The sequence below is a fragment of the Ascidia mentula genome, chromosome 5 (genome assembly GCF_947561715.1).
Source record: "Ascidia mentula chromosome 5, kaAscMent1.1, whole genome shotgun sequence".
NCBI lineage: Eukaryota > Metazoa > Chordata > Ascidiacea > Phlebobranchia > Ascidiidae > Ascidia > Ascidia mentula.
Genome location: NC_138570.1, coordinates 8,833,641 through 8,954,086, shown reverse-complemented (window position 1 = coordinate 8,954,086; position 120,446 = coordinate 8,833,641). Strand labels below are relative to the sequence as shown.

Genomic DNA, 120,446 nt, shown 5'->3' with positions numbered 1-120,446 from the left:
ACTAATTTTCCTGAAGCACATTCGGAAGTCGTGGGAGGCGCAGATGCGTTTATAACACAAAACATGTGGTCGCTATGCTTAAAAAAACATACACAAGATAGTTACAGCTAGTCTATATATCCACTGTGTTTTTTTCTTGAAACCCAGCGTTTTGTTCAAACCATGCCACTTCTAACGTTCGAAAACACTTTCTCACCGTATGTGTATTTCGTACAATATATGGCTTGCGTCTGTAAAGGTGCGCACGTAAATAGGACAAAGCATCAAGAGTGATCAATAAATTAAAGGAAATTCTTTTCATCCATCAGGATCGGTCAACCACCAACAAAATAAGGACACGGCTGATTTGCCAAAATTCAGCCGCTGAGCAAAGGTTGGAAACACGGCTTGCAAAACGGTTGGCACACCCTGCACATCGATCTGAACAACGCTGCAAAAAAATTAAAATAATAAATAAACTTGTTTCAGAAGGCTGGGAAAGAAACACGAAGCAAACAAGACAATTTTACCGATTCTATATATCTGACGCTTTTCTGTGTTAAATTACAGCTAAATGTTTGCCCTTTTCAAAACTAATCAATTCACTATTTTACTCAATACTGCCACTTACGTTTTCGCCACCGACCGCACGTCTGCTTGTGGCAGCAAAGAGTTTTCATGTACGCCCTATTTCTCCTGCATACACAACGTGTAGATCCCCGGAGTGAAACTCCCGCTTCCACATCCACGTCCTCATCGTAACCGTACTCACTTTTAAAGAGTACGGACAGACAAGTGGTCATAGAGACGTCGTCTTGGCCGTAGGTGTCATTCTAAAGCAAATTTTATAAATTTACATGTGGTTTATACCCCTGGATGCTTATTTCTGGGATCAGTGCCTATTTTTACGAGCCGTAGCTGAGAAAATGCCAATGTGTTCATTTTTGACTTTTGTCAGTAATATGGCGCGGAGGTAAATATGTTTTTAGATGTACCGATGTGGCAAGAAACATTCTGACGTAATTATTAATGGCCTTTAAAATCTAGTAATTCTGAAATAAATTGTATTTTCATAAAAAAACGCAGCGTTTTTTTGGTTCTGGCCGTTGGTAAACCTGTCTATTCTACAAAAAACCTGCCAAACCAATTGGGGTTGTTCATTTTTTTGATAGTAATGTTTGTTTCAGTGTGGTTTTTCAACTTTCGAAAAAAGTTCAAAACATTTTATGAGCACTAACCACAACTTTACAACATCGCTTTAGTTCAGGTGTAATCGACAGGTCATCGCAGATTGAGAATTTCTCTTCTGTTTTCGTCTTATCTGCCATATCGATATCCTCGAGATAATCTGGTTCATCATACAAGCTGCTATAGTCCGGCGAATTATCTGGAAACAAAACGAAAACTCTAACTTAAGTGGAATTGCAAACCGAAATTAAAATCAATATGCAGGCCTGCGCAAGTATCGAGTGTTTAACTATTAACCGGGGCTGACTTTTCTGCTCGAGAACAAATTACAATGCCTTACCACCAGAAGGAGAATAATATTTATTAGAATCCCCCTCGGAATTTTCCTCCATCTTCGCATTTTGCATCAGCGATTCCTTTATGGATGAATGGTCGTCGTTGTTTGTCGGATGGAAAATTGTTCTGTGTTCCCGGCCATTGACGTCCAGACCGAACAAGTCGAAACCGCGACTATGATCGTCGCCATTTAAACCATTGTATTGATAGTCGTTAGTGTCCGTCATAATTTGCAGCGGCGGTTTACTAGTTGCAGCAACTGTCTTGGCGTCTGTTGCAACATCGACCTTATTTGACTTCACCAATGGGGACGCGTGCTTGTTTTGCGATGGAGTTTTATGCTCAGTCATCGGCAGCAGAAATTCGTCTTGGAAAAATTGTTCAGTTGAAAATTTAATTTCTTCCGATCTGTCAGAAGGGGCCAGTTCAGGTGCTTTCATGCCTTGAGAATCTTTAAGCGATAAGTTTATGACATCTTTGAGGAAACTGTAGTCAGGTATCTTCCCGTTCGTTACACCTATATTTACATCTTCCCCATACCCGGATTCATAATCCAGATCCATTCCGCTGCTGTCATACTCGTTTTGGTCATTTGTATCAGGTGAAGTTGGAGATATTTGAAGCACAGGTTCATCTTCCTTCATGGAAGGCACGGTATCGTAGGTTGGCAGATCAAGAACAGACTGCGGCGAACCCGTCGACGTAAATGGGTCTCTCCCCTCCACTACTTTATGTGAAAAATCCCAAGGTCCGTTTTGGCAATCTGGTGGTTTTGTAGCGAGTGTAGTAACCAAGTTTTCCGCTCTACAAAGCTCAAAATTTGGCCCAGAAGAATTTGCAGCAAAAACCCCTTGGTCATTTAAGTTATCCTGTTTTAACGAGTCTCCGACGAACTTCATTGTGTAATTCGAAAGCAAGATCCGATTATTGTCTTTAAAATCGGAGTATTGCTCTAAGTCCACCTCGTAGGTGATGACAGAAACATAGGTGACAAATAACTTGTTGTGATCTTCCTTAGAACGCTCAATAAGTGCAGCTGGTTCGATCACCGCTTTTCCGATGTAATCTTGGTTGTGTTTTGTTTCATATATCTGGCCACGAACCGGTTCTGTACTCGACACACTAGACTCCACAAATGTGGATCCTTCTCTTTTTTCGTAATCCGTGCTATGGTAAGCATCAGAGTCTTTTGTTAAAGACGTGTAGGGTACCGTTGTTGATATGTCGTCACGACCCGAGACAGCCATTTCTGAATACGGCGAAGTCAAATCCATTCTGTGGTTGTTGGCGTTGTCGCTGGACGACGGTGAGAAAGCAGCAGGTTGGAATGACAGTTGTGGATTGGTTACACCCAATCGTTGTGTATCCGAGTGTGTCGTTTGGTGGATCTCATTAACATTGGAAACAAACTTTTCGTGGTGAGAGAAAGGAGATGTAAATGCCGGGATTTTATCCTCTACAATATTTTCCAAATTTGCCGCAAATCCTTGTGTAGTTTGTCCATCTTGATCTGGCGGCAAAGTTGCACTCGCAAATGAACGTGGAGTGGTAACACGTTGCAGCAATGGAGATTCTGTATCCAAATATGACGTAGATATCTTCTTGTATTCTGTATGCTCCAAAGATGGGGTAGACCCAGTGTCGGGTAAAGATACTCTGTACAATGAATGTGGAGTGGTTTCAGAATGCGACCTTGAAGATTTTGTTTTCGAAAATGACGTAGAAACTTTCTCATATTGTTTGTGATCGAAAGATTGGAGAGGACTCCTTGTCACTTGTGCAGAAACTTTGGAAAATGGACGTGTTGTGGCATCAGGAAGCGACACAGAAGACTCAGATGTTGTCTCCTGCTGTTCATGTTCAAAAGTATGGAGAGAATCCCTTGGTTCCTGTGATGAAACTTTATCAAATGAATGTGAAGTGGTATCAGATTGTGGAATTCGAGATTCTGTTTCCAAAACTGACGTATATGTTTTTTCGAGAAGTGTGTGATCCAAAGAAGAAGTAGGCCTCTTTTCAAGTGAAGAAACTTTGGCAAATAGACGTGGCGTGGATTCAGAAAGAGTTGTAGTAAATTCTGTATTCAAAAATGATGTAGATGTACTCTCACGTTGTTTTTGATCAAACGACTCAAGAGTTGTCCTTGGTCCTGATGACGAAACATCAGCAATTGAACGTGGAGTAGTATCGGAATGAAGAACTGGAGATTCTGTTTTAGAAAATGTCGTAGAAACATTTTTGTGTTGTTCGAAAGATTGGAGAGGACTATCTGTTTCTTGTGAAGGAGCTTTGGCAAATGGACGGGATATGGTATCAGGAAGTGCAGAGGTTTTTTCTTGCTGTACGTATTCAAAGGGTTGGGGAGTTGTTCTTGTTTCTGGTGACGAAACTTTAGCAAATGAACGTAAAGTGGTATCAGAATGCGGCACCCGATATTCTGTTTTCGAAAATGACGTTTCGTCATGCTGTTTGTGTTTTGGTGCCGACATTGTTGTATACGTCAAAACTTCCCTGGACTTCTTAGAAATCGGTTCTGTGTTAGAGTTTGCGGACGTTTCTTTGGGAAATTCATGCACACTTACCAAAGGATTACTTTGCAATGTGTTGGACGAATCACTATCCATTCGTGTTTCCGGCATTGGGGAGCCTTTAGCAAATTCCTTTGTAAGTTCATCCGTAGCAGAAACTGTTTGCTGTACATGACCAGTCAAAAATCCGTTATACGAATCACTACTTGGAGAAGCTGTGTTGATATCAGTTGAAGTAGCTGTGGTTTTATCATTTTGAAATTGCTGATCAGTGTTATACCAATTACGTTCGTTAGAGACGGTTGTGCGATGGTTAAGATTGGTAGGAATCGTTTGTGTAAAGTCTTTAACTGGTGGTGGTCGTATTGATCGGATCTCTCTGATGTGCGTTTTTACACCAGGATTCTCTGTGTCTAGCTCAGTTACGTCACTAATCTGCGACGTTGGAATGTCCTTTTCATGAGCAACCGTTTGTCTGAGGTCAAATGAAGTCGGAATGTTTGCTTTGCGTTGGATTGGTGTAGTTTCTACAGAGCTTTCCCGATTGGTTTGTGTTAATGCTTTTGCGTCAGATAACGTTTCAATACTCTTCCCATGAGGCCCAGGAGTAAACTTCAATGCAAATGTTGTATTTACCTCAGTATTTAGATTTTCCTCCTGAAGGATGTTGTTCGATATGGAGTTTATTAATTTCTTGTCTCCGGTCGTTGGAGGTCTAGGTGTTGTGGGTTGCGGGTTGCTATAAGAATGATTTAGGCTTGTTGCGTCATTAAGGGGGGAATGCTTTGTTTTCAACTCTTCTGTGTCGATTCTTTTGTGTTCGAATTCTGATAACTGTGAAGTTGGCGCAACACTTTCTGCTTGACGGGGCCTTGCTGCGTCGGTTGCACCGAAGGTACGCTCGTGTTCTTTTTTTCTATACCGTGGTTTGTTGGTGACCTTGGTGGGTTTATGACTATCCACCTCCGTGCTTTGTGATACAACCTCTAAATCGATGGGCGATGAAGGTCTTCCATACTCTGTTTGTTCGGTTAACTGTTTAACGTCTGTATGTGATGAGCGCTGTTGCGCAGTTGAGAACATTTTTGTTTGACTTGCACTTGAAGCGGAGACAGTACTGACCAACCGTGAAAGCGACACCTGGTCTAAATACGAGGGACTTTGTTTCGGGAAATCCGTTGTTTCGGGTGCGTCTGTGGCCTTTTCACCAGCTGTATTTGTATTTGGCTTGTATTGGCTTGTAACAGAAACTGTAGAAGGCGCGGTTTCTGCTTCGTCGGGTTCGAAGGAATAACTTGCAAACTGTGAAGTAACTCTTTCTTTCCGGTTTGCTTTTCTTCCCTCAGTTAAGGATAAACCTCGTACGGGTTTTGTGTGACTGATCTGTGTGTGTGTATCTGTCATCGGTTTTGTTGTAGTACTTCCATCTACAGTTTTATCAGAAAACGGTACATGGCTCTCCCCAACATTCGGTTTAAATGATGAAGCTGCAATTTCATTTGTGGATTCGAGTGTCTCGGTTTCGAATACCGATTTGTGACCTCCGTTGATCTGACCGTTGATGGGGTGAGAATTCAGATTTTTAGCGGTTTGTTTTTTATGAGCACCATTTAAAATTTTGCCGAAATTGCCATTAAATTTGATGCTTTCCAGTTTCTGCCTGAGTTTACGTGCGTCGACACCAACCTCTCCCAGATCATTTTCGAATATAAAAATGCCCTCCGTCGGTTTAACTTGGGGAATTTTATTCTTTTTAACAGCAGATTCTGAAGTAGTTTTGGTTCCCACAGAAATGAGCTCAGTTATTTCTTGGTTTTGGTTTGAAGTAGTTTCCTGGTTATTTGTCAGAGCAGTCTTCACTGTTGTTGTATAACTGTTCTTTACTGCGTTTATTCCTTCACTTTCTGTTGAATCTGACTGCGTAACTAATGCTTTATGTGTTGATGATTTTGCTTTTTTGTGCACCGAAGAAGGGTCAGTTGTTTCGAAATTCGAGTTATTTTCTTTTGTTGTTGTGTCTTCTCTTTTATTCCTGTGTCCATTTAGGGCTGCTCCTTTATCGTGGTGACGTGAAAGGTGGCGAAAACTAGGCACCACAGTGACATCGCATGGATTGCTTCCGTCTGGGCATCGTTGCAAATCACAGTCTTGCCGCTCCCTAGATCGATCTGCATTGCACAGCAATTCGGGATTGCCTGCGATAACCTGCGAACGTACAAATTTCGTACAAACACTAAAAATAATTCTGTGTCAATTCTGAACTTACGTCAACATTCCATTCATTAGGATTTGTGAAAGGCGACCGACATTCCCGACTCCTCGTTCGTGACCCGCACTTTCCGCACGTTTCACTGCACTGACTCCATGGACTCCAAGGGCCGTAAAATCCCTCCACTTTGAAATAAACCAGAGGCACGTGTATTACAGGATAAATAAAAATGTGTTAAATATGAACGATGTAAATACTAAAAAATAAACACATGTCAGAAAATTATTCACCACAATTTCCAAAGCCTGTAAAATTTTTATACTTCGAAACACGCCATGCGCCAGATGACAAGTATTTTGCCTGAACCATGCAGTTCGGTAAATGCCAAATAAGCTGATAAAAGTCAGCTTGAGAGCAATGGTTAATCGCTAATTTTTTTTGTCAGAGCTAAAAGATTTCGAAAAATTTGATATGAATCGTACTTTTGCTTTTGTTTCTGGTGCAAGTTAGTTCTGGTAAAAACCAGGATCACTGTTTCGAAAATAAATCGCAGTTGTGCTTGACTTACCCATACATCCTTCCATGTTAAGACATCCTCTCTTCATGTGGAATATTCCCTCGCAAGGCAAACCGCTGTGAGCGGGTGTCGGGTTGTCGCACATTCTCACCTTCATCTGAAATCCTTTGTTGGTCGAACACGGTAATGCCGAACATTGACTCCATTGCGTCCAATTTCCAAAACCTCCATTGACAGGACACGGCTCTGTGTCGATACAGTGATCGGGTTTTGTTTTTCGGAGAAGATTTTTTTTGAGGGGTTAAGTTTATAATGGACATGTGAAAATGCGTTCTGACGCTACTGTTAACGCTTCTGCATGCAACTCTTTAAGATCTTTATTAACGTGGATAAGACAAGTATAAGACGAAAACTTTAACGTATACAAACGAAAAAAATTTCCAGAAAAAATCGTATACCTGCAGCATTACAGAAAGCTGTCTCTGAGTTTGTTCCTGCACATGGTTCGCCCCAAGGTTGCGGCGCAGGACAAGCACAAAGTCTGGTCCGTGTTTTTGTCCCTTGATCCCTTCCGCAAGTTGTGCTGCAAGGTCTCCATTCACTCCAGGGACACCAATTGGCCATCTCTGCATAATAAACCAGTACTGAATCCTATTTAGGGTATGTCGAAGACACGAGTGCTTAAAAGGGCGGCCACGCGACCGACAAACTATTTCCGACTACTATCGCACGGCGGTTGTTGATGCAGCGCGATCTGCCTTTTGAAATTTCTGTCGTCATTGTTTACGCCTGTTTATGGCGAAAATGGGTTGGTTTTGCTGGAAACAAAACTTGTGAAATCATTATTGTAAACGACGCCTTACTTGGAAAAACGGAAACCGTCAGTGTTTAATTATCACGAGTTTTTCATCAATGACGTTGTTACAAGATGATTCAGTGTCAAGCACCTGGACATGGCTTTTCTTTACATGGCACCCGGTCCTCGCTCGCTCCTTCGCAGAAGTCTGCGTGAAGACACTCCCTGAAGCGACTTCTCGTTCCCTCGCCGCACGTTGCACTACATGGACTGTTCACGGCCCACTCTCCCCACGTCGGAGCTGAAATGCCAACAATGGAATATTTGCCATTTCCGTATTTACTCGAATGTAAGCCGCACGTAAATGTTAAAGGCAAACCTAGGTGCTTTCAATAATTGCCAACAAATCTGTCGTTTAAAATTATCAGATACGCTGACAACCTTTGAAACGAATTGATGGTAAATTTCATCAAAACACAGAGCGCAGACAAAATATCGGCGTGACATTAAATAATGTAAGCCGCACTCGAAAATAAGCCGCACAAACGGTAGGTTAAAAAACTTTATTAGCCGCGGTTTACAATCGAGTAAATACGGTATTCTGATTCCAAGACAGTCGGGTTATAAAATATCAAATGTTTAGCGTTATTTTTTCCCATTTCCAATAAGTATAAAAATGCAAAACTGCTGCAAGTGGTAATGACATCTTAAAATTGGCAATTCTATTTTTGGCGGAACTGAGGATGCTCATGAGTAGGCGAAATATAACAGAAAACGATACCGCTGTTACCAACAGACGACTTAGAGGTTCATATAAAAGTAGTCAAAAGCCCTCAGATACCACAAGTCTTGATTGGCTGTAGGGCTGACCGAAAATTCGCTTAAATTTTCCAATATGAAATCTCATTGAAAGTTAGTTTTATAACGCAGCATAAACAATAAAAAAATTATACAAACTGCAAATGCTGTTTTTTTCGGTCAAAGTTGTCGACACTTACGGTGGCAGTTGCTTGCAAAACATTCCATGAACTGTCTTGGTGGCCCAGGGCATCGCCTTCCGCCGCACGTGGGCTCGGGTGAGTTGCAAACCCTTGATCGAAATTCCACGCCCAGTCCGCACGATACCGTACAACCCGTAGACTCGGACCAAGTTGACCATTGCCCGTCCACTGTGCATGGGAAAATATATGGTTAAAGGTGTGTATGTTATTTTCCATTTGGTACGATGTGGCAATTTCAAGGCGATGGATGTATGGTGGCATTTTTTTCGAGCTTTTTAAAGAATGTTAAAGTTAAGTCAGACCAGCTGTAGTTTACCAACAGAAATACTTTTTTTTGAAGATGTCTGTGTTCTAAGTTATATATGTACGTATTTTCCACTCAAACTTCACAAATTTATCCGACCTGGGCAACATGAACTCCACGTGCATTCGCGCGTTTGGATCACTCTTTTTTTTCGCATTCCCGCACATACATTGTTGCTGCAAATCCGTCGGCGGTGCTGCCTTCCGACGCCACAAGACCGCGAACATGGACTCCAGTTGTTCCACGCCGACACTATACCTCGAATCGCCGCACATGACTAACAGGGAAAATATGTCAGAAAACTTGTGGCCTTAATGTAGCCTTAAAACTAATCGCAACCTGGCATGCATGGGGCAGCCCCCACGCTTTAGCGAACTTTCGACGACAGCAGCTTCGGTATGATCTGATGAAGACTCCCATCTGTCGCCTCTGGCCACCCATTGGATGAGCACAGACTCCTTGAATCCCGAAATGCGATCGAAAGTCACGGTAACACACGTTTGCGTCTGACAAAACAAATAGTGTTCTTATGCCTCAACAAAACCTGCGCCAAACTTTGAGTCTCGACTTACAAGTTTCATGCAGTTGTAACGCCAATAGAACTGCGATCGCCACAAGAAATTTAAGCATTTTTCAGGCAGTTCTGCGAAAACGACACTTTCAACCTCACGGATAAACCTGTAATGGCAGGTAAAGTTGATGAGGGCTTTCTCGCCGACGAACAATTCCATCAAAAACTTCCGATTGGAGGGCGCAAAGTGACGTAGTCAGTGTCGGCGCTGCGTACACAAACGACGGGTTGCGTAACTTTTATTCGCTTGACGTCTCACTTGTCTGGCATTGATTTCTCGCTTGCGGTCTTGCAAACATTGCTCGTATCCTACATAGCAGGCAAAGTTTTGGACACTTTCTGTTATGAAACACTCATACCATGTATATATCCTGTCCGCCGAAAGCGTTTTGTATTAAACAAGTCTTCCACAATCGCGCATTGCACCCGAAACGACAATAAACTCCGTAAGACAGCGATAAAAACAAAACCGCACTCCCGTAATCACACCGACAATCCGCGACCATGCAGTTAAAATACGAAAAAACAAAAGAACGAAGTTTCTCTCAAAATCTTGATTTAAGTCGGGACGGTCTTCGTATGTTCAATAACACACAATTTGTTCGGCCCTCTTGGTCCAGACTGTAGTGGGTGTTCGAAGAAATAAATAATATGGAGTGTCAATGCAAAAAAAACTTCTTTAATCAGAACGTTTTCGAAAGGTTATTCACAAAATTGCAAAATGTCTTTTTCTCCACTGCGACCCAAACGTGGAACCGCGGACGATTCCACGGCGCGCACCAGACAAGCAAAGATGTCTGCGCTGAAAAGATTACTTCATCCCTCCCATAGGGTTTCCACCTTGCTGAAACTGTCTCATCATATTTTGCAGACCGTTCATTCCACCTGTCAAGAGATAGCACGAATAAAATACCTTTTTTGTTGCTGACACTGCCAAGCATAATGCTAAATTGTTAAACTCAAAAAGCAAAAAACACTTTCAGTTGATTATTAAAACAGCCCCCGATTTTATCAAAGACAAATTTCACAGATTGTGGAAGAAAAATTTACCCATTTGATGTAATACACGTGGGTCCATTAGCTTTGCCATTTGCCCATTGAGGCGAGCCATCTGGGCAGGATTGACATTCTTGTCCATTCCACCTGGTTTGAATAAACCCTTCATGCCTCCCATTTTCTTTACCATCTAGTCATTGAAAATATAGGCAATGGATAAAACCTATATTACACACAATAAATGCACACATTCTTATATTATTTAAATACCTGCGCGAATTTTCCATGTTGCACCAGCAGTTCATTCACTTCCTTTGGTAAAGAACCAGACCCACGAGCCACTCTGGCCACACGGCTAGGGTTTTTAGAAAACAGTTTTGCACCATCCTTATGATCCAACTCTGCCAATGAAAATGTTCTGTTACTCGCCATGGTCAGGATAAAATGTATATGCACAAGTTATGTATCATACCTTCATCAGTCATGCTGTCCATTATTGTCATCAACCTCTTTAGTCTGTCAGTTGAATCTTTTTCATGTCCTTTTGTCATGAAGTCATTAAAACCAGGAATCATGCTCTTTATTAAAATAATAAAAGTCAGATTGGCAATACAACAGAAACTTTTCAACAACACGGAATTTAAATCATACAAACAATAATGGCATATCTGAATCAACAAACCATGATTTGACTGAAAGGTCCCATCTTCATGATGTTCTGAAACTGTTCGTACATATCCCGCAGAGTGAACTGTCCGTGTTTTAACTTTTCCAACAGCTCTTCATTTTCATCCAATTTTAGCTCATTTACTTTGTCAATAAGTCCTTCAATATCTCCCATATCTGCAAAGGATTTTATTTACCACCAAAAATTAAAAACTTTGTTGTACTTTAAATGTGCATTGCAAAATGAAGAACCTACTTAATAACTTTTTGATGAAAGGTTGTGTCTTAAACATCTCAAAGTCATCTATGTGTTCCCCTGTACCAATGAATACGATGGGTGATTGTGTGGCAGCAACAGCACTGAGGGCCCCACCACCCTTTGCATGACCATCAAGTTTGGTGACAATCACAGAGGCAACATCAACCTTTTCTGTGAAGGAAATGTATTGACCATAAGCCCAATAGTAATACAAAATATTTAAATGAACAAATCAACCCAGTAAACACAAGTTTTATTTTGAAAACTGCTATTTATTACCTTTGAATGCTTTAGCTTGGGCCTCACAAGCTTGACCGATTGAAGCATCCATGACAAAAATTACGTTGTCGGGATTCTGCAGAGTAGGAGTTGATTCATAAACACATGACAGTATGCCCATTGGCATGTAAACAGCAACTAACCACTGCATTATAAACTTGTAACATCTCCTCAAACAATGAATCTTCCTGTTTGTGACGACCACTTGTATCAACAATAATAATTTCAAAATTCTCATCTTTGAATTTGTCGACTCCCTCAGCAGCAATGACTACTGGATCTGCTTCAGTGTAACTTCCTACAATAAAGCAATAATTATGTACGTGCTCGATTGGAAAGAATGACTTGTGATAAAATTTTCATAATTTTATCGGCAATCTGCATGAAAACAATTATCTAATGCACTACTATATCCATGCAAATAATGCAAAATCAACAATCATAAAAAATTCCCACACATTTTTTTTTACTTTTTAATCTTGTGTATGTGTTAAGAAATTGTACAGAATTATTTAATTTTACCATAAAATGGGATTCTTGCTTTGGTGGCATTTTGTTTCAGCTGATCAAAGGCTCCAGCACGAAAGGTATCAGCACAGATTAAACAAGTTTTCCAGTTTTTTCTTTGATAATAATATGCCAGCTGTAACAAAAAAATATAATTTCCATGCATTGGTAAATAAACATAAAAGTGCATAAAAGTACAATCTGCAAACCTTTGTACAAGTTGTCGTTTTTCCACTTCCTTGCAAACCAACAAACATGATAACATTTGGCTTTCCTTTTGTTGGTTGCCATGCTTTGACACCTGGATCAACAAGCTAAAATGCAGCAGTAATATGTGTCAAATGGGGTTTGGGGCACTTTTTTATTTAAAATTTTACCTTGACAAGCTCACGAAACACTGATGACTGGATCATCTTACGTTTGTTCAAACCAGATGCCATTTCATCAAAATCAATTGCTGATCGCACATTTTCACGAAGCTTTTTAACTAGTCGAATGTTGACATCAGCTTCTAACAATGCTCTGCATATCTCACTCAACATTGACTGCAACACCTGGATGAGTAAAGTAGAGTTAAGCGATTTGTCCACAACCTTCTATAAAATTTTATGCACATACCTCCTCATTGATAATGGTGGCATTGCTCAGTGAACGTAGAGCCTCATTTATCTTTCTGCCCAAATCAGCTAACACCATTTTGTCTTGGTTGAGTTTTAATCAACTTGTTACTGATGGCCTATGTATTAATATGTAAAACGGAATCGTGACCCTAATGTTCCTTAAAAATAGAATAATATTTACGTTTCCACAAAGGTTTACCGCCAAAGAACAACATGACACCACTACGCAAACACCAAAGTTGACAACACAGTGATTGTGACGCTTGACTTACCATTTTGTCGTGTAAATAAAACAAGATTATACTGTGGATGATAACGGGGTAAATGCACGAAAGTACGTTAAGGCAAATTTCCCAGTTCAGTTTTAAAAATATCTCATGTAGCAATTTTTCTTTAAGTAAGTTGTTATTTCCGTCTATAAAAGTCTATTTGTAAGTGGGGTGTTGTAATGGAAATCGTTAGCAACGTTTCATGTATCAAAAAAAGTTTGAGAAACACTGCTTCAGAGCTAAAAGGTGTTTCCTGGTTGAAAATGAATCGTTTTTAGAAAATGGAATCCCTATCAAATGAAGGTTAAAACAAATTTTGACCACAATTAATATAGGAAGTTTGCAATGGTACCGCGGCCCTTGACCTCCAATAGTCACATGTTGTTTAGCCATACATGGTACAGGTTGATATTAACAACACAAGGAGTGGAAATCTTAAAAGTTTGCCGTTTGGTACATGGTCATGATCATGTCAAACCGGCTGGAAGGCGGTTTTAGGCTTTAATAATACCAAGGGAGAATTAAACCACATCAGGTACTCATGTAAAAAGGATATAATTACTAAAGTGATGGTACCCGGACCCGGCCGGATATTGACCAATTTTCAAAACCCACACCCGGCCGGAGAATAGACTTAATTTTACCGGATAGTTGTGAAAGCATTTTTGTCCTATAAACGGACAAACATTTCGCAAATTACTTGTTTTTGGAACCCAGTCTGTGATACTCGCCGACTTACGATTTATTTGTTGTTTGTTATTTTTTTTCGTGACGTGTTATACCATATATATAAATTCCCACATTTATTTGTTCCATTCATGATAAGCTAACCTCACTATATAGCATTTTTGCCACACTGATTGTTAACGAACTGCTGGATCCAAATTATCCGGTCGGATTTGATTGACAACTATCCGGATCCTACCATTTTTGTTAACTGGCGACAAGGTCTTATGCGCGCAAGCGTCAATTTCTAGGTTAATCGGTGCTTAGAGTTACAAACATGTACCATTACCTTATTCATAAAATATTTTTCTCATACATCACTTTCTATATTTGACTTTTTTGTAATTTTTTTTTTCGCAAATCGGTTACAAGTAAAGCACAACAGAATGTTATGTAGATCTTAGGAATGTTGCCGAATATTAATTCGCTAAGGCGAACCCGAATATAGGAAGGAATTCGCTAAGGCGAACCCGAATATATTTGCCGAATATCAGCTCAGATTTTATATTCGTGCGAACCCAAATAATACGCAAGATTCGTTCGCGAATATTTATTGGAGCGTAATTTGGTAGTGTGATATACACTAACTGAGGTTTTGTGCTTTTTCGCATGATCAACAATGGAAGCAGCGCTACGAGAACAAGTGTAGTGGTTTTTCCCTTTGGCTATTCACCACGAATGCACAAAACGGGACGAAAATAGCGTTTCTCTTGCAGCGAAATCCCCTCCGTCTAACATCGTATCATAGTTATGGGCGCAACAAAGTAAATCTTTCGTGGCACGGATTTGCATAACTAAAACACAAAAGCACATTCGACGACAAAAGAATATAAGTCCTGAGCATTCTATTTGATCAATCTGAAGGCACGACAATTACGTCATGTTAAGTCAAAGTATCGTTCTTCCAAAACAGTAGCGGTTAGCGGCCATTGTTCGCCTGTGCGACATTAGACTTAGTTGTTTCTGTAAGTTTGTTATAGCTACATAGCAGAAATTAACTTTCTGCAATTATTTTGTCGTATGACAGCAAAGCAATCGTTCGTCAAAAAACATACTTACACGCGTGTCTTACTTACACACGAGTATATTCGGGTTGGCACGAACCCGAATCTTTGTTTATTAAAATACTTCTGAGTGGGCTATATTCCAAAGAAACATGTTTGAAGTAAAACATAAAAGTTTACAGAATTTGTTCGTATGCAAACGCCTACATACAAATTTTAGTCGGCACATGCTGCAAGTATTCTCACTGCCTTTGAGTATTTTCAATATATTTTATCAAAGCTTAACTTTTTCAAATCCATATGGACAAATATGTTGTTTTGTGCTAGACTTTTCTGGCAACATTTGCGCTCAGCTGTACGAACATGGTCAGGGTGGGGTATTTCCTGATATCAACTGATTTTATAATTTAGTTTATGATAATATCCATCTTCATCAAGATACAGAAATTGAACAAAAAAGCAGTCATATCAACGTTTTACAAGTTTTATGTCAATAAACGATCTGTTTGTGCAAAATAAATATTCTCAAAACACCGTTGTGTGCAGAGATACTGTCAAGCGAAGTGGTTGATAATACTCGATTTAGCCTTCTAATATGCTTGCAAACAGCAAAAGCGCACAATTAGCCTATTTGTTCATATTTTGACCCCATATGCAGTAAGACAGCAAATCGCCGTAAAAAATGATGCGACGCGATTTGTTTAAAATCATCCACCTATTTTAAAAGACAACTACTTGTTTCTATAAAAAGTTTTAAATTTGGCTTTATTTAATAGGTTTTCAAGTCCTCTAAAAAACGCAAAGGGGTAAAATTGCTAACAGGCTAATTGTTCAAATGCAAGATTTTGTGACATGACAAATGAGATATATGCTGAGTCCAAGCTATTTTTTAAATTATTCTAAATTGACAACCATTACTTAAACGGGCTTAATTATTATTCGTACTCGTTGCTCGCAGGCAAACATCCTCTTCGAAATCGTACGCAGTCATTGCTAGCAAGGTTATAGGCCTATGTCGATTGGAAAAAGTTTCCTCTGGCGTTTTTTTTGGTTAGCTGAAGCTAAATAAAAACAACAGTTCTATATATTGTTTATTTTTACTTAGATGCACAATTACATTCGTGGCCTTCCTGTATTTTGAACAACAAATCAAATTAAAAACAAAACTACGCTGAAGAAAAATGCACATAAGAAATAAAATTTGGGCACTGATAAAACCACATGGGTTGTCGGGTGAGGCACTCAACAAAAACTTTCATCTTCATGCATCAGTGCAAACCAGTAGCAAAACAAACAGCAGTTCGTACATACATCAGTGCAAACCATTTTGCTTTCAATTCATTTGTTTGTACGCAACGCGTAGTTTTGTGTATTTTTTGCTAAAAGTATCACCATCACTCAGCGAACTCTAGCGGAAAATGTATCGAGTAACTGTATATATCCCAGAACACAAACACTACAGAACCAGTACGTGCTAGTTGCAAAGTAAGCAGATTTCTTTGTTAGATTTAGAAACACAACAAAGTGAGAAAACAGCTAGCCGTATCCTCACGTATAGAAAAAATAATGTTTGAAATATATATAGGCTATATCCCATAATCCCAACAAGTTTCGTTTTTGTTGACAATTAAAATTGCCGACCAAACAAAAAAAATTTATTTGTTTTCATTGAATCCATGTGGTATAATAACAATAACACATTTTTTAACTTGAAGAAATATCAGAAAATTACCTAAATTTCACCTTTTTATTTGTAGTCATTTTATGTGAATGAATTTATTTAATGGTAACTTAACTTCATTCCAATGGGGTCGATGTCAAGAAGGTGGGTATATCTATATTACTTGCAAGTTTATTAATTGTTATTGCCTTTCATTTTACTTCCAGGAAAATAATAATTAATGACCACCCTGTTTTTTTAAAGATGGTTTCATCCCAACATCAGTGGAAGTGAAGCAGAAAAATTACTTTTTGATCGTGGAATATCTGGAAGCTTTTTGGCAAGACCCAGCAAAAGTAACCCAGGGGACTTCACCCTATCTGTGAGGTGGGTTATGGTATATTTAAAAGCTAAATTAAGGTTGTTGCAATACATTTAAAATCACTGTCTATCGTAGGCAGAATAGGAAAATCCATAAAATTTTTGCACCAATTTTGAGAAAGGAAATTAAAGTATTTATTAATTTTGATGAAATGGTGATACTGTGTTCATTGGTTAAATCAAAAACCTCATTATCGTTAAACTTGGACAAAAGAGTGTGAGGTTGATGGTCTCATTCTGCAACTTACTTGCCCTATAGATCATGTAAAACTGGTTATAAGTTTACATTGTCTGTAATGCCACCATGTATCTACATATTTTTTTCAAGCAACAACAGATTTCAGACCGTCACAACTTTTTTTGTTTATATTTTAAACTACATATCCCCCCAGGCACATTTACATATGGAAATAATAAACTAATACAAAAATTTTATTTAGTATCATTGACAAATATTTTATTTTAGGTATATACACATATACACTTACACTACACAATCTATTTTTAAAATATATTTTCATACTAAAATATTTGTGTTAATTTTGAGAAAAAAGTGTACTATTTAGTTCTTTGTTTACTCATTTCAACATTTTTCACGATCTTTCAGGCGGGGTGATGACGTGACCCACATTAAAATTCAAAACACTGGGGACTTTTATGACTTGTATGGTGGAGAGAAGTTTGCCACCCTAGCTGAACTTGTGCAGTTCTACACAGAGAAACACGGACAGCTGAGAGAAATAAACGGTGATGTAATTGAACTGAAATATCCACTCAACTGTGCTGAACCAACCTCTGAAAGGTAAAATCCTATCTTCTTAACTTCCTTTGCCACTCAACATAAACTTTCATCATGAATATTTGCGAACCTTGTTGAATATATGTAAGTTTGGAGTCAATAATATGAAAAGTCATCTATAACCACATTCCGTATGTATATATCCGGGTTATTCTTAATAAGGTTGTTTCAGTCAATCTTTAACAGCTGTTTCTCTATCAAATCACATCATTTCGCTTTTACATGAAAAACTGTGTGCATGTAAGCAAAATTTAGTGTTTAAGACATAATGAAAAATAAAAATGACATGGGCCCGATAAAATTACAATGGTTGGTCAGGAACATGTATATATGATGTATTATATGCCTTGATCAATTTCTTTTATAGTAACTTTGGTTGTATGTTTTTTATACAGATGGTTTCATGGAAATACAACTGGAAAAACAGCAGAAGCATTGCTGATGGAGAAGGCGAAAAATGGGAGCTTTTTGGTTAGACTCAGTCAAACGAAACCTGGAGACTTTGTGCTTTCAGTTCGATGTGATGACAAAATTATACACATCATGATTCGACACAGTGTAAGCACCAATCGTTTTACAAGTCAAGCAGCAATTAGCAAAATTAGCTTGACATTAAGGTATAGTCTGATGTGTTATTATGTTGCCACTTCCAGCATTTAGATAAGTATGTACATTTTTGGTGGAAATGTTGCACAATGTTAGGTTGTACAACATGGGTCATTTAAAAATACTGAACAAGGAATATATATGTGAAACTTGCTTGTACCAGCTGCAATACGTGACTCATACACGCCACCTCCTACACATAACTTAGTCATGTGAAAAGTTTTTTTGTGGAATGAATTCCTAATATTAAGTTTAATGCATGCATTAATGCATAAACACCCTAAATAATTCATTAGTTTTTTTGCAGTGTCTATTAAGCCCGAATTATTTTAGCATAGCAGATGACAAATCAATATAAAACTAAGTTTGTGTTTATGCTTTGGTTATAGGAGTACAAATAAGAACAAATTTAATACAAATTTTCAAGCTTTGTTACACAAACAACAGGATGATGATAAGTATGATATTGGAGGTGGACAGAAGTTTGATTCACTGTCGGACTTAATCGACCACCACCGACAAAATGCCATGGTGGAACGCACAGGCAGTGTAGTGTACCTCAAACAGCCATTTAACGCCACCAGAATAAATGCAGCAATGATTGAAAACCGTGTGAAAGAACTCCACAAGTCTTATGCCAGCAAAGCAGGTTTCTGGGAAGAGTTTGAGGTGTGGTTCTACATAGTATTCATTATGCAATCAAATAAAAAATGACGTTTACAAATTTTAATTGTTGCGCAACACCACAAACATATTGAACAATTTACATGCTAACTATTAGTAAATGACCACTATATTTCTGCTTATATGCTAATGCTAGCATTATTATGCATCTATTGAATTTCTGGAAGGTCTAATTAAAAAGACTAGCAATAGGTTATTTTTATACAGTTACTATGATAAATTTTATTACTTGAATAAACACGTATGTAGGTATCATATCTTGTAATGCCTCACATATAGTAATGTATTTCACCTTTTTAATGACTTGGCTATAATATTATTCATAAATATATCAACCATTCTTTTAATCAAACAATTGTTTTGTTTGAATGTAAGCAACTCAGTTTTAACTTAGTTTCAACAGTACCATCTTGCTTGCAGACACTGCAACAACAGGAATGTAAGCATTTGTTTAGTCGGAAAGAAGGAGCCAAACCTGAAAACAAAGCAAAAAATCGATACAAAAACATTCTACCATGTGAGTTAGATTTCATTATTTCAGTGTTTCAGTTGGAAATCTGATAATAAGTAATCATGTTCACATCAAATTTCAGTTGATCATACTCGCGTTATCTTACAAGATGCTGACCCAAAAGTCCCTGGTTCAGACTACATCAATGCTAATCGGATAGTGGTAAAACCCCATGTGCTTTTACATGCTATGGAGATTAACTATTAATTTGAATTTGTGTTTGAAAAAAACATAATTTTTCACCTGTGTTATACAGCCTGATGTCGATGAGCTTGGTGGTGTATGGAAAGGCAAAGTTTACATATCAACACAGGGATGTTTAAGTAACACTGTCAATGACTTCTGGAAAATGGTGTTCCAAGAAGACTCAAGGATAATTGTTATGACAACAAGAGAAGTTGAGAGGGGCAGGGTAGGTTGTTTTTGTGTCATGTCACACGTGCCTTTGGCTCTGACTGACGACATGTGTCACAACAAACACTCCCAATATGTCAACAGAATAAGTGCATCCGGTACTGGCCGGCAGTGAACGAGTCCAAAGACTATGAAAATTATACAGTTCAACACTTGCATGAAACTGACTACCGAGATTACACATTGCGCGAATTTGGCCTTTCAAAGTCTGATCAGGTACAAGCTGCAGCAAGGCTGTTTTTAACACTTTTCTGTTATTGGTAATAATGAAGGAAGCTGCAGTCATTTTGTACCAGGCAGCTGAATGATGGCTTTTTTATGTGCAGGCTTCCAGTGAGAGAATTGTTTACCATTATCACTTTAAAGTGTGGCCTGATCATGGGGTGCCGAGTGACCCAGGCGGAGTTCTAAACTTCCTGCATGACATCAATGAACGCTATGTAAGTTGCCATTAAAGTATAAGTGGATGATGCCGTATATCAGGGTGCTTATCAAAATGCACACTGGTTGTTACCAAGGACAAAATTGTATTTGTTCTTCTTGTTGTAAACAATGCATACTTTCACAAACACAAATTCTTGTAAATTGATCTTAATTTAGTACAAGGGCAATGTTTGTGACCTCTGTCACATAAAATAAAGTTTAGCACTGTTGTCATGATGCACAGTGCACATAACATCTTTAATATATCTAAATATTTACAACAAACTTCACTAGTTCTGTACAAAAGAAAGTTTTAATTCAATTTTCAGCGAACGATGGAATGTGGTCCAGTGGTAGTGCATTGTAGTGCGGGCATTGGGAGGTCAGGAACATTTATTGTGATTGATATTATTTTGGACATCATTCGACATCAAGGTGGGTAATTTAACCTACAGAAATTATGCACGGCTGAAATAACATGAAATCATAGTCAGTACAAATGCAAAATAAGAGGGACTTTGGCCTCTGTGGCTTCTGTGGCCAAGTAGTATTTATGATGCAACTTAAAATTGTATGTACGGTTACACAAAATTGCCCAGGCCCTAAACTCATTTGACCACACACATGTAATGTTTATGTACATTTGTTGCAGGTCTAGATTGTGAAATAGACATACAGCGCACTATTCAGATGGTACGAAGCCAGCGGTCTGGAATGGTGCAAACAGAAGCACAATACCAGTTTGTGTATGTTGCTGTCAAACAACACATAGAGACATTAACCAAACGAATGGAAGATGAACAGGTCAAACATGACATTCAGTCCTGTATACATGCAGAATTGTTGTTGTGAATTTGCATTGTATCATTGTATTTAAATCCTTCTATAGATGAATAAAGGCAAAGGAAGAGAGTACATTAACACAAGACAGACATCTGAAGCAGCTGGTGGAGATGCTGCAGCCCACGCTGCTTTGCAAAAGGTAAACTTGAAGCCAGGCTTTCATTCTTAGTCATTTACTTGTTCAAATGCTAATCTGTTTTTTGAGAAAAGTATTTCAATTTATATCCCAGTGTACTTTGGTTGCAATATTTTCCAGAAATTAACACTTGTTTTAGGCATAACTCACAAATAGACCTTCATACATACCTGCATAATTGTGATTCAACAATTGATGATTACATCAACATACAAAATATTGAAATTCCTAGAAAAGTCTTTGTTCTTGTTTGAAAAATTTTGTGCCAACTGTAAAAGTTCTTAAAAATCCACATTTGCAAACTTGGATACATTTTAGGTGCGTTCGCCTTTTGGGTCCCTTCCCCCATCTCCAGGTGGAATGTTAATTCACCAATCTCTACCCCCAACACCTACTTCTGCTGGGTCACGCTCCAGTTCCGTGTAAGTTGTTTATGATATATGGAGGGAAGATGCAAAGAATAATAAAAACTATACTGGACCTGCACAGAACCACTATAACCTAACAGGCTGTCGTTTAGGTGTTTCTGTGTAAAGCTGAAAATACCAATCGAACAGACAACTATATAGATGTTTTATATCAGAGACATCATCAGTTTCAGTGACCACAGAATGCAAAAAAACTGGTTTGGGTAGTTTATTACTAATTGCCACAATGTGGTATTTTTAGCAATGTGTCTGACAGCTTTACCAACTAACATTAATGGTATTTATGTAATGACAGATTTGAGTGAACAATAGCAATAGTTTTTACAATACACACTTATCATTGTGTTTTGAGAAGAGCCACATGGAAAACATGTTTATTACAAGAATACTAGTTGAATGAAATCAGCCAGTGGAAAACAGATGGATTGTTAACGTAATTGCAGGTCAGCAGATACAGTGAAGCAGCTTTAACTTGTACGACTTTGGTTTAGGAAGTGCACTGGTTGAAAAACACCAAGTTTTATCTGAGCGACTTTCAGTCACAGTTTTGTTCTACTATGTAAAACGTGTAATGGGCAGAAAGGTTAGTGGAAATTATATACCTTGAACTTGGGACTACCAGCTGTTTCTTTGCACAGGACCAGTCTTCCTGGAACTCCGCTTCTCCCCTCCCATCGTGCAATATACGAGAACACCAATAACGTTTACAACAACACCCGCACGGCGCCCCACACGCCTCAACTCGGCCCCAGGAGATGATAAAGCTTCTGTCGTGAATTTCCTCTGCTTAACGACGCCTGGATTGCCAAAATTGAATCCGCTTCATTCCACTGAAATTGTGCCACGATAAACTAACGTCTGTCCGCTGCCGACGACTTGGTCGAGTAATTATTATGCACATCCGCGACGTTCCTTTGAAGTGGTGTTAGTAGTTTGGTGCTTCCGGAGAGTCGGTCACTTGGCGATTTTAAGCCACACCCTCCAACCGAGCGCCGGCTCAGCACCAGCCAAGAGCTGCCTTGTGTTTGCGCAATGTTTAGCGCACCCGTATATTTCGATAATCTGACGATGTGTTTTTTCTGTTATTTTTGTCGCGTAAAAGTTTCACTCTTGAGCGTTTGGCCATGGATTTATTTTGAGGTACGACGATGACGACACGTATAAGACAAAGACGGTTATAAAACCAACACTTACCACAAGTCGAAAAAGTTGTAAAACGAGATCCCTGCACGCGATTATATTCACCGAGTACATACACGGAACAACGCACAGGCCGCAAACATTTTTTTCTAACGATTAGTCACTTGATATGGTGGTTTGCTACGAAATATAATTACTATTGTAAAGAGCGACGCATATTTACACATTGCACCATAAAGTCACTTAGGATTATTACGACAAAAGCGGCGTTACACTTGAAATAAAGATGGACAATTGAATGCAGTACGCAGTATTTTTCGAACGTGTGAAGTTCCTTACGTCTTTGTAGTGCTTGAAATATCGCGGAATCGAAAATTTAATACAAGCTTTACTTATGGGTTTTCAATTGGTTATTGTGGCGTTGAGCGACGACGGCGTGTTAAGGTTGAAAATGGCGATCCCCGTTGTGTTGAGGAAGGCGTTTAGAATAAAGATGCAGATGAAGTTAAGGACCAACCCAGTGGAGATCTGAAACAAAGTTGAAGGTGAATCTTAGACTTCGCGTGACTCTATGACCAAAAATGATCAATTATCGCACAGAGAATTAATCAACGATTTGTTGAAACGTAATAACATAATTATAAGTTGGTGTTAAAAACATTTGTGAGAAGTAACATTATCACTCCAATTTGTGTACAAACTTGTCATCTTACCAAATCTTTGACCTTCAGAGAACCATATGAAAAAGCGATAGCATTGGGTGGAGTGGCCACGGGTAAGGAAAATGCGAATGAGCAGGATATTGTGGCAGGAATAGCAATATACAGGGGATGGATATTGGCGTTAGATGCCAGTCTACACAATACTGGCAGGAATATGCTGGCCGTGCTCACGTTGCTCGTAAATTCTGAAAATATGTGTACGCTTATCAATGGTGTAACTGTATAATCGTTATTTAATGTTGTCATTAAACAATTTGTTTTTGAAATCGATCGTTTTGTTTTAAACCAGCAAGTGGTGTTCTTTCTTAAGTATATTGGGTGTACATATATAGGCATTGTTACGACGAGTTGCGATATAATAGCTGTTATATTGAACATACCTGTTAATAAAGAGAGTGTGATGGAGATGACAAGCGCAAATGCCGCTGGAGGTATGTCAGTCAGGCCTTGTATCTGGTCGCCTACCCAGTCGGTCAATTTGGAATCCTTTAAAAAGTACAATTGTGGCGCTGTTATCACAAGACACTTGTCTGGCAAGCCGATGGTACTCACCTCGCATGCCCGAGCCAGCGCGAATCCGGCGCCCAGCAACATAACAACGTCCCACGCAAGTCGAACTTGCGCAGTTTTCCAAGGCAGTAGCGGAGGCGAGGGCCCCGGTTTTTCCTTGATCTCTCCCCTGTTCGACTTGCGCCAGAATCGAAACGGATTTTTGGAGGGAAACACAAACAGGCTGAAGCTGACAATGATCGCCGACGTGGAGTCTTTCATGAGACTGCGTATTGTATTTGCACTGCTTTATCACAAACCCCTTTACAATCTCTCGTGGGGAAAACGGTATACTTACGCTTTTGGAAATATTTCCTTCCAGCCGGCAACAAATTTAGGGTCTCTCGTCAGCCAAAGCAACGCAAGAGCAAAAAAGTGGCCCAAAACGGCAAGTTCGCCGAATCTAGAAAACAATGCAATTCACAAATAGGATGAATGAAACGATACGTGTGCACGATATGATACGTGTGCATGAAACGATACATGTGCACGATATGGTACGCGTGCACTACTATAAGATTGACATGAATCCCCACTTACTTAACGGGACCCAAGTCTTCGTACGCCTTTTTGATATAGTTCGAAACGCGTCGGTCGCTCTCGCTGTTGCTCTTTGTCCACAAATTTCTTTTGTATAAAATGTCAAAGTTAAACAAAGAAATGTTTACACCTACTTTGGGTGTACATATTCATACAGACCTTATGCCAGTGAATCTTATTTGGAGCCAAAACCAAGTTAGAACCAGGCACACAGCGGAAATGGGCAAGCTAAATCCGAGCCAAGATACAAAATCTACGCTCTCGGATGCGCCAGTTCCGAACCTAAAAGTAACAATATAATGTCAACAACCATTCACTCCATGAAATTAGTTCACCCAGTTAAAATTTGTACATCAAACCAAAAAAGAACACAGTTTAAACGGATGCAACTGGTTATATATAACATACACTGAATCCAACGTCCCTGGCAAAATCAGGTTTGCTGGCGTTCCAATTAGGGTAGCGAACCCTCCAATATTGGCAGCGTATGCAACGCAAAGAAGCATCGCCTTGCGCAAGTTTTTTTCTCTCTTCCTGCGTACAGCGTCCTGCGGCAACGAAGGTTATTTCACATTTGTGGTTAAAAGTAAACACGGCGGTTAAAATTATATCAAAAGACTCGCCTTGCTTTCATCCCCTTCGACTATCGTCATCACAGCGATATCGTCTGAAACGAAAATCACGGTTATTAAACATAAACGCAACCAGTGTTGTAGTTTTTACCTCCGGAGTTCACCATCTGGTCTCCACTTCGGTTGTTTTGGTTGTGATTCGTGAGCGGTTGGTCAGCATCTAAAATCCAACAACATCAATAAACAATCCAAACTAAATTTCTCAAATAATTGTGTTTGACAACACGACATACCTCCTTTCTCCTCATTTTTGCCTTCGTCCTGCGTTAAAACAATTAGATTACGATGTAACGCAAAGAAAGAGTATGTTCCTGTTTAGTTTAACCAAGCCGGAACCGAATAATTAGGTGTTCCATATCAATGGCCAACAAAAAACATTGATGTTTTGCCTATGGCAGAAATAACTTTGTCAATAGGGTTTTTCCACGTACTTCAATGTTGGTCATTTGGCCGTGAACTGCCATGGCGATCGGAACCATCATGGCGGTAGTAGCTGTGTTGCTGATCCACATCGACAGAAGGGCCGTAACCGACATAAAACCCATCAAAACCCTGCGTCGTAACATCGTAAAAGTAAAAAAATAAAAAAGGCACGTATATCCCATCATAAAAGTGACAAGTAAACGTGGGTACAAAATACTTGGAGTCGATTACTTTGAATTAAAAAACCAAAGCTAATATGCTATTAGTGCTCTGCGTGTAGCTAATTCAATTATAGTACTGATAATGAACGCAGATAGTGTTCGAAACGTCTACTCTAGTTAAGAAGATTAATAGCATATTAGCTTTGGCTTTTCTATTCAAAGTGACAATTAAAGGTGCGTATAACTTTTCATAAAATATCCCAGTATCAGGATCCACGTATACTATATGTAACCTAGTTAAATTCATTACGAGGTAATCTGACCGATAGTTGTACAGAAACTATAATAATCGCATACGTAAACACGATGGCCTCACACGAACATTGGCCGTACCAGCAGGGTTTAGAACCAATAAGCATTAGAACTCGGAGTGCGATCCTCCTATGCAGATTCCACTCTTCAATCGCTACCGCCATGATTAAACCACCAACAAAGAGGAAGTTAAGTTGTCGCATGTAGGACATCGAAACCTGCGTAAATGTGCCGTACAATGTCAAAAGGTTTTGGTTCGGGAAGGCTTGGGTTCATGAACAGGTTCTTGCACTACTTCGGGACTTGTCGGGCAACAAGTTCTCCCACATGCCAACAACGTTGCTCGGAATTTGAGGAATTCCAAGAATCTGTGACTATTACAGATAAAACTGTAATTTGTGGCGATTGAGCGAAACGCAACCAAGTATTACGAACTTTTTTACTCTTTGTTGTCAGTTGTAAGTCATACATTCGACACAATTAGGTTTAAAGCTACATTGATTTGCACAAGTATACATTAAACGTGCGCACAAGTACTCTTGAACATAGTGTTTACCCTGTCAGCAGTTTGGATTCCCAGCATGGGAAAGAGTATGATTGGTAGAAGCGAGGTGACCGCCAAAGGGCATGCTTCTGTTGTCCAATAAACGGCCATTAAACACAATGCGTAGGCACATCTTGCAACCTACAATGAAGGATAAATATTAGGGTGTCAGCAAAATATTACCACCATGGTTCGGGAGTAAATTTTGCTTGCATGTGGTAAAATGTTTAGCAAAACATATTATGATGCTCCAACATGACATGTTACCAATGCATTTATATAATTCAACATTATATAACAATGTCTCACAACGCAACATTATATAACAAACAATGTCTCACAACGCTAGAATTTCAACGCATATACAAACATCGGTATCAAAACTACTGAAATGTATAGTTCTACTTACCGAGGTTTGTCCCAACAGCGGCAAAGGTAACAGCAGAATCGGTGCAAGAACTATTATCAAACTATTCCTAAATCTCCATAGAGTTACAACAACGTCTCTACAGCCCATTTTTTAAGCCTGTTGAACAACGCACCCTTTATGCGCACATATTTTCACGTACTAAAAAGAAATTTGAACAAGCGTCACACTTGAATTGCTCTCTAGTATTGTCCGAAGGTTATCGACGCATGTCGCCTAATTGACCAGAAGTTTTCAATACAGTTTTTTGACAGTAGATATGATGCACTTGTGCATTTTACTGGTTGCAGGTACTTAATAAACGACAAAGAAACAGTTCACTGTAGCCCGGTTAAACTATTTTACTCTATATCTTCGGAAAACTGCACTGTCAAGTTCCGAAGAAAGAGGCGTTCGTCGATTTGGATTGAAACCTCTGTCCTGCGCTAAAGCTTCACGGAATCATGCACACATTTAATTTTATACACACAACGACGCAGTATAAACGTATAGTAAACTTTGAAGTAAGGAAATTGACTTTAATGCGATGCCTTCCTAAAGGCAATTACTCATGTCGCTATGGTCGTATCGTGCTGTCACCTCGAAAAATTTCACCATGTTTTCTTACATGGCATTTGTCTTACATATCTGCTGCATCAAGTTTAACTTTTGTATAAGCACCAATCAACAAACATATACTTCATTTTATACCATTTGACAATATCATTTAGCTGTAAAAGCAATTATATTCGGTCGGAATTGCATCGGAGTGCTTCCTCGAGCCGACGGATGCCGTAGGCGTAATGTGCAGTTTATAGTAACAGACGATGATTAACACTTTTACCTTCCGTAATGGAACTCGCCTGACAACAGGCGAGAATCACGCAATTCTTCTTTAACTTCTTCCGATTTCCCCAAGGACAAATTTTAGAGCGCCGGTTTTGGTGACTTTGTAATATATCATTACTTCAAAGTACATAGGCTACCATAAGTACAGCAAATAGACAGGTGCAAACCTTTGTAAAATTGGCATAAATTTGTGATTACTATTATTTCGGGTCCAGATCCCTATAGAAGACTATACTTTATGTATTGGTTAGATTACGCTTGAACTTGTGAGATTGGTAATACCTCCCTCATTTACTAACTAATCTAGAAGGGAAAATGTTTTATGTGATTATTAGCAATCTTTCATCCATATTAGCGTCATATGTGTAAATAAATGATAGCCTATCCCTTTACTAGTCACGACATACACATTATATACCCTTTACTGTTTGCTAACAAATTACGAAAGCTATCAAAACATGTTTTGATATTATTTAAACTAAGCCAAATTAATTTGGGGTATTCGACTATTCTTAAGGTATTGGCTACTGGGAAAAACAATTCACAAAAAAAAGCAAGAAGGCATTTCCATTCGTGTATGATTTTGAGTTCTGTATATTATTTGATTACAACGTGCCAAGCAGTTTATAATACATCTTCCAGTACAACTTATGATTTGTCAAACAAACTAAATCAAGCGAAAGTGTTAAATTTTGCAGTAAAAGAAACAAAATATTTACCACATGGGCGCGTGCCGTAGGATTAATTGTTGCCATAGTCACATCCAAAGCGATTTGGAGCGAAACATAAATGTAGCGCAGTTTTTCCGTAAAAAAAGGATGGAAAAAGTTTTGTTTTAGTTTGTTAGGACCAGAAATAGAGAATGGCAAAGTTTGTAATTGCTGGTGAGTCTGTGTTTCTTCACGAAACCAACACTTCTAAAAATAAAAATGTTTGCAATATTGCAGGTTCTTGTGACTGTCCATATTATGCAAAACTAGAACTGTTGGCAGATCAACTTTCCACTAACTTACCCCATTTTCAGGTACCATGCACCTTCTACGTTTTGCTGAAAGTATAACATGGTATTTTTTTTAAAACTATATTTATAGGTTCACAAGATTGTCCAGCCAAAGGAAAAATGGGAAAGCTGGTTAAGCGAAACTTGCTCCAAGAATAATTGGCAGCATTCAAAAAGTCCTATTATATGGAGAGAGCTCGTAGATAGAGGAGGAAAGGGAATGCTTCTTGGAGGATTTAATGAGTTTATGGAATATGCACAAGTTGGTTTGTTATGTCTTTGATCAAATATATTCAACTTGTTTCCTGTTGGTATTTTATACTTATCACTAACTGATGCAAAATGCCAAGTCTATAAAATGCATATGTAAAGACATGTGTAACTTTATTGTTTCAGTGCTATTATGGGTTAACATCGGAAATGATGACAGAACTAATGTTTAAAATTCGAGATGAAAATGTTGTTGCGTGTTTGGACAAACTTGAAGAGGAAAAAGATTTCATGAGTCTTAGCAAACCCCTACATATCTGTGTTGTCAAGTATGTTAAAAGTTTACAATTATAGTATGTTTGTGTATCTACCTTATCACTGTTTGCAGTGCGACAAATCCAGTTGCTTATCATTTTATTCCAACTTTGGCATGTGGGGGCATATATGGACCAGATGTTGAAATATCAGTCAGGCTTTTGGATTCTACTGAAAATGCCACATCATTGGAAGGTTGGGAAAGCAAACTTTTATGGGAATTATACCAATGTAGTTTAGTATTTTTTGCTTATTGACTGCATACAGGTGTTGCTATGGAAATACAAGACCTAGCTTTTCCATTGCTGCGAAATGTTGATATTTGTGATAATGCCTGTGATGCATTCAAAGATGCATCTGCTGTAATTTTTTTGGACAATACAAACACATTTGACACAGATGAAAATCATGAGGAACAGTTGCATAAAAGTTCAGAACAGTTCAAGAAATATGCAGAAGACCTTGATAAATATGCTTTGCCTGAGGCAAAGGTACATTTCTTCATGCTATATATTTTGCTTTGGGTGTAATGAGATTTTCTGCAGGTCATACTGTCTGGATGTGGCCCAGTTAATTTTCATGCCCACATATTAATTGAAAACTCAACCAAGCTTATCAAACAAAACATCGTAGCAACTTCAAGACTACAGGTAGAATGATGTTCAAAATCTTCAACCTATTTTCTTCAAATAATTGACTAAGGATATAATTCTCAATTGCATAGAACTTTCAGGATAACACCTGTAAACTATGACCAAATAAATATTTTGTGACATTACCTACAAAATGGGAAAAGCTGAAAGCAAGAAAATTGCTGAAGCTTAGGTTTTCTTTAATTGTAACTTTCTACAGTTGTTTGACCCCAACTACAAAACTGTTATTGCAATAACAATGATAACCACAATTAGCAGTGCAAATATATTCCAGTAACACAACTATATAGTTAACTATATAATTTTTGTTGTGACTGTGAGAAGCCAAAGAAGTAGGATGTTTTATACAGACATGTCTCGTAGAAAGAAATGAACTATGTCATTTGTCAAACCTGCTATGACATTTGGTTTAAAAATTTTAATATTTCAAGTTAAATAAACCCACTGTTGTAAATATTGCAAAGTGGGAACCTGGCTTACGTCATTCCTTTTATAACTTTTTTTTCTCATTTTGAGAAACATTGAAAAAATGGTGCTACTAAACAAGGTAAGTCATGATGGTGTTTTGTCTCAAAGTCACCCCGTTGTGTAAACTGGAAGGTCGATTCGTTTCAGTTCTGACGTCTTTTAAAATCCCCCTTTAAATTCTTCAGGAAAGACGCGCGCGAACTCTGCTGGCCGAAAAAATGAAGGTCATTCCCGCTGGTGTGCAGCACGTGATCACATGGGGAAATTGTGCGAATGACGCAAATCCTGACTCGCAACACATCGAGTTGTCAGTGGCAACGGTGAAGGGGTACGACGGTGCAGTCATGGGACCCAAGTGGTTTTCCCGTTCCCTCATTGAAATGATTTACGACAAGTAAGTGTGTATTATTGCCAATACTGGGGTAAAAAGTTAGTTGACGACTACTATTCGTATCGATATATATCAAGTGATAAAAACTAATCCATTCAATTTATTTTGCGCTATTGACTCAACTACGTCACTACAACATAAATAAACAATATATGCACAGAAGGTAAAAATTACACGGCCACTGATAAAACATCAGAGGTTATAACATCAGGCGCCCATGTGAAGGTGATTTCCTCACGGATAATTACGCTTTGCCGTAGGATCACAGCCAGTCGCACTTGATGGGTTACGACGAGCTGCTTCAGACATTTCTTGCGTTCAACAGTAGTTTGTCAATTCAAAAATAACTTCTGTAAATAGTTGGTTTAAAATTATCCAAATTTTTTGGGAAACCTTGATAAAGGAAATGTATTTTTTAATTAATTTTCTGGAGTTTCGTTTTGACTACGCACACATTTTAAAGTAGTTCCTAAGTTCCTTTGTTTTGCAAAATTTTTGCATTTTACAACTTCTGACAATAACCACCAGAATAACTGCGAAAGTTTGAAACCCTTTACAGCACCAAGTTACATGAGTGCTCCAAGAAATAGGATACATGCCGGAAAAACGAAAGTAAATTCCCAAAGCTATTCTATATTTGGTTTCGCAGAAATAGTTGTGTTTGTCATGAAGACCCCTTTTTGCTAGTGTATCTATTTTGGGACTAACGATCGTTTACTTGCCCAAAAATACTTATCCAAGAAACTGCATGGTCACGAACTGCAGTTTCTCTGCGAAACCTGCTGCATTGCGCAACCTCTACCGCACCTTTTTTGAGGGTTTTTACTTATATGTTATGGAAGGAATGGTTCAAATTTGCTCTCCGAGCGTGACACCGGTAACGTACAACGGAAATTCCAAATAATGTCGACCATTCTACACGAACACCCTATTTCCTTATATTACTTGTATTCTGTCATTAAAAAAGTGAAATCGACCCCGTTTCCCTATGTTTGGATTGCAAGCACAATTTCCTTTGCAACACCGACTTTGCCCGTTGTGACAAATGTGTGATGTCAGCGCTTCCGCCCAGCAACTCCTAACATGGAAAAACAGCGTGCGTTGTATAATTAGTTCTTCAGCGCACGAGCGTCGCCCCGCCTGTATTCGCGCAATATGTCAGGAACACCCGAATATGCATCGTCGCTTTTTACATCCCGAACCGTGATGTTTAATTATCCTTAGATAGTTGTCTATTCTATATAACACGTTCGAACTCCGCACAGCCGTTCTGTTCCGTGACCTCGTATGGGAACTGACACACGCCATGCGGTGCGAGGGAGTAATTGTGTCCGGCCTTACGTCCGCCTTTCAACCATTTCTCTTTTTCGCGCTTTTGTACAAACACAGCCGAAATTCGTGCCTTTCCTGGTCATGATAAGACAGCCATGATCGCGTATGTGACAAAAGTTTCATAAATAACACTGTCTAGAATAGAAAATAAATACAACTTACACCCGGGTTTGGCCCAAAAGTATGCGCTAAGACAGTAACACCTTGTTCGCCAAACATGGTTAAGTAGCGAACCTGGTGACGTTGTCGCCACGTCTGAGGAGTGGAGTGACGTTTCACTGTTGTACATAGTACGAGGTAGTAAAATATAAACATTTAATTTGCGCATCGCTAAGATTAAACCTGCTCCTGCCAGGGAGCAAAGTTTACTCCGTGATGCAACTTGCGATATGTTATTTCTCATTGCGTCATCGAAATTTCCCCAATTAAACGACTTCCGCCGAAGGAAACCAACTTATCTTGTTTACAGCAAATGGCTATCGGGCGATTTTATTGTCGCACATGGTCGACGCAAAGAAACATTGGAGACCTGCATGAAGCATTCGCCATGCATGAGTGAGGCCGCTGCCTTGTCGTCCCTCATGCATGACTGGATTATGGGCGCGTCTTCTCCTGATGAGATATTCTCATTAGGCGTCGAGTGCGAAGGTTGGTGACTTACGAAATGCTTGTGGTTTACGTAAAAGTGCTTACATACAAGCTACGAACTCACGTCCAATACCAAGTATATAGTAATTAGACAAAAGTGGGTAAAGCACCTTGACCATTGGATGATTTGTCCGGTAAGACAATGTACCAAACCTCAAACCAATTCAAGCTAATTGCAGAGCATAATACTCGACAAACACGCAAAATATATAACTTTAATTTGCAACAACTATTCCTTCGACAAAAAAATTATTTAAAGGACCTCTCGTCTGCCATACGGTGGGATTTCATCAAAATACGGCCTCAAGTTTATCTCTTTTGAATCATTGTAGGCTGGTACGACATCTCTGGGTGCGTTATGTCGCTACCTGTCCGTTTTGCTGGTGGAAGTTACCAGGTTGTTTTGGACTTGGATCTTAGCGCCGGAAGCAAAGCTAAACTGCGGAAGGTTGAGCTCGAACTCAAAAAGGTGATTACGCCAAATACAGTTTATAGAAAATTCACCAACAAACTTTAAAACCTGCAAGTTTTTGATGCTTCTTGTGATGAATTCCGTTCTATTGTTGGTGGAAATTAAAATGTCTTTTTTCACGTATCATTTTTTACCCATTGCGGTGTAAATTAAATCTTTATTCAGTCTGTATATCATTATAGGATCTTCGAATTGCTTTTCCAGCCATGGAAGACGATTCGAAACAGGTGCGTGTGGGGCATTTCATATTTGAAAAACAATTAAAAGTTGATTGTTAGGTATTGAAAATTGTCGGAATCCCTGTTGTTTTCCATCAATACAAAGCCTACATTCCAGTGACATTCCTACACGTCATAATTGTTGTAGGCGTTTGGCGAGGAATCGGAACTGATTTCATCCATGATACAACAACAACCTCCCGTCGAGTCGCCGAGCAAAACGCCCGGGGAAAAGTTGGATGTGATCGTTGAGGAGGATGACGCAGAACAGATGGAAACGGAGAAGGGAGTCGCCGCAGAGAAAACAGTCGAATAAAACACGTTTTTCGTTTTAGTTTTACAAATAAATGTTGCATATATATACTACAACGCCATGTCTCGTGATGCTCAACTTCATATAACGGACTACTGCAACCAGCGTTCTGACAACACAGCAAGCGTTTAGCTCTAAGGGTCTGTTCTATTTGGTTTCAAAAGTATAGATGATGCATAGGAAACAGATTACAATCCTTGGTGGTTATTCTTTCGTGTGCAAAAAACTCCGCCGGAAATGCCTACCCTTATTTGCACATGTTTTCTATACAAAATACCCTTTTTGGCGTACACTATTTCCTTCTTCTATGAAGCGCATGAAGGGAAACTGAGAATCATAATTCCTAAACATGAAGGAAGAATTGCACAACAAACGCAGTCTTGCGCAAGGCCAGAGGCGGAAATTTTTCGTATTGAAGTGTTGAAATTGATTTCGGTTGCGTCACGTTCTATGGCGTCCTCCTATGTTTAATTCGTCATTGCTCTTGATACGCGCGTCAGCACATGACTGTGCAAATGCCCCCTGATGCAGGAAGTGTCAATACATGGGTACAAGTTGCGCAACGTCGCAAGTACAAGGTTCATTGATATTGATGTTATGAATAGGTTTACCGCCTAAGCAGGGTGCCTATTTGTTGACTTCGCGCTGGAAACTCCTGCTCATTTTGTATGGCACGTTTACAAACAAAAATCGTGTTAGTATGACGTGGCTGTATCGGAGAATCCATTAATCGTTTTCAGGCGTACTTTTTTAACCGCAACTATACAGCGGCGTGTTTGTCATGACTTGCACGAAATGCGCCGGAACTTTAATTATAACAAGTCGCCTCGGTGCCACAAAATTAGTTTCCTTCGGTCTTGCACAATTTTTAACTGTTGTTTTTTTTAGTACGATACGGCAATCATTTCATCGTACGAATAACATGCAAATTAAGTGCGAGCGTAATTGCAAAATTTCGTAGCAATCCGAATCAACACTGTATACGGTTTGAAAAACAGTGAAATGTTTGTTTCGTTACTTAAACGTGACTCGAATGCAATCATGACACAGATTTGAAGTTGTCAATTAAAATGTGACGCAAAAATGTCCCGGGAGGAAATTCCGCATGGATAATTGAAAATCGTGATTCAGTCACTCCGCCTGTTTCGATATTTTCTCCCTTTTCACACGACAACATGTAAAAAAACAAGTAGAAAAATAGAGGAATCACATTTGTTTTCGGGGTTACGGAACTAAGTGGATTTAGTGATTTTTGATGCTTTAATTAGCAAGTCTGGCTGGGCATCTTTACAGTTGTCGTTGTTCACCGAGACAATCAGCCGTAATAAGATTTCCCCTTCATCACGACCCGGGCGCGTTGGTGACAAGCAAAAAAGAACAACCTCAAGGCGCATTTTCATCCCCTTGCTCCGTGACAGACACTCGTGCAAAGCAAACGGGGATTCCAATCGCATTAGATATTTTTCTCAGAAACCCAGAAGTGATGTTTCTTTGCGCCAGGAAACGCCGCATCACAATGCAAATTTTCTTTACAATGATTTGTGTGTGGAATAGAACCGCCTTCGCCAAACTAATAAGCAGCCTTTTATGCAACATTGCCAACTGTCTGTTGATGGTTCTTCCAAATTTTGAGATAATAGTGTCATTCTCCCTTATAAGACAAGCACCGGATGATTCCGACTCTAATGATCGCCACTTGTCAAATTAATGTTACATTTAACCTAATGGAAAGAACCAAATCTTACACATGCCGTGACACCGATTTACTAAACGGAGAAAAGATCTGGTATTGCGCAATAACTTGAAGTAAGTTAAAGTAAATTAAAACGCACCAAATCTACAATCAGTAAACATCATGATCTTTGTAAATTGCCAAACCCGTTTTACAAACTGACTTAACCCGTTCACTATAAATTAATTACGCAAAAAGTGGCTCCAATCCGACTTGTTTGGAAAGTCTCTGTAACCTAATGACACTTTGTGCGTGTGTTTATTTAAATACAAACTATTTCCTAAAATGCGCACAAAGTTCGCATATAAAATCAAAGTGCAACAATAGTAAACAAATGTTCACCACGGAAGCAACGTATGTTTCAAATATTTTCGTGTTGGTACGTCATCATAAGATGAAATTACAAATTGGGACATTACCCCTAGAAACGGCGGTGTCAGTGCCGTACTGCAAAATAATCAAGTTTCCAAAAAAAATATTTCATAAATAGTTCCCGAGGGGGTAGGGAAGTGCCAGATCAGCGTGATGCTTCCGTTCTTTCTAAACAATTTGGTATCCAAAAATAATGCAATGAACTGTTTCGCTGGGAATCGGTAGCCCACTATTTCAGTAAACGCTCTAAACGGCCGCATTAGTAATTAGTTTATTTTTTCGTTGGGGCGTGTAGACTGCCTATTTCTTTGGACGAAGGAGTGAGCGCAACGACACGGTGCTAGGAGCTGTGACTCATCGTCGCGTCTGATGTTATTCAACTCGCATTACGCGGAATTGCAATTTATAGCGGGTGAAATCACGTTGTGTCGCTCTCCCGCGCTTAGTATAAAAGGGGGGTCGCTCGGTCGATTCAAGTCAGAATCAAAGCAAGAACCCGAACCAAACAAATCGAAAAAGACGAGCAGCGACTTGTTGTAAAAGAAGATATTATATTTACTTCAGAAAAAGCAAGATGAATTTCTTTACCACCGCAGCACTTTTGTTGGCTCTGACATGTTGCTTTATGCCACAAGGTATATTTTTGTTTTTGTACTTGGGTTAAAAGGTTTTTTTTTACTTTTACGTCTAGCTATTGCAATGTTTCGCATGACAAGTAGTTCAGTTTCTTCCGATACAATAACAATTGTTACTTTGTGGTTCAGCTGAATCTCACGTTTTGTTGAGGAGAAACGCCAAAATGGCCGTTGACGCGACCGCTGGTACGACTGGAACTGCATCTCAACCTACATCTGTTGTAACCAAAACAGCATCAAAACCTCTAACATTCGTATTTGACTGCACAAGTTCCTGCACGATCAATCCCTTTACACACCGAGTTAACCCTTGCGACGCTTCAAAAGGTCGCGTAAATCGTAAGTATTTTGCTGTTGCGTGGTTTGGGCAATAGTAAAGGACGAAGTATTAAACGGAAATACTACTTTTTGCAGATGTCATATGCTTCATCTGCTCGGTAGTCTTCAAATGTGCGAATCAGAGAGTCTCATTTGGATAAAGAGTCGACGATGCCTGTTGTTATTTTGTGATAAGACTACCGTGTGTTTTTCCGTTCTCCTGTGCTTACTTTTTTTTACTTTTTGATATACAGTTGTCGTTACAAATCGTTATAAATATATTTTTTCGAAAGTTTTATAAATAAAGAATACCCCTGAATTAACTGTTGGATTGCTTTTGTATTGTGTATGATTAATTATAACTGACCAGTGAAAAAACTATTTAAAGTTATCAAGCAGCTGGGGAACAAATGCTGCCAATTTAGTTGTTTAAGGATAATCAAGGGGGTTCCTAAATACTAAGCAATAAACATTATATTCTTTTTTATATGTGTGTAAATGCTCGGTACTGACAAACAGCTTGCGCATATAGCCTACTTTCAAAGAAAATATGTGGACCGATCAAATTGAAAATCGAATCTGCATTTAGTACAGGTCGATTTACTGGTTTTATTTACTGAGTTATTTGATGCTTGTAAAGAAGTTAGCCTTTTTCGTATATAAACTGGGTTAAGCAGCGGGAATAAAACGAATGTTTATATTCCACTATTTTATGCAACTGTCTGGGGCAGGGAGTAGACAAACTTTTAAACCCACAGCGTGCGTGACAATTTCATGTAAAACCTGAATGATTTCGTGTGCGCACGTGTTTGCGAGTATGACGCGCACACAAAAATATGTTGGCTGTTTTTTGGTAACCACTGCTTTTCGATGCCCCATTGTATGATAGGACTACATAGTTTTTGAAAATTCAAAGGGAAATTTATTATTCCCGACACCTTTCTCCCTGACGCAACAAGTCTCAAACAAGGGAAAACTTTATAGTCTACGCCAGTATTTTTCAACCTTTCTGAGCCACGGAACAGTATTTTTATCAAAATAATCTTGCAGGACACTAAATTGTTGGAAGTACTGAGGCACTTTACTGAACCAGCAACGCAGCAACAGGCTCGCGCAATTACATTCTTATTATTACAAAACGAATCTTATTGTTTCACAACAATGGAACATTCAAACTGGTGAAAGTGGGTGATTATTTTAATAAAAAAGTGATTTTCGACCCGTGTTCCACGGAACATCAGTCAAACTCATAATTTTTTTTGCGGAACACCTGATGATCTTTCACGGAGCACTGGTGTTCCGCGGAACACCGGTTGAAAATCACTGGTCTACGCTACTACAGCACAGGTTTATGCATTATGAACTAGCGTGCCAAACTTGTATCTATTTTTAGATGAATGTGCAGTCTTTGCGACGACCAGGCCCTACAGCCTACCCGGCAGGCCCAAGGTTGCCATTTTAAATCTCGCCTAAAGCGTGATTTTTCACTTCCAATACGTTATGAAAAGGTGGCCTTGATCCAACTTGGTTTCCAAGCAAGTTAAGTTGACATGCATGTTATTTAACCAGGGTCAGAGAAGACGTTTAATTAATCCGGTCCCGGAAAAATCAGGACTTTTGGAAAGCTTTACATTATGGTGTCAAACAGTGGCGGAGATCCGAAAATAAAGAATTTTTTGTTTTGCCTGATTATTATTGAACATGCAATATCTAATTATTCGCCTCATAAACCCCAAGAAAAATAAATACGGAACATGCTTATTTTCGCCCTCTGCCTTAAAAAAACACAATTTTACAAACTTTTCTTTTACCATACTTTTTGTTGAAACAAAATGACCTAACATCAAAATAACACATTTCCCTTTAAAACCAAGTACATAATAATGAGACTATTCAGTCATCTGTGTCATAATAATAGACGACTGTGAGGTCATGTTTCCACAGAAACGGCGCCCTGGAGTTTAAAGCACATGCATAATCATAAACCCTTCCTGAGAGGCAAACGATGAGCTATGGGCGTTTCTTTCAAATAATTCATTGATTCGACAAAAGCGACAATTAACTTTTAAACTATTCTGTGGTTGCGCTCACAGGCGTCGAATAAGGGGTGACTGGATTGACATGGATTGACATGTCACCCCTCGCAAACAAATAGGGGTGACAACGTGTGTATTGTCACCCCTTTGTCACGCGGTAAGGTAGTTTCAGAAGACCTGTATTATCACAGTCACAATCATGACAACACAAGTGTCTCGTGGATTGTTACAAAGCGCAGCAGTTGTTACAGCATAATGGTAAGAATTAGCATTGTTGTGTAATAGATTTGTTTGTCATGTCACAAATACTAAATCTGCAAAATACGAGTGAAACAAAAATGTGCCGCTTTCGGTAAAGGTGGTCCGTAATTAAAGTGTTTAAAACATAGTGCTACAACAACATGGTTCGGTGTAAAAACAAAGTGACGCGAAACGGGAATTTGCGTAGTTTGCCTATGTTTACGGCGATACGACTAATGAAATGTTTTTTGCGTGTTTCTAAAACCTGGAAAGGTCACCCTTAATGTTTTACAAAACGTTAAAAAATCAACGCCTATGGTTGTGCTGATAATATTTTGCGGGTCCTTGGCGTTGCAACTGCAAAATGTAACATTAATTCATCGGCTACAAAAGATGCCATATTTTAAAAAAGATGGCACCTTTTTCCAAATTTCCCTGTCGCAGATTTGAACGCAAAAATTTTAGACACCATGAAATATTTTACCGAGGTTATATTCAAAATATGTTCTTGTTTGCGCCATGTTGAAAGCGTAATAGTTTTTGTTTCGTTTGCAAGCTATAACTCCACGCAGTACGCACGCACTGCTGGTTCAGGATACAGGTTTTGTTCACTTAAACTGCACGCGCAAGAAAGCAAGTTGTTGTTTTTAGTTACCTTTGTCTGTTTATGCCGTAGTAAATAAACAACATGTCATTCGCACAGTAATAATATTTTCAGTTGTTATCTGCAGTAATGTAATGAATGATGATAACGTGTTGCGCATGTATTCATCAAAAACACATGCATTATACGGTTCAAATTCAATCCACAACAATTAATGTACGCATTTTAATTGCTATCATAGTTTTTTTATCGTGTTGTCACAGTTTCATATTTATGCAAAAAATCAATGTTATGAATGATCAGTTATAATCAATTTTTCCAGAAACCCGGTTTGCATTTAAAGTTTAAACTAAAGAAGTAAGTGTACCCAGCATACATTGTTCCAATGCCTATTTAACAAGTCAAAAAATGAATCCCCAGCAATACTACCAAGTTTCTGTGTCTGCTGGAATGCAGGATCTACCAGCTCAATATGGTCAAGCACGCCTTCTACAAAATGCAGCATTGGCAGGTAGCATGCTAATTTAAACCTTACAAAAAACATTATGCCACTTTTTATGATAGTTTTATGTCATTGAGAGGTGTGTATGTTGTCTGATTTATGTCCAAAACTTTGACTTAGCACTGTTGAATGTTTCTGTATCTGTCATAAAAATATTACAATGTTTTTCAGTCGTAACATAATCGAGTAACACAATTACGGTCAAAATGTTGTCTTTTTAATTTTAATCATGCCCTATGTATTGTAAATACATAATATCCATAACTTTTTTAACTTCCACCATACATTTCCAATCCCATTATTTGTATTCCAAATTCGTTTAATTATAAATTGGTATCTTCCAGAAAGCCATTGTGGACATCTTTAGCATAGCTTTAAGTCGGAATAATGGGCGTTGCAGAAATGGTTCATCACTTATCAGAAAACTGGCCATGTAAATATTCCCAATCAAACCTAGGATCACAAAGCCCATGATTCCAACTTACAATGGTATTTTGTGGAATACCTTTATACGTATTTATACCAGATTGAAAAAAAAATGTCACGTTCGGATTTATCCTCTGCATACTGCACATTTTTGCGAAAATTTACCAATAATCCGCGCAATAGAAGTTAGCATTAACATACAAAAAATGTTGCGATCGTCTGCACAATTAACAATCAATGAAAAAAAATCCCCTGCGCAAATAACAAACTTTCCAATCTAGTATGTATATATATGCATAATACTGTTGAAAAGTGCGGTTTAGTGTTACAAAACTGATATGGTTTATTTATTAGTATGCATAACAATACAACAATGTCTCAATAAAACTTGATTCATTTCTTGTGTGTTTTTTAGGGGGTTTGCATGTTGTGCCACCCCCGCCCCCTCCAGCAGTTATGACAGTACAGCAACCTGAAAGTGAATGTGCTGATTCAAAACCAGTTGCAGAAACTGAACATGCGGAAAATGCTGTTCAAAAGCCACAAAATCCAAGCAAATCTGGTATGTTGTAAATACATTTCTCGAGCTGTTTCCTGTTGTAACCTTTTGTTTTGAACAAGATCCTGCTGTGGACGAGGTTGATGCAGGTGAAACCACTGAAACATCAATCGTCTCATCTCCAACAACTGCTAAAATACTGCCGTCCGCAGTTAATACTGTGGTAAGTGTTTACACTGACACACATTAGAATGTGCAGCTCAGAAGTGATCCATGCTTTCCACTGTACAGGTCCTTATTTGTAGATTGTATCCAGATCATTAAAGTTTTCAGGCATTGTAGCCAAAAAGGATGTGCAGAATATGTTATTATTTGTTATGATAAACACTTATGTTATGTAAACTCACATTTATGGATGTTGACGTGACAAAAATCAGTTTAACTATCTGAACACAAAGATGTTACCTTTTGCATTATGACTATAACTCTAACTAGGCCTGCATAAATTTATGTGATTTGCTGGAATTTTATTTGTAATAATCTGCTTTCAGCCAGCACAGGTTGCAATGCAAGCTACCGCACCTGCTGGCCTTATGGGAGGGGTAGGTGTTTATGCTGGAGCTTACATTCAGCAAGCTGCAGGAACACAACCAGGACAGGTATATAATTTTTTTGTGAAAAAGTTACATGTTTGGGTCCATTGTGTAATTTCCCACAATACAGTCCCCTATATTGGAAGTCAACCATGCCTGATGTATATTTAGTACATGCATTTTAGTATATCATTTGTTCTTGTGAATTGTAGGTCTGATGATAGTATTACCTTTAATGGGTTTTGCCGTCTTTCAGGCAATTGTAATAAATATTTGCCATTGTAGTTCCAGAATGCATTAATGGTTTTTTATTGGATAAAGCAAATTTACTCAGCAAATAAATGGCCAAAAGCAAACACATGTTGCATTGTTTTGTGTGTAGTTACCCCAAGCCGTACCCCAGTACATGTTCGCCAACCAAGCATTACAACCTGCTGCACAGGCCTCAAAGGTGATGGTTCTGCCACAGTACTACCCTGGTGTGGGTGGTTCTCCATCTCCATATATGGTCCCCTCTGCTGGAGGGGCCAGTGGTTTAGTCCAACCTACTTTGGTGACTGACCACACTGGCAAAACCTACCTGGTTAACTACCAACCACAGCAACAAGTCCAGTATTACGCACAGCCACCTGCAGCAGCTGCAAATACCAAGGTTGGTATTGGTAATAATAAACAAAATTGTATGGGGTATTTGTTGAAATTTTAGTCATGTGGTGATGTGATTAGGTCCAAAGCTATGATACCTGCAATGTAAAACAATCAGGCACTAAACTTATTCTTAATTCAATATACTATGTAAATAACGTTTGGACAACAAACCAATAAAGTATTCGCCTGGTTACCGTTGGAAAAAGGAAGTTAATCACCGAGTGCAATTGCAATAATGCATTGCAGTGCTTACACGATAATCGATTTCTATTGCTATAGACCAGCGTGCCCGGCTTGCAGTTCGTCATGAACTCGCCGCAACAACAGCAGTACTACGCGGCTGCTCTTCACGCCCAGGCGTCTGCTTCGCTTCAACCTGTTTACGCCAGAAGTCAACCGACCGTGCCAGGGGCGCAGTCGCTAAGTAACCTCGGGACTTACCCGGCCGGTGCAGTACCGGGAGTCCCCCCTGCTCCTGGCACAGCCCCAGCATCAGGTCCCCTATACTATTACTATCAATAGTAGCGCTGTGTTATATTTGTGTTTTTCCTGTACCCACGAGGCAAGCTGGTGGCGCTTTACCTCTGTGCAGTGTGATACCGCTAGTACAGCAGTAGCTTTTAGTACTTTCCGTTTGCGTGATGTCGTTCGTTATTCCTGACTCTCCGCTGCTCTCACTGTGTACAAACACGCGGGTGACTGTACGCAGCATCCAATATAGCTTCACACTGTCCGTTCTGTCTGTCACGGAGGCGACTTTTCACCGCGATTTCACCATCTTCAGTTTATATCACCCGTGGTTTGTCAAATATGCTCTGCGTGCAATGTATCCCAGTAGTCTGGTCTAGGTATTTTCCATTGTCGCCATCAACCCTGTCTGGTTGTGGCAGAGAGAGCGTTGCTAAGATTATGTATGTTCCTATAACTACATTTTTATTGTATGTTCCACGGATTGCAACTGTATGTTCTGAGCGATTTGCAAGATGGATTTTACATGTTTTTACTACTGAGGTCGTTCCATCGTGTATCCTGGGACGCTATATTCCTGTCGTTGTGGATTGAAGGGGTTGTAAATTGAATTTTTTCAGCGCTAATGCCATCACGTATCTGCGTTTACCCAAAGGCGGCAGTTGTTTGACAAGCTCTCCTCTGGTTCATACTGTATATTGAGGTTTTCAATCCCTGGTTACATGCCTACCAACAAACATACCACAACAGTAAAACGAATTCGCGCAGTTTTAAAATGTTTGGGGCCTCGATACTATTTACATTTGTCTCATGTCGACGTGGAAAGACTTATTTAATTTTTTGTTCTACGTGTGCCCTTCTCGTAGTAGCAAATGGTAGTTGTGGTAGCAAGATTTGCGCTCGAAAGTACTCTGGTTTGCTTGGTGCTAAGTGCAGTGCTTACAAGGTGTATTGCTAACAAAATACACCGAAAAGGGAGGTTCCGCGGAAACCTTGCTTTCTGTTTATATTTCCCATTCTACCCTCCGACAGCTTTGTATCCCATTGAGGGAATTGTGCAGTGTTCTTTTGAATAGTTTCACTTTGCCGGCAAAAATGCACATATGTTTGTACATGTCACACCCACACGATGTACTTTACAACTCTATAAGATTATTCCTAAGAACCATTTGTCTAATTAAAGAAAATCCATGCATGTGTAGGTGTGTTTAGACTTTACCTTGTTTATTTGTGGTAACCATGTGTGTCCTTTTTGCTATGTCTGCTTACCTCTCTGCCCAACTGGTCCACGTAAAACGCGTCATAATTATAGTTACACACTTAACAGCTGTAATTTACAGCAACAGCAAGCATAAAACAACCCAGCGTCTGTCGTTGTAAACATGTGAATTGCGATCACTTGACATTTCAATTACAGAAACGTAGGATTTCTTCAATTTTATTCTTTCAAGTTTGTTAATTAACACAATGGTTTCTTACTCATTTTACTTTTTGTCCCATATCGTCTATTTGCGAGTGTGCGGCGTTCAAAACCAAATAAAAGTTCTCATTGGAAGTGCTGCCCTGGTTAATTTCAAGAAGAATAAATGTGTATTTTTCCATTGATGTTTAAGGACAAATACGACGCGACGCTAATGGAGGCTGGAGAGAAACAAACATAGAAATGTCTTGACCACAAAACCTTAATTACGTCTTTACTTAAAACAAATATTACGGTTGGTGTGCAACTGCTTTTCACTGTTTGGTGTACGTTATTACCGTAGGAAAAAGGGCAACTGCCACAACTTCTATCTGGCCTATATTAAAAAATTCAATACAAATCGCTGTAACCTTGCATCCATGTAATTAACACAACGAAAGACAAAATGGTACATGATGTGCCGTGTGTCCAACAATACCGTACTTTTGAAATGCAAAGTTGTTTGCAAAATAAGTAAGACAAATACAAAGTCAACAGCTCCCTGGCATGCTTTGTGTACAGGAACAAAATTTTCCTTCAAGATTCCAACGATGTATCCTAAATTTGTCCCAGACTATAATGGCGTGGCTATAGTCTGGAATTTTTGTGGGGCCAAAATATTTGTTTTCACGAAGGCAAAAGTTTTTGGTTTGTAACACCGCTTTATAGAAACCGACCGGGATTACTACTTTGAAACCGAAACATGCGAATCTTTAACTTAGATAAGTGCGAGGGAAAAATGGACCTGTCCCTCCTATATGTTACGCTAATTTCCCAGTCCACCCTAAACATCAATACGAAACATTTGATATTAACTGTCTGTATGTTCAGTCATCGATAGGTAGTATTGGTTTCGGCTTTTTCCGTTCCTTAGGCACTTCTCCCTCAACAAATACCAAGTCCTGAGTTCCGAACAGGGCGCCCCTGGCAGCTGCCCCATACGTTGTGTCGGAAACGCGGAGCTCATCAACACCGTACTCCAGAACCTGTATCATAAAAAAATAATCGTTAAGGTGATATTTCAAAAACCCAAGATGAAACATTGGAGAAAAGTTTTTACTTTTGGATCACGAACCGAGCTTTTTTGTGGGTGTATGTGTAGCATGTAGTTCTCGCTTATATCGTAGGAGTCGTGCGATATACAAGCTCGACCATCGTGCCACGGGTTGGGACGTTGCATTGATGTGTTCTCCACGTGTATGGTGAGGTCTTTTCTGGTTTTCCACATCTGCATTGGAAGTCTGCAGCTAAAGCGAGCTGTATTTGTTCCTCTTGCTTGATCCTTATAAATGTCATAGATTTAGCGAAGTGATTTAACATCTATAGTTTAAAGATAATTTTTAATAAAGACACACCTTTCGAAAGAGTTTGTATTCTTCCATAACTGCTTGTAAAAACGGTGCGTTTGGTTCTGACAACATTGCTCCGTTACCTGAAACCAAAAAGCATTTATCTATACTATATTTGAATCTTAATACGTAAATGTAGCTAACTTACTAAGTGATAATTTTGTTGATCTTCCCATTGTGAACGAATATTGTCTGAGAGGGTCCAATGATTTAAGAACAATTACGTCAGAATCAAAATAAATTCCACCATATTTAAGAAGAATTTCGTTTCTAAAAAACAAGACACTAAAAATCACATTACCTTATTCGATTATTCATGATGAGCTTTTCAGTAGGTGTAAATTCGGGACCCGTTACCTAGCTACGTCTGTTTGATGCAAGACGTTTTCAATTGCATGTCCAAAAACGTGAGTTGGTGCTTCCATATGCACCACAACTAGGTTCGAAATTTCTGCCAGCAATTTGTTCCAAAGACTTCCTTGTGGACGGTTTTTGTTGATATAAAACACAATTCTATCGGGTTTCTGAAATTTAACAGGTATAAACCGAAAACGTTAAGTGCATGTGAAATATAACATGTCAGCTTTCAACGGGCCCACCTGGTGTACGGCGACCGAACGAACAGAAAGGTAATGATAGTACAATAATGTTCGATTCCCGAACCAAACGTAGTGCACTACGTTCGGTACAACACATCCGCGACAAGCATTCTGATCTATAAGATTCATAAAAAAGATATAAAATGTGAATACCAGCTAATCAATAAACTGAGCCATTTGCCAGTGCCACAAAGGTTTGCAAAAACTATGAACAACGCCACTTTTTTATAATTTTTCTACCACATAACCTACCTCTTATTAGTTTTTTATTGGTTGCGTTGATATAAGGCAATTTTTTACAAATAACGTAGGTTCGCGCTTTTGAAGGCTTGATACAATTGGAGATAATTTGTGTTCTTGCATTGTCCACAGGTTGCAGTTCAATCGGTTTGTTTGTTTTCTTGACATGCTAAAAATGTCACAACCTGTCACTACATTCACCTTGTTTTTAACGTAACACGTACCGGTGTGAGGGCGAAACTTGATTGTTTGTACAGCAAATAAGAACCTGCACAGAAAATACAACACAGCACAAATCTTTTCCAGCCTTTCACCATCGCTAACGTGTTATTAAACTTCCATCATACTGCGTTTGGCTCCGTCCGCAGAACTTTGCCCCAGGGTACATCTTTACAGAAAAGGGCGTGCAGTATAAAAAAATATTGAATATTCGATTAGATTTAGATATCAAAAAGGAATTTGCAAATATTAATTACAGAAAGACTACAATTAACAAAAGTTTGTTCCATGTTTGCATTGGATTTATTCTTTAATATGTAGTGATTCACGATTTCTATACTGGCCGCTGAACCGTTGTTTTGAAACAAATTTATGGAAATCACTAGAACCCAGCCTCTGTGTAAAAACAGACTCCAGATTTACGTCACAATTGTGCGTCACTATCGTGCGTGTTGCCTCACAAACGACATTGTTTGCATTGTCTGAATCAATGACTAAATTTGCTGAGGACGTAAGTTGTGTATGCATTGGCCCTAACACTATATTAAAATTAAACTAAAAATACATTTAAACTGTGTCCTATTATTTTCTAGGAAAGCCCGGTTAATCACATGTTAAAGGCGCTTAACTTTCTTCATGAACGTTTAAAGTGGAAGAGGCACTATTATAACTTAAAAAACAGCCCCGTACGTAGGTTATTTTCGATACGTGAACCGAAATATGTGCCGTGTTACCAAGTGTTGTCCAGTTCTATTGCATTTAACTTCTGCTGCAAAATCGTCAACTTTCTCTTAAACTATGTACTTCTCATGAATTGTAAGGAGAGTATTTAGAGTTGTTAATGTCTAATTAAATCAAACCTCACTTTCTATTTTAAATCTAGCATACCAATGTCAAAATACTTTATACAGAAGGCACAAGTGATACAAGGTTTACAACTGTTTATTTGAAAGCCAATTGGAAGTTTGCTTTGTTGCAGGGTAACATTTCAGTTGCAGGATAACAATGATTCGGATGAACTTGTCGATTCATGCTTCACTCCGCAGGAAAAAAACAAGTGATACAACCATCGGAGCGCAACTTTTTACATTCGGGGTAGATGACAAACCTGCAAATAATTTAAGTAAGTTATCGTTAGTCATTTCGCTTCACATGTCTGGAGTATTGCTGAACAAATGGGCCTATATGGCTTTAATAAGCATAGGTTAAGTAGCAAGTCACCCCATGGTAAAGGCATTTTAAGGATTACTGGCAGAAGAAAACCTTGCGTATTGTGCTGCAACGAATTCATAATTAACGAAAATATAGGTCATGTTTTTATGGCACTGAAGGCTCAAATTATACTGAAGCAGAAGGTACTTACCTGAAAGGTGACTTGTAAGTATTGTGCATTGAGGTGTAAAACCAAATATTTTAATGCAACAGGTTCATTTGCTATGCATTGGAGAAGGAATCCTGTGCTTCATGAAGAAAAATACTCGTGTGATCTCCAGTCTGGAACCTGTAACAAATTTTGTAAACAACTTGTTAGGTCTCGGCTATTGTAAGTTAACACAGGATTTCCCATCACGCCCAAGAGGCATCCAAGACGCCTCGCCGGTAGCCATATGAAACTGGAATTAGTTTTAAAGTACATCACAATTACAAGCAAATAACTGCCAAATGATAACATTCAGTAATTATGAACAAAAATGCTCATACAATAAAAATCAATGCTTTATAAGGTGGAGTTTTGGTTTGAGCCAGTTAAGGTTAGCCACACTTATGTAAGCGTTCAGCTAGCATTGGGTTACCCCATACTAGCTAGTTGGCAACCACACAAAGCGTTCAGGTACATCACAATGTAATGTCCTAACGGTCAACCACATTCATACATAAGGGGAGTTTTATTTTAATCAGAAACTCAACCCTGTGTAGAACGTTGAGCCATTTCAGACTTATTTGGTTGGTTGACCACACTTGCGTTCAACTAGGCCGCTATCTCCAGAAAATAATGGTTGTTTTTATGAAATACAAGGATGAATAATTAGGATGCAACCATTGATCTACAGTGGACAAACAAAATATTTTTCTTTAGCATTTTCAAGTGAAGTACCAACACATTTGATATGAAACCACTGTTTGCATCGAGTGCATTCAATCCAGTCCAGTTGTAAGGGGTTAGTAACATTATCATTGCATGATTTACATATTTTTTTCTCCATTGTATTATGAAGGCATTTTCCGGCAATCAAACTTAAGATTTCAAGCCTATAGCTGTGCACAAAAGTGTTTTGCTGGAGACTTTTTCCAGTTGCTAGCCATTTGGCATACATACAAATCATTACTCCACAACTTGATCCATCAGGTTGTTTTGTTCTTTGAGGAGTTTCCAAAGCAGTAACTTTCCAACCAAATTTTGTTGTTAACAAATACTTCACCATGGCTTTTGCAGTTTTAACATTGTTGTCGGTTTGCAAACAAGGCATTGTCATTGGGTCTTTGTAGAACATTTTTCGGCTAACAATGTCAACAACAAGCAAAACCCAGTGGAAACCTGAGGGGTTCCAAGGTATAAAAATTGCTTGTTGTGCCTGCAAATTTACTCCTTCCCAAACTTTTTTAATTGAAACTCTCCTTTGCAATGTTTGAGCCACAGTAGAACAAACATACAGGGTATGCTGGTACATGTTTGTTAATTGCCATAAGTAGCTGTTAATCACTTTATCACAAAGCCAACCAACATTAAATCTGCTGTCACATTGTTTCAAGGTATGAACTTCATGTTGTGGCAATGAGTCATCAAGGGATTTAACTCCAAGGGTATGAGGACCATTTTGCAAAACCTTACTTGAAGCATTGTAACCCTTAATGTGAGCTGTGATGTGTTGTTGTACTTCTGGTTTTTCACTCCTATCATTCATTAACTCCATTTCACTTGTTTGTTCACAAATGGCTGCCTTTACTCTTCTTCGTTTTTCATTTTTCTTGGGTATTGGAAATAAAGTGGTTACATGATGCAGTGGTTGCATGAGGTTTGCAAACTGCCCAACCCGTGAAGAAAATGGGTTTGGCTTTGGTCGCTTGCGAGGCAACTCATCATGAGAACCTTTTTCAGGGAATGTTGATTTTCGCTTCCTTTTCAAAGACTTAAGCTCAGGAGGCCTAGATATTCGAAGACCGGCATCATAAGAACATGCTTTCGAAAATTTTGTAATAACTGATTCAATATTTAAAATGCCTTTATCCAAAACTTGTTTGGAACTGACATCATAAGAGAGGTCTATCAAATGCTTCATCAAATCAAGAAACTTTTGATGGCTTTGCTTGCGACCTGTGGTTTGTTCATCAGTTACCGCAATGTTTTCAGGTTGAGTTTTTGATTGGCTTGTGGTGGTATTCTTGATTTCTTCATTTTTAACCACAAAATCAGAAACAGTTTCAATTGACAATTGGTTTACAACCGCTGGATCCAAAACCATGTAAACCGAATTGGAATACCATTCTGGCAAACTATGCCATCCAACATCTGCATATTTGTTAAAAATTGCAAACATATGTTTGCATGGTAAAAAATTGTGCAAAAAATCATGACATGTGCACTTGGGAAAATTCCTATCATTGCCAAATTTTATGGTGTATATTTCTGAAGATGAACTGCTTACCACAGTAAACATATCTCCCTTTCTACAAATTGAACTTGCCTGAATGTTTGTAGACTCTCCTATACGCTTAATGCAATGTTTAACCAACCTTTTTGGTCGATTTCGAAGGAAGTTGGGAATGTCTGCATTGTAACTTCGGTAATTTCCAGAAGATCTCAAGTTTTCTTGTTTGTATCTAAACAAATTTATGAATAAATTAATTTTACTGGATACCCAAAAATTAATGTTGAGAGGTATACTGCTTACTTCTCATATGCATTAGGTAAAAATTCCTTGTGCAAAATTGTGATCAAGCCAGACAATGACTTATCCGTCCTAACTTATCTAGTAAACATAATGTGTACTTTTTGTGTCATGACAAACAACAACTTGCCATGTTTTCAAACTTAGAAAATACCAGAACTTCAGACAGTGTGACTTTAAACTGACACATTTTGTTAGCACCCAGTTGACTTCTGCCAATGTCCCAAAGTGACTCATAGTAATCCGAATGGGCAATAATGTAAGGAATGCCTGCATCATTCCAGTGCACTGAGCTTTTATGCAAGTCTGAAAACGGTTATTTTTTTGATACAAAATAACAAAAAGCATCATGTTGAAAATTAGTTGTCTATTCAAATTTACCAGCATTAGTTGAATAAAAATAGTTGGACAGAAAGAAAAGGATTTGGAACTTAACTCACCATATGATTTAACAGAGGAGGTCTTAAAAGTTAATGCAAATGATTTTTTGAACTGGTGTAGCATATTTTCAGCCTTTTGCTTGGAGTCGTACCACTGAAAAAAAACGGTGGTATAAATGAAATGGATTAACTAGCAAGTGGATATTTTTTACTCAAAAACTTTTAAAAATTCACCACATATGTTTGTAACTACCTTTAGCACTGCATTGGAATGTGCAAATTCCACTTCGCAATGTAATTCTTCTTGATGGCTACTAAAGCAAGTTTTTACACACAATTATAAATAACAAGAAGTTTTTACAGTTTTATACCTCGTTGGAACAATCCCGTTAGATACACTCAAACGTCTCGGCATTGAAACGCAGTTTCTAAAATGGCGAAATGCTTGACATTCGCAATGTCCTTAAGGAAATAAAAACTCTTTCCACAGAAAAACATCTTCTTCCTATTGCAAATATCGTACAAAACTTAATAATACTAAGATCTATGCGACATCACATGGTTTTCATCAGTCCTGGTAAAGCCTGCTGTAAGCAAGCAAACAATGTCGTTTGTGAGGCAACACGCACGATAGTGACGCACAATTGTGACGTAAATCTGGAGTCTGTTTTAACACAGAGGCTGGGTTCTAGTGATTTCCCAAATTTATCCCCGCATGTGCTTGACAACATATTACAAGGTAGGTCCAAGCTGAATGTATTTTTGTTGTTGGTAAAAGTAAACACTCCGACGTTTCAGTCTAGAAAGAAGATGTTTTTTTTTCATAAACCAGTTATTTCTTTGTAAAAATTCTTACTTAGGCTCTCAAAAAACAGTTTTAAATTAAATTTATTGCATGCTGTTAATTGCAAAGCGACCCTGTAAATTTTTTAACTGACCTGGTTTCAGTTGTTTGCTGATTTGAGATTTGCTTGAGTTTGTGCATGTTGCTACACAAAAAAGGTGTTAAATATTGGTATAAACAATTTGTTTCACTATAAAATAAGATCAAGATACATCTACTAAAACAACATGAAGATCGAGGAAGTTAAAAGCACCACAAAAACTCAACGCATTGCTGCCCATTCACATGTGAAAGGGCTCGGTTTAGATGAGGAGGGCAAGGCCTTGCCAACTGCTGCTGGACTTGTTGGGCAGGAAGATGCCAGAGAGGTAATCTGACTCTTCACAATTTTGTTGGTAGTACAGCCCCAGTCTGCAGAATATGGAGTTCTCGATGAGATCTCGGTGCACGACCCCTAAATCCGCGTGCAACAAAAAAGATTTCTTTTTTTTAATTGTTTTATGTTTAGACATGCCGAAATTCGCATGCCAAAAATGTTCGTGTGCAGTCAGAAAAATTTGGCATGCAAACAAAAAATGGTAAAGGAAAATTTGCGCGTGCAGCTGCCAAACTCTGCAGGCTGGGTAAAGCCCTGATCAACAATTAGCTAATGCATAAACATATAGTAAACGCCAGTTTGTCCTCCCAATCCAAAAAATCCTCTGCACAAATTGTGCAATAAAAATTAGCTAATGCATTGACAAGAAAAAAATCCTCTGTGCAAATAACAAACTTTCCAATCTGGTACAGTTGCTCTTATATTTTGCTCATAAAAGTTCAATAAATTAAGGATGCTTTCAGAATAAAAAATACAATATTTAAAAGTAAGGGATTTTACCAAATTTTGTTTCCAATTTCTGACTTGTTGAAAAAAGACCTGGTTATCATGTTTTTTTTATATGTTCTTGCAGGCATGTGGGGTTGTTGTGGAACTGATTCGCAGCAAGAAGATGGCTGGAAGAGGAGTTTTGCTGGCTGGTCCGCCAGGAACAGGAAAAACTGCTCTAGCTTTGGCCATTGCACAAGAGCTCGGAAATAAAGTATAAAAAATATGTGTATAATCTGGTTGAATTGTAAAGTATCAAAAGTACTCAAACCTGTATCATTCATTTTAATATTGTATTAGTGATATATATATAATTGAGTGCCAATAAATATCTCACAGTAACTGTCACAAAACCAGAGCATATGTGGATCAATCTTTCATGATCCCTTTTATTTTCTGCTTTTCATTCCAAATTATCTGCTCATACAACAGGTTCCATTTTGTCCGATGGTTGGCAGTGAGGTTTACTCAGCCGAGATAAAGAAGACGGAAGTGCTCATGGAAAACTTTCGACGTGCAATCGGTCTTCGCATTAAAGAAACCAAGGAAGTTTATGAAGGGGAAGTTACAGAAATTTCTCCGCATGAAACAGAAAACCCGATGGGTGGTAAGTAAAAAATGTGTAAATGCCAAACTGTATGGGTATCCATGTATGTATTTTTAGGCTATGGAAAAACCGTTAGCCACGTCGTAATTGGCCTTAAAACGGCAAAAGGAACCAAGCAACTAAAGCTTGACCCATCCATTTATGAGAACATCCAAAAGGAGAAGGTTGATGTTGGAGATGTAATTTACATTGAAGCCAACAGTGGTGCTGTGAAGGTATATATGAATTTGTTACACCTGCCAGTCACTGCATTCTATTTTAAATTGAAAGCCAATTCAGGTATTGTTATGAGCGGATTTTACGTCTTTTTTTTTTCTTTTACTAAGGCACAATTTTACATGGTCTTCAGTTTGACCATGTAACAATGGCGATGTAATTTCCATATATTTATTGGGCTATAAAATCCCTGAAGCAGTACACAGTGTATGTGGCAAAAAATTAACCTGTTTTTAAATTCCAGAGACAAGGAAGATCTGACACGTATGCAACCGAATATGACCTGGAAGCTGAAGAATATGTTCCTATTCCAAAAGGTGACGTGCACAAACGCAGGGAAGTGATTCAGGATGTGACTTTGCATGATCTGGATGTTGCAAATGCACGACCCCAAGGCGGCCAGGATGTCATGTCAATGATGGGACAGTTAATGAAGCCAAAGAAGACAGAAATAACAGGTAACATCTACATAAAATAAAACTTACTTGTTTATGTAAAATTGGTTGAATTGTTTGGTGTTAGGTAGCACTAGTTAATCAAACAACATATACCGTTTGAAACAATAATAAAAGTTTTCTGCCATTTTGAATCAGAACTTTGCCAAAAAAATATATACGCTGTATTAAGCATTTTGTTCAGGATGGAATTATTTTAACCATAGATTTCTTGTGCCAGATAAACTAAGGGCGGAAATCAACAAAGTAGTGAACAAGTACATTGATCAGGGAGTAGCAGAGCTTGTCCCTGGTGTTCTGTTTGTGGATGAAATACACATGCTTGACATTGAATGCTTTACCTACCTACACAGAGCACTGGAATCACCCATCAGTCCAATTGTCATTTTTGCCACCAACAGGGGGCATTGCACTATCAAGTAGGTTCCAACAGTTTTGTGTGTTCTTTTAATTTTACTGGTGTATTGGGTGCAAACTCCTGGTTGAAAAAAACACTTAATTTTATGGGTCTTACAATTTGGCCTGTCTGGGGTTGATACAAATAAGTGTTGCTTAAGAATACTATTCAAGTTGTTCACGCTGCATTTAAATGTAATTTTTGTGCTCTTTTTGTTTTTTCGCATCTTTCTAAACAATAAATTGTAAGTGGGGCTCATTTATAAACTGTAGTATAAACACACACTTTATCTGTCTTACAGACTAATGGCCACTTTGTCATATTTTTGATCATTTCTAGGATGTGAGTCAAAAAGGCATTTTAGTATTTTTACAACTATGTTTATGTTATGCACAGAGGCACAGATGACATTATTGCACCCCACGGTATTCCACTTGATTTGCTCGATCGTATTCTCATCATTAAAACAATGATGTACACCAATGAAGAAATGATGCGAATCATTACTGTAAGGGCTAAAATTGAAAGCATACAAGTTTCAGAGGAAGCACTTAAATGCTTTGGAGATATTGGAAGCAAAACTTCATTGAGGTAACCAGACTTTATAAAACTGACTTCAACAATATAACGTTATGTGCAAACTCTTCAGCAAAGGGTCAAATCAGTCCAGCCAAACTTTATTTAAATTAGCGTTGCATAAGGAAAACCGCTTCATAATTTTTTTGATAATTTCAAGCCTGTGGGTTGGCATGTGTTTTAATTTACAAATAAACGTTAAATGATCGTAGTGTAACAACGTAACAGTAATAACATGAATGACATATTTTCCGTTTAGAAATTTGTTGTTAGTTTAAAAATAGGAATACCTATTTAAAAACGTTTCAGGAGTGATTGTGAAATGGTTACTCCAAAAGTAATGCACGCACCTTTTGCTTTTTTTTAGGTATGTTGCCCAGCTTCTGACTCCGGCCAATATACTGGCAAGAATTAATGGACGGGATGCCATCACCAAAGAAGACATTGACGAGATCGACGACCTGTTCTACGACGCAAAGTCTTCCGCGAAAATATTATCGGAGCAAGGCGACAAGTTCATGAAGTGACATTCACGCTCCTGCCTGCCATCTATCGGCTGAATGCGTTTTAGTAGCTGGGTTTATTCAACTGAGTCGACGTTTTCTCGCTCGGAAATTTTGTTTCAATGTATTCACTTTTTATATGCGTGGTGTGGATTTCATCAGCTTTACTAGGGAGCTAAATTGATAAGACGCGGATACATTTGGAATATGAACGGGGTTAACTAATAGAAGCGAACATAAAGCTGTTCTGATCTAACAGCAATTCCGTGTTGTGAACGTTGTCTTTAAACAGAATTTTTGTTCGTCTGTAAACGATAAGTAAAGGTCACTTATGGTGGTGCAAGATTGGGCATTCTTGTCTGTTACGAACAACCATCACTCCTGTAAATATGCCCGATAGTGATCTGTTTCCTTAACACACGAGACCAAAGCATAAATTAATCATTAGGATAAATATATCTATCAAAAAAGAAATTCTGCAAAATATTGTAAAATTTTTTTAACAAGGAACACTTGTTAACAAGTTTACATTTTAACAAGCATCTAACGGATGTGCTTATAGTTCTGAAAAAATCCTCTACCGTGGCCACTGGCCTTCCATATCAGTTTGTTGTTGATGCATAGGCATTGGTTTCTGCCAAAATGTTTGATGTAGTTATCCTGTTCCACTACGACCCTAATTAAACGCATGTAGCATTTTTTACGTACACGAACTCTCCAGGAAAGATGCATCAGGGTTGGAAGACACAAGAACATGCCATAGTGCCTGGATGAAGCGTTGCGGGCATGAAGCATGTAGCATTCTCAATTTATGGCCATTTTTCCATACGGACTGGTCACAGATGTGTCACGGGGCGGCACAGCGACGCGGACCGGTGGTTGGAGAGTCCTGGTTTTACAGGCACTTTTATCTGCATCCTGTATTTAGAAAATTATTGCCCAGCATAAATGAATTTTACTAAAAACATCAAAACTCTTTTACATCTTAAGACAAAGAGAAACGAAAAACAAAAATCATGTGACCAGTGTGTTGAGAAATGTTTTTTTACCACTTGGTGGAGCATGCGGTGCATTTCGTTTCACACCATTTGTCTTGTTACTTGTTTGTCCATTTGTTTTCATGAAAGACACGTTGCTTGCTATTACTTGTGTAGTTTGTTGGTACAACAATAATGTGGAGAATGTCAATAAGATGCGTATGTGTTGTGTCCTAAACAGTTATTTTACTATACAGATTACCATACCAGAAGCAGTGATATATTAGTTTACATTTGTGACCTGTAGTTTACACCTAACGTTGCAAAAATGTTTGCATTTTTTGGGCGATTGCTTGATTGGTTCCGGGCACTGTTTTGGAAGGAGGAAATGGAGTTAACCCTGGTTGGATTGCAATATTCTGGAAAGACAACTTTTGTCAATGTTATTGCGGTATGTGTTGTGTTTACTTTTTGTTATGTGTTGTATCACACTGTTAACAATGTTTACTTCATAGTCTGGTCAATTTAATGAGGATATGATACCAACAGTTGGATTTAACATGCGAAAAGTCACTAAAGGAAATGTCACTATCAAGGTATTTAAAATGTTAATAATGGTTATGTAAATTGTAAATATGTATGTTTTCAGCAACTTCTATTATCTTTTGCTTGTCTCCATTTTTAAAGCAAAAAAGTATGGTTGCATTACACATCTTGTACCTACACAAGTTTCAGAGACAACCTACACAAAGTGTAATTCTAAAAGTTCAATTGCAAGCTGCAATGATAGATTAAATATATATAACTAATTTCAATTACTTGCCCTGAGTTGTTTAGCCTCAATATAGAATAAGCAACCATAATTAGGTTGTCTGTGAATTCCTTGGTTGTCGACTATAATTGTGCTCATGTTCTCAAAAGTCTAAGAATGGTAAAATTAACTCTATGATTGTCATAGACTTGGTATTTGAATATGAATAAACTAAGTATAGATACCACAAGTTGCACCAGGTCACAGATGTTGGTGACAGTACATTTCTTCTAATTATAAGCATTATACATAGTGTTTATTCATGTTAAATAATGTAAGCAGTTTTTTTTATTGTGTATGTATCATTTTTAATGTCAAATCTTTAATAACTTTCTAGGTATGGGATATTGGTGGACAACCTCGATTTAGGAGCATGTGGGAAAGATACTGTAGAGGAGTGAATGCAATTGTGTAAGCATATGTGTGCCCTAATTTTTTAACCTACCAATTATTGTTTCCAATTATATACATTTATGACATAATGCAGCAATTGTGATGGTTTTGTGCTATCACATTGTCAGCTTTTTAACAACCGCTTGTGATTTAAAGCTTGTTTATTCTCGACTCTTTCAGAGCATCTGTTAATGTTGCATAATTGTTCTCACCGATTGCCATTACGATAGGACAAAATAATAATATACAAATATGTAACTGACACTTCAAAAATTGAAATATTGGGATCTAACCAAAACTGCAGATGCAGGCCTAGCGATCACTGTAACTGTCGTAACAACAATAAAAAAATCAGGAGCTTTTTACTACAGGATCAGTCTGGTTTGTTGTTTTTCAGACGTTTTTAAAATCATATATTGTGTTTACTGCAAGGAACTGAAGATGCCCATGGGGCGAAATACGTATTTATGATTATAAGCCAGGCTGATCCTGTAGTAAAATGCTACTGCTTTTTTTTGTGATACAAATATGAATATTCTTAAATGTTAAGATACATGGTGGATGCTGCTGATCATGAAAAGGTCGAAGCCTCCAGAAATGAATTGCACAACTTGTTAGAGAAACCACAACTTCAAGGAATTCCGGTAAATTTTTTTTATTTATAAAATCACTCCCAACAAGGCTGGGCTGACCAATAGACTTTAAACTGATATTTGTGTTACAGGTACTTGTGTTGGGCAACAAAAAAGATCTTCCTAATTCTTTAGACGAAAAAGAATTAATTGAAAGAATGTAAGTCATAAGTCATGTGACGGTAATTAAGGCTATTTCCCGCTGACTAAGCAGATTACTTTCCTGCTGACTTTATTAATTTTGTCCATCCAAGCTTGCACATGACATTTTGTCAAATTATTTGAAAATGCTTTCTATGATCAATTAAAGATTCTTTCCCTTTTAAAAATTCTCAGAACTTATTATTTGTTTGCAAGACTTTAAATTATAAATGTATAAAATTCCAACTTTAAATGCAACATTGTTGAATTGATTCAAAATGCAGAGAAGACATGTATTGAAGTAAACATTTGATTGAATGGCTTTAAAGTATATGGTATTTTAGTAACACCATGGTGGATATTTGTTGCTTGTACCCATTTAAAGACATATAATAAGGAAATCTGAATGTTGTTATAAATTATTTATGAATTGTTGACATTTTTAGGAATCTTGCAGCGATTCAGGATAGAGAAATTTGTTGCTATTCAATATCGTGCAAAGAAAAAGACAATATTGGTGAGTGTTTTGCTTTATTGGGTTGAATATGACATGTACATTGAACACCTTTTTTTGGCAGATATTACATTACAATGGCTCACACAACATTCAAAGGCGGGAGGAAGCTAAAGTGGCCTCACTCTTACCTGATTAAAAATTACCAACTTCTAAATCTGTGACTCTGTGTGGCTACTTGATTTGTTGTCTTGTTGGGCGAAATCATTCCACATCTGATTGGAGCTGGAATTCGTACAAGAACAAATTGATCTGTAAAACAACTCAACTGAATAGTAAAATATTGTATATTTTGAGCCAAAAAGGTTTTTTAAAGTTTACATAGTTAAAAGGATGAAGAGCTCTACACGCCTGTAATGCTGTAGTGTGCTGGAAAATGCCCTTTCTTTTCAAAGCAAATTGATCATTGTATTAAATCACTGTAGTAATCTTCACCCACTATTTCGTGCAGTACAGTGTGGAGTGGGTTCTTGCCGCATCCACAGCACAGCAATAATACCAAACGCAAGATTTTTTCTATTTAATGTTCATGTATGGTATGTCTATGCGTTGTGTGGTTGATTAATCGCTCGTGAATATGTTTTGATCAATGTCAAACACACTGTGGATAGAACAAAAAGTTCACTACAATTTCAATATCTTGAACATATTTGGCAAAATTGTGAACATTGAAAGAATAATGTATGCTCTTCAGTGTTTTGTCATTAGACCAGACTACGTTCGTTGTGTATTTAAAAGAGTTGTATCAAATGTTTATGGCTTAATATTCCACGAATAGCCAATTCTTAAAAAAAAAAATTTTCTTTTTGTGTGTACGTTTGTAAGCTTGCATGTTTATATTACACATAAGCAATACCAAACATTTAATGAAAATTTGTTGCACATAGAAGAGCGGTAAAAATGTAGAACCAATTCATCTACAACTACAGTACAAAAAAAATTTTTGTGCGTTCATGTTTCCATCATTGAATTTAGTATTAGTCATTTCATAAATCGTTCGCGTTGTTACTGAAAAAAATCTCCGTACGTATGTCATACTTTTATCGTGTTGCGGATGCTAAGCCGCCTCCGATAAAAACAAGTCGGAACAAAACTTTCACTACTACTGGTGAGATATGAGAATGCCACTTCGCCGGGCCAGCCCACTGAACGATGTTGGTCATTATGAGTGGCCTTACTTGCCCAAATATGACCAGCACTGTCGTGACTCCAATCACACGTTACCGGGTGCGATTTTTCAAATCTCGTTTTCGTCGGGTGTGTGGCATTGACCCACTTTACAAATGCAATGCCACATAAACTTAACGTGAAACTGAATTGCCAATAAAAAAGCTCGCATTAACCATTTCGAAATTCGACCGATTACTGGTTCATCATAGCCAGGGTCAGCATTCATGCTGTTGTAGCATGTTCTCTGCCTACTACAAATACTACTTGTTGTATATCTGGACCAAATATTGGCCAAACAAGTCAAAATTTTTTAACCAGACTGTAGTTTTCAATGCACTATAAAATATGGGTTACAATAATTTATGTTCCACAAGCACTAGTTAAATTCTCAAACAAACTTCAGAATATCTTTTCAAGAGAATTATCATGGTACAAATAAACAAAAATTAGAAAAAACTTTTCTACCTGTTGCTACGTGTTTCGAAAGAAGCTGGACACATTTCCTGTCTGTCTAGCCGATAAGGTATATTCCCCGTATACTGCTCGCTCGACATCCCACAGCGCCCTGTGAGTTTACGAAGAGGTGTGAGAGCGAGTACTAGGCAGCACGTACGCGAGAACTTCGAACACATGGGCGAGATTTCTTGAATAAAACCTTCATTTTCTTGCGGGGAAAGCAGTGGATACTTTGTAAAGACCTACTGAGGCGAAGTAATGCATTCTTATGCAGTCTTTTTGTTTACATTTGTAAATGTATTCTTGCATTCGTACGGTGGGTGAACTTGCGATAATCGTCTTTACGTTTCTGATGTGAAATACATTATGTTACAATACAACTTTTAGGTTATGTGGCCTACGATGAATTGTATGCAGATGGCTTGGAAGCTTATTGGAATGAAAATTGGCCTGCATGCGTAAAATATCTGGAGGATGCTTTGGAAAGCTATAGGTATTTAGTTTGTTGTACTGCTTCTCATGAAATATTTATCCAGAAGCAGAGTTTTGTGTTTTACATATCATTATGTACAGGTTTTCACGACAAGGAGTTGCAAAATGTTCAAGGGAATGCAAAGCTCCTATGGAGTATTCCCCAATATCCACCAACATGAAGTTCATTCTGGATAAAGGTGTTCATCACTGACTTGTTAAACTACATTTATAAGTTAAATTAATAATGTATTAATTGTAGCCATGTGCATGGAAAAATGTGAAAGGGATTTGTTTGGGGACTCCAGATCAATATTAAGGATATCAGATGACATTAAAAATGACTTCAAAAACAGAGTGTTGTACAAATATCTGCAGTTTGCCTACTTCAGGGTATGATGTGTATACTATTTTGTGGTGATTTGGTTGTTTCTAATTGTTTTCATTTACTTTAGAATGGTGATTTTGCAAAATCATTGGAAGTGACTTACACATACGTTCTTTATGATCCTGATGATGCTATGATGAAAAAAAACATGGAGTTTTATTATGGTCATGAAAATTCTACCAGTGACATGTACATTAATAGAGATGTGAAACTGCATCTGAGGTATCATGACAATGGTATGTACTTTACAGTTTGTACATTTGCTATGTAACAAGCACCTGTACGAGATATACTTTATATGGTAGGTGTTTCAGCATACAACAGAGAAGATTATGCCAAGGCCATTGACCTGTTTGAAAGAGCTTTGGTTGAGTTTTACAAGGCTGAAGAAGAATGCAGAGCAATATGTGAGGGAGAGCACAATGTCGGGGAAGCGTATCCAAATACACCACCAACATTTTTCCAACAAATTATAAGTGGGTAACATTACTTGTTTATGGTCTATTCAATGAACCCTTGTTATACTAACGGGATTATTAACTGCAGATCATTACCGTGATGTTTTGGAATGTGCAATGGCATGTCATGTGGAGCTGGCAAGGACATCAAAGAATCATGTTTACGAAAACTACTTGCCAAAGCATTATAGCTACTTGCAGGTTGCTTACAATAAAGGTATGTATACAAGTTAGTGATGTTCTATGAACAATTTACCAAAACATTTTATGTTTGTAGTGAACAAAGTTGAGGAGAGTCTCAAGTGTGCAAAGACATATCTTTTATTTCATCCTGATAACAAAACAATGGAAGAGTTTCTTTTCCTTTCAAGGTCAACTGGTTCTGTTATCAGTGCCCAACAGGTAGCTAAAAATGCTCCACAAATATAGCAAATGTATATATTAGGAAGATGCACTTTGTATACTAATTACTCTTTCTAATTTCAAACTAGGAAGCAGTGGAAATCCAAAAACGCATTGAAATCCAGACAGAACTGTTGAAATACATTTACCAGAATTTTGGAGTATACAACTTTGACCCATCACTATTAACTCCCTATAAGCAAGAGGCTGTAGAAGAAGGAAATGAAAGGCAACAAGATGCACCCGTTAATAGTCCAAAGGGTGTTAAAACTGATACACGGCCACCTGAAGAAGGTAGACCTCATCAGTTTTAAACCATCTTCGACATTTGAAGTTTTATTTTTTCACACGTAAAAATTTTCGCAGAAAATGTTCCTTCGAAAGGGGACACATACGATTCCGGAAAGCAAAAAACCAATGACATCATTGATTCTAAAGACCAACACAACCAAAGAATGGAGCAGCTGCGCAAAAAGCGGGACGCTGAAAATTCTAAATCGGTTTGTGCAAACTTTAGAGAATCAGGGTTAAAACTATCTGAATAGCTTTTGCTCGTTTGCAGTCTCACTCTAAGTAATCAGTTTGCAAATGACGCAAAAAATAAACAAAAATTCGCACTCGCCTTATGACGTCACATAATTTTCGGTAATCGTACAAGTGATCGTAAAGTCCTAGTTTTCCCAGATTACTGCAGGTTGATGAGCTAAGGGATTTTTGTTTATTGGTTAAGGCGAAGCATATATTAATTACGCGATAATGACACATACTCAAAGATATCGTGATATGCACCAGAATTTGACAAATTCTCAACGATTTTTACAAAATTCATGGATTTGTAGCCCCAATCCGACGTCGACATCAGCGGCCTCAAAGATAAACCGATCGGTCGGCACACAGTTGACTCCAACACCATCATCACGATCGGTGACGCAAATACAGTTCCAAAACCTATCGCAGAAGGTCCGCTTATATATGAGTCTGCCATTTTGCTGGCGAACTCCACGCAGATGCTTGGACCAACGCGTTTCGCCATGGACGGGTTTGCAACTGATACGGAATGTCAGGAACTCATCGACTTGGAATTGGTGAGTTTTGTTGGTCCCCGCTCTTCAATGCCTAACCCACCTCACCGGGTATTCAAAAAAGTTTTGTTAAACTATAGTATCATGAGCTGAAAGGAAACTGAGATCAACCACCTAGTTTTAGGCTGTATATGTTATTTTATGAGTACTTATAGTTGAAAAATTTGACAATATTTTGACGTCCACCTCCGAACAGTTGCGGTACCCAGAGCGTGGCTGTGAAGCTTATGAAATCGCACAATACCTTTCAGCCCAGGGCAGTTACTGAAAATCCGCAAATTACTATTTTCATTTCTCTAGTTTTGGAGGTGGCGTTCCCTGTAATACTATACACGTGCTCTCGCTGCAGTAGTCAGCACAGAGTCCAATATTAAATGACATGTTTTAGGCCGGAGGTGTATCTGGCGATGGATATCAAGGTCTCGCTTCACCGCACACACGACACGAAGTTTTTGAAGGGCTGACTGTCCTCAGAGCTGTGGAGGTACGATAGATGTTTGAACCATTTGTAGCTCGATTTTGTTCAATGAAATATTTTCTTATGACAAAACAATGAACTAAACAGGATCGGTGAACCAAAAGTTTTGTTCAATGAAATATTTTCGTGATTGAAGATATACGCGATATAAAAATACGTGAATTTTCGTTGACATTTGTTCGACAAACTAACATTGATTTCTATTGTACTTCGTATTTTTAAACGTTTCTGTGTTTCTGGCTAATTGGTAATTATTTCAATATTTTTTTCTACAGCTTGCGGAACAAGGTAATTTGCCCTTGCGGTCGGCACAACTCTATTTCGACCTGAGCGAACGCGTTCGTGTGGAAGTGAAATCTTATTTCAAACTCAAGGAACTGTATTTCGACTACACACACCTTGTCTGTCGGATTGCCACTGGTAAAATCCATTAAACTTGTTGTTACCATGGTAATATGCAAATTATAAAATAGCGTGTTGCACATGCTGTATCGCAGCGATAATTTACACATATAACTTATCTGTCGTAGCATATATTATTGTTATCGTGGGCATTTAACCTATAAAAACTAGTCATTGTTGTATCATAAACAAATCAATACAATCACAATTTGACTTTTTGTGTAACATGAATTGCGTGATTAAAAACAACCAAATTGTTGACAGGGATACAATTGTTATATATGTATTCCCAACAGCTGGCCTGTAGTCCTTGGACAAGTTTCACATACCGGCAGTATAACCTGATTTTTTACTATGAAACCCTTTGGGCAGTTTCCAAACATGGAGTCCAACAGGCCTGGAGAATGACTGTAAAAACTGTTTTGTTTTGATGAACGGAATTTTCTTCCATTGTAGGCATGCCGGGCGAACGTATGGATCTCAGCCACCCAGTGCACGGAGACAATTGCATCCTGAAACAAGACGGAAGCTGTGTGAAAGCAGCACCCGCTTATACCTGGAGAGATTACAGCTCCATCATGTACCTCAACGACGAGTTTGACGGCGGCGAGTTTATCATGACTGATGCGACTGCCAGGAGAGTGAAGGTGTGACATTTTACATTTTACAATTTTATGAAGTCTTCGTGGTAATGCGTTGCATTGTGACAGAAGTCTTGTAACGGTATGTCGCGAGTAGACCAAAAATATGTTATGAGCATATTGCACAGGTTCTTAAACTGTGCGACGTCGTTTAAGGTCCCAAGGGCTTCGTATGACAATTCAAACAAATAAAAATTAGGGGGGATCTTCAGGTCAATAATAAAGTAATTCCGATTTCTGCGACTAAAAATTGTTAACATATAAGCAAATCGTGCTGATACAGTGGTAATTGGTGAGTCGCATGTGTGGTAAATCTTTCCAATATTTCAACAATTGTAACTTCATAAGTTTAAGGAGGCCGGTATTTTACCCCCGTAATAACAAATGTGTATCTTTGACTCTAGCTTCAGGTAAAACCGAAGTGCGGACGCCTTGTGAGTTTCTGCGCCGGAAAAGAATGTCTACACGGCGTTAAACCGGTCACGCGAGGGCGCCGTTGCGCAATGGCCCTTTGGTTCACCCAAGACCCGACCCGTGACGAGGAAGTGAGTTCGGTCGGTTTGAAAATATTAATTATTGATACTTAATGCAATCTGTTGTCAGTTACGGATGGACGCCATGAAGAAACTCGATCGACTGCAAAAGAAGGACGAGCTTTGAGTTTTTTTGCGTCACACAAAACTGGATATGACATGTCACGATTTGAAGGGATGGAAGGGAGAACCCAAACAGATGATTGTTTTTGATTTGTGCCAATTCATTTTTTTACAACATCAGTATTTCTTATTTACGCAGTCATCGTAAGCATGCGTTACGTTTTCTATTGTCCGATATGCAGTATTACCTGTTACTACGTGGCGCTAAAAATTATGTCGTGCCTTTATTAAAGAAATAATGCCTGCGCTTGGTTCTGCGCTGTCGTTCTTGGCCGAAAAGGTTTCCTCACCTTCGTTGTTTGGAAAGTTTATCTACACAAGAAAGTGAGGTTGCTGGAGATTAGCCTCAAAATCGGATTACTAAAATCCACGTGACAAGTTAATTACGAAATACGCACTTGCTTGGACGTTTTGAGACAAAACCCAGCACTTTCCCCGTTGCCCGACTGACCTACAAACAGATAACGTTTAGAAAAATTACCCGTTTTTTTATGCGAACTATGTCATTTCTGTTCCTCCTTGCAGGTGCGACTGATCAGAAACTTTGGTTTAGTTAACTGGCTTTACAGAAGTGCTGCAGTTATTTGCAGACAAGTGTAGTCATTTCTAACTTAGTTTATCAGTTATTTTTACTGCTAAAACGGAACTCCTCTTAACATCCACATCCTGATGGGCAAATTATGGGCGTCAAATATTCATGAATCTGTGGCATTCTTACAGGATGCTGACAAAACCGCTGGGAAGTGGTTTAACAGTTTGTAGTATCACCACAGCATAGAAATCACAGGACCTAAAGCAGTATAAACTAAACTCCTTTCACGAACCAATATATAACAATTGGCATTTTTGATACCTCAATCAAATACACTTTCAATTCCGATAGACAGGAACATGACCACAGGGCAACTTTAATATTAGTCTGCTTACTATCGTCAGGTCAGGCTTTTTCGGCATTGGTCAAATATTGAAATAATGCCTTTAGCATAATTTCCGAATAAAATTCAAGATATTGATATAACTATAATTTTTCACTGGGATGGTAGGCTTCTATTTTATAGACGTAACGAAATAAAATAATGGTTATAGATAACAACCAATATGTAAAATATGAGGTGGTATCGCGATTGGACAACCAACTTTTTATTAAATTCTCTGTCTGACTCGTCTTTAATTTGGCAAGCACAGTGACAAACTTTCAGCGGTTAGTGATTAATTGCTGTTTGGTTGCCATCTTCGATCCGTTGTTTATCTAAAGCTAAATGTGATTAAATTTAACTGGGAGGCTAATTCGGGTGCGAGTGCAAGTTCGTTCGTGAGTCCACAAAGGCTTTTCGCCAAGAACGCCACGCGCCCAAATCAAAACAACGTCATTGGTGCTCACCCAGGATCGTTAATAATTTACGAACACTTTGCAAGTTTCATGAAACAGCTTTTCCTTTCTCGCTTTATCTCTGGTCGCGTGGTGGCTCGCGTTTCAGCGCTTGTGGAGCGAATGAACGAACGAGGGAGCGAAAGCACGCAAAGCCATGCTTGTTATGTGCTGTGTTTCCTATTCAGGCGAAGAACACGAGCCGGTCGATCAAGAGGAGCAGTCTGCTTTTTCACACAAAGCAACTTGATGAAGGAGAACATTGCATCGGCGTCTCGAGAGACATGCATTATTAGCGCACAGTTATGAGTGAAGACATACAACAAAGTTCTTGTTGATGTTCGCTTGAGTTTAATTACTTCGAACAGAAATTAAAAGTATTTTTGTTTTCTTTAAAGATTGTCAGAAGAATTTATAATAGATCGTTCAAACGCGTATAATATTTTTTTGACAAAAGTTGTAGGTCCTTAAAACGAATAAACCTCTAATTTATGTATGTATTCTTTGTTTTATTGGTATGTAGGTCATATCTATTTGTGACTATTATTTTATAAGTCTGTTAAACAATATAAACTGATTGCTGTAGCTTGATATCAGTCCTGTCTAGGAAAAGCTGTAGTAAATATTCTGTGAAAAGCATCACTCACCAGCAGTAACGGGTAAGTATGCCGATAAAATGGATCAAGTCAAGAACAACATCTTGTATTTTTATTTTTCTCATTTTATTGCAATAAAAACTGAATAACTGTACAACAGAGAAACATGAAGAAATCGTTGTTCGCCTGTCTCCAATTTGCATTGATGTGCTTTGCCTTGAACTTTGTTGACAGAGTTCATTCGCAAACTGACGGTGCCAGCCGAGGTGTGTGAAATTTGTTTTTCATTGATTTTCGCTACAAACTAAATCAAACGGTATTTTAAAATAAGCCGACAAACGGCTTGAAATAGTTTCTCGGTGCAAATGGGTTCCTGTGTCCAAAAGGCTGTTGGTATATTTGATTTAAATGTGTCATATTTGTAAATGTTTCATAATATGAGGAATCGGTGTTTGTAAAATGAAATAAATCTTTTCTGACGTAGACTACCAATAAATTTTATGACATACTGTTTAATTGAGGGATGTACTTTTGCATACAACCGAACTGTGTATTACATAAGTCCTATAGGAAATGTGAGGCATGGTTAGATTGTGCTACCTGTGAAGTTCAAAAAAATTTTTTTTTTTAAGTCCTTGGGCAGATTTTATCAAAAGACCGACCCTGTCACGATATTAACACAAAAAATCAGGGTTTTTCTTGTTGCGCGTCATGCGATCCGTTAATAATTACTTCTTGTTTCTTCATATCACTGTGTACGTCCGTTCACCCAGAAATCAAATCCATCTTCAAGTTAAAAAACACGAACTACTGCCAGTGGAATAAGCTTTCAATCTTTTTAAACTTATAGTCAGTCCAAATTCTTATGAAATGATTTTGTCACAATACGATGATGACGTCACTTTCAGGAACGCAAGAATACAACTTGTCGGAGGGTCCCGGTGGGAGCTGCAAGGTTGTCGTCAGCAACCGTTGTTGTACGCAGGAGCGAGTCGTGAAGCAGCTGCAACGAGTTCAATGCGAGTGCAATATCGGGTATTCAGCAGGAACAACTCGAACGAAGCCCTCCTGTGTTTCAAGTAACTTTCCAACAATAGTAAAATAGCTGTTGTTTGTTTTTCACTTTTATACATTTTACACAGTGGTTCTTAAAATGCGACTTGCAGCCCAGCGATTGGGCAATGCAAAAAAGTTTCGAACCTATGTAAGCAGGGTTGCTATGTTTAACAACCGGTTCGAGAAAGCCTTTTCCTAAAGAGTAATATGTATATATACTGGATTATGTGTACATAATACTTTCGAGCTAAGATTTAGGATTGTGATATAGGTGTAACTGTAACCTTTGCAAAATCGTGTACATTACACACAAATCCTTGTAGGCTAAAACCGGTGCTGTATTTTTTAAAAAACCAATACATAAAACAAAGCAGTCAAAGATCACCTGATAATTTTCAAATAAGCTTTTCAAATATTCCGACTATTGTCATACTGGCACCGACAAAAAGCGATGACAAAAATTAATTTTAATGCGGAAGTGCGCAATGATCGAGTATTATATTCAAACTCTTTTGGCTGATGTTGATGCTCGGCGCTACAACACGCTCTGCCAATAATTAAATTGTCATATTTATGACACATTATTTGACATTCAATATATCGCGAGGTTTCGTCTCGGGTATGTTTATCAACTCGGGTCATATACTTTCCGCCTAGGGGTCGGCATAAGGGGAACTCACGCAATTGCGGACAAAGATAAAACAAGTAGCACCATGCATTTTTCATGGGACGGACGGAAAATTTGAGATGAAGTCCCGCGAATATGAAATGGGACAGAGGGAAGGTCATGATCAAATTTGTCGTCATAAAGACATCAATCCGCGCTCGCTGCCGTCAAATTGTCTCCACGGCTGCGCTTTATCGATTTCCTGTAAATTGCGTTTTCCGTCATGGCGGCTACAATTTTCCGGCTTGCCACTTTAACAAATATTAGTTTTTGTTTAAATTCCCTAAAATTAATTGTGATCGAACCACGACGCCAAGAATTTGTTGCGCCGAAAAACGTCTACTTCAGTCTGTTGGAAACGAAATGAAACTTTTATTCTATACAAAAATAAACGGGGAGAAAAACGCTTCCTAAATTTAAACATTTGATTTAAATTACGATTTTGCGTTTTGCGTGGTGGCAGTAAGTCGCACATTCCCAACAAAATGATATTTAACATAGCAGCCAGTTACCAATGTAATAAATCAGTGGGACGCCTTGTCTTGTCAATGGAGACCTATTGATGTTTGTACACAACAACCAGAAGGCGTGACGTCAAACCTGTCAAATCCGCATGTGCAGAAGCACTCACTTGAGGCGAATATGCACACGATAATCAATGTAAACTGCTAATTGTTTGGCACTTACGTGGCCTTAAGCGTCCGTTTCTACCTGCTAATTAGGTGGGCAGAGACATCAGGCGCTTTAAGCCCCATCCAACTGACGATTCGATTTGTTGCTTTATCAAATAAGCTGGCTTTCCCTGTGGGACAAACGGTCCATTGCACGTTTAGTGGAGATTATTTCTGAAAAAACATCGATCGACGGCAATGCTGTTTGTATTTTTGGTAAAAAAAATTTTTCTAGGCTCTTCCCTTCGATTATCCGAGATGATTGTCACTTACAATATTAATGTAAAGAGCGCCTTAGGTTCAGGGCGTGCATTTTTGCCAAGCAACCAACTTCTAATAACCAAACAATATGATCCCAAATTTCGTTGACTTATTTGGTGCAAATTTACCATCACACGGCGCCAATCACTTTGACAGGTTTATTATTTAGCAATTAAACATCTCAGATGGCAATTTGTCTCTTTCACGCCTGACGATGAAAGGTAGATCGTCAAGCGACTTATCGTTTTGCACGTCAATCGTACGGGCGGTATTTGCACTTCTTTAAGTAAGCACGCCCCAGTACCAGACGTTAAATCATTCATGAGATTGGTGCTCAACTCCAATGCGGTAAAAACTGTCTTGTCAATTAGTGTTACATATTTCCTTTTCGGATAATGCGCATTAGCAACACAACGTCATTTTCTGATAGTTGCAGAAACGTGGCAACAGTGCAACAGCCATTATGCCACGATGCAAAACTTTGCTCCGTCCAAGCAAATGGGCAAAAGCAATAAGCGCACGGTAAATATTCTGACAGAGAGTATTTGCATATACGCCTTGTGACCACCAGGCACATGTTCTGCTTGTCAGTCGAAATGTCGCTGCTGCGCATCCGCAACGGTGAATTTCCCGTCCGGGTAAAAATCGATTGCCAGTATTGATTCTAAGGAACCAACCGGCCACCTATTGTAGAGCTGGATGCCAAAAGCGAATGAAAGACACAACATACTTAAAGCGCATTTTTTGTAAAGCCAGTTATCGTCAGACAATTTTAATCATGCCTTTATTTCATCCATACAAGCACTAACGACACATGATACGAATTTCTATTCTTTAATTCCACCAAATCCACCCAAGATTTCACTTGTAGATAATCTTTTTGTGTTTTGAATCATTTGGGTAAAAGATATCTTACCCTCATCATGGAAACCTTTATTAGCAGGGTAAAATCTGTCAGCTTTTTGCCATTCCTTTATGTTACACTCCCGTCCACGCCGCTATTGATTACCAGTAGCATGGGCACCTTGGCCAAACACTCACTCGTTAGTAAACAAGTCGGCTAAACCAGCTGTCATACGATTGCAAATTTGTTTCCAGATACCATCAAGAGAGAGAGGAGGTGGTGCGATATGGACCCATGTCTTCAGAATGAAGACTGCACGCTTTTTATCGGAGCAAATGGATTGGCTCTGGGGTGGCAATGTAGATATGGGGATCAAATAAAGACCATTAAGGTAAGGACAATAGTAGGCTTACCATCCACTATTAATCCAATACCTAACTCTGTAAAATATATTCCTCAATGCAACCCGGTGTGTTGGCGATTCATATCAATATCGAACGGCAGCTTTTATCACATCCGCTTATCGCTCAGATGAAAAACGTTCACATTAAACACAGCTTTATCATGGTCTGTACTTCGTAGCCATCATAAAACAAACGCACGTTAGCTGTAAACGCAGGGGTTAGACTGATCCGACCTACTGTTCTCGAATTCCCCCAACGGCTTTTAAAATTATGTAACCGAAGCCCCCAAGAAAATTGCCGTCTTTTTGCCTCCAATGCCGTGTGTGAGTTGGTGCGGTGATAAAATCAGTCGTCATTGTTTGTGTGACATTGATGAGGTTGTTTCCACCTTCCCGACTTATCTTTCGAGAAAAGCCATTTGTAAGAGCTCGCAAGTATCATAATTAAGCCATGCGAGCCGGTTTGATTGATCGTGCGCGACTGGTCGCCATAGCGACCTGGTGCCTGCCAATTTGTCACCATGGTTGGTCGATATGAAGATACGCGAAAATAATGAACTATTACAACTTGACGTGACACGTGTTTTATGCTCTGGCGATGTATCAGAGATGTTAATTGGGTTTTCAAGAAAACAAAAGCTCGTGATGCGAGGTTTCTTAAATCAACCAGGTCGTATATTACAGTTATAAGGAAATAGTTGACGTTTTCCTCACAATTCCATCACTTAGTGGGAAAATATATGTCAATTAAATAAGCTTTCAGCAAAATCTTGACAACGTTTGAGCGCAAATCTGCCATGACTCATTTTTTTGTAGTTGTACTGAAGGTTGCATTCATAATTTATTTGCACTTGTCTGGTAGTTTTTTTAAAATAGGTTGGCAAGTATAGACGACAGCACTGAGCGATAAGAACAACATTTAAAGAAAACTACATTTAGCCATTCTTATTCCATGGGTAACCATTGCCCATTTTCATTTTTTACATCATACCCACAGAATGTGTGTGTCTTCGCAGGTAACGGAATGATTAAGTCCTCTCGGAAGCAGGATATTCAACACTGTCAACAACCTCTCTGCAATCCGACTAAGTTTACGACAAAACACGACAATATAATTTACCACAATCCGACCTCCCAAGCTAACGGGGCTCATTTGCATAGTTTAGTTTGGACAACGTGCCTTTCAAGCAAATAAACCTGCTACTTTTGGACGCGCCCAACTGCCCATGGTGCAACATCAAAAGTGTTTCGATTCCTGTTGGTTCGAATTCGGCAGAAAAAGTACGCCGCTCCCTAGGGAACGTGCCAACTTAAAACATACAAAAACCATCTTGATATTGCCAGATGCAGAGACCCGAAGAATAGCGTTTATGTGACGCCCCCATCCATATAAATTCCTTAAACGTCTACCGTTAGATGGCGGTACTGTGCTGAAAATTGGGGCTTTGAATACAGACTTGCGTTTTGTCATAGCCCTGTCGCATTCGTTGATAATGCTGAACAATTTGCCCTTCTCGCACGCTTTTCTGTAACAAGCGCTAAAAGCCCGAGTATATCGTACTGCAATGTCCATTGAATACTGTGATTTTACCAATAAAAATACAAAGTTTTTTCCGTGTGTTTCTATAATAGTTGCGTCGATGGTATATAATTTCTCTCATAGGTTTACACATTGCATAACCGCGACAGCAAGTGAGTTTAGTGTGTCAGCGTTTAGTTTTGGGGGGTGTTATCAAGTAAGAATATGAACACTGGTGTCACACCGCTACGCATATATTTACTTTCTACTTTTCAAGTTTTTTTGGAATTAAATTCCAACGTTTTTCCTTGTTTCGTACTTTTCTGAAGTCGAACGAACAAGGAAGTATCTGATGGAACATCTTACATAGAATTCTGGTGTGCAGTGTATGGGCGTTTTTATGACAACAAAATTTACAATTCATCTGTTTTCGTTCAGAAAAACAAAAGTTCAAAAAAATTATTTGACACTAAAATATTGCATCACAGTTTGTTTCAGATCATGTCACGCTTTGTGATTGCAAGAGCGGCCTGGATTTCCTCGCGTAAGTTGGGCTTGCAATACCGAAATAAACACCCTTTATTAACGCGTACAATAATTTCCTTCAAGATGCAAGCCACCGTTTTTGTACCGATTTTGTCTCCGAAAGATTACGCAGCCAGATAGGCCCACGGTTTCGAGAAACGATCTCTGACTCCAGGCACTTTATGGTGTATATGGTGATAACAAAACAGAGCACAGTTGAAACCGCGAGCGCGCCTGTCTGGTCGCAGCTAGAGGAAGGCGGCAGGGCACGAGTCGGAGCGAACCCCGGGAGGTACAGAGTGTTGTTGGAGGCGCGTTTATGGTGAAGACAATAAGACGATGGGAAAGCTTGAAAATCGAACGTTATAAAAACTTACGAGTTGTAAGGTAGGACAGTGTGGCAGCAAGTACGAATCTGACAGTTCTTTGTCTGTTTTCTTGAAAAGAAAATTTTAATGGGTGTTTAATGCCTAATGTCTTAAAGGGAATCTTGTTTTCTGTTTGACAATTTAGTTGAACTTTTTTTGACTATTTACGTATTAGGGCTTGTCTATAAATCGTAGTTTTGTTGGTCCTGCAAACTCGTGCAACTTTCTGGGAAAGTGAAAACGAGGCGTAACAGGAAGGACTTTTTTATTGTGAATCACAGACATTTATCAATACAACAATTGCTTCAACTGGAGGTGTTCAGCCATGGGATTAACCGCATAAATTGCAAGCCCAGTGAAAGTCAATAATCTTTGTACATGGCCGTGAAAGTTTGCTTCCTCGCCTAGTGCCCCATTTCACGCTCCAGTGCCCTCTATAGGCTCTGTTTCAATAGTATGACGTCAGATGTGTGTTATGAAGCGACCGCAGTGTTTGAGCTGGGAATTCAGCTTTTTGGTGCGATTGTAGAATATGAAACCCTTACTTAGAGGCCGAATATATAAATTTTGTCTCGGGAAAGTTTGGTTTCTGTCTGGAGCATTTGAGGAATTACCAACTGGTTGACAGCAAACGGTTCATGTTTAAAATTGTCCAATTGATTGATCAGACGTTTTCAAGGTCTACGACAATGCGGTTTTATCTAGCATCCTGCCTAAATACACCAATTGGCGTTTAATTAAACTTCAAGGAACAGCCCTGGCCCAAGAATGTAAAGCCTCTTATTAAGTTTTAATTACTGCTTGCACCCATCAACCCTTTCTCATTAATCTGCGTTACTGAAGCTGTGTGCGGAGTAGGGTTATTCTATGGTGCTGATGATGAGCGCGAGGCAGCGCAAACAAGCGATTACAAGGCACGCGATGACAAACTTTCGCCGAGCTTCGAACGGAATATGTGGGCAAAGCAAAGTTCCGACTGCGGCTCGTATTTTGTTGAGGAGAAAACACGGCGTGACGTCAAGAGCGCGGCTCGCAATCATTAGCTTATATGCGATTAACTCGAGTTGATCCTATTTGCCTTGGTAGGTTTGTAAATAAGCGACGGCCGCAACGTGCCGCTTAGCGGACACTAAGAAAGCTTAATTGGAGTTGAATACGACAACATTGCCGCGGATATCGGTGACCGCGACAAGCTGGCCACCTTTTACAGTGTTTACAAAATTTCTATTGGCAAGTGCTGTTGAAAGGTTAGGAATGTACTTCGTGGCGCTGGCACGCTTAACGTTCCAAGTGACACGTGCCACAACAAAGAACAGACGGGTGCAGTTGGGGCAAAGCGTTCTCACACAAGGGCGCATAGTTTAGATTGATACGTGACAAAGAGCATATGATATCTCGAGGATACGCTCGACGTCTGCTATTTTCGCAAACGCTTACGTCCTTTTATGGTATAACCTCGTTTCGAATCGCGCGAAGGCGCCAAGGCGAAAAAAACACAACAGTACAGTTGTATCGTTTTTCCCACAGAAGCAGCGTATTTTGAAATAGCTTGGCTGTCCATATGCGCGCATGTTCATTTTGGGGATGATCACTTTGTTGATAAGGTGACCTGTACTGTAATTCTGGCTTAGCATTCTTGGCCCATTTGGAGTGTGGGTCCGTCATGGGTAGTTTGAAAAGTGACGGGTGACCGATATGAGGCCGATAACGCCACGACTCGAGGGATCAAATGAGGAGTGTAGTTGTTTTAGCAACCGGTCAGCAAGAATCATCTTTTTTTGTAACTCAACTTGTGGCAATATGGTGAGCTATTTGAAACGCTGAGTTTTTGAGTTTTCTGAACATGACTATTGTTCAGCTTATTCACAAAAATTAGACAGTGAGTTTGAAACATTGCGATAAGGAATAAACTACTCCACAGTGCAAGCAAGTGCTAGGTACGTTGTAGTATAAGGTTGGATAGTAGGCCATAGTCGATGACTCAGGTTGTGCTGATGGCTGAGGTCAAACCTAGCCCGCTTGTTGAGAATATTTGTAGAAAATTAAGTTGGTCTGACATAAAGTATTAATTTTAGTACATTTCGTTTCATACTCAAAAGAGAAACGCCAGAGCTAATATGCTGTTCATGGTAAGAGCCAACGTTTCGATCAACTGCTGTTTATCATCAGTACTTTAGGTAACTTACCATGAATAGCACATTCGCTCTGGCGTTTCTCCTTTGTGTAATTAACTCCATTTGCACCTATTGTTTCATATTTGTTAGGTTTGAAACTGCAGGGTGGCTTTCAGCTCCTAAATTTCTGCTTGTAGGACTGGCATAGTGTGGTGTGCGGTGGGGAGTATGCGTAGAAGCCGATGTCGACATCTTTGCTGTGCAAAGTTTACCAGGACCGAAATACCTGCCGAGCGATAAACGCGAGTTGGTTGTGAAAGCAGGAACCGCGGCGCTGCTGGTCGTGCTTTGAAGGTAGAAAAATTCTCGGCGTCGGTGTACGGACTGGGTGGGCACGTCATCACTCTCGTCAACCCAACGAGGTTTACCGCTAAATGCCCGAGACGGCTGACATATCAAGGCGAGCCGAAGTAGAGGAATACAACCCAGTGCAAAACAAGCAAAAACCAACCCCCACGCGACCATGATACATGCACATGTCATCATTACTGCCGCCATCTTGCTGGTCGGCGCGTTTGTCGCCCTGATCATTTGCATGTGTGTCGATATCGTGCCGATTATCAAAAGCAGAGGTGAGTAACAAACATTACGTCTTGTAGAGCAATTTCGTATATAGTGATGTTAGGGTGGCACGGATTTCTTCAAACCATATGATCAGGCCTAAGGCACACCAGCTCTTTCTTGTGGTTTCAGGCTCGACCCTGGCTTCCCGTGACAGTGCTACGCAGGAACAGGCTCGGAAACTAAAAAAGTCATTGCGACAAAACAAGCACCAACTAACTGGAAGCAGTAACGCGTACGGCCGATCGGAAAAGCTCTCAACCCGACATGTAAGCTTCTGATATGGATAAAAAGTCATTTTCCAAAATTTTCTAATAGTGTCAATCCTTTCCACCAGCATAATTGAAACTTTTTGAGAATTAATGCACAATAATGTTTTTTTTTGTCTTTTGTTTCAACGACAAAAATTATATTTTAAGGAGAGCGCGAGCAAGAACCTTTACGAGAGTGGAAACCATCTTTCGTCCAGCCGAAACGCGGAGTTGCACGCCACCGCGACTGTTACTAAATTCCAAAACTCCACTCCAACCACAGCCACAATGGTTGTTTCCACGGCAACGCACGGAGGCGCCAACGAAACCTCGCACTGTTTTTCCACCCCGGAGGGGGATCACAGCACACAGCAAACTTCCTCGGCGGCCTCTTCCCTATCACAAGGCAGCAAGAGCAACAGTGTCGTCGTGGACGTGGAGAGTCAATCAGTTCGAACCCCATCGCCTTCAAAACAACAGAAATGCAGCTCATCGCATGTGACTGTATCGGTTCACAATGCGACCAAGGCTGTTGGGGCGAAAGTGCGTTCTTGCGAGTCGAGTCCAGTCCGAAGTCGAGCTGTTCTCGGTCGACGCAGCACTGACGAGAGACTCGATCATTCCAGCGCACATAACTCTCCGAGTTTTAACAGTTCACGCCAAAGTTTGGTGGGCGGCAAGCTTACCTCAAATCGATCAAGTGACGGTTCCTCTTCAGGTGCGCGAAGTGATTACGAAAAGCACCGAAAAACAAGAGGACAATATTGTCGAACCCACACCCCAATCGAAGGTGGAAATATCTACCCCGAAGCGAGGCGGCCCAACTCGGCAAATAGCGATTTCGGGGATGACTCCAGTGAGCAGGAAAATTACTCATCCCGGCACCGTGATTATCACGACGCTCCATGGGATTCTTCCCACAGAGAACCGCTCGTATACAGAGAGCAGTCGCCATGTAAGTGGTGTTATGTGGACCACTCACAATGTACAAAGCACCACCACCGGCCACGAACTTCATGTTTGACACCTGTACACAGTTCCCATAGTAATAGTCCGAATCATTCCGAGGACAACGTGCCTTGTTCATGTGCTTATCATCGACCGAAATCAGACAACCACGCGAATTCTCCGCTTTTGAAGCAGAAGTACGCGGGTCAACATTCGGCAAGATACGACCGCCAGACTTCATCCCCGTCGCGAAGCCTGACGAGTGGATCGCTTCACGGGAGCGGAGCTTATCACCGTTCCTCTCCGTGCCACTCTTCCTCCTCCTCCGTGTCTCCATCTTCCCTTTCCTCCTCCTCGCATTCCTCAAAAAGAAAACGACGTACAAAACTGGAGGACATTCAGGAGGATGCGGGTTGGTCGGACGACGAAGACACACATGTGGCCAAACGGGAGGACACCGGTTTGTTGGATAAGGATAGCAACAGTGCGTCACTTAGAAACACACCGTCTACCCTCCATTTATCTGTGGTGGAAGGTGCGTCGAGCGACAACGAACAGTCTTACCCAATAGACGCCGCCTATCAAACAAACCTGAGCCAATATTTGGGGATGAAAAGGGGGAGCCGAGATTTAGCGATTGTCAACGATACGAAGACAGCCATCGAGGGCATCGTTACTTATAGCGGGACCTAGCGATAATCAACGAACAGCGTTGCCATCATTGTGTTCGTGAACCGTTTTATTTTATCACAGCCGAAATTACCACGACCAGCCCACTGTGATGATGTTGTCGCCATCGAGACTTGCAAAGGCGCCTTATCACCTTTTTTTCTGTATTCTCAAGTCTTCGTTTTATTTGCTGACAGTGCAAGACGATTTTTTCGACCGGGTGTTATGTTTACGAGCGAATCCAGTTGCCCGTGCGGATTAAACTCAAAATCGCTTAATCACGGCCGTGAAAGTTCGCTGCCGGCGCGCCGTTTGTGCTGGTTTTCTGTCACGCAGATACGATCGGCGTTGTAAGGTCTTCATTCAATGAGGAATGCGGTAATCAACACGGGCGTGTTTGAACACGATTTTGCCTTGCTGCGCGATAGCCCGGAGGTGTATTTAGGTAGGCTAGTGTTCACTGTAATACGCTATTAGGAGTTTAATGAGGCTGTGGCCACAATAAGCAATCGGTGGCCTCACGCACCACTCCTCCGACCAACGAGTGTGACCGCGAAAGAACAATTAAAGCCGTGCCCGTTTTCGTTAAATAAGAAACAAATTTCGTCAATTTTGGTGTTCACATGGATTGGTTTTAATGCAGTATAATACATGACCTGAAAATATAGCCATCGAGGATCAAATTGAGGTAAATTTTCGAAACTATTGTCGCATTCATTGCAAGAATTCGAGACATGGCATTGTTATTGGATATGAAATATGCCAATAGATGATTATGACGATGCAGATTAATGAACAAACTGATATGTCGTCATTGGAATTGAAACTCAGCTGACAACCAAAACGGCGCGACGGCATACTGGTGGCCGTTTGTTGTGGAAACTTTGCGAACACGCCCTTGAGATTTATTTGGCATCGTTTCGGTTGTCGGGACAACCGGACATGCGTCAATAAACAATAAAATGTCGATATCCTTCAAAAGGGTTTATTGTCACGCCGGAAATTCGCCTCTTCCTACACGTTTCGGCCGCGAAGTAAAAAGGCATCCAGTATCGTAAACCTCACCGATACGTTCGAGTCGCTCGGAAAGGAAAAATGCGAAGCATGCGAATCCTCGGCGTCTCGAGGAACATTCTGCGGTTCTGGTCATGGCTGGCAATGCTCGCGAAGGTAATGCATTGCTCGACATGCCCGCGCTTACCATCCGTTGTCTGTCCAAGTAAAATCTCACGCGTGATTGAAAAATGTGTATAACCAGCTGCCGACGTGCAGCACCTCGCGCACGCCCGCAGTCACACCTTGCGGTCGAAAATCCGTGGACGATTAACTCACGCTCCCCGAGACGTCTTGCTGTGCATGATTAACGAGGGTTCCGATCTCAAACACAGCGCGGGGTTCTGTTTTGTCAGGTGACCCCAGGAGCGGGTAACTTGACCCAGTTTGCACTCGGCGTGTTTGAAGAAGAGTTTCGCTGATTAAATGCTTTCTATCGGGGTTAGTATCATCCCGTATACCCGATGTTTGATCTGTAACCAAACTCTTTAGCACTTTCATGTATTTCAACAGGCGCATGCAATATTCAAACACGGGTTTCGTGACTAATCACTTGGGCTCGTTTATTTGCTGGTAGCGCAAGTGTTGCGTTTGCTTCGCTACCGTAATGCCGGGATGACAGTGTTACGGGGTATAAAACTCGAAAAAACAGTCGTATCGTTTTCAGCACTCATCGCCGCAGTTTGCGGCCTCATGTTTCAAAATATTGATTCCAAGCGTTTCTTGTTTAGACTAAAAACAATGTAGTACATAGGGCTCAACTTATTTTCACTAAAGGTCACACCATACACGCTTGTGATTTCAGAGAGTGTTTTTGGGCGCTTTCAATCGAATAAATAATTCATTCTTGCACATACACGTATAGTGATGGAAAAGGTAAATCAGGTTGTATTAACGCAGTACGCGGCAATATAAAAGTCATTAACACAGTATTAAAAGTAAAATTTGTATTTCATTTAGCTATAAAAGAGAATCACCTTGCACATTCGTGTTGACATGCATAGACACAAACTTTAACGTGACGTCAGCACATAATTAGGTAAGGCTAAGTGCAATTTCTCACAGCGACTGGCGGGGGATCGCCGATACAACGCACACGGGAAGTGAGAAAGTCAGTCGTTACTGGGTTTGCGCATGAAGAACGCCTTCGGCTTTTGGCTGATCGGCGGCTTGATCCGGATCCAGAGCGTCCGGATTTTGGGGATACGCTGCCGTCTTGGACTAGTCCAGTGTCGCTCGTCGGTGTCATCTTGTCAGAGTCGAGGCAGAGGACGCAGCAACATCCGGGAGCCGATCTAGTAGAGTCTGCCTAGGAACAACATGATTAACGGGCGTAGAATTTTGAAAACTTTACTATTTATTTCTGCTATGGCTACTGAGATGCCAACCCCAAAACCAAACAAAAAACGTACCCAAATAATTTACCTAAAAAGCAGTTTAATACTGTGGATAGTACAGTAAACAGTGCTCCTCTGGTAATTACTATACCCTTGAACTCATTTTTTTATCAAAGATTTTGTCATTTGGAAAAAGGGTCGTCTGACACCCTCGCCTTCTACAATGCGTCTATATTTTGGTCGATTATACGGGCCGTTAACTTTTCTATAACCACCAGTTAGGTTTAGCAACCAACAACATTACGAATGACAAACAAACTTAGGTCAGGTATTTATGTTTCCCGTTTCCAACGACTGCTGACGCGAATTTTGTCATAACTCAGTCCGTGGCCGATCGGTATACGCAACTGCTCGCAGGTCAACCGTAAAGCAAAAAGTCATAGGGGATGTAAAGCTTTCAACGGAGCGCATTTATTTTGACCGCAAAGGCGTTAACAGCAACTACCCCTCAACGAACTTCATTAATGCTCGTCGGCGCGACCGGTTTTGGTTTTCAGTGTAAATCAACACCAGCACTCTTGCGCCATTATAATGTTTACCCGTTTTGGGATTTAAACAGTGGGCGTGTCTTTCGTATAGGTACTAAAAATAGTTTTCAAATGCGATCCTTGATGTTGTGAAATTGTCATATACCCATTGCACCATTTTCCATGACCGAGCACAAACCCCTTGAAGGTTAACCGCACTAACCTGAGACGATGCAGCAAAAGCCAACTTGCTGCGAAAGCCTAACATATTTTGCCCGTCGGCGCGGTTCAAAAAGTGCAACAAAGGGCTCCAATATGTTGGTTGATGGATGCGGCGTTGAAGCCCATTACAGCGAGCTGTTCGCACAACGCCAATTACCAAACGCCTTTGTTTAACCAACCAATTAGAAGGTACATTTTCTATCTAAGTTTAGAAACATCCCGTCTTTTCGAAAGGGCGCTGTTGTGACAGGCCTCCATTTACTGTTGTAGGTAAAACTGTCAAGACCAAAAGCACACAGAGCATAACGATAAGCAATCACGCAAATGATGAAGGTAGGTAAAAAATAATTTCAGGCATGAAAACTTATAGGAAACGTATAGGCATGCCGTGCAAACACAAAGGGTGGTTGTGCAGCAGCAAAAAATCACACCTGCAGCATGCATAACCATTCGACAAATGAAAACACAGTTGTTAGTGAAACATAAAATGACGACACGTTTCGTGCAAAAACAGCATAATTAAGAAAAAATCAAACAAATTACAAAACAATGGCAAAGCAAGCAATTTGTGAGCCACTGGGTTTCAGTGCCCGACGGGACTCCATTATCCCGTCAGAGGAGGCGCGTTTGCGGGACAGCTAATAGCGAGAAAGCTATTTCGTTTGTGCATTAAACTTCTTTCGTGTCTGTGTTTAAGCGAGAATAGTTTCAAGATGGGAAGGGGCTGCGGTTGGCTGGGCCTGGCGGCCCTGGCCTCGGCCGTGCGGCTTCGGCTGTTTTTTACATTGGGCCGCCGCAGAGATATCACAGCCTGAATTTGGTCGTTGAAAGTCATTGCGGACTTGGAGTGCGCTTTGCGGCGGCGAGACTTTAATGGAAAACTCGAACTAAAGGGACACGCGTTTGAAGTCTGCCTGTTTGCGCGGAGTTGCCCCGGAGGTCGGATGGGAGTGGGCAGCGTGGTCTCACAAGCGTTAGTTTTGTTAGTATCCGAATCGCAAACGCGCAACGAACCAAGGTCACCGCAATCACATGCCAACTGATCACAATTAAATGGGGCGGGTGGGATTTCACCAGTGTCGACGTTGCAACCTTCAGCTGCAAGCCAACATTCATCACTCACCGGGTAATATGCACATACCGACAAGCCACTGTCACTCTGCTGCTTACGCAGCCACTCGTGTATACCTGAAACTCTCGGTCGATTTGTCAAACCGAGGCGTAGATCGGGTCCGCCGTAGGCTGCTGCCAGAGCCTTACGTTGCTGGTGGTACTGTTGCGTGGGGTTGTCCAGTGGGTGAACGGCAAAGTACTTTTGAAATGGCAAACCAAGGCCTATGGTTTGGGGAGTGACCGCAACCATTCCTGGAGGAGGTGGAGGATGAACTACGGGCGCACCTTCTCCGATAATCTCTCCTCCTGCCACGGTGGACGCGGGGAACGTTTTAGGGACGACTGCCTGTGGTGGCGGAAAAGGCATCTGGGAAGCCTTGCTTGGGAAACAGCCTCGATTCGCGGCCGCGATGATGCCGTTGTAGGCAGTGCCGAAATGGGCGATACCCATGGTGGAAGCAGCTTTTGCTTGTGATGAACTCACAAAGTGTACGCTGCCATTTGATTGGGCATTCTGTGTCTCTGCACCGCTTGCCAACTTGACGCTGTGCTGGCTTCTGTACATCGGCAGTTTTGTGGATGAACATTGCGTCGCAACGGCGGTATTGTTGTTGCTACCTGTGCTGATGATGCTGGTGTTGCTTGGAGACTGTTTGGGCAAACTAAACGCGTTTGGCTTGGACGGAGTGTTGTTTGCTTCACTGTTCAAACGCTTGAGTGTGCTTTGCATCTTAATTTTTACCGGACTGCTCGTCCGCTCATTTAGCAAACGTCCATTCCGACTTTTCTGATCGTTTCTCTGACCCACCGGCTTGTTTTGTGACACTTGGTTGGGCACAGGGCGGGTGGTCACCTTGGTTGGGCGATTTGACAGTGACTGGGAGTAAATGCTGGTCGCCCGGCCAGCGTATCTGGCTACCGTCACGTCACCGTTATTGTTCGTCCCGTTTTTGTTGTTTGAGATGTTGAGGGTTGAGGAACTCGAGTTTGTTACAATGGTCGGGTTGTTCCATGAACGACGAACGGGGTTGTTCGGCTTTTTGATTGGTATACCTTCGATCTACAAATACAAAGTTCTAGAACTTAACAAACCTTGTTTATTGCTGATTGATAAGATATCGCCATGTATTGGCCAAAAGATTGTCTCATTTTATTTTTTGGTTAGTGTTTTAAAGTATATTTAAAGTATTATTTAGAATATTAATAACCCTATATAGGTGCTAACACAAACAATATATTTGGATTTAGCGCAGTCTCGGCAACTTGCGTAGATACAGCATATATAACTTTATAGCTTACATTCAGTTCCTTGCCAACATAGAGGGGTACGTCTACCACCGGTTGCTTATGAATCATCTCGAACATGCCGATATCGCAGTTCTTGTCGCGCTTGCGATCCAAGATAACTGTCAGATTAGATGGGATAATGCTAAGTTAACAAGCAACCCAATCCGCGACCCCTTTAAAGCCGGTAATTTAAGCTCACTAGCATTTTGGGACCCAGCAGATTGGTTACAAATTGTGTGAAGGAATTATGGTGAGAAAATTTAATCACATTGTGGATGGAGATATGGAGCATTACTTTTAATGTTGCTAAATCTGTAAGATCAAACGCCTGATGCCAAAGGATATGCAAAACTTTGTGACAAGATTTACCAAAAACATATTGCACGTATACAATGCACAGCAAGCCAATGTCAATGTTAAGAAGAAAAAAAACAGAACCGTTGCTTATGTATTTTGTCATTGATTTTTAACCTTTCAGTAAGTCCTCTTGAACAGCGGTGCAAAGTCGGTTGGTCACGGTTGTGGAACGAGACATCGTAGGGCTCGAATTCACCTCAATTAGCCACGGGTTGTAGTTTTCGTCGATCATGAAATCGGCGCCGTAGAGTTCGAAGGAGCCTTTCCTGCCAGAACGACGTGCATTACGATACGGGCTGGGACTGCCATGTTCAACCTAGCGTACGGCATGCCACATTCTTGTGTGGTGTTAAATGACGTCGTGCCACTAATTCGTGCACTTTCTAGAGCTTATAAGCCAAGGCCGCCCCACGGTGCTCAAATGGGTGCTTAAGGCTTGGACTGCAACAGAAACGAAAACATTACACCTATGCAGGTCGAATATTCTTATGCCCCTGCGACTGAAATCAAGAACTGACCCATATCTAACAACTGCGAGTCGTTACCGTATAACTACATTCAGGTATTTTGATGTCCAATTCTCGGCCATGCATTGATTTTGGCCGAAACACGATACCGAAGTGTTGGGAAGAGCACAGCCACAATAAATATGTAAACGAGATAGCAGAAGTGATAGCACCCTATACCTGTACTCGACGGTATCTAAGGCTGTTTGGCAAACGTGTATAATCGCTTTCTTCATTCCGGGAAAGATCAGATCATCCCAGAGAGTTTGGCAGCCTCGAGACCTATAAAAAAACTCATTTATCTTCTGAGTCACGCATAGTTCGCAATATGCCAGTTAAGTTAGGCCTAGTCCACTTCAACATTATAGCGTGTCTGCACCTGAGGTAGTTTTTAAAGTCACAATCAGACCACATGTTGTCGTGGGGCAGAGACGGGTGGCGATTATTATCGGTTTCCATGTTTTTCTGGACTGAATAATTGCACAGATGAATGCTCCTGAAAAGTAACATTATATTATAAGAGAAGTGCTGCAGATGTATGCTAGAAATGCGCTGCTTCCTAACAAAAACATTTGCAAAAGAAACATTTCACCATTTGGATTTTATTCCAAACACTATAGTTTCGGATTTCAAACATACATAGCTGTTTCTACTATACGGTCACTATTTGGCGCACTGGACAACTAAAAAGCTGTTATCCGTTGCATTTATCAGTGCAATTCGTGACTGACGACTTTCTCACATTCACAGATCAGGAATGTCAGTTTAATGCCAAGCTGAGTTTCGTCCACGAGGTATTATATTTTAGCAGAAACATTCCCAGGCACATCGCCAGTTTTGTTGCAACGACGAATTCTCGGCGTACCAGCAGCGCCTTTCTCAAAATCAGCGCCCTAAACACAGCAGATGCGCAATGAAAACCGAAGAACGAAGAACGTGACTCACGGATCTAAATTCTTGAGTGTGAAGGGACGAGATGAGAAACGTAGGTAGGATTCGCGGTAAATCCAGATCACCAGCGGATTCCAATCGCTCACCATAAACCACTGACGGATGTCGAATTTCGTCGCGTAGATGAGCAGCGGACGCTCGATGTACTTTTGCACCACCCAGCGACTGTCTTTAATGAGGTTGGGATCCCCAGAAACCAACTTAAGAATCTCCTCCAGTCGGTTCATTACCAAAATGCCTTCGCACAATGAACGCGGTCAATTATTTTTCAACAATTATCTTGGCCAAAATGCTTTCACTTATAGGCTACTTTTTTTGTTTTTTGTATTTAGATTTTTTATGTTATACTTTGGATTTTTATAATGTATATTACTCAATATACTTGGCGAAAAAAATATTAAACTAAGAAGTTTTTTGCATTTTACGTGTTGAGGATTTCCAGTCAAGAGATTGATTCAAAGGCCAGAAAATTGTAAGGCCGAAATATTAAATAGTTTTTTCATTCGCGAAAATTATAAGTTTGTGACTCACCCCTTCCTCTGGACTTCGCGCCTGGTTTGATAATCCACGTGTTCTTAACGCCGTCGGTGAAAAACTGAGGACTTACGGCCTTTACTTTCTCCAGTGCTTGTTCACACTGCTTGAAATAGGATCCGCTGTGGGCTATGGACGCTCCATCGCTGAATAAAATATATATTTAGGTTGAGTGTAGGTGTATTTGGTACCTACGGACACAAGTGTATGACATGTTGCTAAATACAAAAAATCAGGCGCATTTTCTGATTGTTTGCAATTCCCCAGCAACCATGTTAAACAATATACTCAACTGCGCAAGTTTTGCATAATGGAAGATGAGTTGGTCCCAGCTTGCGTCGGGAATGTGATAAATCGAATCGTCCTGGTCAATATCCTCATGATCTCTTTCGTTGGCATGAAGCTCACAAGCTCGAACAGCCAGTAATAAAACATCGGAAGGTACCATGTGCGGACCACCTTCGAAAGTTACAAATCATATCAGTTAGTTAAGTGAGCTGCAGACAGATGCCCACTGTTTCGACATAATAGGCCCTAAACAGTGCAGCTTGGTGTGGCTATTGTAGATAATCTTGCGCAGAACGGTCAGGCAAAGACTATTGTTTGCATATGTTCCATTCTTGGTTTACGCTAATTGTTAAATGATCGAGTTTGATTCACTACAACCTCCTTAAAATAATGTTAACTATGCCAATTTATATGTGTATTTCGTCCATTGAGACATTGATATGCGTGTAGCCATGTTCGCTGGAAAAAGTATAGCCAAATTTTTATGGTCGTATAGCGTTGCTCATTTACCCATTGGGGGCATTTGCCCGTTGTCCACTCTTTCACAGTTTTGTCCGTAACTATCGTCGGTATGTTTTGCAACAGCTATTTTAAGAATACCAACGGCAGCCGTCAAGCGAAAATCATCTGAAAATAAATGACAATAAAAGTCAGTAAACCTGCAAAAATCATTTCACAAACAAATGTGTTGCCACGAAAGTTACCGATGAAGTCCATTTTCTCTTCTTCGTTGCTCAACCTGTAACACCTCGGAAAGAAAAAATCCGAATGTCCCTCGGCGAAACAAGGAAGCATCCTCAAGTTCATGCAAAGACCGACCTTTGAACAAAAACGAGTTTAAATGGTTTGCAACCACTCGCTGTTCATTTCATAACCAAATCTCAAGACTATAGTTCTACATGACAAAAAATATTTGCATGTAAACTTTGGAAACTTTGTGTGTCTATAATCTATAGGAAACACCACAAGACAATATGAACTCTGTATTTCACTCATGAATATGTGATTGTAAAGCTAACATTGCAAAAAGCATTGCAACCTTGGTGGTGAAGTTTGCTTTCGCAAAGTGGTTGACAATCTGGTCCTTCTGTAGGAATTTCCAGTCGATGGATGATGTGCGAGTCGTCCACTGGAAGATGGGCAACTCGTTGCGAACCATTCGCCCCTACATCATGAAACAGTTATATTTTCATTATGTATATTTAAGCCATATTAAAGTTTGTGTAGTTTTAGCAAGCAGGCAACTTGCCATAATTCCGTAGCAGTCGTCGTTCTCTTTGTCCTTTTCGGTCTCTTGCTCAAAAGGCGGTCGGGGACTCATTCCGATGCCGCTGTCCTTGTTGTCGTAATCATCATCTGTTGTTATCCAATACACGTACATGAAAACCAATACTCCTATACCCCTGCTATTGAGCGTCGATTTAGCCTTCAGCATTCGAACAACGTCGCTTTGTAAGGTCTCATTTATCCATGACTCAAATAACTACTTGTGGGATATCGTTTACGTAAATATTTGACTTAATCGCCAATTAAAGACATTTGAGCAGCGACGTTATATTTTGCTCACCGAAATCATCGTCGTCATCGTCGGCATCCGATGAATCTCCCGGGCGAGTTTGGTTTTTCGGACGGAGGGGAAGTTTGAATTCCTTTTCCACCCAACCACGTTCGCGCAGTGCTCTTCGTATCAGAGGGTAAGGTCCGTGAATGGAGAAAACTTTCTTGCTCTGCAGAAAGGTTGGCAATTATGAATAAATGACTTTAAATATTGCTGATAGTAAAATATATGTTTTCAACAAGCGACGGATTGGTGCACGGACAGTGTTCATGTAACTAAATGTAACCAAACAGACAAATGCCGCCGAAACATACATTTAGAAGACAAAAATATTAATTCATAGAGCGCACCCTGATGTAAGGTTTGCTCTGTTACGTTACGGACCTTAAGCATGCATCAAAAATTACACTAGCTTGTCTGAGACATCATCGAATATCACAAAATCACATTAAAAAATATTTTTTTTCTATATGTGATATGTGGTGCATGCTCCAATGAAACATTTACTGAAAACGGAGGCAAAAGCGAGGTAAATTACCACGCACTCACCTTAATGGCCTTCTCCGCCACCATTTTAGCTCTTTGCAGTCGATCGAAGTTTGCATAAGGATCGTTGGCGTGTCGTTTTCTCATGGTGGACGTTCCGTATACCCCAGGTCCCGCCACAGACTGTGACAGGGAGACATAGTACGATTTTGCCCGGGCGGGCAAACTGGGAGGCGGTGATTTGCATGGCCTCGGTGAATGTGGAGGGTCGGTGTCTGCAATGTTTTGAGAACGTGTTATAGCTCACAAAGCGCGGAGTTGAAGAAAACCGAAATATGACACAAAAACTAAGAAACACGTTTTTGTCGTTGTCGTGTTGACGGAATCTTTAAAGTTAACACAACTGGCAAATGTTTCCCGAGGTATATACATTAGGTTCTCCCTAAAATTGTCTACAAATAGAGGTTTTTGTCTGAAGCATTCTGAGCTGACAAACAAAATTTATAAAGACGAACCCATCTGTTCTCCCGCCGACATTTTATGCTTCAACTTGTTCCGCGGCATACGACTTCGCTTTCTGAGCAGGTTTTTGTCTCCTGTTACAACGAAACGTATTTTATGAACAAGGTCGGTGACGTTTGAACAAAACAAGGCCAACCTGTGCCAGTAAAAGGCCTCCCGCTCAACAATCCACTTCGCACTTGATTGACGGCAACCTGCAAATACAAGTTGTCGTCATAGTATCCGATATTATTTTCAGACAACGATTAATCGTCGTATAGGGCTGTCAAGTACGTGGATGTGTAGCAAATTTTCATAACACTTTATTGCAATATCACAGGTCAAGTTGGTTAAAAACACGAAATACGATGAAAAAATAACACGACACATAAATGACCACCATTCATAAATATGTGCAAGCATTTAATACAAATACAAGAAGTTAATTACTCCAGCACTGTTTGCTAGAAATACAATTTCTAGTTTTGTCACTAAGGAATTATCTACTTTATTATGTTTTGTAATGGTTTTAAAGCTTGGTAAACTGGCTTGAATTATGTTTTCTTCTCCAACCTAATCTTCTCAAATCCTTGAGTACTTATAGTTCACTTACCTTTTGAGATTTGATTTCATTTTGAGATGTGTTGGAAATATGTTGGCGCAGAGCTTGATTTTCTTCCAGCTATAACAACAAATATATCGTCCTAACGACAGCTGCATATAAGCTTGGTCCGAATGCCTGTGCAAATACAGCAGCTATACCAGCCGTGCCTACGTTTGCGTTAGGCCATTTAAATCTTGTCAAACATTTCAAAGTTTACACATCTGACTTCCTTTGTTCCATGCAAACAAAACATTTAATAATATTGGCTTCAGACAAGCTTTGGTGTTTATATGCAGTTAAATAAGTACATAATATATTCATTCTTTCTGTATTTATATTGCAATATATATCGGCCACGAGCTGTTGGAACAACACTTACGAGTTTTTTCTGCCTTTCCATGTGCTTTTGTTGGCGGGCCAGAAAGTCCATGCCCATATTTTCCACAATGCGCGAACTAGTTTTGCTAACACGTGGATGAAAGGTGAACTCTTCGCCGAACTCTTCAATCAACTGACGAGGGCTGTTCTTTGTCTGGTGAAATAACTAAATCTGTAAACATCCATACACAGCGTGTAGTGGCGTAAGTCCGTTGGCAGGACAACGAGGAATCAATGATTCACTATGAATACAAGGGCAATACCAATATTAACAGTGCACTTTACTGGGGATGTACCTGGCTTGCGGCGGAAGCATCGTCACTTGGAATTCCGTCCAAATCCATTTTGCAGCAAACTGTGTTTGCGGGAGGTCCTTCGCGGGGCGTGCTGTCCACCTCGGGCATCTTTTTACCTGTTGGGTGCAAAACAACAAACTGCTGCTTGGAGACCTCACGCTGGCCAGCCACTCCACTTTCGTACCATTCAGCGGACTTTTACCTAACAGTGGGCCCTCGAACAGCCAAAAGCAGGAAAGCTATAAACGGCCAGCGTTGGCTCCTTGGATTATCCTAACGCCCGACGCCACTTTAAATCAGCTGGGCACACAAGACGCAAATCCTGCCCGGACTTTTGCTAGCGAAGCGCTGCGGAGGCAGATAGCTGAACACGGGCCGGTATCATTGCGCGAGAAAGTCAAGAGGTCTCGCAGGCCAAGTCATAGAAAGCGGCGGTATATGGGCGGTACAAAGCACGCCTAGCGCATAGTACAGGCTGGCTGGGCATATCACGTTAAAAGCCAGGCTCGTTACTAGGGACGCACTACTCCAACTCATTGTTATTGCTCGCCACACGTACTTACGCATTCTCACTTTCCTTTGTCTGAGCGCTTCGTTTACTCGGGGCACGAGGAACCGGTGTGGCTCCGTCATCCAAAGATGTCCACTTGAGCCCTAATTCGTGTTTGTATTCGGGCTCAGTTAAGACGTTCATAGCGCTACAAAACTGCACATGTTATTAGTATTGCTGAAGGTCAGGTATACGCATCCCTTTCCCTGGCAATAGGCTCAATGTAATGCTGTGTATAGGACAAAGGCCATTGTGACGACACAATGACTTGGAACAATCGGGTTTAGCAAAACAATGTCAAATAAAAAGGTTAACAAAGCAGTCCACGAAAACAAAACGACGAATTTCTTTCAAAATGCGGACTTTTAACACAGAGCCGCGACTTTAAAGCTTTTTATAAACAAGCACTTACAATACGCACTACGCTTACTTTACTGATAGCTGAAGATGTGTATCACAACGAAATACACAGCGGACTTCGGTATAAAACACTACCCTAAATATCACTGTTTTCCACATTGCTTTTTGTTGTCAGGATTCGTAAATAAAGTTAACTTAAAATTTTTCACTAATAAAGTCTCGTTGCAGCCACTAAGAGTGTTTTGTATTTTTTGAAACTAAGTTGTGATGTTACGTTTTATTGATATGCAAATAATAGACTCGACAATGCACATTTGATTTTTTTATTAGGCGGCAAACATTTGAAACAACAAGCTAAGTTGGAAGCTGCATGTCGGTGTCAAAATCATAATCCACTCCACTAGCTGTCGTGGATTTAAAATCCATCGCGGACAAAAGCGAGTCACCCAACTTGTCGGAAAGTTTGTCTGAAAAAAATATGCGCTTGAATAAAAAGCAATGGCTATTTATATTGTCAAATCACCCATTTTCTGTCAAAAATGTTTTGTGTACCACTCAATCAGAAGTCAACACGTGTAATAAGAAGTCAATTTTCCAAGGCTCTGACCAATCAAAAACAGCAACTTACCGGCCCGTTTTCTTAGCTTCTTTTTCTGTTTCATCAATTCCTTGACTTTTTTGTTGGCTTGGATGTTACTCCCTGACGTCACAACATCTTCTAATGTTTGACGTTGGGGCTTTCCCTTCTTTTTATTGCTTTTAATGGACTCATCCTGTTTTTTCTTGTCTTTGCCACGGGGTTTGACGTCTATGCTTATTGCGCCCAACTGTTTAAAGGGAAAGGTATACGTTATCTAGATAACACAGCGGGCACTACTAGGTAGGCTACGTTGCTTTTTGACAAATGGCACCACAGAATTTTTGGTAGGCCGGGATTTTCGGGTCGTGTAGCGGCTTCTTTTTTGAAAACATTGTGTCGGTTTTGAGGCCGAATAGATAATCTGCCACACTTCGTATTTACATATTCTTCACACGAATGTGTGGGTGGTGGCGAAATTCAAGCTACTCCTTACTGCTTGAAACAATCGAACTGACACTCATATGTTTCGTAATTTGACTATGCGCTCCAATGAAGGTTTGTCATATTTTTTGCAGTTTCAGACCAAAAATGTTGGGTCCGAATATTACTTTTATAACCGAATATTGGAAATCCTTACTTCAATATCCTCTTTTTGATCATCATCCATGTCACTCGGCTCCTCACTTTCTTTTCCATCAACTTCTTCTTCTTCATCTTCTGCCTCCTCCATTTGGGCATCAGCTGGACCTAACAAGCCAACAAAAGGCATTGATTGTAACGCATACAAGGTTGCGACAAACATCAACTTGCCTGATGATTCATACAAGATGGAATGAGAAGAAGATGGGGCTCCTTTCAAATCACTGAGGGCCTGCACGTTATCCTTTTCCAAAGATTCCTGCAAAACCAAATACATGTGATGTACTCACACTTGCCTCACTTCCACCAAAAAAGATCAAAATTAAACTTTCTGGCAACTAAAATGCAGTTAGTGGACTTACCCAATCAAATTCTGCAGCCATGGTCTTGACAATCTGTGCATCCACATGGGATGAAATTTTGTCCACTGGTGGGTGTGTGAAGTATGACAATCTCCCACTGTGTTGCAAATTATCAACAGTACACTAACATGTATTTGTGTACAAACAAAATGTAAGTTGCAAAACAACCAACCTGTTCCAGTCTTGCAATACACTTTTAGCAGCAGAATTGCTGTTAGGGATTCCACCCTTCATCAACTTGCCCTGTCTGCGAGCTAACAGCTCAAGGAACTCGGTTACATCTTCATAAGCTGTTATGTTGTACCTCATCATCATCTGAAACAGCATATGTATTATTTGCATTGGAAGGTTTTTGGAAGTGGACGGTGTAGTATTGGTTGTGTTGTACTTCTCAATGGAAACTAAACGTAGTTGTTTTTAAATTTAATTGTATGTTGTGCTCTTGCATGGTAAAACTCCTGCTACTGCTGTACCCATCATTCAATGTAAAACACCCTAAAAGGGGGGAAGACAAATAGACATAGACAGATACCTGTTGTTTATTGCACCGACTTAAAATGGCAGCTACTGGTGTGACAGGGTCATCTAGAGTTTCAATCTAAAAAACAATAAACAGTAAATTAAATCAAGGATTTTGATCTTGTCACAAAGCAGAATATGTACGAACTTTAACGCAGTTTCGCAGAATAACGGCAGCATCATTTGATCCCGTTGCCATGACTATGCCAGGACAATCAAGTATCTTGATGTTCTTGCTCAAAGTTACTTCCTGCATTGACCTGAATCAAAATGAAACTCATAATATTTGATTATTTAGTATGTTCCAGCAACTCTGGTGTTAAATCTTGCTGTATTTATATACTGAGAGAATTTCCACTTACTTGGTAATTCCAGGCATGGCACCAACATTGCATGCCTTCTGTCGCTTTAGGCTGTTGATTACACTACTCTTGCCAACATTGGGAAATCCTGTAATAAAAAGAGAAAAAATAGTAACAACTGTACAGAAATTTACATAACATATATTTTAAGTTATTCAAACCACCAAAAATAAATATAGTGACAGGTATTGTTATTTTATTATATCAATTATATTCCATACCAACAACACCAACAGTAATGGATGTGTCAAGGTTGTTATGGCGACAGTAGTTGGACAGAAGCTTAAGTAAACTATCAGCTCCAACACATTGACTGGTTGTGGATAGAAGTTGGGTGTTTAGTTGCTTCAGTGGAACCTTGCACTGAGTCTGCACATTAAGAAAAGCTTTACCACAAAGCACACAAGATGGAAAATACACAATATGGAATTAAGAATATTTTGTTTCTTAGCACAAAATGCTATATTACATACGTATTTAAAACTATTCACAATTTGTTTTGCTTATTATCCACACTTAATGCAAGGAAAATATTCCAAAGTGCTCTTCCAGTTTAACTAAGTATAATTAAATTTACATTGCTTTGGGTAAAGTCACATTATAATATGACACAATTTATACATGAACACAGCAGTGCTTACCAAATTTGTTTTCTGTGATTGGGTTGAAGCTTTGAATGCAACTGTAGGGAATTCATTGCGGAGATATTTCAACCAATCCTCAACATTTTGTTTAGGAACTAAATCTAAACAAAAAATAAATTTGTATACAGTGAACAGTGAATCCAAATTCACTTCGACAATCAAATTCATTTGGTTTAGGTGATGTACCAGATAAACAGAAGATTTATTTTGAGTCCGATAGTAGGATAGCAGTAAAAATAACTTTAATGGAACAAAGCTTGGACATCTTCGTAATATGAAAATAAAAAAAACACTGCAACATGTGTTCTAGCCCAGGGGTACACAACTTGCGGCCATATGCTTGCATGTGGCTTGGATTGTAATTCATGCAGCCGTACACATGCTTTATGGAACATAGTTTGGCAGTGGTTAAAAACTTGTCAGGTAATATGGGTGGATATTTGGCTTCAGAAATTGGTCACATACGGCCATGTATTGAAGAAAAAAACATTTATATAACACTATATTATCCTTTCAGGCAAGTTAATGCATGGTTATCTCTTTGGCGTCACTGGTGGCCATTGATGAAATGAAGTCTGTTTGATGCAACAAGGAAATAACAAAAAGATTGTGTGCCCCAATTCTCACCAAAAGCACTCACTACCTGATAAACATGACTAGTAATGGTGACACCATATGTCCGGCAATAATGTTGGCCAGTCAAGTACTTACAATAATACAATATACAAAACAGCACCAGTTACACTGTAAATAGTTAAAACAGGTAACTGAAACAGTGATTTATTGTAAAAATATATGGTTGAAGGAAATTCAAACCCCAATTTTGACAAAACCTACCTATTTTATTTAACAAGAGAACAACACGTTTGTTGGCTCCAGACTCAAGAACAGATTGTTCAACCTGAGGACATCTGCAACCAAGTGGATCCCGGGCATCAAGAACTTCAATAACAACATCTGATGCTTCAACAACCTTAATAATACATATTGTGATTTATTTAAAGATTTTAGGTTATAAGCGTAAATATTTTGTCTGTTAGTAGGCTGGTCATTAAAACATTTTGCTTACAGTTTCTAAACTTAAATAAACTCACCTTTCTGAACTCTTTATAATACGACTTTCTTGATGTTTCATTAGAAAGAAGTCCAAGAGATGAAGACTTGCCAATTTTCTCCAAAAGCTCTTTCTGCATTAATCATATGTTTGAACATTTAAATAATACCAGTTAGAGAAAAGGATAGTGACATTAGTCAAACAATAAGTAAAGTTGTACACTCTCTAAAACAAACCTTTTGTTCAAATTCTTTTTGTCTGTGCAGGGCATCCTTTTGTAAACTTTCCAAACTTCTTCGTTTGCTTACTTCTGTTTGGCGTCGTTCCTTTTGTCTCTGTTTTTCTTCCTCTGCCTTCAAAACAAAACAGATAAAATAGCATCATTTTGTTGTATACACGTTTCAACAAATGCACTGCACTGAGGAGTATGTTATTAAGGTTGATTATTTTAAGGTAGGCTACTTCATTTTTTACCCTTTGTTTTCTCAGTTCAGCTTCCCGCAGAATCTTTTCCTTAAACGGTGCCGAGTTTGGAATTCCTGGATCTTTCGGAGTTTGTTTTACTTTGCCAGAGGCAGCTTGCTTTTTAGCATCTCTCCGAACTTTTCGATTGTGTGCCTTCACCTGTGTGTTACAATGTTACAGATTAGACAAATACATCAAAGTTACCTACAAAAGCAAGTCAGATTATGCCTAGAATTTATGTGTCAAATAAAACTTAAATTAAACAAACAGCTTACTTAAGAAAAAGGCCACTTGCGGAATACAAGCTTCCACAATAAACTGAAAATTATTATCTGACAGCACTGAATGCCATAGTCAGAACCATGATTTAGACATATTTTCAAAAACCTACATTTTTTTCAATTCTGTACCGTTTGCTGCATGTCATTCGCTTGCTCTTGTTACGAAGTCCTACAAGAAAATTATATTAATAACTTTGATTACTTACAGAAGGGATATTTTATTGTACTTACTCGGCTTCATCGTATTTTGTAATAATTAGCGGCCAAAAGAGGTATTATCATAAAACAACGAATTCCACCTAAAAAGACAGAAGAATATATTGGCCAATTTATTAAAAATAATAACGACAAAACTTCTGCAAGAAAGGTAAACCTCCCCCAAACAATACGTTTTTTGTTTGGTTATTCCCCTTCCAGTCCAAATATCCGTTACAACACAATAAAATTGTAGTATTTTAGGCATTGTTCATTCTACTGTGTTATTAGTTTCAACGTGGTAGTTAATATACATGCAATTATTATAACAATGGAAACCAAAGTTCGTGTTGCTATATATTGCAACCAGCAACGGATATTACAGCCGATCTGCGATGTTGTGGATTTAACAACAAAACCACGTGCGTTATTCATAGAAATCAAAACAGATGTGTACCAATACTACCATAAAATGTCCTCTCGGAACTGTAAAGGGAAATTCTGGCCAAGAAGCTTACTGAAATATTTGATTGTTACGTGTTTACGAATATTTTTATTTTTCTCAAAATCCACAAAATCTAAAAATCTTCTGTAAGGTGCCACAGGCCAAAAAAGGTTGGGGCCACTGTTTCCAAAAACATTGGTTGCCTTTCAGCCATAGAGGCGTTTATTGTTGTTTGGTTAACTTTATGTACCGTAGTATTTAGTTCAGTTTACTCTTGACAACTGGAAGTGGATATTTATAAACCTTTGATAGAGGGTTGAATGTATCAGGTGCAAAACCAAAAGTACCAAGCCTTAAAAAAGAAGACTCTGGTGGTTACAAAGTGATAACAAATACGTTTATTTCGAACTCGATGACGAAAAACAGTGAAAGAACTGCAAGAAGTTAGATTTACACCAAAGCAACACGATGGGAAGATCAAAATATTTGCAGCTTCTAACTGAGAATTTGACAAATGACATTTGCAAGCAACAGAAATAATTTCCAAACTGCATTTCTAGAAAAATGGCTTCATTGAAAAATGCGTCCCAGCGTTAGGCGGAACGCGAAGGAATTGTTTATTATCAAGTGATTAGAAACAAGCATTCTGGTGGATAGTTAGTTTATGAGGTAGGTGATAGTTCACATGGCAAGTCGGTATGTGATATAAAGGTGCATGCTATAGGTAGTTGCGATACTTGGGAGATAATCAGATGTTTACTGGTATTACTGCACGATTTTAAAGCAAAGATTAACGACGCTCACTAGTGCTTATAGGCAAAGAACGGTTCCTGGTAATATTTAAAAGCTAAAGTTATTGATATCTAATCGCCAGTGAAGGGTCGCACTTACAGCCTGTCGCAAGAGATCTAAACAAAAGTTAAAAAGCAGTCACAGTGAAAATAAAGACATTGATGTTGATAGTTTATCGGCACGGGTTAAACACCCGATGAAAGCTGAAACAAAGAGGCGATAAAACCTAGAATGACTAGAGATAAAAAAAGAACACATTAAATACAATGTCACAAAAAGTGGGCCTGCGAACGGAGCTTGATTTGAAATCGGGAGAAAAATAAGCGCAAGCTGTTTTAAACATAAATAGCGCGAAAACGACGCGTGCAGTGCAATACGAATGCGCGTACAACGGGCGTACGGCCTTCTATGCTTGTGTACAACATAATACAACGAAGTCGGTTTCGCAATGCAAAAGTCTGCCAGGTATTCGGCGTATTCTCAGCCGCGTAGTGAAGAAAATAATTGATCAGATTTGCAAGTTTAAGCTAATCGTCGCTGTCATAACGGTCGGGAAACGAGAAGCCGCTTCGGGCCGACGGCGTTCGGCTCAGAGCCCTCATGCCGGGAAACCTTTGTCCCCCGGCCGCCGGAACCGCGGCGGTGTAGTAAGGGGGCAAACCGGATCCACCGGTTCCAAACATCGACGACCCCCCGCCACTACTGACCACCAATCCCACCCCCACGTTTGTGCCGCTTGTGTTACGTCGGTGATGACGTCGCTTCTTGCGCCCCGAGCCCGATTTTGGGTTGCTGGCCTTGTGACAGGCGGAATAAAGGAGGTAGATGATGGCGATGATGAATACTAGAAGTATGGCAAGACCAGCAATGGCGCCGTAAGCCCATATCTGCAAACATATACCTCAGTGTTGAGTGTAAGATGCGAGTAAACAACTTTGTCAACACATGAGAATTAGCATCTTGTTATACCAGATCTTGTGCTCGAAGCATTGAAAGGCGGTTGTGATTATGGCATCATAATATCACTGGGAAAGTTTTACCTTGAGGGAACCGTCTTGCTTCACAGGGTTAAGGTTATCCCATATATCTGCCTCACTCTCGTTTAAAGGTTTAATTTCAACCGGAGGAGAATATGAGGTAGTGGTCGGCTCTTCCTTTATCACATCTTCACTCCCTGTTTCGTCATGCACGCCGCGGGAGTTTATAACCTGAATAAACAACATGTAAAGTTGACAATTTAATGATATACCAATCCTTTCATTTGAAGAGAAGCAATATGGTAACAAAATTACTATTCATTTCGACGTCCATCTGCTATTTACGAAATCTTCAAAAAAAGTGAAAAACGTCCACAGCTATTTTGAAAACAATGGAAAAGCAAAAAGGCGGATTACAGCACGGTAATTATGCAGAAGACTCCTTATTTTCATCATTTAAGTATTTTGAAAGAACATTTTATAAATGCACAATTTAGCAAATCTTACTCGTACGGTGTAAATGATCTCACTACGCTGCAAAATCAAAGGTAAAATTACCTCAATCGTCCCCTCATCCTGTTGCTTATCCGGATCCACGCACGTAATTAACACCGATGACTGGATGACCGCGCGGTAAGATGTCGGACAACCACACTCCCCGGTGGGAAGACACAAACCGTTTTCAACTTCATCGCACGGTTGTTCACATTCTGGCGCTTCCATAATCTGAAAGAATAATTGCAATGAGGAGGAAATCCATTGAGAAAAAAGGTTTCTCCAATTTGTTCACACGGCGTCGAAGACCGACAAATTGACAAAGCGGTGTTTGTGTTTGTGGTGGAAGTTACCTCATCCGGTTTCTCGTCATCCGTACACCCGGTTGAGACTCGCAAACCATCCTGAGTTCGTTCGCACCAAACATCCCGTCGTCCGCCTAGGTATTGACCCACCTGCGAACACAAGCAACGTACACATTGACAGTTTTATCCACAATTCTAACGAAGTAAGCAATTGCGGTTTAGAAAGGGCACAATCTCTCCCAATTGCGATACACAGACACTATACTAACGTTCGCGAAGTGACTTTTCCACAAAACTCCACACAAAAATTCTGAACCATAACACAGGTTTTTCAAGCGTGGGACACGGGTTATAAATATGTTTGATCGCCAAATACATAAAAAGCGTAGCCGAGACAATAACGAGGTGGCGAAGCACGAATATTTTTCAAGGGATTTGGGCCACTAAAGGCTAGAGTTAGAGTAAGATTGGTCCATAAATAGGTGGTGAAAGTAACTTACTCTCCACTTGTATGTGAAGCAAACAGCTTCCTCTGTGGGACATTCTATCTCTTCGGTGTCGTTCAAATCACATTCGACCCCTTCCACCTGTTCAAATATGAGAACGAATTCACTTACAGCGTGCATACAAAGTTTAAAAAATTATATTCCAATGAAGCAAGGGACTTGGAATCAACGCAAGGTTTCGATTTTTCAAACATTTTACTTGCTGCTGCAAAGAAATAAATCACTATTTGCAATAAATAAAGGCTGATGTGATGACGGTGCCTAATCGAGTACCAGCTAATTGTTTTGGCCCTAATGAAATCCAGTTTCCAAACTTACGTTTCCAACAACAAAAAGAACTCGGGATCGAGTTTTCACGGTGGAAGAATTCGCGTTCACAAGGGAGTCACCCGCTTTGCAGTCGGCATGGCAACGACTCCACGACGACCACTCGGTGGCGCGACATTCGCCAGGACAAGGCACCTGACAAGGTGCGGTCAGTTGATCAGCTGGAAACCTATCGTACAACAGATCAAGGTTGCTCGATCGATCGTTTTGTAGCCTGCAGAAGTTATCATCAACATTCGTGCCATCTGCAAATAAAAATAGCTCACAGTTTCCCAGCGCGTCGTTTTAATGTTTAATATTTCCTTTGATAATAAAACTGTATTAGGCTTAATATCACCAAAAACACTTTTTGGGTGTGTCTTCATAAATTGTAATAGGGATGAGTGAGAATTTACTTGCCGCAAAAGTGTTCACTGGCTATACCCTATAAAGCAGTGCTTCCCAACCTTTTTCAGTTCGCGACCCACTTTTAATGCAAGTTTTATTGTGCGACCCACAATGAGATATGACCAAACAAATTAACAACAATTTAATGAGAAAAGAAACAATGTATACACATGCAATTTACTATTAATGCGAACATTTAGAAATGCTTCGTGACCCACCTGAAATACTGGTTGGGAAGCACTGCTATAAAGTATGTCGCATTATTTCTAAAACGTTTATATGTCGTAACCAAAGATATTGGGATCCTAAATGCCAGCGCGCTAATAGGGTCGCAAGTGTGTCACCAGATACGGCTTCTGTTTAATTAGCAGCAGTTTGGGAAGTGCCATCTCCCGTGGGCGAAGCGGAACCGATATCTCCTCGCTTGGGAGGGAGAGACAGCTTGACTTATAACCGGTAAGTCGCAAATCAATTACGTTCGGTTTCGGCGTCGCTTGGGATTTAACCCGTTGTAAAGACGGCATGGATTTAGGTTGCTGGAAAGTGAGACGGCATTCTTGCCATCGGGAGAAAGGATCGGTTTGTTCTGATCGTGTTTGTTAAAACTCTTTATTTTCTCGTTTTCCTTTTAACAGTAAAGTTGTAATATTGTGATAAGGTTTGCGGTTTCTCAAGACATACAAATAATTTTCAAAAAAATTGCACCACAAAGCCTTAGTTGTGTGAGTTGATTTTGTAGAGGGAAAACATAGAATCAACCGCTTATCACCTTGCTGTCGGCACGCAACCTCCCTCCTTCTTCTTCCCACACCGCAGTTTCCTTCCTCTATCTCACAATCTCCCCAAGCTTCCAGCTTCCACGCATAACATGGTTTGCTACAACATGGACGGGTCTGGATGAGATCCCTGGGACAGTGACGTCCCGATGGTGACGGATGGCGTAGAATCTGTCGGGTGGTGAGAGTTTTTGGATAAATCGATCGCCGAAAAAGGGATTGTGTGAACTAGATTTATGCTAACATGTGCGCAATTGCACTCAAAATAATATATAGTGAAGACAGACGCATTCGTGACCTTTAAAAGAAATACACGAGCCGTAAACGTTTTTGCAGTCATTCTGCGCTACAGCATATGTTGGGCACACAAAAAGGGTAAAATAGGGAAACGCGATTAAAATACATCCACAATAGCAAGACACTTACTTTTCGGGATCGAGTCCGCGTTCTTGGCAAGGTGCACACGTCAGAGCACGTGGTCCACGTCGACCAATCACCGACCAGGCAATCGATCGGACAGTTCACGTGACACGATGTCGACTGAGGGTCGGGAACGGTGACGTCATGCTTTGTGCATCTGAGGGGAAGGGAAAGGAAATGTAATATCGTTACTACCTATTACGCCAGCCATTAGTATCACGATGCATGGAGCATTAGTGTGTGTTTCATGAATATTGTATTGGCAGCGTAGTTTGTAGACAAAATAATTGCATTAACTGGCGCATTTGCGTTCACGTCATTGTGACCAAAATTTGAAATACTGAGTTAACGACGTCTTTCTGGCGACGAATTTATTGAAATAATTATGATGCAATGTTTTGATACTGCGTAATATTCAGTTGGACGTTAAAGTCGGTCCGAAACGCATTCAACTTACTTGGAAGGATGAACTGGATGCCCTGTGCTTTTCATACAATTTGCTTTCCTGTATTTTCTCCCTTCTCCACACTTGGCGTCGCCACCGAGCAGGCAACTCCCCCACTCCATCCATTTGATGCTGGAAGACAAATACAATGTTAATTTGTAGAAAGCTGAACAGCGCAGTTCGTGTAAAATGTACAAACCTGTACGTGAAGCAATTTTCGTTAAGTTGGCACGGCTCCGTTTGTTCAAGTTCCTGAGCTTCCGGACAAAGGGATTTTACAACAGAATCGGACACTTCAACAAAATACATCAAAATACATAAGTGAGAGTATGGCACAGTTTCGATAAATGATTGGGAACATTGTTTATCCTTAAAACAAAACCCGAATCACCAAATTCTTAATCGGCTACGTCAACAGTCTCGTGTTATGGACTTTTTTTTAGAAATAAACTAACCAACTATTTTGATCGCCATTCAGCGTGTTTCGGGACCAAAACCACACTCCAGTTAGCTCAACCATAACCGAAATTACGAAGTTTTAAACATTTTTTGCCAGAGGAAAACACCAGCAACACGCATGACGGGATAAGTTGAAATGCATCACAACACAAACTCACAAGCTGCCACGTTTGGTTGCCTCATAATTCTCCTCGTTCTAATCCTGCTCGCCCCCGAGCAACTCCCAGTCTGGCCGACTCGACCTTCGCCGGGTGACACGCACGGTTGCCACGACGACCATTGCGACACGACGCAGTTGTCAGGACAGGTGGCGTTGCACTTGCGGGAGCCAAGAGGCATCGAGGATATGTCGCAGAGCAAGAAGTCGTCCTCGCGTTTCCCGTAGTTCGCTCGGCCCTCCCGACGGGATGTGACGTAACACTTCACATTGCGCGTCTGGATTCCTGGTGAGTGGGAGAGGTCAATTGAGTTTATGTTATGAACAGACGGCGTTCTTAAAGTCGGTGGTGAATCACCGTGACATCGAATGAAGGTTTATCGACTTGCACAGAGAAAAAAAACATTCACTCAACACATGTTAGCTACAACCTGAAAATCGCGCGAATTTACCATACGTAACAAACACGGGTCCAACAGTTCTTTAAAATAAACCCTTGTCATTTTCTTTGTACTTATGCCATTTTTTTTGTATATTCCTTGGTTAATCGCGTTCAAGTTCTTTTTGTGCAAAAATAAAATTGAATTGAAACACCCCTGCTTTCCACACAATGAATAGTGATTTAAAAGTTACTTTAAGAGATTTCAAAACGACAGGCAGAGAAAACTTTGACGAAAGTATGATCGTTCGCGGAAACTCGGCTAAAATCGAAACAGGGAATAGTCAGCCCTCGGGAACACATCGCGCCGAGTTTAATGAAGGAACATGTTGTAAGGCGACGTTCGAATTTCTTTTAACACGTGTATGGTCTTACTTTAATTACGTGCACACTGACAGCACGCAAATAAGCGAATATCGACCCAACTTTCAGAACGGGAATTCGGAACACTTAAAATTGGTCCCGGCCAAACCGTGGTCGATAAGCTAGCCCAATGCTCAGAGGAGATATTGAACAAACAAACCTCCGCCGCAGGAGTTGATTGACGTCGCGTTGAAGACGTCACAGGACTCCCAGGACGTTGCCACCCAGAAATTTTCGTCACAATCGGTTCGACAGGGTCGCGATTGTCGAAGCTGTTTGAAATTTAGTGAATGAAGGTTACACAAAAAAGTTGTTTATATGAGCGGAGTATGGAACACGTTTTGGGTGATGAGAAGATGGTTGGATTTTAAAAAATAAGTGTTTTTTTCAAAGGAATTAAATCATGACTATGAAGGACGATGGGTGTTGGTTATAAAACTTTAGACAAACAAACTCAAAAACGCTAATAAAATTGATCATACAATCCACTTACTCCTCAAAATGTCCCACAGATATTTCAACACGACTAAACAACCCAGTAATGTTTTCTAACAAATAAATCCTCCCGAGGGAAATGGAAAAACAAACCTGATTATGGGCAGGACATGATCTCCCACCATTTCGAGGATTCTGAATCACCTCCTGGTAACGGAATCGAAGGTTTTCTCCACAAGGCGTGTAAGAATCGGGGGGTGGGGCAAGTGACGTTGTTGCGTCGACGGCAAGCTCACCACAAAGACCCCAGTGTGTCCATTTGCTCATTTCACAGTTAAGGGGACAAGGAACCTGTGAGAATTACGAAATAAAGTTGAATAAATCTACTGGGTGTGTGGTAAGAGTTGGGGTGGAAAATGTTGTTTGCATGGAGGACAACGAAATGTTGGAACATTTCCTGTAAGCTAGTCATGTAGGTGGCGGTCAGACAAGCGTCAGTAAATGCTGGTGAATAACATAAATATACCAGAGTGTTAGTAGCAGCGTTGTAGCTTTGCCATTTATCTGTCAAATGATTCTCTCCAGTATCTTTGCACCAAAGGACTACTACAAATTATCTAAAGCGTCGTTAAAACTCGAACCTCGCAATCCTCTTCCACGTACGGTCGGTAAGAGCACTGAGAAAAATTCAACATGGCTCCGGTGACGTCATCGTAGCAAGCCAGCGCTCTTCTTCGCATCCCGTGGCCGCACTGGCGAGTTTCGCGAAGAAGTGAATAGGCTGGTTTCGGGACAGCCCCCGTTGTCATGGGACTCGCAGGACAATCGTCTGCACTCCAATCGTACTACAAACATACGGGGTGAAGATATGCGATAATCTTACGTCATTGTTGATCGATTCTGGGAATCATTTCCCGTTCTGTTGCAACAGCTTGCAATAATAGTGAACCTTTTCCTTATAATCTCTTTCGGATTTTTTTATTCAGATTGATGATGCTTTTCAAAGTGAAATATATTTGTCTTTAATAACAAGCTTATTGATTTTCACCTGTGGAAATATACGATGCTGCGATTGTAAATCTTAAAGGATTTAAATGTTATGAAGTCCACCTGGACAACTATTATAAATTTACCCCATTTGTAGCAGATTTTGAACTTATGTCAGGTTGTTATGAGGTTCTTACTTTGCTGAATATCTACAATTGCAACTGTTGGGATCATATACAGTATAGACTGGTCGCAAAATCTGCTGCAAGGTGAGTTAATTTATGCACGCAGTCAATACGTTAGACGTTAAAACTCACAGGAAAACTTGATTGCGCACGAAACGAGACTTCAATGCAAAATAAAAGCCCATGGGAATGGAAACCAACGTTAAAAGGTTCTCCGCGAGTTTTATGTGGTCGCATTGAAGACTTAACATGAGTGAATCACCACAGCACTGATAACCGAGGAAATGAAAGGTTCCCTAATCGTTTGACGTATTCGTATTTTAAATGAATCATCACAATTACAGTCTATCTCTGTTTATCAGCGTCCAACATCAGTAACGAAATGTGACCTCAAACCATTCAAACTAGACCAGAGTCCAGAGGTTATAACAATTCCTGCCAGTAAACCTAATTCGTTTGTTTAACGTTGTTCTTATGTATATTTCGCCTGTATTTACAGCCATCATCGGTATTACTTATTCAAATAGACCAGAGGATTTTACACAAAATACGCGCAGATCACCAAAAACACTGAATCTTACGTCATCATCGTCGACAATGCATGACGACCACGGTCCCGCGGGTCGCGAGACGGGACGTCCTCCGTTCCGTTCGCTTCCCAGCTGCGCGGCGTCGGTCTGTGGTGGTCGAGTGAAATCGGAGCTCAGGCTCGGGGTGAGAGTGGCCTTACATCCGATCTTTTTCATCCATTTCCGTAGTTTGGAGCTCCTGGGACAATTGGCGAGGCAAGGTCGGGTGGCGTGTGGTATGGGTGCCGCGTGCTGAGTCATAGACGCGAGAGTTAATGCGTTTTAATTGCATCAGGGTAATTGCGTTTCGGGTTTAATGGACTGCGAGATCGTTGCGTGCTAAGATATTGACCCGCGCACATTTAGTTTCAATGCAATATTTTTCTTCAAATTCGAATGAGACACGAGCTTAGTGGTTTGTTGAAACTTAAAAACGTCGCAAGCCACGCGTTTCCCACGCGAAAAATCATTATATCCAATTTATAACCAAAACGGTTGGATTTCACTGTTTATTAAATTTCACCACATAATACAGTTAAATCACCACTACCGCTGAGCTCTAAAACAAAAACAATCCAATATACCTGCAAACATTTCACCACGGCAGCTTGGGCGTATCCCGCCATAGTCAACCGACGGCATTTTACCGACCTCGTGTTAACGCCCAAACAGCCGCCTTGTCCCTTGAACAACATCGCCATTTCTTTCGCCACCACACAGGGACTCCACTTGCTAGTCTGCCACCTGGTAGGAAGAATGAGTGAATGCAGCAGGTCAATAGCAGCAATCTCACTGCGCTGGGCGGGAGAGCGTAAAATATCGGGTGACGGTGGGCGGGGACGAACGTGATCGCCGGGCGGATAAACTCGAGTGGCAATTATCTGCAGTTTGATTTGAACACGACAAAACGCGGCGAGGCGAATCATCCCTATTTAGGGAAAGGAGAGGAAGTTGGTGAGTTCTGTAAATGGCCCAAATAGGTGAGGTTTTTAAGCAATCTGTGGCTGCTGGGAATGCGACAATAGGTCGTGAAAATGATAGCTGAAGTTGAGAACGAATGGCGCACCTTTATCACGTCATTTGATACACAAATTCACACGAATCGCTATTTGTTTTTAACAATACACGACCTACATCACTTATCCACATGTTACTAATTGCTAAAAACACTTCTATATATTTAAAAATGACTATTACGCGAGTTGCCTGCAGACCGAGAAAAACAAGTTGTTTTTTTAAATTGAGTTGGAACGTGACGTCGGTAGCTTTCCGGGAACGAATCGATCAAAAGTCACCGAAAATCCAACACATTTTCAATAACCCCGCGAGCGGGACGACGTTTAATTTTAAAAGCGACTGGGACTGCGCGAAATTGAAATACAACTTTGACGTGCGTGCTCTTTCACCGGCGATGGAATTTGTGCCAGTCCGATCGATGCGCGCTACAAACTAAACTGTAAGACGCTAGGGGGGCCTGGGTATGCATTATTGAAGAGGTCGGCCATGTATTCGTTGTATGTTACTCACTGGAAGAGCGAGCACTGCTCTGAGTCGTCACATCTCCGCAGTTGTTCCAGCTCGAGACGACAAGGCTCCCCACTCCCCACTCTGTGCTGAACGACGTAGCGCCGACGACGTTGGTACACGCTTATCAGACCTGTGTGTGTATAAAGGATGTTGATGGGGTTGTTTTACATGTTATGCGACAGTGCAAGGTTGTCCCACGCGAGCGAAACGACAGGATTAGGAAGCCTAGGCATGACATTATCTTTATCAAGAATATTTTAAACCATTTTGTTGATTTGGTGTTTCGCTCAACAGTGTAGTACAAGCGATGCAATCTTTGTCTTCTTGTATAATAATAGTTACATTTTAATACACAAAAATAGGCCTTTGTTTCCATCCATGGGCATGCAGCCTGATCAAATGTTTGCAAAATGGACTCACTTAATAGTTCTATAAGGGTGTTAGCATTTCAAAAATTCAGTTGAAATTCATTCCTTAAGTTTTTCACACAAACGCATGCGGAACCTTTTCAATATTTGTTGCGACGCATGCAATGCGAAAGCTGTAACATGACAGGTTCTTACTTGGAGATGTCGGAGTTTGAAATGCAGAATTTAAGTTGGAGATAAGTTTGTCACATTCCAAACTGCAGCTGCTCCATTCCGACCATTGAGATAAGATACAATCCTGTCTGCACCCCACAGCACATGACCGCACTGTCGTCGGCTTGTCCCACGCAATGCACATCTGCAAAAATTAATGCATTTTTTTGTTCTGAAATCGAGCATTTTGTGTAAACGCAACAAACAAAAAAAACTAAAACCTAAATGTTTAGCGACCTCCTGTACATGACAACAACATTATTTTTTGTGCGGTAAACTATAACACATGGTGGTAGTTTACGATTTTATAAACATTCAAACGCCAACGCACAATGAACTGAACAGTTGTATGGGATTTTTTTTATGCTAAAATAATTCAATATATTTTGTCTCCGTGGAGGCGTTTTTGACATGTCAACACTTGTAGCAAAACACCATCTCCAATCCGACGAATTTGTCACCACAAAACAAGGTGGTTTGGGCTAACGACACCTGCCCTGCCACTAACCACCGCCTATATCCTTGTCGCCGCTTGAAACGTCCAATTATGGCTAATTTCGTAGATCAGAAGGCACAGAAGGGAACGCCGACGGGCAGATGGTCAAGCCGAGGAACGGAAAGGGCAAATCGACTGGGAATGCGCACTAATTTGAACATTTGGCGCTATTGCTGAATGTTCTCAGCAACATAGCAACGTAAGCAGCAGCGTAGCCAGGCCAAACTTTGGGTGGCAGCAAAATATTCCAAAGGTTTAAGCAATTAAAACTTTATGGTTTGAAACACCACTCAACCACGAGCCTTGTATATATTTTTTTTAAATATTTTAATAAAAATCATGCCACAAATTGAACCTAAGAAAAACCTAATTTTACTACAGTTTGTTTGAGAAGGACCATGGTCCGAGTGAAAGCAATTAGTTGTATGGAAGCTTACACATGCCGCTAAAACTTGTTGCATTGAAAAGTATCAAACTTGAATCAAGGTCCTGTGGAAATGACTACATTTACTGTGCACCACACAAACCTTTCAAAAAAATACCAAGGTGATTTTGATCAAGTGCGACCCCTTCAACCGTAAAGCCGATCCAACGCTCAGCGAAGGAAGCGAGTTTCCTTTCAAAAGTTTGCCGCCGTTTGTGGCGACACGCTTCGACACAAAAACGCCGTTTCCATCCCAAAATACCGGCGACGATTTTAAACTGCACTTCCGCTTCACTCGTGAGAGACTCGCAACCCAATAGTTGATGTTGAAAGTGTACACAGCACGCTCGAAAGACACCATTGTGAGGATTTACCGAAAGACAAAGCACTTTCATCTTTACCAAAGTCAGAATGCACACTTGCCCGCTGCACAGTTTGTAACTAACAAACGGTAAAAATATCACGCACTGAAACTGCGCGGTGTCAGAAAAGCCTAAATAGACCCCGCACGCGTCTTAATATTATTTACACAACCGGCCTTCCCATTTCCGTACATGGTGTGCGCGCACTCAAGCGTAACTTCCCGTAATTCGAATTTCCTGTAAGTTTGTGAGAGCTCAGAACTGACCAAGCTTTTACAAGCGCATCGGTGCACTAAAAGCGTAAAGTCGCAAACTGACTGTAGGCCTCGATTCCAAAGTCGACCGCGACTCCGACCGCGATTGTTCGCGAGGACGGTGTTGGTTTATGCCAAAGCCACCACTCGAAAATAGCAAATGCCACGGTTTGTTGATGCAGATCTGCGACAAGCTCAGAAGCGTACCAGCACCCGAACTTACAGATCTACGCATGTTCGGACGTTTGCTGTAAAATATTCTCCTCTGCTTCATTGGTGTATCAACAAGCCGTGAAATAAGGGCACGCTTTTTAAATTAAGTTAAACGATGGAACGACCTCACACAGAACCCCTTAACACGGCGCGAAATTAAGCACATTCACTTCATATTACACACATGAAGGAACATCAGGTTATTAATAATATAGGATTAAGGGTGAGTTTATTACTGTCTCAAGAGACTCTTGTTAATCAAAAACGCTGTTCGCATAATACCGCCGCTGTGTTTAAGGATCGCTACTAATTCACATGATCGTAATTGAAGTTATTTTCAGAATATGGTAGAATCAAAACAAACACGGAAAACGTAATGTTGGCTTTAACGCACAAATTTAGCTGCAGTAAAGTGTTGTAAAATTTGAACGATGTCTTTAATGGATCGAAGAGTAATCTTTGCTTTGATTATTATTTCGGAGTATTTTGAAAGAGCAAGTGTTTCACACAATTTTAACCAACTTCCAGGGAAAATGAACGCTCAATTATGCTGTGAGGACAATTTCATAGTTTTTGATGCTATATTTTTGTGCAGTGTTCACTTGTATGCAAATATTTGCAAAGTCCATTTGATACAAAATAGACGGTAAGAAAATGTCATCAAAACTAAAATAGAATGAAATTTACTTAAATAATTGATACCTTTCGTCGAACAGATCCGCTATCCTTTTTGGTGCAGCGAACTTCTCGCGTTTGATAACCGATTTTACATGTGCCTGGTGTTTGACTTTGGGGGTAGACGAAGACACCTTTGCTCTCCGAAGCAGCCACGGAAGCTACACCACCTTCACCCGGCAAGTTCAAATTCATTCCAACAACCTGTAATGATAATTCCTTAGTTCTTTAGTTCTGTATATTTTTAGCCTAGTTCCTATTGAAAATTATTGCGACCTTTTTGCCAAATGTTGTTAACTTAACGCTGGGTATTAACAATATTAATTACCCATTGATAAAGAAATCCTAATTCATTTGACATAAGGCCACACGTGAGTTTTAACCGTTTTGTTTCCTGACCTGATTCAATTGCAAACCAAAACGTCGGTGTAAAGTCAAAAAATAATGTCAAAATGTTTCATTGGTGTCAAGTGGACCCAAATCCGAGATTTGGAACACAGCAAATCGGCATATGATAAACCCAAAGCAATGTCCGAACTGTACAAGTCAAAAGTTATCTCCACTGGAAGAAGATTATATCAAATCCCATGCGACGGACGAACATTACAGCCAGTGTTCAACGTCGGGTCACAATCGATGGCGATCGAGCGGCGACAATAAGTCTGCACCCTCCGAAAGCATGAAACCGTAGTAATATCGACCGAGCACTGAAGCGTAACTAACCGACGAGTCAAGCAGTTTATGAGATGGTTAGAAACAAGTTTAATTTTTCCATATTTTGTCTGGTGCAGACAAAACTACTGCGCTAAACATAATTATAAAGAAAGAAGTTTTCAGCGACTTAATGGGGTCTGTTGCTTTTGGTACCAATCTAAGGGAAATACGAGTATTGTCAATTTGCCATCATTGTTACCAATTGTTATATTGTTACCTAACGGTGCAAACGAGAATAGGTTTCATACGTTGGCGAAATTTATTCGAGAAGACCTCGAACAGAGAAATGAAAACAAAATGAGGGCACTTCCAGCTATAAGACCACACATAGCGATGCGGAAAAAATACCCGAGTTTTTCGAAATTGGGTGTGGACAATAACAACGCGGACGAGGGAATGAGATTATCCTCTGCCGGTTACGGAAATAAAAACAAACGGTGCTGTACGGTGTGTGTACTTTTACCGACCGAACGATCGTATTGCGGCAGTTGCCTTTGTCGTGGCTTTTCACCAATTCGGCGGGCGCAAATTATGCGTAACTTCACGCAGCACGCGACCCGCAAATAACAAGATAGAAATATACGTTGCTATTTTCGGCCTATTGGGAATATGATTGTCAACGCACGCAGAGGAAAATATCTGGGCCTCGGTATAATATTTGCCTCGCTATTTAATAACACGCAGGTGCGGGATATCAACTTGCCAACATTTGACGCACATTTGCGGGTAATGGGGTTCAACCGTATTCGCATATGAACCACAAACCAACAAAAACTACACAGTTCCTATTTCCGCGTCACAAATAGTATTTTGCGGGGACAAATGAGCTCTATGCCGTCACAGCCGGCGACCTGCGGTTAAGTTCATTTCGCTGGGAAAATGGAAATGAGTTGGTATTTTAACTTAAACCACGTTCATCTGCATGCTTCAGGCAAGCTTTGTGCAAAATTTTTAAAAATCCTATGGACCGGAGAGGTTTTAAAAGTTCGCCTATACAAGAGAGCTAAATGATTCATAAACTTACGGGTGTGGAGGCGTCCATTATCTGACAAGGGCTCCAGGACGGGCGAGGCCAGAAATATACTGAACACTTTTGTTGGTTGCATTGTCGCGATTGTTGGAGGGCGTCTGTGTGAGGGCACGGCGTTCCAGTCGGTCCGGGGAAAGCCAGGATCCCCCGTTTTCTGTTGGAAAGTAAATATTTATACAGCCAAGCGGGTCAAGTTGATTTAAGTGGTTTCCGACAATTTGGTGACCTAATATCTGGGACCGAACGAAGCACTGTATACTGCTTGCATCGTTCCAAGTCGTTTAAACAAAGAACTTGCGTAATAACGAATTTCTATATCGTAGGCCATGACGCTACAAGTCAACTGTGCATCACATAAATATCTTATTTGTAACTAAAAATAATTAAAACGTAGCATTTAAAATAATCAAAAGGTATCATCGATGGGTATAGTTTCTACTACGAGCACACACCTGATCTGCATTTGAGAACCCTTTTTGCCGCGTTTACAAGTGTGTGTACACGGAGTCCATTCGCCCCACTCCGATAACACGCAGTCTCCAGGACAAGGTACGTGGCACGTGAGAAGCCTCGGAACGACGTGAGCCGAAGGAGCCCGATGACATTTCGAGTCGGGAACCTTGTTTCTCCACAGATCGCGGCACACGAGTGACTGCATGATAATTCCCGACCCACACTCGCCCGAATCCGGTCGGCATGGTGACAGTGACGTCACATGCCAGTGGTAGCATCTGAAACCAAGCGAATATTTTTGTTTCTTTTGATTTGAGAACTGTAAACGTTTAGTAATGCCGCCTTCGCTGTAGACTTACCTTGCATTGTCGCAAGGCGTAACTTCCAGCGTGTGCGGACAATCTTCGAGCGGACCTACGTTCTCGTAAACCTTCCTATGACGGCGCTGGAACCCTTTTATGTTGCGAGATCTTCTCGGCTGGATGTTCGGTTCAGTATAGTTGAGGTCACCCGGGCAAGCAGGAAGCACGCATGCCGACCAATCCGACCACTCGCCCATAACACAACCTCGAGAGCACGGAATGTTGCATTGTCGCCACGAGGTCATCTTTTCTTTCTACAGTTGAATTACGTGTGATTTAAGATGCTCAATTGTATTGCTTTGAATACTGTATAAATTTTTCAGTAAGGCCGACAAGGTTTACACACAACAAGCGCAAAGTTGATGTAAATACTACAAATCTCGACAAAAAGGTTTTTATCGTTGGGTAGAAGCCTATGTCTTACTTTCATAAACGTTTTCTGCGAAAGTTTATTTTTGATGCTTATGTCCTATAAGACTCGCGCCACTCACAACACTGTTATAAATTATTAAACGCGTGCATAGATGAGAGTTCAGTGTATGAACGTACTTACCTCCAGCAAAAACAGTCGTTACAAAACTCACAATGGACATAATAAAATCAATAGCTTTTCTATTATAGACTTTTATATCCAAAATTTGAAATGACAGGAAAAGTGTGCTGACCGTAGGGTTTGCGATTAAGGTTTAGTATTTGGCGCACGACCACCAGGAAGCGTTGCATGTGGTTTAGGAGTTTATTAAAAGGGCTCCCATGAGATCAACTGTCTGCTATTCCCACGGGATAAGAGTAATCCAGGGTAATTCACATTCTTGGAACAGGCATGACAGACTGGGAATGATTTAAGTGGCACGAACTGCAGCTAGGTCATACAAAGTTGAAGCATAATTGTAGGTTGTAGGTGGAGTAATAAAAAATATCCAATGCACAATTGAATATTCAATATGACACATTGAATGTTTTTACAAAATACAGATTAGCTTGGAAAACCGCAAATGCATATTTTAATGCATTTCAGATAAATACCTAACATAAAAAAATTTAAAATGAATGTCAACATGTGTCAGACAAACCTGCTCACAAAACGACTCATCAACTGGTTGCATTTGTGCCCATGCATTTGCCCCATCTTCCCCACCCATACGCATAGCAGCATTGGCCTGAAATTTGTTACAACTCACAATATCACTGCCATTTTTCAAGTGCTTAAGACATCATACCTGTCTTCTCACAAATCGACTTAGTTGGATGCAATACACATCCCTCCATTGCTGGCCACCACCACATGTGGCATTATGCACAAGCTCACAACCACTCCAGCCTCCAGAAGCCCAGCGATAACTAAAATATATGTGATAAAATCTTGTTATATATACATATTCATTGTCACTGTAAAGGTCTGTTTCAAACCTATGGCAGGAAACAGCACTTTGTGGTGGAACAAGACACTTTCTTTCCTCAATCAACTTTGGGCAAGCGGAAGAATTTGAACCAAAAGGGAGACGCTGAATATTTCTTGTACGAATTTGGGTGCCATTTCTTCCACACACAGCACTACAATTACTCCATGCTGACCATAGATCCACAGTGCAAGCTTGCAACATAGCACAGGTTTCTTTTCTTGTAAACCTATTTTTAGCAAAATTAACCAATTGTTTTTGTTGACATTTGATTGGTTTGATTTCACTTTAGATACTACAACATACGTATTTCCAACTGCCTGCCCATTTGAAGTCAAGCACTGGATAGTTTGGCTTCTCAAACCAATTAAATGTTCATTGATGGTTGCTCTTTCCCGTTTACCCCATTTCTTATTCCCTCGTTTTGAATATGGTTTCCACTTTGAAAAAAAAACTTTTTGTTGACGGTTTGCAAACCAGTTTGAATCCAATGGTAACTTACAGATGCTTGTGTTCTTTTGCACACTGTCCATTCAAACATTCTAAAATTGTGGGTGGAAGTAGGCCCAATAGTTGACTGACATTGTGGCAAACCAAGGCAAGGTTTAGATTCCAACAAACCAGGGCATTCCTTTCCCCCGAACTTAGATCTTTTAATTATTCGCCTTGTCTAAAAAATACATGTGTTTCAATCATATATCTAAAGGAAATTGTAAAGTCAATACAGGAACCAATACAACCCAATGACATCCATTTGGGACACTAACAACACGGCAACGACGTATTTACACACATTTGACTTCACATACCCTTGTTTGTGTTCCGTTTCCACAAGACCTACTGCATTGGGACCAGGAAGTAAACACTGATGTGACACAGTTTTGCGGACAAGATACTTTACAGAGCTGGTCAGTTACTGGAACAGGGTTGAACCTAAGTAAACCAAGATGGATTTATGTTAATTGCGACTGACGCTTAAGATTGCACATAAAATTATTGCATGATAAACACCTTAGGCAAATATAATCTTCCACGGTTGTTGTGCTGTCAGAGCTGTTCACACATTTTACTGTTCGTGTTTGAAAACCTGGAATATTGCAGTCAACTTTTTCTGGAGAGCCTAACTCAGAACTCATACAAGTTCCCCAGGGGCCAGTTTTCCATTCAAACATACTGTGGTGAATGGGGCAAACCTGAAAAAACAACAATACACATATCTTCAAAATTGTTCTATGAGCTGGCAAGTTGATTAAATCTTACTTTAAAGCATTCCTTTGTATCTGTAGGTTTATCAATCCTGTTACAGTTGTTTTGTGTGGTTTTGTAATGCTGTGTTGAGTGTTCACAGAAGACAGATCTCAATTGAACTCCCCCAGCCCCACAGGTGCTTCCGTTGCAATCACCCCAAGAACCTGCAAACAAAATGAAATAAGTTGTCTGGTCCACTACAAATTTACCAAAATCCATTAAAAAATATTGCAAAGTTATAACCCACACTGACTTCTGAAACACACTCTACCAGTTAAAGATAAAAAGCATGGAAGGAAAAAGTGAATACCTGTCTTCCAAACCCCAATCGTCGATTGAGCCTTAGCCAAACCCCAAGCAAGTTGACTTGCAAAAATTATTACCACCAATGTATGTAAACTTCTGAATTGATTTCCAACATGTAAACAAACTCCATTTTGCCGTGACTTGTTAAGATTCGTCCTTTGACATTTTGTCATTGCATGCAAACATCCGCAGGTGTTCTTCCTGCTTAACACCATTGCCAAACATTGGCTAAAGCAAATATTTACAAGCAGTTTCCGGCAAAATTAGCACTGGATACAAAAAAAAACAGTTGATTGAAAAAAATAATGACTTCGCGAAAACACCTGAAAGCATTGCCGGTAAACGCTTGGGAAAACGATTTAACTAGTTCTTTTCAAAACCAAACAAAAGAACACAACACGTGCAAACACCTCGCACCTCCAAGCAACAGCACTGCCGTTACTACGAACTATAGTATAGTGAGTCCGGTGTCCGGGACGTTCAAAAAAGTGAAAAAATGAGTTAACGGCTTTTTTCTTTGCGCTAATACAGAGGTCGCTTCTAGCTTGTTAGCTCCACCGCGTCATCAGTAGTATTATCGCCAACGTGAACCTTACTTCTAAATTGAATCATTCAGTTTTTAGGAATCGATTGCAACGTACATGAACACCATCAGCAGCATAATCTTTGTCGAATGGTCGAGAGTTGACAGTCAATAGGCAGGACAAAATAAGGTGTAACAACAGGATCGCAACTGATAAAAATGTTATTGATTGCTCACTTTTTGGGTTCTCTCAAACGATACAGGAAAAAATATGATATACGTGGCAATTGTGACAAGAACTGCGAATAAAGTATAAATTGTAAGAAACCAAAAACTGCGAAAGGAGTAGTGTTGTGTAGTCTCAATGATATTAATGGCTCTTTTTGCACATGTAGTAGTGTCGCAATAACCTATTTTTAAGTCAAGCCCTCGGGCGTTAGAAGCACAATGATATGTTTACAACATTACAGAGCAAATGAAGGTTTGCACTTGTGCCAACTTTTACGGGCATTTTAATAAAAAAAGTTTTAAATTAGTGGAATATAACATAGAATGTGTGTCTCAACGTCTTATTTTGTAATTTGGTGCTACTTTTTGCTCCAAGGAATACAAGTCGGTAAGAGGAATTTACTGTTGTTATCCTCTACAAAGGCCTATAGATTAATTTTTGTGTTTTATTCGATGTGTTTTTCTTTACAACAGCCGTCATCCTGCCCACATTGAATCTGTACTTGCTAAGTTCTGGAGCGGAACAAGATTTTATTGGCATGGTTATGGCGTCCGGAACGTTTTCAACACTTGTGGCAGCTCCTATCTTCGGAAGAATTTCAGACAAACTGCAATCAATCAAACCAGTTCTTATCGTTGGCACTATGTTTCAGTTTTTAGGCAAGTTACCTTATAACTCATGTTTTCGTTTTTATTACAGACAACCAAGATCGCGTATAATTTTTCTTGTAAGACAAGTAGGCCTCGTATATTGTCCGATACTAAAAAGCTGTGTAAAACAAGTTTCTGCGTGCCGGGCAAATCTTTTTGTTTCTGTTTGATGACATAGCCTGGGCAAGCTATCATAGTCTCATAAATTATTTATGAAACTTAAAACATTTGGTTACATACAACTAAATTATATAGTTTTGGTAGCACGACATAAAAAATGTGCTTGCATCCTACATGATGCGAAATAAAATCAATTGTATTTGTTCAGGTTCGTTTATATATTTTATTGCCAAATCACCAATTGTAATTCTTACTGGGATGGTTGTGTCCGGCGTCGGTCCGGGAACCGAATCTTCAATCCTGGGAACAATTGCCAGACGATCATCGGAAGAAAATCGTGTAGCTGCTTTTTCAAAAGTTTTTGCTACTTTTCAAGTTGGCCTCTTGGTTGGGTCAGTGATCAACGTCTTCTTCGCCAAACTAAATGTTGATGTTGGTCCCTTCACCATAAACCCTTACACTTCCCCAGGGGTGAGTAGCTGAGTATAACTTTTTTGTACAAGTGGAATGAGCTGCAGACAGTGCATGTGTAAGGTTTGAACCTACTGTAAGGTTTGAACCTCACCAGCAAAGCGTTGTATCCGAATAAACAGTTTATTATCAGGCTGTGGGAATAAATTCCAAGCCGGCGAATAGCTTGTAGTCTCAGTAATAATAGCAGTGTAACAGTAATACAATAGAACAAGTAGAATCGAATGGAATCAAATAGAATGAATTTACAGGTACACACTGGGCTTTAAAGCTCTCCATACTGAGAGCTGATTGGTCAATAATGTAACGTGATAACACGAACCGCTCGAAGTAATATAATACAAGAGCATAAAATACAGTACACATCAAGGTTATCTGTGGGAACGGATATAGATGATTCACGTGTGTCTCGTATTATCTGGGACGCATTGAAATGGTTAGTTTAATGCAAGAGTTCGAGAACATTCGATGAGTTTATCATATGGGTCGCAGTATGGGATTTTGCAAAACTTGTGCATTGCTGCACACGAAACATTACGAAATATAAACACTGGTTTCTGTGACGTATGTTACACATGTACACTTTTTCAACCTATCACACAAGACCTGGTCGCCAGCTACACTGATGGGACATGATGGGTCGTAACAGTGTGCACTGTCTGCAGCTCACTGATTATTACGGTTCATGTGCTTCTACATTACTTGCGTAGTGTTCTCATAAAACAGATATGATTGCAAAGGATTTGTGTTTAGTTGTTCATGTCATTGCTCTGGGCTCTGTATCAAGTGTTGGTGGTTTGCTGTTACCGAGATGAACACCGACTCTCGCAACATGAAAATGTCGTACAACGTCAAGTGCTAACTTGGCAGGTTATTTCGCAAGGTGAGAAGACAGCTTCTTTTGAATGCTGTAATATTTTTGTGCAGTGTGAAATAATGCATAACATTTTATAACTTGTTAAGAGTAGGTATTGTTCAACTTCAGGTTTGCTTCGCGAGGAGGTCGTTGTTTGTCTGTGGTCTTCGTTCATGCTCATATTTATGCAGTCAGGTTTCGAAACCTGGTTTGCCCCGTTTACAAAGACCCACTTTGCCTGGATTGGGTGGCAGAACGCCTGGTTGATTGGCGGTTTAAGTGTAACGGTAAGAAAGCTTTTGGCATAAACGAACAGCGTGCATTTTGTTGGACAAATAAACCTCCTTTTTGCAGACGATTTTAGGATTTTTCGCGGTAGTTAACGTAAGCAAAAAGCTTCCTAGTAACTTGATACTGTTGATTGGAACTTGTGCGTTGTTTGCTGATCAAGTCATATTCCTGGTGCTAATGATTCTTCTTCGCAAAGAGAATGGATTCTCAGGTATGATAACTTGTCCGAGTTATATGTTTGCTACAACCTGATCTGGTTAAAAAAAGCGTTGCCTACACGTAATGCATCTCTGTATAGTTTACAAAATATTCTGTTGTGTGCTTGATACAAATTTAAAAAAACTCGTTTCAAAGGTCTTCAAGACAATTCAAAATGGGCAGAAATTATTTTCTCGTTTGGCACGGTTGCATTTGCTCTGTTTATGTCGTTCGTCACAGCCACGCAGGTCAGCATCTACTCGAAAGTGATAAACAAAGATCATATGGGTGGGTATAACGCTCTTTGTAGCCTTACTTCATACTCTGTACATCCCAATGCCGAGAAACAGTCCAATCAATTTTTGAAACTAATTAACAAGCATGTTAACCAATCTATCCTTGCTTTAACCGACAGATGTGATTGTTTAAACTTCAAAAACGTTTTTACAAACAATTACGTACATCCAGATTTCTTCCAAGGATTTCGTTTGCTGGTTTACGGCATTGGACAAATTATGGGACCGATGTTCGCAACAGGATTGCTTGCTTGTCTGCACGTCGTAGTAATGGTCAACAGTTTGTTTGTCAAACTGTCCTTGGTAAGTGGCCACCAAACTCCTCGTCTTTGTTCGTTGTTCATTTTGTTTGTCTATTCAGGCTTCAGTCGTCATATCATACAAACGATTAGGTCGTACAGACACAACATCCGACGATAACGGATCGTTGGAGATCGAAGATGAAAATCCCAATGAAAGGACAAACTTGTTGATAAAAAACTGACAAGGAAATCTTTTACTTTTTTCTGTTTTACTTCGCCAAACCGTCGCCGCAACACCGATGTTTTTACCTTTTCAAGCCAAACATGTTTTATTTATCAAGTATATGTGCTACTGCCGTCCGAGACAATCATTTTTAGTGTTTTTATTGAATTTTACCACATTTATGAATAGTACCTTTTAACGTTAAACTTTTTGGTGGTGTTTATACTATTCTTTTAGGCAAAGCTTGTCCTTACTTGTTGCAC

General features: G+C 39.9%; 16 protein-coding genes across 22 annotated transcripts; 9 read left to right on the top strand and 7 right to left on the bottom strand.

Moving 5' to 3' along the window:
* Nucleotides 1-208: 208 nt before the first annotated feature.
* LOC145901987 (uncharacterized) lies at nt 209-9,530 on the bottom strand. The gene is made up of 12 exons (XM_082989817.1): nt 9,431-9,530; nt 9,198-9,364; nt 8,958-9,135; nt 8,552-8,722; nt 7,705-7,854; nt 7,216-7,383; nt 6,809-7,003; nt 6,298-6,425; nt 1,508-6,236; nt 1,218-1,366; nt 611-812; nt 209-430 (listed from the first exon to the last, which is right to left on the bottom strand). Exons 1-12 carry the CDS (start codon nt 9,486-9,488, stop codon nt 357-359), a joined length of 6,369 nt encoding a protein of 2,122 aa, XP_082845943.1. The 5' UTR covers nt 9,489-9,530; the 3' UTR covers nt 209-356.
* A 266-nt stretch (nt 9,531-9,796) lies between these two features.
* On the bottom strand, nt 9,797-12,910 carry LOC145901323 (signal recognition particle subunit SRP54-like). The gene is made up of 12 exons (XM_082988951.1): nt 12,755-12,910; nt 12,514-12,690; nt 12,346-12,450; nt 12,152-12,272; nt 11,773-11,927; nt 11,630-11,705; nt 11,348-11,521; nt 11,108-11,268; nt 10,898-11,003; nt 10,696-10,826; nt 10,480-10,615; nt 9,797-10,314 (listed from the first exon to the last, which is right to left on the bottom strand). The coding sequence occupies exons 1-12, from the start codon at nt 12,830-12,832 to the stop codon at nt 10,241-10,243; spliced, it is 1,494 nt and encodes a 497-aa protein (XP_082845077.1). The 5' UTR covers nt 12,833-12,910; the 3' UTR covers nt 9,797-10,240.
* Nucleotides 12,911-16,445: 3,535 nt separating this feature from the next.
* LOC145903375 (tyrosine-protein phosphatase non-receptor type 11-like) lies at nt 16,446-23,186 on the top strand. The gene is made up of 15 exons (XM_082991454.1): nt 16,446-16,580; nt 16,680-16,802; nt 17,404-17,598; nt 17,991-18,153; nt 18,649-18,870; nt 19,306-19,402; nt 19,479-19,558; nt 19,653-19,808; nt 19,895-20,026; nt 20,137-20,250; nt 20,563-20,668; nt 20,886-21,037; nt 21,123-21,215; nt 21,531-21,634; nt 22,279-23,186. Exons 1-15 carry the CDS (start codon nt 16,561-16,563, stop codon nt 22,397-22,399), a joined length of 1,878 nt encoding a protein of 625 aa, XP_082847580.1. The 5' UTR covers nt 16,446-16,560; the 3' UTR covers nt 22,400-23,186.
* LOC145903376 (solute carrier family 13 member 2-like) lies at nt 23,174-27,199 on the bottom strand. Its single transcript, XM_082991455.1, has 15 exons — nt 27,073-27,199; nt 26,676-26,804; nt 26,201-26,337; nt 25,655-25,775; nt 25,457-25,484; nt 25,315-25,383; nt 25,215-25,258; nt 25,000-25,139; nt 24,751-24,873; nt 24,592-24,678; nt 24,350-24,454; nt 24,055-24,277; nt 23,883-23,988; nt 23,494-23,687; nt 23,174-23,308 (listed from the first exon to the last, which is right to left on the bottom strand). The coding sequence occupies exons 1-15, from the start codon at nt 27,178-27,180 to the stop codon at nt 23,183-23,185; spliced, it is 1,740 nt and encodes a 579-aa protein (XP_082847581.1). The 5' UTR covers nt 27,181-27,199; the 3' UTR covers nt 23,174-23,182.
* A 1,477-nt stretch (nt 27,200-28,676) lies between these two features.
* LOC145902442 (putative malate dehydrogenase 1B) lies at nt 28,677-33,994 on the top strand. The gene is made up of 12 exons (XM_082990405.1): nt 28,677-28,802; nt 28,866-28,942; nt 29,010-29,180; nt 29,315-29,457; nt 29,517-29,638; nt 29,711-29,934; nt 29,989-30,093; nt 30,750-30,958; nt 32,757-32,935; nt 33,268-33,404; nt 33,590-33,634; nt 33,774-33,994. The coding sequence occupies exons 1-12, from the start codon at nt 28,781-28,783 to the stop codon at nt 33,939-33,941; spliced, it is 1,602 nt and encodes a 533-aa protein (XP_082846531.1). The 5' UTR covers nt 28,677-28,780; the 3' UTR covers nt 33,942-33,994.
* Nucleotides 33,995-36,534: 2,540 nt separating this feature from the next.
* On the top strand, nt 36,535-37,312 carry LOC145903758 (uncharacterized). The gene is made up of 3 exons (XM_082991894.1): nt 36,535-36,677; nt 36,807-37,016; nt 37,092-37,312. Exons 1-3 carry the CDS (start codon nt 36,617-36,619, stop codon nt 37,154-37,156), a joined length of 336 nt encoding a protein of 111 aa, XP_082848020.1. The 5' UTR covers nt 36,535-36,616; the 3' UTR covers nt 37,157-37,312.
* A 2,889-nt stretch (nt 37,313-40,201) lies between these two features.
* LOC145902570 (uncharacterized) lies at nt 40,202-44,566 on the top strand. Of its 2 annotated transcripts, none has more exons than XM_082990596.1 (6): nt 40,202-40,386; nt 41,219-41,365; nt 41,425-41,525; nt 41,854-41,961; nt 42,278-42,547; nt 42,823-44,566. In XM_082990596.1, exons 1-6 carry the CDS (start codon nt 40,284-40,286, stop codon nt 43,063-43,065), a joined length of 972 nt encoding a protein of 323 aa, XP_082846722.1. In that variant the 5' UTR covers nt 40,202-40,283; the 3' UTR covers nt 43,066-44,566. The 2 variants fall into 2 exon arrangements, with proteins under 2 accessions (XP_082846722.1, XP_082846721.1); XM_082990595.1 differs by having other exon boundaries at nt 42,278-42,582; nt 42,828-44,566.
* Nucleotides 44,567-45,058: 492 nt separating this feature from the next.
* LOC145902847 (uncharacterized) lies at nt 45,059-46,975 on the bottom strand. The gene is made up of 8 exons (XM_082990943.1): nt 46,883-46,975; nt 46,671-46,827; nt 46,419-46,534; nt 46,177-46,343; nt 45,968-46,089; nt 45,826-45,902; nt 45,531-45,752; nt 45,059-45,456 (listed from the first exon to the last, which is right to left on the bottom strand). The coding sequence occupies exons 1-8, from the start codon at nt 46,973-46,975 to the stop codon at nt 45,298-45,300; spliced, it is 1,113 nt and encodes a 370-aa protein (XP_082847069.1). The 3' UTR covers nt 45,059-45,297.
* Nucleotides 46,976-52,106: 5,131 nt separating this feature from the next.
* Nucleotides 52,107-55,741, top strand: LOC145903844 (ruvB-like 1). Its single transcript, XM_082992012.1, has 8 exons — nt 52,107-52,356; nt 52,939-53,067; nt 53,286-53,460; nt 53,518-53,675; nt 53,921-54,134; nt 54,352-54,550; nt 54,925-55,119; nt 55,472-55,741. Exons 1-8 carry the CDS (start codon nt 52,216-52,218, stop codon nt 55,629-55,631), a joined length of 1,371 nt encoding a protein of 456 aa, XP_082848138.1. The 5' UTR covers nt 52,107-52,215; the 3' UTR covers nt 55,632-55,741.
* Nucleotides 55,742-56,845: 1,104 nt separating this feature from the next.
* LOC145901501 (ADP-ribosylation factor-like protein 8B-A) lies at nt 56,846-60,410 on the top strand. The gene is made up of 7 exons (XM_082989197.1): nt 56,846-57,035; nt 57,100-57,180; nt 57,733-57,806; nt 58,339-58,432; nt 58,513-58,580; nt 59,008-59,078; nt 59,140-60,410. The coding sequence occupies exons 1-7, from the start codon at nt 56,913-56,915 to the stop codon at nt 59,187-59,189; spliced, it is 561 nt and encodes a 186-aa protein (XP_082845323.1). The 5' UTR covers nt 56,846-56,912; the 3' UTR covers nt 59,190-60,410.
* Nucleotides 60,411-60,817: 407 nt separating this feature from the next.
* Nucleotides 60,818-65,926, top strand: LOC145903843 (prolyl 3-hydroxylase 2-like). The gene is made up of 16 exons (XM_082992011.1): nt 60,818-61,017; nt 61,089-61,194; nt 61,275-61,372; nt 61,435-61,565; nt 61,628-61,796; nt 61,866-62,036; nt 62,107-62,235; nt 62,296-62,420; nt 62,510-62,714; nt 62,787-62,920; nt 63,260-63,505; nt 63,891-63,986; nt 64,256-64,400; nt 64,839-65,029; nt 65,428-65,568; nt 65,627-65,926. Exons 1-16 carry the CDS (start codon nt 60,960-60,962, stop codon nt 65,681-65,683), a joined length of 2,202 nt encoding a protein of 733 aa, XP_082848137.1. The 5' UTR covers nt 60,818-60,959; the 3' UTR covers nt 65,684-65,926.
* Nucleotides 65,927-67,574: 1,648 nt separating this feature from the next.
* On the top strand, nt 67,575-73,103 carry LOC145903533 (chemokine-like protein TAFA-3). The gene is made up of 5 exons (XM_082991619.1): nt 67,575-67,707; nt 67,805-67,910; nt 68,553-68,723; nt 71,398-71,534; nt 72,563-73,103. The coding sequence occupies exons 2-5, from the start codon at nt 67,811-67,813 to the stop codon at nt 72,572-72,574; spliced, it is 420 nt and encodes a 139-aa protein (XP_082847745.1). The 5' UTR covers nt 67,575-67,707; nt 67,805-67,810; the 3' UTR covers nt 72,575-73,103.
* A 3,123-nt stretch (nt 73,104-76,226) lies between these two features.
* LOC145903939 (uncharacterized) lies at nt 76,227-79,814 on the top strand. Its single transcript, XM_082992136.1, has 3 exons — nt 76,227-76,704; nt 76,826-76,962; nt 77,113-79,814. Exons 1-3 carry the CDS (start codon nt 76,596-76,598, stop codon nt 78,583-78,585), a joined length of 1,719 nt encoding a protein of 572 aa, XP_082848262.1. The 5' UTR covers nt 76,227-76,595; the 3' UTR covers nt 78,586-79,814.
* Nucleotides 79,815-79,827: 13 nt separating this feature from the next.
* LOC145903938 (tubulin tyrosine ligase 3-like) lies at nt 79,828-91,247 on the bottom strand. Of its 6 annotated transcripts, none has more exons than XM_082992134.1 (21): nt 91,123-91,247; nt 90,560-90,675; nt 90,265-90,417; nt 89,895-89,963; nt 89,439-89,496; nt 89,296-89,376; nt 88,844-89,055; nt 88,304-88,463; nt 87,986-88,092; nt 87,776-87,901; nt 87,441-87,555; nt 87,247-87,363; nt 86,742-86,907; nt 86,446-86,594; nt 85,909-86,152; nt 85,343-85,459; nt 85,144-85,245; nt 84,572-84,723; nt 84,113-84,219; nt 82,889-83,873; nt 79,828-80,919 (listed from the first exon to the last, which is right to left on the bottom strand). In XM_082992134.1, the coding sequence occupies exons 1-21, from the start codon at nt 91,190-91,192 to the stop codon at nt 80,660-80,662; spliced, it is 3,666 nt and encodes a 1,221-aa protein (XP_082848260.1). In that variant the 5' UTR covers nt 91,193-91,247; the 3' UTR covers nt 79,828-80,659. The 6 variants fall into 6 exon arrangements, with proteins under 6 accessions (XP_082848260.1, XP_082848261.1, XP_082848256.1 ...); XM_082992135.1 differs by having other exon boundaries at nt 80,777-80,923; XM_082992130.1 differs by lacking the exon at nt 79,828-80,919 and having other exon boundaries at nt 80,948-83,873.
* Nucleotides 91,248-91,783: 536 nt separating this feature from the next.
* Nucleotides 91,784-96,721, bottom strand: LOC145902247 (guanine nucleotide-binding protein-like 3 homolog). Its single transcript, XM_082990138.1, has 17 exons — nt 96,607-96,721; nt 96,486-96,544; nt 96,104-96,253; nt 95,866-95,982; nt 95,670-95,762; nt 95,413-95,548; nt 94,573-94,676; nt 94,153-94,300; nt 93,932-94,019; nt 93,718-93,829; nt 93,583-93,648; nt 93,223-93,365; nt 93,051-93,147; nt 92,860-92,947; nt 92,687-92,796; nt 92,098-92,296; nt 91,784-91,936 (listed from the first exon to the last, which is right to left on the bottom strand). The coding sequence occupies exons 1-17, from the start codon at nt 96,614-96,616 to the stop codon at nt 91,824-91,826; spliced, it is 1,833 nt and encodes a 610-aa protein (XP_082846264.1). The 5' UTR covers nt 96,617-96,721; the 3' UTR covers nt 91,784-91,823.
* Nucleotides 96,722-97,396: 675 nt separating this feature from the next.
* On the bottom strand, nt 97,397-116,349 carry LOC145901766 (thrombospondin type-1 domain-containing protein 7A-like). Its single transcript, XM_082989539.1, has 31 exons — nt 116,089-116,349; nt 115,791-115,942; nt 115,542-115,723; nt 115,340-115,463; nt 115,033-115,200; nt 114,837-114,970; nt 114,541-114,759; nt 114,351-114,471; nt 114,204-114,290; nt 113,128-113,384; nt 112,768-113,046; nt 112,310-112,469; nt 110,599-110,775; nt 108,130-108,292; nt 107,567-107,696; nt 106,624-106,783; nt 106,052-106,291; nt 104,940-105,143; nt 104,452-104,649; nt 104,024-104,135; nt 103,063-103,347; nt 102,645-102,738; nt 102,458-102,577; nt 102,007-102,157; nt 101,574-101,751; nt 100,409-100,662; nt 100,085-100,171; nt 99,633-99,734; nt 99,343-99,510; nt 98,848-99,015; nt 97,397-98,694 (listed from the first exon to the last, which is right to left on the bottom strand). The coding sequence occupies exons 1-31, from the start codon at nt 116,297-116,299 to the stop codon at nt 98,335-98,337; spliced, it is 5,445 nt and encodes a 1,814-aa protein (XP_082845665.1). The 5' UTR covers nt 116,300-116,349; the 3' UTR covers nt 97,397-98,334.
* Nucleotides 116,350-120,446: the final 4,097 nt, after the last annotated feature.

Excerpts from the sequence above, each read along its gene's own strand:
- LOC145901987 (XM_082989817.1), bottom strand. The coding sequence starts at position 9,488 with ATGCTTAAATTTCTTGTGGCGATCGCAGTTCTATTGGCGTTACAACTG. Across the intron at positions 7,004-7,215 it reads AGCTTTCTGTAATGCTGCAG|AGCCGTGTCCTGTCAATGGA; the intron begins GTATACGATTTT and ends GTATCGACACAG. Across the intron at positions 813-1,217 it reads AGCGATGTTGTAAAGTTGTG|AATGACACCTACGGCCAAGA; the intron begins GTTAGTGCTCAT and ends AATTTGCTTTAG.
- LOC145901323 (XM_082988951.1), bottom strand. The coding sequence starts at position 12,832 with ATGGTGTTAGCTGATTTGGGCAGAAAGATAAATGAGGCTCTACGTTCA. Across the intron at positions 10,827-10,897 it reads GGACAGCATGACTGATGAAG|AGTTGGATCATAAGGATGGT; the intron begins GTATGATACATA and ends TTTCATTGGCAG. Across the intron at positions 10,616-10,695 it reads AACATGGAAAATTCGCGCAG|ATGGTAAAGAAAATGGGAGG; the intron begins GTATTTAAATAA and ends TTCAATGACTAG.
- LOC145903375 (XM_082991454.1), top strand. The coding sequence starts at position 16,561 with ATGGGGTCGATGTCAAGAAG. Across the intron at positions 19,559-19,652 it reads TCAATGCTAATCGGATAGTG|CCTGATGTCGATGAGCTTGG; the intron begins GTAAAACCCCAT and ends TGTGTTATACAG. Across the intron at positions 20,027-20,136 it reads GCCTTTCAAAGTCTGATCAG|GCTTCCAGTGAGAGAATTGT; the intron begins GTACAAGCTGCA and ends TTTTATGTGCAG.
- LOC145903376 (XM_082991455.1), bottom strand. The coding sequence starts at position 27,180 with ATGGGCTGTAGAGACGTTGTTGTAACTCTATGGAGATTTAGGAATAGT. Across the intron at positions 26,338-26,675 it reads GAATCCAAACTGCTGACAGG|GTTTCGATGTCCTACATGCG; the intron begins GTAAACACTATG and ends ACATTTACGCAG. Across the intron at positions 25,384-25,456 it reads CAAAAATGAGGAGAAAGGAG|ATGCTGACCAACCGCTCACG; the intron begins GTATGTCGTGTT and ends GTTGGATTTTAG.
- LOC145902442 (XM_082990405.1), top strand. The coding sequence starts at position 28,781 with ATGGCAAAGTTTGTAATTGCTG. Across the intron at positions 30,094-30,749 it reads TAGCAACTTCAAGACTACAG|GAAAGACGCGCGCGAACTCT; the intron begins GTAGAATGATGT and ends TAAATTCTTCAG. Across the intron at positions 32,936-33,267 it reads ATTAGGCGTCGAGTGCGAAG|GCTGGTACGACATCTCTGGG; the intron begins GTTGGTGACTTA and ends GAATCATTGTAG.
- LOC145903758 (XM_082991894.1), top strand. The coding sequence starts at position 36,617 with ATGAATTTCTTTACCACCGCAGCACTTTTGTTGGCTCTGACATGTTGC. Across the intron at positions 36,678-36,806 it reads ATGTTGCTTTATGCCACAAG|CTGAATCTCACGTTTTGTTG; the intron begins GTATATTTTTGT and ends TTTGTGGTTCAG. Across the intron at positions 37,017-37,091 it reads TTCAAAAGGTCGCGTAAATC|ATGTCATATGCTTCATCTGC; the intron begins GTAAGTATTTTG and ends TACTTTTTGCAG.
- LOC145902570 (XM_082990595.1), top strand. The coding sequence starts at position 40,284 with ATGAATCCCCAGCAATACTACCAAGTTTCTGTGTCTGCTGGAATGCAG. Across the intron at positions 40,387-41,218 it reads ACAAAATGCAGCATTGGCAG|GGGGTTTGCATGTTGTGCCA; the intron begins GTAGCATGCTAA and ends TGTGTTTTTTAG. Across the intron at positions 41,962-42,277 it reads CAGGAACACAACCAGGACAG|TTACCCCAAGCCGTACCCCA; the intron begins GTATATAATTTT and ends TTTTGTGTGTAG.
- LOC145902847 (XM_082990943.1), bottom strand. The coding sequence starts at position 46,975 with ATGGTGAAAGGCTGGAAAAGATTTGTGCTGTGTTGTATTTTCTGTGCA. Across the intron at positions 46,344-46,418 it reads GTTCGGTCGCCGTACACCAG|AAACCCGATAGAATTGTGTT; the intron begins GTGGGCCCGTTG and ends GTTAAATTTCAG. Across the intron at positions 45,903-45,967 it reads ATCAACAAAATTATCACTTA|GTAACGGAGCAATGTTGTCA; the intron begins GTAAGTTAGCTA and ends TTTTGGTTTCAG.
- LOC145903844 (XM_082992012.1), top strand. The coding sequence starts at position 52,216 with ATGAAGATCGAGGAAGTTAAAAGCACCACAAAAACTCAACGCATTGCT. Across the intron at positions 53,068-53,285 it reads CACAAGAGCTCGGAAATAAA|GTTCCATTTTGTCCGATGGT; the intron begins GTATAAAAAATA and ends CTCATACAACAG. Across the intron at positions 54,135-54,351 it reads AAAGAAGACAGAAATAACAG|ATAAACTAAGGGCGGAAATC; the intron begins GTAACATCTACA and ends TTCTTGTGCCAG.
- LOC145901501 (XM_082989197.1), top strand. The coding sequence starts at position 56,913 with ATGTTTGCATTTTTTGGGCGATTGCTTGATTGGTTCCGGGCACTGTTT. Across the intron at positions 58,433-58,512 it reads CACAACTTCAAGGAATTCCG|GTACTTGTGTTGGGCAACAA; the intron begins GTAAATTTTTTT and ends TTTGTGTTACAG. Across the intron at positions 59,079-59,139 it reads CAAAGAAAAAGACAATATTG|ATATTACATTACAATGGCTC; the intron begins GTGAGTGTTTTG and ends TTTTTTTGGCAG.
- LOC145903843 (XM_082992011.1), top strand. The coding sequence starts at position 60,960 with ATGCATTCTTATGCAGTCTTTTTGTTTACATTTGTAAATGTATTCTTG. Across the intron at positions 61,018-61,088 it reads TGTATTCTTGCATTCGTACG|GTTATGTGGCCTACGATGAA; the intron begins GTGGGTGAACTT and ends TACAACTTTTAG. Across the intron at positions 61,195-61,274 it reads GATGCTTTGGAAAGCTATAG|GTTTTCACGACAAGGAGTTG; the intron begins GTATTTAGTTTG and ends CATTATGTACAG.
- LOC145903533 (XM_082991619.1), top strand. The coding sequence starts at position 67,811 with ATGAAGAAATCGTTGTTCGCCTGTCTCCAATTTGCATTGATGTGCTTT. Across the intron at positions 67,911-68,552 it reads AACTGACGGTGCCAGCCGAG|GAACGCAAGAATACAACTTG; the intron begins GTGTGTGAAATT and ends CGTCACTTTCAG. Across the intron at positions 68,724-71,397 it reads GAAGCCCTCCTGTGTTTCAA|ATACCATCAAGAGAGAGAGG; the intron begins GTAACTTTCCAA and ends ATTTGTTTCCAG.
- LOC145903939 (XM_082992136.1), top strand. The coding sequence starts at position 76,596 with ATGATACATGCACATGTCATCATTACTGCCGCCATCTTGCTGGTCGGC. Across the intron at positions 76,705-76,825 it reads GCCGATTATCAAAAGCAGAG|GCTCGACCCTGGCTTCCCGT; the intron begins GTGAGTAACAAA and ends TTGTGGTTTCAG. Across the intron at positions 76,963-77,112 it reads AAAAGCTCTCAACCCGACAT|GAGAGCGCGAGCAAGAACCT; the intron begins GTAAGCTTCTGA and ends TTATATTTTAAG.
- LOC145903938 (XM_082992130.1), bottom strand. The coding sequence starts at position 91,192 with ATGACGGAGCCACACCGGTTCCTCGTGCCCCGAGTAAACGAAGCGCTC. Across the intron at positions 90,418-90,559 it reads ATGCTTCCGCCGCAAGCCAG|ACAAAGAACAGCCCTCGTCA; the intron begins GTACATCCCCAG and ends TTATTTCACCAG. Across the intron at positions 88,464-88,843 it reads TGGCGGAGAAGGCCATTAAG|AGCAAGAAAGTTTTCTCCAT; the intron begins GTGAGTGCGTGG and ends ACCTTTCTGCAG.
- LOC145902247 (XM_082990138.1), bottom strand. Across the intron at positions 96,254-96,485 it reads GGTACAGAATTGAAAAAAAT|GTGAAGGCACACAATCGAAA; the intron begins GTAGGTTTTTGA and ends TGTAACACACAG. Across the intron at positions 93,830-93,931 it reads GCCATGCCTGGAATTACCAA|GTCAATGCAGGAAGTAACTT; the intron begins GTAAGTGGAAAT and ends ATTTTGATTCAG.
- LOC145901766 (XM_082989539.1), bottom strand. The coding sequence starts at position 116,299 with ATGGTGTTAAGCAGGAAGAACACCTGCGGATGTTTGCATGCAATGACA. Across the intron at positions 113,047-113,127 it reads ACGCCTTGCGACAATGCAAG|ATGCTACCACTGGCATGTGA; the intron begins GTAAGTCTACAG and ends GCTTGGTTTCAG. Across the intron at positions 104,136-104,451 it reads CATGTCCTGCCCATAATCAG|CTTCGACAATCGCGACCCTG; the intron begins GTTTGTTTTTCC and ends AATTTCAAACAG.